At 35.6% G+C, this 121,896-nt stretch overlaps 1 protein-coding gene across 7 annotated transcripts; it reads left to right on the top strand.

Annotated features, from left to right (window-relative positions):
* The first annotated feature begins 305 nt into the window (after positions 1-305).
* CUL2 (cullin 2) lies at positions 306-110,124 on the top strand. 7 transcript variants are annotated; one of them, XM_036084157.2, is made up of 22 exons: positions 532-702; positions 1,119-1,275; positions 22,081-22,221; positions 32,278-32,380; positions 36,050-36,144; positions 42,635-42,740; positions 48,452-48,534; positions 75,501-75,597; positions 75,747-75,857; positions 78,941-79,103; positions 82,170-82,294; positions 83,752-83,859; positions 84,588-84,647; positions 85,376-85,504; positions 85,612-85,698; positions 86,720-86,872; positions 87,160-87,237; positions 91,778-91,844; positions 98,372-98,574; positions 100,679-100,780; positions 102,180-102,296; positions 103,333-110,124. In XM_036084157.2, exons 3-22 carry the CDS (start codon positions 22,103-22,105, stop codon positions 103,462-103,464), a joined length of 2,238 nt encoding a protein of 745 aa, XP_035940050.1. In that variant the 5' UTR covers positions 532-702; positions 1,119-1,275; positions 22,081-22,102; the 3' UTR covers positions 103,465-110,124. The 7 variants fall into 7 exon arrangements, with proteins under 7 accessions (XP_035940046.1, XP_035940050.1, XP_035940045.1 ...); XM_036084153.2 differs by lacking the exons at positions 532-702; positions 1,119-1,275 and adding an exon at positions 306-461; XM_036084152.2 differs by lacking the exon at positions 1,119-1,275.
* Positions 110,125-121,896: the final 11,772 nt, after the last annotated feature.

The raw sequence follows: 121,896 nt of genomic DNA, 5'->3' as shown, positions 1-121,896 counted from the left end.
TGTAGGTCTCAGAATATTCACATAGGTCTGAAACAACTCAAAGGGAAAGTACTTTTGTTGAAAACACCTTTCTGACATATTGTTACTACTAGTGCCAAAACTTGGTGGGTACTGAGTCGCTTGAGCTCAGCGAACCGTGATTGTCTCATTAACAGGGAATACCGCAAGGAGTCACTTCGAATACTGATTTCCGTGGCCTTTCGCAATGGCACTAAATCAGGCTCTCTGCGCTTGCCGTAACGCGGACTCTACCATTGCTTTCCGAGGGGGGATTTGGAGGTAGCGGAAGAAGGAGCCCGAAGGGTGTGTGGGGGGGGGGGAAAGCCGGGCGCTCCGGAGGACGGTTGTTTTACGGATCCCGTAACCAGCTCCTCCTACTCCCCTTTCCCCTCTCCCCGCCGCCCCTGTCCCGTCCGGGAGCGGCGGCAGCCTTGAGCTTTGCTGTGTTCCCGCGGTGGCAGGTGAGCGTCCGGCGCGCGGGCTCCCCGGGCTTCGCTCCCCACCCCCCGTGTCTCCTGGGCCGGTGGCGGCGGCCGGCCGGGGAGGCGGCCTCGGCGCACAGTAATGGCAGCGCTGTGAGCTGGGGAACGCGAGCTGACAGCCGCCGCCGCCCACCTTCCTCGCCGGGGGCTTCGTCCTTCACTCCTTCGGGCTGCCTCCCCCTCCCCTTGTCCCCTGTCCCTAGTCCCGCTTCTGCAGAAGGTAACCCCGCTGAGGGTCGGGGAGCCGGGCTGCAGGCGCCGGGAAACTTCCCTTCCCGGTTAATGGGTGGCGGGGATGGGGCGGAGGAAAGGAGTTGGGGGCGAGGAGGGGGGAGGGAAAGGGATGGAAGGGGGGCGGCGAGGGAAGATGGTGTCCTGTAAGTGACCCCGGCTCCCCGGAGCGCTGACCCCTAAGCCCGGCCACCCCCTGGACTGGATCCCGGGCCTCCCCTACCCGGCCTTGGCCGCCCCTCCCTCGGCCCCATTTTCTTCCGAAGGAGGGAAGGTGAGAGTGCGTGTACTCTTCTGCTTGTTTACGAGCTCACACGGATACACAACTCTGTGTTTGGGGGTGTGTTGGGGGGGCATCAATCTCTTACATCCTTACCACGAGTATTTTCACTTTTGTTTCCGCAGACAGCGAAGATTGATAGCTATGGGGAGGAGTAACCTACGTGCACTCCAGACCTGTCTCTACGCTTAGGGTCTGGTGAAATAAGATCCTTAGACTCCTCAGAGCACTTACACACTAGGGAGTCTGGACCATTCCCTACAACCCCACAGATACGTGCATGTAAATAAAACATCTGTGAATTGCACACTGTTACTGTTAAATCATCCCCTTTCCCTCAGGGATTACTATTACCAGTTGATGGGCGGCACTGTGTAAGTTTACATTTTGAACATAATTAGATTAGATAACTAGAACAGATAAGATTTGAAGATATTAACATACACTGTAGGTGCTTTGACTTGACAATATAAAAATCTTCGAATTAGATCTGTCCCAAATGTACATTCAAAGTAAAATTTGGGAAATAATCACTTTGTTCTCATTGACTACCGACTACCTAATAGATATTTAAAAGCACTCAAAAGGCTGTACCCTACCCTTTAGAATCACCCATTACTTTCCAAGGCAGACAAATTGGTTATATTTTGCCTCTTTTACCCAAATACAGTGTTTGGAAGACCTTTGCAAAAGAGTCAGAGGTGAAATTACGATGGACACAGTGTTTTGAATTATCCCTTTTTTCTTTTCAGATGCTGTTTATAATTTGGGGGAACATTTCTACAGTGTGCATGCACATAGAATGTGAAACATACCTTTCCTATGTATTTGAATGTTCAGATGCATCTGAAATAATCTTACTTCACTCCATCCTCTGGTGATTTTCAGTGGTTTATGAAAGTTAAGATGGTTTATCCATGTCTTTTATCCTCACCAGTTTGTCATTAAATTAAATGTTGTGGACCTTCTTTAAAGTTAGTTTTGTCTTAGTTATCAGTTAAATATTAAGTACCTGGTTTGTATGTCAAGTATTATTGCAGGCATTAAGGATACAACAATAAACAAGATGTGAAGTTTCTGCCCTCCTGGAACTTCAATTCTGGTGGGAGAGGGAGAGACGGATAAGACATAAGAAATAAAAATAATTTCAGAGAATCATTAAGTGCAATGAAGGAAATAAAGTGGGAAGTTGTGGTAGTGACTGAGAGAAGACTACTTCAGATGCTGTGGTTGGGAAAGACCTGTCTGAAGTGACCTTTGACCTGATATCTGAAAAGTCAGAAGAGTTTAGCCTTTGGAAGTCTGAGGGAAGAGCATTCCTACGTGAGGGAATAGCAGAGGGAAGTTCCCAGAGGTCGTGTCAAGCTTGGGGTCAGTAAACTGACAGAAGCTCAGTGCATGTGGACCCTAGTGAGGGATAAGTTAGGTCATAGCCAAGGGCCAGATCTGGTGAGGTCTTATTGTCCAAAAGAGTTTGGCTTTTATTCTTAAAGTACATTGAAAATCTTTTGGAATTTTTGTGAAACTGGAAGTGATCTGGTCTGATTTACAATCTGACTGCAGGGGAGATTGGATAAAAGGAGAAAAGAAGCAGAGAGACCAGTTAGAAGGCCGTGGTAGATTAGAGTAGTGACTGGTGTGTTAGAGACAAGTTAAAGATTTTTGAGGTGTATTTTGGAGCTAAAAGTATTGATTGAACTTGTGGCTTGCATGAAAGTGCAGTTGGTTGAGACAGGGGTGACTCCTGGGTTTAGGACTTCACCTGGAGGATGGTGATGCCATGTATTGAGATGAGAAGGCGGTGAGGGAAGTATGTCATATGGGGAGAAGGTTGAATAGGTAGGACATGTTAAGTAGGACCTATTAGATGTTCGAGTGGAGGTGAGAAGTAGGCAGTTGGATATACAATCTGGAGTTTAGAGAAGAGGTTAAGAAGTCATTCATTCAACAAATGTTTTTCAAGCACCAGCAGTGGACCTGGCAGTGGGGCTATAGTAGTGAAAAAATAGACAAAAATCTCTGTCTTCATGGGACTTAAATTCTAGTGAGGAGAGAAGGAGGTGGGGCATCATCAGCACTTATCTGTTGGTTTATTTATGTTTTGAATAAAAACTACATTCACATGATTCAAAATTTAAAATGTTCGATGGGGTACAGAGTGAAAATCTCCCCTATTTCTTGTCTTCCGTTACGCCCAGTTTTTGTAGCGCTAAACAGGGTTCGTGTTTTCTTACACACTTTTCCAAAGATATATTTTATGCACATATAAGCAAATATGTATATATTCTTCTCCCCACTTTGCCAGAATGGTAACATACTTCACCTGCCTTGACCCCTTGTATTTTTTAGAGTATGAAATGGTGTTTTAAGTTATGAAACAGGTTGAGACCACCTAAGGAAAGATGTAGAGAGAAGTGGAAAAAGCCCTGGAATACTGCAGCATTTTCTAAGTTGGTCCCTGCTCTCTGAGTTTTGGACCTACAGATGTGGAGTTGTTTAAAGAGTTGTTACTTTTTGTGAGACTTTTTACAAAAGTTTGCACTGTTTCTTTTTTGTTCCACCTTTCTTATCTGCCTGTTCTCTTTATAAACTGGAAAATGTCTGATTATAATTGAAGGCAGTGTTTTCATGTATATACTGTCAGTTAAGTTCAAGAAAATTGATGACAGGACCCGCCCTGGAATCTTAATGTTATGAAGACTTTTGACTGGTTATTGTTAAGTCTAGGAAAAACAGGCAGAAATTGGGAATGTTAGAAGATTTATAACAAGTTATTGATACTTGAGATGTATGACTGAATCCTTGCTCAGTAATCAGTTGATCAAAATATCTATTCAGAGTGATCTGGCTCTTTGCCTGGGTTTGAATCTTAACAGTAATGTTTCTATTATATTGCAGATGTTAGCATAATCCTTGTATTATTATCTTTAAGAATATTTAGAGTCATCCTATGTTACTACTTTGTGTTTGGGAAGGCTTATTGGAGATACTAGAACAGTGTAGGTCTTTTGATCCTTAAAAGTTTTGAGACAGTGAGTAGTGTTAAGATCATTAGCATCTTCTACAACTTTTGGGGTGCAGTTGAACCCTGTTGATCTACCTGGAGGAGGGAAGATGGAATATTTTTTAATGAATTTATAATGCTTTATATATTGGTTTTGACATTTTGATTTTCAGTTAGCTGTCTTTAGCCAGTGACTTGCTATGTAGCTTTATCTACCTGTTTTTTTCCTGAGATTTTTCTTTTTTTAAAGATTTTATTTATTTACTTGAGACAGAGAGAAGGAGAGCACAGAGGGAGAGGGAGAAGCAGGCTCCCCTCTCAGCAGGGACCCCGATGCAGGGCTTGATCCCAGGACCCTGGGATTATGACCTGAGCCGAAGGCAGATGCTTAACTGACTGAGCCACCCAGGCACCCCTGAGATTGTTCTGATTTAAGAATTGTTTTGTTTGGTTTTATTTTTGTGGTCGTTTTTGTTATCTTTACTTCTCTTGTATTCTTTTTTGCTGGAGATTAAGCTACTAGTTTTTAGGTTGGAGAAATATAATCTTTGATGGAAAATATTTAATAGTACTTTTTGAAGCATTAGACACTAATTATGTATAAGACTACCATTTGAAGTATGTGTAGTGAGTGTGTTAAACTAAAATTCTGTAAATGTATAAGTGTTAATGTTCTATTTGAAGATTTTAGTTATCTAAATGATTTTCACATATACTTTAACATCATAAATGATGTTACTCTTGTTATTTAATAATTGGATTATAACCTGATTGTGTGTGTGTCAGAATTTTTTTTATCAACGAAGTTGACAATTTATCGTTTTTGTTTCTCTTACCAGCTGTAAGTTTCTTGAAGGCAGCATCTCTAGCACCTGTAAATACATAAGTATCTCTTAATGACTTAAGTCTTGTTTCAATGTAGGTTGCTTTTCAAATATTGAAATGTTGGATTTACCTACCCTGTGTAAATACTTCTTGAATTTCTCAACTTTGTTTTAACTCACTTGAGGGAGAGAATGTATAATAGGATACTTAAAAACATTTTTTTTTAATTTTGAAAAATATACCTTCACCCAGGTCACCCAGCTTTCCCTAATGTTAATAACTTATGCAACCAGAGCACAGTGATCAAAACCAGAAATTAACATTGGTACAATACTGTTAATTAAATTACAGACCTTATTTGAATTTCACCAGTTTTTCCAATAACGTCCTTTTTCTGTTTCAGGAATCCCACATTGCATTTAGTTGTTGTGTCTCCCTAATCTTACCTGATCTGTGATAGTCTTTTCTCTTCTTTCATGACCTTCACACTTGTGATGAACGTGTGGTCATTTATTTTGTAGAATGTCTCTCAATTTGGGTTTGTCTGATGTTTTCTTGATTTATTGAAGTTTTGGATTTTTGGCAAAAATACTATAGAAGTAACGTTGAGTGTAATGTTGAGTCCTACATTCAGCATTACTAGTGTTGAGTACAGGATGTCAGTATATTCTATTTGAGATGGTGTTAATTCTCATTTGGTGGGCCTCATGTCTTTCAAATTTCTCTACTTGTAAAGTCACCATTTTTCTCTTTGTAATTACAAGGTATCTTGGGAAGATTCTTTGAAACTGTGCAGATATCCCTGTTCTCAAATTTTGCCCAGTTTTCAGTATTCTTTGGTAGATCTTGCCTGTAACAGTTATTATAGTGGTGTTTGCCTGATGGTGATTTTATTTTACTCATTTCCTTCTACATTTATTGGTTGGAATTTTTCTGTAGGGAAGAACTACCCCTTATTTATTTATTTAGTCATTTGTGTTTATTAGTGTTGAGTCATAGATACTTGTTTTATTCTATGGTTTATAATATAATGCTGTCATTATTTTGTTGCTCAGATTGTTCCAGGTATGGTCTTCAGGTTGGCTCTTTGTCTTTTCAACATGCCCCCATGGTCTTTTCTTTAGGAACGTACTTCTTTTTCTGGCGTGATAACATTTTCTAGGTTTATCTTATATTTCTCCGCTGAGACCCTGGAATCAGTCACTTGTCCAAGGAGCTCTGGTTCCTTCTATTGGAGATGATATTTAGAAACCAAGTTCTGGATGTGATGTGTGCTTATTGCTACTGAGGTGTCATTGCTTCTATTAGGCCCTCTCAGCAGACAGAGCTAGAAATAAATGTATGTGTACACATTAATCCACACGTATGCAAACATCCATGTTTATTTCTGTATCTTTTTATCTATGTGTGTTATTAAACCACGAGTTCATACTGATAACTCTGATTCCAGACACTGTAGAGTTTATGCTAGCCGTCCCCCTTTGTTTATAATCACTATTTTCTGATAGTGAGAAATAGAGCATACTTTGGTATGAAGTTACCAGAATAATGAATGTAACAAGAAGATCCCCAAATAGTCCTGAACCTTAAGAAACATGTTAAGCTTTCAAAATATTTCGTTTATTGGGTAAAAGTCTGTATAAACCAGAAGTAATCACCTTTTGTCCTCATAGTTCTAAGTATTGTTTTAATTACATTTAGAATTTTTTAGAGATCACTTTGCACTGAGATTCAGATACTTTCTTTTGCATCAGAACTTTGTTGTCCATATAATCTGGATTTTAAACACTTAGAAGGACACTACCTTTTTCTGTATTTTTTTTATTGTGGTAAAATATACATAACAAAATTTCCCATTGTAACCATTTTTAAGTGTACAGTTCACTAGCAGTAATTGTACTCACAGTGTCTTCACAACCATCACCACTATTTCCAAAACCTTTTCATTATCCCAAATAGAAACTGCAACCATTGAGCAATAACTCACCATTGCCTCTCCTACCAGCACCTGGTAACCTATAGTCTACTTTTTGTCTTTATAAATTTGTCTCCTTTGGTACTTTATAAAAGGAAGATCATACAGTATTTGTTCTTTTGTGTCTGGTATATCTTATTTGACATACTGTTTTGCGGATTCATCCATGTTGTACCATGTATCAGAATTTACTCCTTTATTATGAATTATTAATATTCCTTTTACGTATATTGCATTTTGCTTATCCATTCTTCTGTTAATGGGCACTTGAGTTCTGTCCACCTTTTGGCTCTTGTGAATAATGCTGCAGTGAACATTCTAACACAAGTATCTTTCTCATTCTCTGCTTTTCATTTCCTTTGGGTATATACCTGGAAGAGCAATTGGTGCTCTTATATGGTAATTCTGTATTTAGTTTTTTGAGGGCCTGCTGAAATGTTCCGTGGTGGCTGCGCCATTTTACATTTCCCACCAGCATTACACAAGGATTCCAATTTCTCCACATCCTCACCATTTTTCATTTTTGGCATCTTTGCTTGTTGTGATAATAGACATCTTACCAGGTGTGAAGTTGTATCTCATTGTATTTTGGATTTACATTTCCCTAATGACTTGTGATGTTGAGCATCTTTTCATGTGCTTGTTGGCCGTTTGTGTATCTTTGGGGGAAATGTCTATTCAGGATTTCTGCCCATTTAAAAATTTGTTGTTGTTAAGGTATTCTTTATATACTCTGGGTATTAATCTCTTTTCAGACATATGAGATGTAAATGTTTTCTCTCATTCTGTAGATTGTCTCACTCTTGATAGTGTCCTCTGATGCATGAAAGTTAAATTTTGATGAAGACCAGTTATCTGATTTTCTTTTGTTTGTGTTTTTGCTATCGTATCCAAGAAATCATTCCTAAATCCGATGTCAAAGCTTTTCCCCTGTGTTTTCTTGTATGAGTTTTCTATTTTTATATGTTTAGATCTTAAGTTTAGGTCTTCCATTTTGAGTTAAATTTTGCATATAATATAAGTAAGGACAGTGTATTTTGTGTGGATTATCAGTAGATGCTTTATGTTGGCACTTATCTCCAAACTTTGACTAGCTTGGAAGTTAAATTTTAGAGGGCTAAAAATCAGTTATAAAGAAGGTAATTGAGGATTAAGGAAATTGTGTGGCATTATGATGAAAGGAATTGTATTTTTTCCTATCTGAAACAGGTGGACATTAAAATGAACTGCTTATGAGAAAGATAGAGTGAAAGAAAGCCTTTTAAATTGATATATGGGAATAAAGTATGAGAAAGGTAAAGGCATAAAGATTTCAGCAGTGGTATAGTTTTGGTCTTCATTAGATTCAAAAACATGGATGGAAAACTTAAATTACAGAAAAGAGTAGAAAATAATACTACCTAAACTTAGCGTTGTCCAGCAAACTTGAGATGTATTTATAAATATTGTCTTTTTATACTGTTTTTACGTTGTGCAGATGGAGAAAGTGAAATAGCTAGCCTAGGATCACACTGTCATTGACAGGGCCAGTTTAGAATATTAGTTTCTTGATTCACACCTTTTCATTTTTGAGACCAGTATTTTCCTTCTTTCCTTCCTCTCTTTCTTTCTCATGGCTTGTTTGTTTTGTTTTGTTTTTTAAGTAAACTCTACTCCCAGTGTGGGGCTTGAACTCTCAACCTGAGATCAAGAGTTGACCCTGAGATCAAGAGTCACATGCTCTACTGACTGAGCCATCCAGGTGCCCCTCTTTCTTATGTTTTGACATCTGGCAGAAACTTTCTCCACCATGCTAAGACATTCAGCTTTTTAGGTGGGACTTGCCTTCTTCTAGAAGGCTGAACTATCATCCCATCCACTTCCTCTGAGCCAACTCTAGTTTCTACAGTGGCAAATAATAAATGCAGTAGAGGACAGTGGATAAGAGCTTCATCTTGAAGCCAGATGAATCTGGATTCAGATTCGGGGATTGCTAGTTAATAGTTATATATGTATTTTACCCAAATTTTCTAAATGTCAGTCTCTTCATTTTTAAAACAGGGAGAATGATAATAGCCATTTTAGGGTTATTCTGAAGAATTGATGAGATAATGTTTAAAATTTATTTAGCATGGTTTCTGGAATATATGCAGCCAATAAAGATTTGCTATCATCATCATCATCATTATTATTATTATTATTATTGACAACTCTGTAATTAGATGCTGTTATGATTGTAAGGAATGGGCAAAGTACATCCTGCTTAGGGTCCCTCCTGTAGGAAAATTGGTGTCATTATTTTGCATTTCTTTTTATAACTTGCTGTGTTGGATTGTCTTTATTATTTTTTTTAATATTTATTTGAGAGAGAGAGAGAGAGAGCAAGCACGAGCAGGGGGAGGGGCAGAGGGAGAGAGAGAAGCAGACTCCCCACCGAGCACAGAGCCCGACATGGGGCTCAATCCCACGACCCTGTGATCACGACCTAAGCCCAAATCAGGAGTCGTATGCTCAACTGACTGAGCCACCCAGGTGCCACTGGATTGTCTTTATTCTTTACCTTAAGGGACACTTAAGTGAAAGAATGGGATTGTAAGAGGTTGTGTTGTCCATGCTGTTTTTGGAATTTTAAACAGGAGGTGGTCAGCAAAGTTGATGTTTATCCACCATAGCTGTATCACCTTTTCTTATTCTCCCATGTCTGTGTCTTCTATAGCTGTGCCAGGATTTAAGTGGGAGTTAATACATTTAGCAGCTCACAAGTATATTAATGTGAATGGAAAAAAGGACCAGTTGAGAAATAGTGATAAAGTTGATAGGAATTGGAAGATGAAGCAAGGACTCTGAATTTTATTATAGCTAATAATAAACCAGTAGAAACTGATTAGTATGTGATTCCCTCCTCCAAAAAAGCTAGGTAACCCATAACAAACAAATCAGATAAAAGCAAATTACTATTAATCTTAGCATCTTAGCCTGTATTTGTGAGAAAAGATTTAAATCCAAGATTTTTAAATATATGTGATTTAATTTAGCTCTCAAAAGAATAGGATAACAAATATTGCAATTCTTTGGGTAGTGCAAAGACAGGACGATTAGGGTAACCCTTTTTAATGTTTGGGTAGAAGATCCGGTCTAGGAGTTGTGCTCTGGATCTTGTAATTATTTGTGAAAAGGCTGGTTGGTCACAGCTTTGTTTAGCATGCATGCCAGTGTGAGCTTGCCTACCTTTGAGGGAGTTAGACAAATTCAAGTTCTCTAACTCATTTGAGATAGGTATATGAGAATGGTTTTCTTTTTTTTTTAAGGCTGGTTGGTGTCTTAAATTCCTTGCCTAAATTATTAAGAAAAAAGTGAGAAAGCTAGTAAAAGGGACATTAAACTTCATGCTGATAAGAGCGATGTGAAAACGAGAAAAAAAGTACAGTCTGTAGAGACTTTGGGGAGAATCTCAAGTTCTTTGAGGAGAGAAGGATCTTTAATTCTGGTCAGGTGGATTTATTTTGGAAGCACTTGCCTTCTATAACTTACTTATTGTAGCATAAATACATTCCTTACTCCCCACTGTCCTCCCTTTTTTTTGAGACTTAAGGGTTTTCTTCCTGCAATGTACATTTTGCCAACTGAGATTGATGAGAGGCTACTGTATTTCTCTTTACCGTTTTTCCCCTACTTTGTCTTTTTTTTCCTTTTTTAACATATGATGGAAATGCCATTTGTGGAGTACTTAGAGCTCCATGGATCAAATCTTACTGCAACAAAAAGCATGTACCCTATGCCTCATCAAATAACAAAGATATCTTTTGGCTCTATCTATTGGCTCACTCATTTGAATACAGTAAGATGAAATTGTTTAGATGCAATCTTGTAGCTTATTTTTATGTGAAATGACAGCATTTTTAGTCTGTATAGTAGAGGTAGCATTTCCTATGGAAATGGAAAATACTGCAAAGTTAATAATGTTCTGTATTGGGCCTTAAGTATTTTCTTTCAAATTATATTAATTATAATGATATTAATTAGAATATAACCTGCTCTAAGCCCATTAAATGTCATTTGAAAAACTAACTATGGTACATTGACTATCTGAAATTAATTTAGGCCCCAGTATTATATTATTGGTAATTCTTGGAATGGCCAAATTTTTGTCAGTAGTGGTCGATACTGAAATAAGAAGTCGTCATTTGGTAGTTTTGTTTTGTTTTTTTACTAAAAAGAGAGTCACGGGGCACCTGGGTGGCACAGTTGGTTAAACCTCCAACTCTTGCTTTTCACTCAGGTATGATCTCAAGGTCATGAGATCAAGCCCTGCATGGGGCTCCACTCTCAGTGCAGAGTCTGCTTGAGACTCTCTCTACCTCTCCCTTTGCCCCTTTCCCCCACGTGTGTATGCACATGCATGTATGGACTCTCTCTCAAATACATCTTATAAAAGAGAATCACAATATTATGTGTTTATCCTTTTACATTATTCATAAATCATACTTTTGGAAGTCAAAAAATGTGGCATACTGGGGGGTGGCTCAGTCGTTAAGCATCTGCCTTCGGCTCAGGTCATGATCCCAGGGTCCTGGGATCGAGCCCCGCATTGGGCTCCTTGCTCGGCATGAAGCCTGCTTCTCCCTCTCCTACCCCTGCTGCTTGTGTTCCTTCTCTCGCTGTGTTTCTCTCTGCCAAATAAATAAATAAAATCTTAAAAAAAAAAATGTGGCACACTAAAGCATTTATCAGTAGTTAAGCTATAGTCACCTTCATCAAGATGTTAAACATGGTTATACATTTTCCAAAAATAGTTTATACTTCAAATAAAATATTTATCCAATATATATATCAATTGTGTATCTAAAATGGAATATTTTGAGGTTCTGTTACTTCTTTACCTGCTGAAATGTAATTATCCAAAACAGTTCTTTATATGAAAAATGTTCATGGGTGCCTGGGTGGCTCAGTCGGTTAAGCATCTGTTCGGCTCAGGTCATGATCCCAGGGTCCTGGCATCAAGCCCCGCATCGGGCTTTCTGCTCAGCGGTAAGCCTTCTCCCTCTCCCTCTGCCTGTCGCTCTGCCTACTTGTGCTCTCTCTGTCAAATAAATAAATAAAATCTTAAAAAAAAAAAAAAAGAAAAATGTCCAAATGAAGAACAATACTGCTTCAAATTAAGATCCATCTGATCTTGGCAACTATACAGAGTTTAAAAACAACCTGTCCAGAGAGACACACTTGTTTTGTATTTCTGCTATTATTCATAAATTTGTTTTTAAAACAATTTTGTCAGGCTATGTTAACACATCATACTTTAGGTAGTAGCATGTTCATTTGGAGCTCTCTTTCAGCCTCAGAAACCTAAAACTCACTGGAAAGTTAAGATTCTTAGTGACAGGTCAGCTTTTAGTGTTCTGAGGAATGAAGTATGTGTAGTGAGGAGAAAACCTAAAAGAGATTTTAAAACATTTCTATCGGAAATCTAGATAACTCATCAGTTTGATTTTCCTGATTACTTTTTTATTCTCATCTTTACCATAGGTTACTTAGCTGTTCTCTTAAAACTGATAACTTGTTTTAAAATCTTTGTCATCAGAATATTATTAAAATATTTACCAACTTTTATGGGAAAGATGTCAGAGTGATAAATTAGACAACAGAGAACTTTTTTTTTGTTATACAAAATACATGATACATACTAAAGATTTTAAGTTAGAGTCTGAAGAATTTTAAGCAGAGTGTGTGAAATAATCAGATTTGCATTTTGGCAAGTTTACATTGGTTATGGTATGTGACATGTATCAAGGGGTCAAAGGAGGATACAGGCAGGTCACTTAGGAAGCTATGGCAGTGATCAGGTAAGAGGTGGTGGTTTGGATTAGGTTGATGTCAGTGGGGATGGGAAGAAGCGGATGAATTCAAGAAATGGTTAGAAGATAGAGTTGACAGGATTTATTGATTGGATTGATTTGTAGAGGAGAGTAAGAGAGAAGTCAAGAATGACTAATAAAATTTCTGGCTTGAGGAACTCTGGATGATATCATTTACTGAAATGTGGAATACTGCAGAAGGATGGACATCTTGAGTTTGAGGGGTCAGGTTTATGGAAATATAACTTAGACATAGAAAAAATATGTTCTTTGAATTTTGACAAATTTATATGGTCCTGTAAGTACCACCACAATTAATATCACCCCAAAAGTTTCCTGTTGCTCTTTTGTAGTCTTTCTGAGCCTCTGACAACCATTGATCTGATGTATGTCCATGTATTTTTGCCTTTCCCAGAATGTAATGTAAATTGAATCATACAGTATTTAGTCAAATGAATCTTTCCTTTCACTTAGCTAATGTTTTTGAGAATCATCTATTGTTGTCCATATATCAGTAATTTATTCCATTTTATTGCTGAATAGTATACCACAGCATGGATACACCATATTTTGTTTTTCCATTCATCAGTTGATGGACATTTGGGTTGTTTCCAGTTTTGGGCAGTTATGAATTAAGGTGTTGTGAAAATTTGTGTTTAGGTTTTTTTGTAAATCTGTATCTTTATTTCTACTGTATAAATACTCAAAAGGGGGATTGCTGGGTTAAATGAAAGGTGTATATTTAAGAGAAACTGCCTAAGTCATTATTTCATTTTAAATTTCCACTTGCACAAATGAGAGTTTTTGTTGCTCCACATCCTCATCAGCATTTGATTCTGTCAGATTTTTGACCCATTCCAGTAGGTGTGCAGTGGTATCTTTAATATGCATTTTTCTAATGACTAATGATGTTGAACATCTTTTATGTACTCATTTGCTATCAATATTTCTGAACTCTTTGGGTCTTTTGGCTAGTTTTTAATTGGATTGTGTTTTCTTATTACTGAGCTTTGAGGGTTCTTTATAGATAGAGTTCTTTGAGAGTTCTGGGTACTAATCCTGTGTGTGTGCGTGTGTGTGTGTGTGTGTGGTGTATCTGTCCTGTATCAGATCTATATCTCACAAATATTTGCTCCCAGGCTGCAGCTTTTCATTTTCTTTTTGTTCATTTTTTTTTTTCTGTTGAGGTATAATTGCCATATAACATATTAGTTTCAGGTTTACAACATAATGATTTCAGTATTAGTATATATTGCCAAATGATTACCACAGTGTGTATAGTTAACATCTGTTACATAGTTAGAAAAAAATTTTTTCTTGTGATGAGAACTTTTAAGATTTACTCTCTTAGCAACTTTCAAGTATGTAATATATGGTGTTATTAACTCTGATCATTATGCTGTACATCACATCCCCAGGACTTATTTTATAACTGGAAGATTGTACCTTTTGACCCCCTTCACCCATTTGCTCACCCTTTACTCCCCACTTCTAGCAGCCACCGGTCTGTTCTCTGTATGTATGTATTTTGTTCCATACAGATTTTATCATTGTTTTTCCTATCTATGGAAAAAAAAATGCTATTGGAATTTTGATAGGGATTGCATTGACTCAGTAGGTTGTGTTAGTATGGACATTTTAACATGGAATATCTTTTCATTTGTGTTTTCTTCAATCAGTGTCTTATAGTTTTAAGTGTACACATCTTCCATTTTTATGGTTATTTATTCCTAGGTATTCTTTTTGATGCAATTGTAAATGGGATTGTTTTCTTAATTTCTATTTCTGGTAGTTAGTTATTAGTGTATAGAAATACAACAGATTTTTGTGTACTGATTTTGTGTCCTACAACACTACTGAATTAGTTTATTATTTCTAAAAGTTTTTTGGTGGAGCCTTTAGGATTTTCTATATATAATATTGTTATCTGCAAAAAGTGACAGTTTTACTTCTTTTCTAATTTGGATGCTTTTTACTTATTTTTCTTGTCTAATTGCTGTAGTTAGGATTTTCAATAGTATGTTAAGTAAAAGTAGTGAGAGTAGATACCTTGTCTTAAAGCTTTTAGCTTTTCACTATTGATTACAATGTTAGCCATGGGCTTGTAATATATGGGTTTTATTGTGTTGAGGTACATTCCTTTTAAGCCCACTTTGTTGAGCGTTTTTTTTCATAAATGGATGTTAAATTTTGTCAAATGCTTTTTCTGCATCTATTTAGATGATCATATGATTTTTATCCTTGATTTTTTAAATATTTTATTTTTTATTTTTCTGAGAGAAAGAGAGCGCGAGAGAGGGCGAGAGAGTCAGCATGGGGGGGAGGGGCAGAGGGAGAAGCAGACTCCCTGCTGAGCAGGGAGCCCGATGTGGGACTTGATCCCAGGACCCTGGGATCAGGACCTGAGCTGAAGGCAGACGCTGAACCAACTTAGCCACCCAGGCGTCCCTATCCTTGATTTTGTTAATGTGGTCTATCACATTGATTGAGTTCAGGATGTTGAATAAATCCCACTTGATCTTGGTGTATAATCCTTTTCATGTATTGTTGAATTTGGTTTGTTAATATTTTGTTGAGGATTTTTGCATCTATGTTCATGAGGGATATCAGCCTATAATTTTCTGTTCTTGTGGCATCCTTGTCTCATTTTGGTATCAGGGTAATACTGGCCATGTAAAACGAGTTTGGAAGGGTTCCTTCTTCTTCTATATTTTTGAAAGAGTTTGAGAACAATTGGTATTAATTATTTGAATGGTTAGTAGAATTTACTAGTGAAGCCATTTGATCCTGGACATTTGTTTGCTGGGAGGTTTTGATTACTGATGCAACCTCCTTACTAGTAATCAGTCTGGTTAGATTTTCTGTTTCTTCATAATTCAGTTTTGGTAAGTTGTATGTTTCTAGGAATTTACCCGTTTTTTTATACATTGTCTAATTTGTTTGCATATTATTTGTCCATAGTCATTTCTTAGCGATACTTTATATTTCCATTGTATCAGTTGTAATGTCTTCTCTTTCATTTCTGATTTTATTTGAGTTCTCTTTTTCTTCTTGGTGAGTCTAGCTAAAGGTTTGTCAATTTAGTTTATTTTTTCCAAGAACCAGCTCTTAGTTTCATTGATCTTTTCTATTATCTTTTTAGTCTTTATTTCACTTATTTCCATTCTGATCTTTGCTATTTCCTTCCTTCTGCTAACTTGGGGCTTCCTTTGCTCTTTTTTCCCCAGTTGCTTGAGGTGTGAAGCTAGTATTTGAGATTTTTCTTGTCTCTTGTAGGCATTTATTGCTACAGATTTCCATCTTAGAATTGCTTTTGCTGCATCCCACAAGTTTTGGTATGTTGTATTTTTCATTTTCCACCCCTTTCAGTCTTTTTTTATTTCTCTTTTGATTTCTTCTTTGACTCTTTGGTTGTTCAGTAGCATGTTGTTAAATCTCCATGTATTTGTGAATTTTCCAGTTTTCTTCTTGTTACTGATTTCTAGTTTTATGCCATTGTGGTCAGAGATAATGCTTGATAGGATTTCAGTCTTCTTAAATTAATTAAGATTTATTTTTTGGCCTAATATATGATCTGTCCTGGAGAATGTTCCATGTGCACTTGAGAAGAATGTATTCTGTTGCTTTTGGATGAAATATTCTATATATATCTATTAAGTCTATCTGGTCTAACATGTTTAAGGTTGATGTTTCCTTATTGATTTTGTCTAATATAACTATCCCAGCTTTCTTTTTGTTTCCATTTACAAGGAGTATCCTCCATCCCTTCACCTTCAGTTTGTGTGTATCCTTACATCTGAAGTGAGTCTCTTATAGGCAGCATATAGATGAGTCTTGTTTTTAAATCCATTTTGTCACTCTTTGTCTTTTGGTTGGAGAGTTGTGTCCATTTACATTTAAAGTAATTGATAGGTATGCACTTGCTGCCATTTTTTTGTTAATTGTATTCTGGTTGTTTTGTAGTTCCTCTTTGTTCCTTTCTTTCCTTGCTCTCTCCCTTTGTGGTTTGATGACTTTATTTACTGGTGTGCTTAAATTCCTTTTTCTTTATCTTTGTGTATCTTTATCTTTTGTGTATCTTTTGTTTTGCTTTATGGTTACCATGAGGCTTACATATAACAACTTATATTTGTAACTGTTTAAGTTGATAACAACTTAAGGTTGAGCGCATTCTAAAGCTCTATCTTCATTTTTACTCTCCCCCACATTTTATGTTTTTGAAGTCATGTTTTACATCCTTTTATTTTGTGTATTGCTTAACTAATTATTACAGTTATAGTTATTTTTACTACTTTTGTTTTTTAACCTTTATAACTACCTTTATAAGCAATAATCCACTATCTTTGCTATATATTTATCATTTTCTTGCCAGCATTATTCCAAGACCAGAAGTTGTTAATATTGATGAAGTCCAGTTTTTTATCAGTTTTTTCTTTTATGATTCAGGCTTTTTGTGTCATAACTAGGAAATATTTGCTTAATCTTTTGCTTAGTTTTTAATGTGATCTACCTAAATTATCCCCTTATTCTCCACCAGAGCCGCTAACTCCTTGCAGTGTCCAAACATGTTATGCAAAGTAGGCAGGGGTGAGGAAGGAAGGGCTGGAGGCAAAATATGGCCCAGGGGCCAAATCCTTCCCTCTCCCTGTTTTTTGTAAGTAAAGTTTTGTGGAACACAACCATGCTCATTCATTTGCTTATTGTCTGTGGCTGCTTTTGTGCTGCAATGCAGAATTGAGTTAGTTGTAACAGAGACTAAATGGCTCTCAAAGCCTAAAGTATTTATCGACTCCTTTACAAGAAAAGTTTGTTGACACCTGAGACAATCTATTAGTTCCTCTTTCCCCTTTTCTTGGGGATAGCTCTCCTGGAGCCGTTTATTCTTATGTGTCTCTCTGGACAGGTTGTTTTTAAACTCTGTATAGTTGCTATTCTGAGAAATTCCCGTTCCTCCTTTGTTAGATCCCTCTGTTTCTGGGATCCCAAGTCTTTCTTGGTTTGTTTCATTCCCTCCTGATAGAATATATCTTCTATTTTCCTGTGAAAAAACGCTGTGTGGGAAGTAAATTGATACCACTCTTGATAGAGAATTCTAAGTGGTTAGCCATTTTCCCTGAGAATTTTGAAGACATAGCTTTATATTACCTTCCAGCTTCCAGTGTGGCTCTTGATAAATTTAAAATACTTTCCAACTGGTTATCCAGTTAGTTTCCTACAGTCTGGATTTTGCTGACTTGTAGGTTGAAGGTTAGTAATGCTTGAATATATAATATGTGTAGCATAGAATGCATTCAGACAACTTTTTTTTTTTGAGCAACTTCATTCACTTAGTATGTTTTTGAGGTTCATCCATTTTGTAACATCTACAGTACTTCATTCTCTTACATTGTGGAATAATAATCCATTGTATGGATAGACTGCATTTTATATATCTATTTATCTGTTGATAGACATTTGAGTTAATATCTGCTTTTTGGCCTTTTTGAATAATGTTTCTATGAACATTTGTGTACAGATTTTTGTGTGGCCATGTTTTCTCTTGGGTATATATGTAGGAGTGGATTTTCTGGGTCATATGATAACTCTATGTTTATGTAAATCACTTTTGTAATTATTTAATTTACTGTTGATAATCATACATATTTAGAAATGGTTCTCTGAGAAAATCTAGTCTATAAATTGTTTTCAAATGTAGTGAAAATTTTATAGATATTATAATTAATGTTGACATAATGTTATTTGGAAATGTAATGACACATGATTTTTTTTTTTTTTTTTTGTATTTAGAGCCAGTGATTTGTTTTTAGGGTTCGTAACACTCACGGGCCTTAGGCATAGTACCTGTGTACTGCCTAAGTGTTAAAAACCCTAACATTGGGGTACCTGGGTGGCTCAGTCTGTTAAGCGTCTGCCTTCGGCTCAGGTCATGATCCTAGAGTCCTGGGATCAAGTCCCACATCAGGCTCCTTGCTCAGTAGGGAGCCTGCCTCTTTCTCCCTGCTGCTCACCATCTTGTGTTCTCTTTCTCTCTCTCAAATAGATAAACAAAATCTTTAAAAACAAAACAAAACAAAAAAAACCCTAACATTGCCTGGGTGGAACCCAGAAAAAAGCTAAGGCGGTAATGTGAGAACTTTGCGGATACTCAGTGGGACATAATCTAAGTGGGGATGGAAATGGTCTTGGCAGGATGTCAGGCATAGGACCATGATACAGTCTTTAGTAAAGCACAGGGATGAAGAAGACTCATTTATTTTTACGAATTACCAGACAGCTTGGGTGATGTAGAAGAATAGTGCAGTGATCATGGTCCTGTTTCTTTATTTGCTCTGTATCATTCTTATATAAATTCCTCATGAATAAATTACCATGTAAACAATTTAAATAAGATGAAGGAACTTAGATTTTTAGTTATATGAGCTTTCTATTGTGCAGGCAGAGAATTTAGGAGACAATTTCAGCATACTTTCAGCTATTGGTTCATTAATTTCTAGCATGTTTCACTAAGCTAGTATTTTTCTCACCTTAACTTCCATATTTTCCATCCATCTAAAAATGGATTATCACTGCATATGTACCCACTCTACCATAAACCTGTTGGTCTCAGCAAAGAAGTCACTGTCACTCTAATTCTGTCAAAACTTGAATAAAGGTAAAAGGCAATCTATGTAGCCATTAAAATAATTTACAAGCAGTGGGCATAATGCCATTTTTATAAGGGGAGAAAACTATTGTGAAGGGAACATTGACAACTTTTGGTATATAGTAACAAAATAGACCTTATCTTCAAGAAACACTCAGATAATTACAGTTCAGGTTAGTTAATGCTCTCACAGTGGTAAATACAGCATTTTCTCATGTGCTACATAAAATAGGGTACCTCACCTGGTTTAACTGGGCCCAGGAAAGTTTTTTTAAAGACAGATATACTAGACCAAGGCTATAATATCAGTTAAGAGTTAGGTGAATGGGTAGAAAGAGGGAGGAAGAAAAAGAGAAGAATTTTAGGTAAAGAAAACAAAAAGAGTAAAGGCTGGGTGTATGTAACAGCCTGTTGAGTTCAATGACCTCTAAGCAGAGAGAAGTTACTGGATTATGATGTCAAGGAAGGGAGTCCCATGAGAAGAGGAAGCTGGAGAGATGCTTATACTAATAAGGTCAAATCATAGAAGCTTAGTGTGCCAGGTTGTCAGTGAGCTTAAGCTTTGTGCTATCTGTAGTGGAAAATACCAAATGGCTTTAAGTACAAGAGTGACATGGTCAACTTTTTGGTAGGTAGGTTATTTTTGTCTTTGTCTTTGCCTGTTCTGAGATTCTAACCTTGAAGGTCACAAATTTTATTTATTGACCACTGTATCCTCAGAGGCTAGAATGGTGCCTGGCAAGTATTTAAGATTCACCAAAGATGCTAGTAAGGCAGTATAGTTGCATATAGCAGTTAAGAGCATGGGATCCAGCACAGGTCTGAATCCTTCTGAGGCCACCATTAAAATAGTGCTGTGACCTTAAGCAGGTTCCTTAATCACCCTATGACTCAGTTTTCTTATCTGGAAAATGGAGAGAATAGTTGGACCTACCTAATCAGATAGTTCTGAGAATTAAATTAGTTTATATAAAGCACTTAGAATAGTGCTTGGCTCATAGTAAGTACTATATAAATATTATAGGAATGGATGAATTTAGGAAATATTCAGGAACACAGTTTGAAAGGATGTGGTAAATAAGGGTGAGAAGGAGTTAAGGTTAATTCCCTTTGTAGAGCTAGAGCTTTAGGTCCTCCCTCCCTTCCTGTTTCTCCCCTACCCTTACTCACAATGTGCATACACGACACACACACACATACGCTTACACTCACTCACTCTTACTCTCAGATTACTGCTCATCCATTCTAGTTAGTACTGGAAGTTTAAATAAAGCCTGGTGGTTAGTCTCTGGTATGTTAAGGAAAGACTGTTGATTCAGTGTGGCACATCCTCTTGGATTTTGTCTGGCTTCTCTCTGATTCCTTTTCTTTCTCTTTCTTGAAGTTTCTTCCTTGGACGCCTTGAGTTCTTTTCTTCTCAGGACAGAAATGTAAGAAGGGCTTAGATCCACCTCCAGTTGGTGGGCTGGGGGTGTGTAGCCACTTTCCTCTCCGTGTCTCCTTTTTTTCTTTATGCTTCTTCCCCTTCTCCCCATTGTTTTCCTACCCCCCTATTTTCCTACACAGTAGGAGAGACAAGAGAAAGGATTTCCTCCTTATTTGGCCTTGTCTGCAGGCTAGCTTGGTGTTCACAGTTCTAGTAATTATGGAAAACTTTGGGGAGGATGTTAAAACGTGTGTCAGAAAAGTTCAGTTCTTCTTCAGTTAAAGTTAACTTTAAAAGAGTTCTCTTTTTTTTTAGATTTTATTTATTTATTTGAGAGAGAGAGAATGAGAGAGAGAGAGAGCACATGAGAGGGGTTAGGGTCAGAGGGAGAAGCAGACTCCCTGCCGAGCAGGGAGCCCGATGCGGGACTCGATCCAGGGACTCCAGGATCATGACCTGAGCCGAAGGCAGTTGCTTAACCAACTGAGCCACCCAGGCGCCCTAAGAGTTCTCTTTTAATCTGTTTTTCTGATGTGATATTGAGAAGCATTTGGAATCTAGCACTTGAGCCAAGTTTCTCTACCCTTAGGACCCTTTTGTTTCAGAAACCGGCTAACTTCTAGAATATGGCTTGTCTGCTAGGCAAAAGAAATCTTTTAGCTCACTTCTAGGCTGGTTAAGGTCACCGGAACCAGAGGTTTCATGCTAGAGCCATGCTTTCATTAGTGGAGTGGAATTGGATACTCTGAGAATCTAAGATGGAGCCTCAGCTCTCTGCTGCAACCCTGATAAATCTATAATTTTTTTTATCTTTTTAGGTTCACGTGGATTTTGCATTCTACTTTACACTTCATTTGTTTTGATAGAAATGTAAATTTCCTCCCTAATCTTTTACCTAAACTAAGGCTCTGGGAAGATAAACCCTTTTACTTTCTTGTGTCTTCTCATATTCACCCACATACTACCCTCATTCCCCAGTTTAAAGAGTACATACAAGGATTTGGAGCCAAAACCTTTTTATTGAGTGTCTCTTGCATATTTCTCATGATGGGAGTTGGCTTTTTGGCTAATGGGGCCCCAGCTTTTTTTTTCCCTCAACACATTGAGCCTTCTGAATCCTTGAAACAACACACTTGATCATAAATAACTTGTAGTAAAAGCTTTCCATTTCCTAGAGTTTGTAATGAATGTAAATATTCTATGTAATTCCTTGTCTGGATAGTCATGAAAAGATAGTGGCCAGTGTTTATTGTGTTTTTACTATGTGCCAGGTTCTGTTCTCACCCCTTTTGTCTATTGTGCTGTTGAATTATGTGATGCTTTAAAAACAAGTAACTTGTTTGTAGAATTCATGCTAACATTACTATTGTTTTTAATTAACAGATTTCAACACTAAACTTGCACAATGTCTTTGAAACCAAGAGTAGTAGATTTTGATGAAACATGGAACAAACTTTTAACGACAATCAAAGCTGTTGTCATGTTGGAATACGTCGAAAGAGCAACATGGAACGATCGCTTCTCGTATCCTTTTAGTGGCATTGATAAATATTCTTGTATTGATAGTGATATTGTATCGATAACTGTATCAGTGAACATTAGTAAATGTCCTAAAATTGATAAACTTGTTGAAAAGTGAGAACAGGTTTATGCTTATATAAATGAAAGAGAATGCCAGTGTGACTACTTTCACATATATTGTTTACATTTCCAAGTTCATCTGTATGTGTCAGTCAACAATCTGAGAACCTTTCATTTAACAATACTTATTGAGCACTCATGTATATGTCAGGTACTATTCGAGGCTTTGGGAATACAGTTGTACACAAAACCACTTTCCCTTCATTCTATTAAGGGAAACAGGCAATAAACAGGTATTTAAAAAAACCTAATGCCACTGCTTCTACTAGCAGGTAGTGATAGACTCTGTAGGGAAAAATAGAGCAGGGTAAGGGCATGGAGAATGGTTGGAATATGTGTGTAAGCAGCTCTCTTAGGTGAGATGATCATGGAAGGCCTCTCTGAGGAAGATGGTGATATTTGAACAGAGACTGGACCAAAGCGAGGGAGCAAGTCCTATCTGGGGGAAGAATGTTCCAGGTAGAGAGTGAATGGCAAGTTTAATGACTTGATAGCTAGAAATACGTTTTTTAATTGGGTTGTCTGTATTTGTGAATTAGCAATTTTATATGAAAATACAAATTAGTGGTTTCTCTAGAATAATCTGAATCCCGGTGTCCTGCATTCCTACATGACAGCAACCCTTTTTTTTTTTTTTAAACATATACATACTGTATATATTACTTATATATAAAAAATACTGTGCACCCCGGCATTCTGTATATAAACTCTGGCACCAAGAAAAAAATCCCAAATATTAAAATACTTCAGCTTCTTAGAATTTGGGAGGTTAAAGGGGTCTCTAGAAACCCTTGGCCACAGGTACCTGGGGCAAAGCCATGGATGGCAGTCTCACCAACTCTACCAATGTCTGCCAGGGACCAAGGCTGGGTGGGCATGGGGAAAACGTAGGTACATTGGAACATGTTCACTGGCAGACTTCTGAACTGCCTCAGTCTTTTACCACAGGAAACACCACACATGTCCTGTCTCAGGGTAAAGAAAGGGGGTAAGGTTGAGGCCCGGGTGTCTCTGGGTCCAAATGGCAAGGTAGTGCCCCAGGGCCTTGCAGGAGACCTTGAGGACTGGGTGGATATTGTAGGAACCAGAGATTCTTTCTCCAGAAAGGGAAGTTAATATGTGAAGGTATTAACCAAAATGTGTGTGGAGATTCACAGTTTTTTCCAACTCTGTGCTGCCCTCTAGCCGTCTTCTGGGTCTAAGGGATGGCTACCCTCATTACGTGGGCATATGCTCTTTAGAAAAGCTTGGATTTTATTAACAGTGACTCAACTTGTTCTTAATGCTTAATTCAGTTTTATATTAAGCTGAATGTTGATGCAAGAACGGTGAGGTTCTTTTAGACCAACAGCAAACCATCTCATTCATTACATTTGCAGTCACTACTAAGAAATGTGTTAGGCTACCTAGGTTCTAGGCACTAAAGATAAATAAAATGATGGTGTTTCTGGAAGCCTTCATAGTTTGCAAGGGTGTTTTATATTTTTTATATTATTTGGTACCTCAGACAAGCCTGTCAGATTGGTGGGGCAGACATAATTGTCTTTATTTAACAAAGGAGGAAATTGATATTCACATCATGCAGGTAGTAACCGAAGGAGCACAGACTTGAATATGAGATTTCTAACATCTAATTCTCTATACTTGCCAGTATATCTAGAGGATAATTGATACGGATTTTGCCTTTGAAGAGCTTATTATTGAATTAGTCTAATTTTTTTATGGAACATCATGGATTGTTTTGCATAGGAATCTTAATAAAATGGAAAATGTTAAAGTTACTTGTGTGTTAATAAGGTTTCACTAGACAAGTACATAGGTAGTTTTAAGGCTATTTCAACTAAAATATGAACAGAGAAAGAAGGAGTTGGTCATAGAAATACCTGACTTCCCTGGAAAGTGTCGCTTCGGTCACTTATTTCTAAAATGTTTATTGTTTGATTCATCTAAGATAGTCCAGTTACCTGTTCATGAATTTTCTTCTCTCTTTAAAATAAAGAATATCTGCGAAAACAATAAAATTAAGAATGGAATTTCTTACTTTAAATTTTATTTTGGAAAATAAAGGACTGTGTTACTAATTGTTCTGAAGTAAAATCCTTTTCCCTGTTAATTTGCCCAAAAATATGAGGTTGACTTCTGACCCTTAGGTATCTTAGGTAGAAATTTTAGAGACTATAAAACTTTAATCTTTTGAAAATGAAAAGAAGCCTCCTCCAAATTGTGTATTAACATATGTGATAGTAATTGATCTTTTATAAAGCATTTTTTGGGGTGTGTGAAGTGTAATGTGGTTGACCCTGAACACAGGTTTGAACTACATGTATCCACTTATACGTGGGTTTTTTGGGGAAAGATTTATTTTATTTTAGAGATTTTGGAGAGAGAGAGCTGGGGAGGAGAAAGGCAGAGGGAGAACAGAGAGAGAATCTCAAGCAGACTCCCTGCTGAGTGTGGAGCCTGATATGGGGCTCAATCTCAGGACCCATGAGATCATTACCTAAGCCGAAATGAAGAGCCAGGTGCCTGACCAACTGAGCCACCTAGGCACCCCTTACCCCCTTTTTTCTAAACAAATACAGTACTGAAAATGTATTTTTTCTTCCTGACGACTTTAATAAGATTGTCTTTTCTCTAGCTTACTTTATTGTAAGAATACAGTATCTAATACATATACAAAATAGGTGTTAATCAACTATTTATATTTCAGATAAGGTAAAGTAAACAGTAGGCTATTAGTAGTTCAGTTTTGGGGAAGTCAAAAGTTACATGTGGATTTCCTTCTGCTGGGGGTTTGGCACCCCTTACTCCTTCGTTGTTCAAGGGTTAACTGGTACATATGTGGAAAAGTTCCTAAGATGTACGTTTGGGGTTGAACAGATAGTTAGAAAGCAAACCCCTGCATAATCGCTGCACAGGTTGAGAACTAGAACACTGCCAGGATCCACCAACTCTCCCCCACTACCGTCTCAGTTCACAAGCCCACTCCTTATCTTGGAGGGAACTACTATTGTGACTTTTGCACCTATTGTTTCCTGTTGTTTTTTTTAAATAGTATAACTGCTTATGTATACAGCCCTAACAATTATTGGTTCTTTCTGTGTTTGGAACTTTATATAAATTGAATCATGCTGTGTATATATTTCTCTGTCATAATTTTTTCTTTCAACTTATACATGTATGTGATTAATTTGTTACCAGTGATGTTGTAAAATATGTATTACTAGCCCCATTTTACAGCTGAGGATGTCGTGGTTTAGTGATGGGATAAGATGACTTACTCATATTGTAGGATAGAATGCTGAAGTAAAATGCTCAAGTCTCCTTATGCTCTTGAAGTGGGCATTAAGGAAGCTTGGTCTGTAATTTGAAGTGTTTAACATGTGTAAGTACAGAATTTATGGAACCCTGTCCACAGCATTTTTTACTAAATATAAATTCCATAAGGGCGGGGATTCTTAGCCATTTTGTTCACTGCTGTATTCCCAACATCTGGCACATGTAGGTATTCACTAAGTATTTGGTGAGTGGATAGGTACTATCAATTAAATGTCATTAAGCATACTGTACAGGTGAAATAAATAACATTAATATTTAGCTAGTTCTTTTATTGTGTTGATAAGCAGGTTTCTTAACACTCATCCTTCATAAATGTACTGCATCCAGGTACAGTGCAAGGTGTTCTGGTTGATAGGTAATGTAAATAAAAGACATCAGTTTTTTAATACATAACAAATTACCACAAATTTAGTGTCTTTGAGAAACATCCTTTTATTATCTCACAGTTCTGTGGATCAGAGGTCCATGGTGTGACTGGGTTCTCTGTTCAGGATCTCACAAAGCTGAAATTAAGGAGTTGGCTGGCTAACTCTCATCTAGAGCTCAGGGCCTCTTTAAAGCCCATTGCTGTTAATTGGGAGAATTCAATTCATTGCAGTTATAGTTCTGAGATCTCCATTTTCTTGTTGTCTCTTGGCTGTGAACTGCTCTCAGTGACTTGTTACACCTCAGTTTTTGCATGTGACTCCCTTCCATCTTCAGTGCCAGCAGTGACATGGCAAATCTTCCTGTGCTCTCTCACACTTCCCCTTCTGCAATTAACCACAGAGGGCTAGAAGCAGATGGGGATCTGCTTTTAAGAGGCTCATTTGATTGGATTAGGCACACCTGAAAAGTCCAGGCTACTCTCTCTATTGGGGTCAGCTGATTAGTAATCATAATTCTGACTTTGTGCTCTGAGTCCCTTTTGCCATGTAAAGTAGCAGTCCCAGGTAGTAGGGTGGAAAATCTTAGGAGGCCATTTTTGGAATTCTCTCTAACACGAGTAATAATACTTCCTAACAAAAGCTTTATGACAGCTTAGGGTGGTTTGGGATTTACCCTTTACTAAGGATTTCTATCAAGTGCTTTTCTCCAGTAAGGCTGGGTATAGATCTAGATTTACTGTTGTGTTTTTCTGGATTGGAGTTCTTTGGCTGTTTTGGTTTACTTTTATTCGTGGTTTTCTGCCTTTTGGTAGCTGTTAAGACAATTCCCAAACCCTGCAGTATAATATAGAAGCTCTCCTACTTAAGGGCAAGTTAGATTCTAAATGGTTTTATGTAAGTCCAAAGTGATTGAGGGGAAATCTAAAATGCCTTCATGAATGTATTTCTCCCAGATAGGAAAACCAGTTTTTAAAACCAGGCATACCGTTGTCCTCATTTCTAATATATATTCTGTCAGGCATCTTTTCAAACATAGACCAGTTTTGACTACATTGAAAAATACTGAAGTAGGTCATCTCCATCCCTGATGATCCTCACAAATTTTAGGAGAACTTCCTATTAACCTTGGTGTCTGCACTTAGTAGCCCATCATTTTTTCTTAGATTGTACAGATTGGGAAAGGTCTTATCTGTAGTTTTCTCTGCTTGAAGCATCAGTAACATTTTCACTCTATTCCAAATTAAATCAGACGAATATTTGATTATTGTGATTCTGTAGCTATACACTTTAAAGTTTTTCCATTTTAACCAATAATTTTATATCCTTGCTTGCTAGTTGATGATTTCATAGATATTGCATCTTTTACATGTTGCATGTTTATTCTTTTTCTTCAGAAATGTCAATAAAGATCTTTATTTTTTATTGTCAATACTTTTTTGGTCATTGTACCATTTTCAATTTTAAGATAAGCTTTCTTTTTTTTTTTAAACTTACCAGCACTGTTTAAAAATTTGTTTCCTGTTATATGTAATATACATAACTTAAAAGCACATCCATATAAATCTCCTATAAGCTAAACCTTCATAATAAGAACCCATAAACATACAATGTGTATTTCTTTTCCCATGGCTTGGTTTTCTGTCCTTGTTTTTTTTTTTTCTTCTGTTTGTTTGTTTGTCTTAAAGATTTTATTTTTAAGTAATTTCTACACCCAACATGGGGCTTGAACACACAACCCTGAGATCAAGAGTTTCATGTTCCACTGACTGAGCCAGCGAGCTGCCCCTCTTTTTCTCGTTTCTAATGAGAGTCATCTGCAGTGGCCCTCAGCAGGACCAGGACACACAGGATGAGGGCCTAAGGTAGGGGGAGGTGAGAGCCCAAACAGAAAAAGACTAGACAGCAAGAGTTGAGGGGGAGCAGAGACAGAAGAAAGGAAGGTGGATTTTGCAGCCCAGTGTCAAGACCCCCAAAATAATAAAACAGTGTTACTCCTCCTTTCCAAATGGGGAATTTTCTTTCTTAGAAAATGGTTGATGGTGTGTGTCCTGCTGCTGTGGGTAATCTTTACATCCCCATTGTAGAACTCATTGTTTCGGACCCACTACACAATAGAATTAATAGTGTTAAAATTAAAAATTAAACCCAAGCATAGGTAGCACCTTTAATAGAGAAAATGAACCAAAATAAATGATTTTGCTGCTGGCCAACACTGTCTTTTGGTTGTAACAGAGTTCAGAACTTTTGCTCTGGAACAGTTTTGTTTTTTGTCTGAGAATTTTTATAAGTGGGAAGTTCATAATAGAGGAATTTTTATATCCTGGCTCCCTAAAGAGTAACTTAAGGAAAAGATGACTTTGGAGAAGACAGTGTTTAAATCTAAAACTGGCCTTCTCTAGTTATTTCCCATTTTTTGTTTTTTAAAGTGCCTTGTCTAAAACCAAATCATGGGCGCCTGGGTGGCTCAGTTGGTTAAGCGACTGCCTTCGGCTCAGGTCATGATCCTGGAGTCCCTGGATCGAGTCCCGCATCGGGCTCCCTGCTCGGCAGGGAGTCTGCTTCTCCCTCTGACCCTCCCCCTTCTCATGTGCTCTCTCTCTCATTCTCTCTGTCTCAAATAAATAAATAAAATCTAAAAAAATAAAAAAATAAAAAAAAAAAAATAAAACCAAATCATAATTGAATCCTGTAGGGGTTAGGTGCTCTTCCTAAGGCCCTAATATTTCCAGGGTAGTTAGATATTTGAATAGGTTAGAGAAAAATAGCATATTTAGAAATATCTTTTAGACAGTTAAGGGCATTATACAGTGGTTAACTGAGACCCCAAACTATGGTGAGTTAAAAAATTAAAAGATTTATTAAGATAGACTCCATTGAAAAGAAACACACAAGTACATCCTCACTGATGATGTCAAACAGTATATAAATCCTATATATGGATTGAAATGGGAAAGTCTCCCTGTATTCCCTGCCCTGCACAGATCCTTTTTCCCTAAGTGGAAAGAAGGTAAGTCCTGTAGTGTGTCCTTTCAGCCAATTTTGTTTACATGTACATGCAGTGGATGTATTGAGATACTAATTTTGGTGATACAAAACATTTGGGCACATAATTAGCATATTATGCTGAAATTATGGTATTGAATCATGTTAATTTTTCAGTATCAAGTTGTGTATTCTAGAAATAAGTATTATGGCTTCAGGAAAAAAAAAGCAAATATGATAGATGAAAATTCTTGAAGTAAGTATTCAGAACTTAAAGATCTTAAATGCATCAACACCTAAGCCAAAAAAATTGTTGATCTAGATCCTGCCTAAATTTAATCTTTGTTAAAAAAAATTTAAATTTAAGTGTAGTATACACACTGACAGTAACACACAGGTGAATTTTCATAACATGAACGTAACCATGTACCCAATAAATAGCACTCCTAGCATCCCAGAAGCACCCCACATGCCCCCTCAGTCACTAGGGGTAACTACTCTCTTCACTTCTAATACGCTTAATTCTGACAACAATTTTATATTTGTTTTTACTAGGGTAAGATTGTGATGAGTAATTGAGATTGAATATAAATGTATGATAAAACAAATCTCTTATGTGGTGAATTAGGACTTTTTTTTTCCCTTAGGAATTTATAGCTGAAACCTCCAAGCTAGATCCAGGAGCTCATCTAATACATTATTTTGGAGCACCTTTCTTCTGTATTCATACCTTGCTCCTTCTCCTTTCCCCGAACTATTATCAATTCTCTTAAAATTTGTGTCCAGATAAATTTCTAAATTCTTTCTTAGGTGATGTATGTTGAAATTTCTATTTTCTTTGTAATATAGGTTAATATTTTTATGTTATTGTTGGTAAATAGTTCTTATATACTATTTTTTTAATCTATTTATAAAGGTTCATTATATCTCGTTTAAAGTAATCGTAATAGTTTGTTTCTTACTGTATATTTTTTTTTCTACAAAAAAACCTGGCACAGGAGTGCCTGGGTGGCTTCAGCTCAGGTCATGATCTCACGGCCCTGGGGTTGAGCCCCGAGTTGGGCTCCCTGCTGAAAAGGGAGTCTGCTTCTCCCTCTCCCTCTGCCCCCCGTTCATGCTGTCTTTCTCTGTCAAATAAATAAAATCTTCAAAAAACAAAAACCTGGCACAGCAATATTACACTATATGGATATTTTTGCTTTTTTTTACTGTAAAAATTTTTTCAGTTTATATTTAGCACAATAGTGTACTGAAGAATGTATACATATATACATGAAGGTATTCTATTATTTACTAATTATATGTAATTAAAAACAAGTAAAAGGATTTAGAAGGATCCTGGGAAAGTCTGACCAAAATCTACCCATCCCTGACCTCATATGGAGAGGGCTGCTTGTTCTTTCTGGAGTAAGGATGCTAGGTAAACAGAGCACATGATATTAATTCCCTACCTCCCTTCCATCACCAAGTGTTTAATAAGTGCCTCTTATGTGCCAGGAATTGTGCTTTGGAGCTGGGACTCTAGAGATGATTAAGAACAGGCTAGTGTGGATGACAAAGGTATAAATAATTTCTATTGTATAAAAGTAAGTTCTATAGATTCTTCTTTATACATTCTTCTGAATGTATAAAATGTTATGGAGATATAGAAGAGGAACAATCTTCATCCTACTTCTGTATATATATATTTTTTAAAGATTTATTTTTTGACAGAGAGAGACACAGCAAGAGAGGGAACACAAGCAGGGGGAGTGGGAGAGGGAGAAGCAGGCTTCCCGCTGAGCAGGGAGCCCGATGCGGGGCTCGATCCCAGGACCCTGGGATCACGACCTGAGCCGAAGGCAGACGCTTAACAACTGAGCCACCCAGGCGCCCCTGTATATTTTTTTATAATGAAAGTTTGTTTCTTAAAATTTTTTAAGATTATTATTATTATTATTTTTAGTAATCTCTACACCCAAGATGGGGCTTGAACTCACAACTCTGAGATCAAGAGTCACATGCTCTTCCAACTGAGCCAGCCCAGCGCCCCCCTACCTCGATAGTTTTAAACAAAATTTTTATTTTGAAATATTTCCCGATCCTTATATTAAGTATATTGAATATATTTATAATATAAATAAAAGTATATTAAGTATATTAAATACTTGACTCCATCCCAAATAACCTTATTTTCAGTTTTTATCTGCATCTCTAATTAGGCTGTTCTCAGATTGCTTCACGTATGCTTTATCTTCAGCATCTGTTCAGTGATGCATAGTTTATGAAGCACTTTAACATTCATGAACTTATTTGGGTCTTAAAAGGATTCTGTAGAGATATCAAGAGAGGGTTTATTACCCTTAGCTTAGAGATGAGGAAATGGCAATGCAGAAAGGTTAAGAGACTTGGTCAGGATCACTGGCTAGTAAAACTAAAGTCTCAATCAGATCCCATTTCCTCTGTCTCCTGATTTTTTTTTTTTTTAAGATTTTATTTATTTATTTGAGAGAGCATGAGAGAAGGGAGGGTCAGAGGGAGAGGCAGACTCCCTGCTGAGCAGGGAGCCCGATGCGGGACTCGATCCTGGGACTCCAGGATCAGGACCTGAGTTGAAGGCAGTCACGTAACCAACTGAGCCACCCAGGCACCCTCTGTCTCCTGATTAAGAACTGTCTGCTACAGCATATCTACCACTTGTGATACTTAGCAAGGTAGTTAGTTGGTACTCAAAAACTTAATTAATTGATATTACTATTCATACTATAATTCTTTCTAATGGAATAAATACTGAAGGATAGTGTGTAGGTTGTAGGATGTTATGAGTGCTATGATGTGGGAAAATGTGTCAAATGAGTAGTTTTTGTAACTTGTTTCTCAGAATTGCATAGACATATCTGCTTGTGATATTCCATAGCCCTTTGTTGATATTATGCTTATGTCCATCCTTACATAAACCTTATTTTGTAGATTTCTGGGTAACTTGATTACCAGAATGCCACTCTGAATTTTAAGCTCTTTGAGAAGAACACTTTTCCTTACAATGCTGTCTAATAATCCTCAAGAAATATTTGTTGAATGATTAAATGAATAGCACTTATAGTGCTTTTTAAAGTAAGCATGGCTTTTTTTTTTTTTACTTTTTCTATATCTGTATAATCTTAAATTGCCTGAAAGGATTTTTCATTTTTTAATGGCAAACTTGAGTTAAATCTCTTATTTTAAAGTAATATCTCCCCAATGAATATGAAAACCTTAACAATTTAACTAGAGATATCTATGCTTTATGTGTGGCCTATCCTGAACCCCTTGGAGAAAGACTTTATACAGAAACTAAGATTTTTTTGGAAAATCACGTACGGCATTTGCACAAGGTAAGGAGTGGTACAGACATGATATAAATATGTTTGTAGCTGGGTAGTTATTATTAGACTAGTTTACTGTTTTCCAGTGCAGAACTTATATCAGGTTAAGGTTATTTGCTTTGTTTCCTAAATAGCATTTTTCTGATTATATATATTTAAGGTTTATGAGTTAAGCATTATGTTGTTAGATTCTCAGTTTAGTTATTCAGCATTATATAACTAGTAACTGAAATAGTGGGGTTTCAAATCAAGGTTTGTTCAACTTTAAAATTTGCTTCTATGTCCTCTGGATGGTGTTTATTATAGAACCGTTTTCTGTCTTTATTATTTTCAGCCATTTAGCTGCCTCTTCATATCCTACATAAAATCTTACAAAAACCTAAAATGAAAAAGGGAAATGGCAAATTAAAAAGCATGATAGAAACTGTCCCTGTGACCACTTATTTTAGTTAGTATGCCATATGTACAAGGGCAACACCATGGACTTGATCTGTGTATGAACAAAGAATTTGCGGGATTTGGCTACAGACAGTATTTCTTATTTTGGACTACTGATCTGATCAGGAACTGGAAGAGATCACTTATTGTCTGGGCTAGAAACTTGACTCTACCTTACATTAGCTGTGTGACAATAGGCAACTCACTTAATCTCCCTTATGGATTAAAATTTAAGTTTCTTTATCTTTAAAATGGAGATACAGTAGAGGATATTATGCTAAGCAAAATAAGTCAGAAAGACAATTATCATACGGCTTCACTCGTGGAATTTAAGAAACAAAATAGAGGATCATAGGGGAAGGGAGGGAAAAATAAGATGAAATCAGAGAGGGAGATAAACGATAAGAGACTGTTTTAACTCTAGGAAACAAACTGAGGGTTGCTGGAGGGGAGAAGGGTTGGGGGATGGGGTAACTGGGTGATCATTAAAGAGGGCACTTCATGTGATGAGCACTGGGTGTTATATGCAACTGATGAACTAATGAATTCTACCTCTGAAACTAATAATACACTGTATGTTAAGTAAATTTAAATAAAATGGAGATACAATAACACTGTATAATACCGTGTCTAACCTTGGATGTGGCTAGGTGCAGATACGTTTTAAAGTGGTGATAACCCCAGAGCGCAATTGATCATGTGATGTTTCCCTTTTAAAACTTTTGAAGGACATGCTCTACTTTTTATTATACATGGCAGATACATTTTAGTGTTCTAATATGTGCATTTGTCAGCTCATGAAAGCAGTTTTGATAACAGGTACTTTAAATTGTTGTTACAATGTTTAATAATTTAGTTTTAAAGTTAAAGTTCTGCTATGATAATCTAGTGAACTTTGGTTATACCATAATTGTTACCTGTGTAAGGCACTTACAAATTTTGCAGTTTTATATTTTAGCATGGGTTGTGTTTTTTTAAATGTTTTATTTGAAATACTTTCAGACTTACAGAAAAGTTGCAAAAATAATACAGAATTCCTATATCCTTTTTACCAGCTTCTTAAGGTTAACATCTTGTATAACAGTGGTACATTTATTAACACTAGGAAATTAACATTGGTATAATTGCACTTTAAAATGATGTGAAATAGTTCTACGAATGTTTAGAATACTTACATAATTGTATACCATATGTTTTCTCAGATCCTGTGACAAAAAAGAAGTTGGCTAATATGTTGATGACAAAGTAAATTATTAACATAGCCAACAGATTTGAAGCAGTTTCACCTGTGAGAAGAAAATTTTATTTGGGGGAGGGAACTTTTTTAATTACTAAAGTATTGCATTGCCGTTTTATTTATTTATTTATTTATTTATTTATTTATATTTTTTCTATTTTTTTAAGATTTTATTTATTTATTTGTCAGAGAGAGAAGGAGAGGGAAACAGAGAGCAAGCACAAGCAGGGGGAAGCGGCAGGCAGAGGGAGAAGCAGACTCCCCGCTGAGCAGGGAGCCCGATGCGGGACTCGATCCGAGGACCCCGGGATCATGACCTGAGCCGAAGGCAGCCGCTTAACTGACTGAGCCACTCAGGCGTCCCAGCATTGCCGTTTTAGATAATTTAGAACATACAGATAAGCAAAAAGAAGAAAATTATCACCGAAACAATACTCATAACATACTTCCAGAATTAACTACTATGAATATTTTTGATTATCTATACTTAAATACATCTGTTTGGGCATATGTTTATATATATATATATATTTTTTTTTATATATATATATATAAAATTTGATATTTGTCCTTAGCATATTTTTGCTTTGTGTAGACGTCCATTTTTATTAGAAAACGGAATCATATTATACACTTTATAATCTTTTTGATTTTAATATTATAAGTCTCTTTCTTTGTCATTAAATGGACTTTTATAATCCTGACAATGATTGTAAAATTTTTCATTGTGTGGGGATACTACAATTTGTTTAAATATTGTCATACCTGGGGGGTGGGAGGATGGGTTAGCCTGGTGTTGGGTAATAAAGAGGGCACGTTCTGCATGGAGCACTGGGTGTTATGCACAAACAATGAATCATGGAACACTACATCAAAAACTAATGATGTATGGTGATTAGCATAACAATAAACACACACACACAAAATATTGTCGTACTGCTGGGCATATGGATTATTTGCAATATATATAATTTGTTTTTATAAACAATGAATGCTTCTATGAATATCCTGGTAGCTAAATTATTTTTGTGTAGCTGAGTTTTTTATAGGATAAATACCTAGATACGGAATTATTAAGTCATAGGTCATGAACATTTTTTATTGTTTTGATATATAGTAACAAATTGTTCTCGTATTTATTCACCCAGCAGCAGCAGTTTCTAAGTGTGCTTTTTCCCCCAGCATTATTAATAGTAGTTGCTATTTTTAATTAATTTATTAATATGAGAGGCAAAAAAGATACTATATATAGGTTGTTTCTGTCTCTTGAGCCTTAATTATTAAAATTCCAAGTTTAAAAGCATAGCATTTCAGCAGAGAATTAATTAGATGGAAATTGAGGTCATGACTTGCTTAAAGTCATATGGACAGTTAATGAAAGAACTGAGATAAAAGAACCTAATATCTTTTGAATATCAGTCCAGTGTATTTTTACTGTTAGACTAGATTTCCTTCAAAAATAACTTTGAAAAAGTTAGATCTCAGATTTAAGCTTGATTTTTATTTTTCAAAAAGTAACAGATTTCTGTTAAGTAAATATAAAACAACTTATTTGGGGAATATAGAAAAGCTGTCAATTTTCATAAATAGTCTTATTGACATAAGTGAATAATTCAGAGTAATGATATATTTTTATAACTAGCAGGATGATCAAAAGTGAGGGATTTGAGGAAGCACACAGATATGTGGCAGTAGAATTACATCTTCTTTTAAACTGATCTTAATATGATATTCTAGCCCAAAGACAACCTCACACCATCACATTTTATCCTTTTAGAGAATGAAACTGTTTACTCTCTAGTATGGATGAATGCTTTATTTTCATATCTAAGACACACTTTTTTCTGGTCGTTTCAATTTTACTAAAAGCAGTTAAATTAGAATGTAATTTGTAAATGTAATTTAGACTACTTTTTAGAACATTCATTTTTTATAAATTTCATAGCTTACAAATGAAAATCATTAGTGCTTTCCAAGTAAAAATATATTTCTTCTTTATATAGACAGTTCTGGAGTCTGAAGAGCAAGTACTTGTTATGTATCATAGATATTGGGAGGAATATAGCAAAGGTGCAGACTATATGGACTGCTTGTATAGGTAAGTACGCCTTTAAACTCTTTGACAACCTAAACAGTGTTGCCTGTATTCAGTAATTGAAGGAGTTTTGGGTTTTGGCTTTTTGTTTTTAAATTTTTAAATAAATGAACAAAACTAAAGCATTTTTTAGTCAATGGACTTTGTCTGCTATGGGGAAAGGTCTGTAGCCTGGGTCATGTGAGTCTTTGGGAGCCAGGCAGTATATGGAAAGTTATTCTCTGAAAACTAAAACTGTATTTAATTTCATAGTTCTGTTTTTTTTCGTATTGTCTGGGACTCTCTCTCTATATATATATGGCACATGTTAGATCTTGACAGAGTTCCAAAGTGCAACTTCAGCTTGGATGAAACTTGGTGGAGTAAATCCAAACCCATGTTCCCCTCCCGTATGCTCTTACTTGACTCTAAGATCCAGTATTTTATGCCTCATGGAAACACTTAGTTAAAGCACTCAGCAGTTGTTCCCTTGAAGTTCTACCTTATCCTTTAGGCATTATATTCAATTACCTACAGTGTCATAATGTCCTATGATCTCTCACATTTTCCTGCCTCTCCTTGTGCTGTCGTATCTGTCTGGATTGCTTGTCTTCCTTTCTCTGAATGACGAATTCTGATGTGTTTCTCCACCATTCCTGTCTCTGAACTTCCCTCTTCCTTGTTCTACGCAGTCTCCTATTTAGATCTTTTGTGTTAACTGTCACTCCTGCATGTTCCTGTGGTACTCTGCGCTGATCCTTTCTAACCCATTCACATAGACAATGGAAATAAATTCCTGGGTACATAAGGCAGAAACCTATTTACCGAAGAATAGTGGATAAATAAGGAATAGTGTCATTAAGTCACCTGGGCCTTTGACACTTGGAATGAGAGTGTCTGCTCTTGAAATGGTTGTGGCCTGCGATGGAGGCGGTGATAATTTTGGCCTATGCATTGTGGCATGGGCAGAGATGGATCCCTGCCTCAGTTTCTCACTGGAGAGAAACTCCTCACTTCTCCCCAGTGAGAAACTGAGGAGTGAAGCTGGGTGTCAGAGTATTATCTGTACAGTGACTCCATGCATTGCTGGACTACCACACTGAAGCCAGGGCTTGGTTCTCTTGGCGTGTTTGTCCTTTGTCGCTGGTTCATGTTCCTGTAGGTTTTTATAACAACACTGGAGTTTACTTACTGTAAGTTGCCTCTGTTAGAAACTGGAGCTTATTCCAACCTCCATTAGCTTTTATTTCTTCTTAGAAGAGCCAAATGTAATAAAATCAGAAGCCAGCAGTTGCTGACAAGCACAAGGTTTACCGTGGCTTTGGCTTTTATAAAAGTGTTTGCCATACATAAAACATCCTGACATTTCATGGTTGTTTTTTTTTTCCCTTGTCCACCAAAGTAAGATAGTCATAAATAGAACTTTTAAGAATTCCCTAGCTAAATTGTGGAGGAAAATTAGAGGAATTTTAAGGATGAGTGTGAGAGCACATGCATGCCTTTGGCCACATGCTTGGGCCACTGGTATATAGATGACTTAAGAGAGTATTTAGACTATATGCCAGTACAGTATGCTGTGTGCAGTGGGTTCCCTCTTGAGCCGAGACATTTTAGTAAAGATTTAAATTGGTTTTCTTTCTTTCTTTTTTTTTTTTTTTAGTTTTCTAGGTTCTCCTGCATCAAAACCAATAATTTGGTACTATTTAAATTAATACTAATATTAATAATAAATTGGTACTGTTAGTGAAGTTTTATTAAATATATATGCTATATACACAAATGTATGCGTGTATATAAACCATATGAGGTAGTTGGTGTCTCCAAATATGTAGCTGAGGAAACTAGGCTCTCAGAGAGGTCATTTAAGACTTTGCTCAAGGTCACTCAGCTACAAAAAAAAAATCACAATTTAAACCCAGATCAGCCCAATTAAACCTATTTCACTTCTTCATTCTACTTTAGTCTCATTCTAGATACACTCTTTTAGTCATTTAGGTAGATTCTGTTCTCATCCCTTATCTTACACTATGCATTCTTTCTAAAATGATTTCAGTTACTCCTGGTTTTAGCTGCAACCTATATGTTGCTAACCACCAAAATATGTGTTTATCCCAGGTGGTCTGAGTTTCAGAGGAGTATTTTTTTACCTAGCCTGCCTATACCTTCAGGGTATTCTATGGGTACATTGTAGTACTGCAGATTTCAAAACTGAGCTTGTTATCTTTTACATACACACTGTCCCCAGTATTATTTTTATTATTTATTTATTTATTTTTTTAAGTAGGTTCCATGCCCAGCATGGAGTCCAGTGCAAGGCTTGAACTCACGACCCTGAGATTCAGACCCAAGCTGAGATCAAGAGTCAGACACTTAACCAATTGAGCCACCCAGGCGCCCCAGTATTACTAATTTTAATTGGTAGTAATACTGTACATACAGACATAGATGCCGGAAGTCTCACTTATCCTTTCTTCACTTACGGTTGTCCTCTCTACCTGATCCCTATTGGTCAGGTCCTCCAGATGTCTCTTAAATTCATTATTTCCTTTGCATTGCAAGCTTTTTATCATTTCTCACCTGAACTATTAATGATAAAGTCCCTGTAACCAGTCTTCTGGCCTTTGATTTCAAATTTATTCTATTTACTGAATTCATGTTATTTTTTTCTAACATGCACATCTGATCACTCTCTGAAATCACGTAGTAACCGTCCACTGTCTGTAGCAAAGACTTAGAACTGATGGCTCATGGGATTCACTTAGAGAGAATTTTATTTGACCACTGGGGTGTTGGCATCATGTGGCTGATCATCATTTATTTAATTATATTGGTAGAATAGATGGTAAAATCCTTTTCATAGAGGCTATAGTTGGCAATAATTAGATGAAAACTGCTTAATGATAGTTTTTAATTGTGGGGTACTGAGGTTATCCAGGCTAGCTAATCATTTTTAGTCATACTCTATAAGGAAATCTGTGTAAAGAAATATAAAGGAAAAATTCAGTTTTGTTTTAAAAGTATTTTTTAACACTTTTATGAAGTAATTTCTAGCCTCTTCTTTATTCTGATTGATTTATACGATGGATATGCATTAGCATAGGTAATTTAAGGATTCTGACTTTAAAGAAAATAATGATATTCCTGCGTCACGTTTCCCAGTACTACATATCTCTTTAGACCCTACTGGCTCTTGAAGTGGAGTACGTAAGATATTAGCTGGAGAACTAACAACTCTTGAAATCCAGTAGGTATTAGCATGAGAACAATTTTTGTAATGGAATTTCCTAAGACAGATTGAAATGCTTGGTTTCTCTGAGGCTTCAAAATTTTGACTATTCATTATTGTCAAGTACTATTTTTAATTGTGTCAGTGCTAATATTCCAGGAAAGCAAAGGATACTTATTAAACACTTTGTTGGTGAAATAAATTATAAAAACATTATAAAAATTATAAAAACTATTGCATTATATGTGAGCAGAACAGCCAGGTATTGCCTGTGTGGTAGAGTATAAAATATTTTAAGAAATTATTAGAACCTGATTCTTTTATGATTTCCTAGAACGTATGTCTTTATTTAAAAACAAATGTGTGATGAATAAAATTGACTGTAAAATACTCCCAATGACTTAGAAGTTAAGAATTGTATCCACATCAAAATGAAAAATTGCACTGTTTACATTTTAAGTTATATCTTTAAATTATTTTAAAAGCTTATCTATCAAGCTTAAACTTAACATCAGGAGTAGAAATCTGGAATGATTAATGTAAGTTCAAGTTTTATTCCATGAGGTAAAGAGAATAGTGACTTGTCCTATCAGATATAAAACATAAAGCTCCACTAAAGCAGTATGCTGGCTCAAGAATATACATATAGATCTTTGAAACGGAACAGTGATTCCAGACCTCTGCAGATCTAGCAGCTGCTTGTTCAGCATTAGCAAACCACTATCCTAAGAAGTTTATACTTACTCTATAGGTATAAAGGAGCTACTTAGTATTCTGAATAGGTGAGTAAATTTTAGATGAATTAGAGACAGCGGAAACAGGAAATAGAGACCAGTCATGGGAGTGTTGCACATGATCGAAGCAGAGATTAAACAAAAGGCATTGGAAGAGAGAAGGAAAGTAATGGGAGAGGATGAGTAGTAGTTTAGGAGGACGTGAAGAGCAGCTGATTAAAGGAGTAAAATGGAAGGATGAGAGATAAATGTTTCTAATCTTTTAGTGGGATTACTGGGATGGCCATGGTACCACAGACCAAAAAAAGAAACTGGTTTGGTGCAAAGGATCCATATAGGAAGGCACATATAAATGGTAAAGATACGACAATTAAATTCCCACTACTCAGGGAGCACATGTTACTGTTGAAATATTGTATTTGTTTATGTTTGTATATTCTACCGGATTTATAAACTCTGTGCAGGAAGCCCACATTTTTGTTTTTCATCTTTCTGTCCCTGGGGCCTGGCACACTGCCTGATTTGGAGTTCACACTTGGTCAATACTTGTTGAATGAGAGAGGGAGAACTTGTGAAATTTCTGTGCCAGCTCTGTCACCCACTAGCAGATTGACCATTGGCGAGTTCTTTAAGCTCTCTAAGCTGCAGTTTTCTTACATATAAAAGGAGGGTCATAGTAGTACCACACATATCTACTTCATAGTATTCAGCCACATAAAATGCTTAGGGGTATGCCTGACACATGACACGAGCTCAGTAAATGTTAGTGATTACTTTTATTTCCTGGCATTTGTGGCTTTTATGATCTGACTCCAGGCTGCTTTTCTAAGTTTGTATTCTAATATTAGCTTTTGCTCTCCCTGCTGTCTGGAATGCTATCCGTTTATGTATTCAGTAGTTCATCAAGGAAGTATTTTTTGAGGACTTCGTATTTACCTGCCGCTGGTTTGGATGCTGTGTAAGCAAGGTCCTTGCTTTGTAGTTCTTATATTCTAGAGAGGCAACAGATATACAGAGCAAGTAAGCAAATAAAAGAATTGAATTATTTCACAAAGTAGTAAGTACCGTGAAAAATATAAAACAGTTGCGTATAATTACTTTAATGGGATGGGAAGTTAAAGGTCATTTGGATTGGTATCAGATCAGGCCTGAGAGAAGTGTGTTTGAGCCTGATGACAGAGGCCAGAGGTTAAAAGATCTCTCCACTTTATATATCCCTTTTTCAGTCCAGATCTCCCAGATGTTCTCTCTCTACCTCTTTCTTCTGTCTCTCTCAGTCCTATTCCCTTTTCTTCAATTGGAAGCATGGTTGAAAAGCCAGCATGAAATTAGGAGGATATACTACTAGAGAGAATGGAAGGAAGGGTGAAATGGCATTTTGAAGGAAAAATATAATAGGACATTTTAACATATGGGTAGAGGAGACTAAAATGTCAAAGAGAGTACCAAGGTTTTAAGCCTTGGAGTCTAGAGGCTTGTAGTTAGTGTGGGAGTGCAACTTTTGTAAATGGTTTATCTGTACAGCTTTGGAGTTAATTCCAGGAATTGTGTTTTTCATTGTCTCCTAGAGTTGTTGGTGGAGTTATGCAGTTGAAATTTTTGTTGTCTTTGTTTTCAGTTTCATTTGTCTGCAAATGTGAAGTGGACTTTTCATTTTGATGCAGTGAACACTAGAAAGTGTGTTTTACTATAGAGATTTCGTGGCTATTGCCTATTTGTGTTGTCTATAGCTATTTACACATGGCAGAACCTTTCAAGTCAGTACTTTTAGGTGGTGAGCATTATAGGCATTATAGTGAAATCTAAGATTGTGAAAAGTGAGTGCTAGAATATTTTGAGCCCTGCCTACACATTTTATTTACTTTAAAGAAATCTATATTCATCTCAGTAATTTGTAGAGTTCATTACAGTTATTAGTCTTAGAATATGTCGAAACATTATAAAGCTGTTTTCCTCTCGTAGACAAAGTGATCTTACATTAGTCAGTTTTGCCCATACTTCTTACTGTCTATAATAGTCTATTTCATTTTCTTACCTACTAATCTGATCTCTTTTTGTTGTTGTTTAAAAATGAAAAGTTACATCTTTTCCTGGTGATAGATATAAATTGAAGGACTGACCTGAGTTTTATCTTTTAACTATTTCTTGGTTTAATTCTTTGCAAAGTGAACTTATCCTGACTTTCTAAGAAGAATCTGGGAATGAGCAAATTATATTGTAGAAGGATTGTAGAAGCTCCTTAGGTAGGAGCTGTTGGGCTATATGAGTACTGGAAATTTTTAGAGCAAAACCCTTGAGTTTTTTAAAGTGAGACTGAGGTAATAGGGTTTTTTCCCCCTACTCTAGAGGTTATTCTTTTGCTCTTAAAGCCTTCGGCTGATACCTTTGATCCTTTTAAATTATATTTCTAACTTCTGCAGAATTTCTTTGGATATATTACCACACTCTTCTGTAGTTGATTTATAACCCTAAAATTATTATTTTCAAGTTGCAAGTTATTTGTTTTCCTACTGATTTTAACATAGTGTCCAATGGTACTATATTTGTTTTTCAGGTATCTCAACACCCAGTTTATTAAAAAGAATAAATTGACAGAAGCTGACCTTCAGTATGGCTATGGTGGTGTAGATATGAATGAACCACTTATGGAAATAGGAGAGGTAGGAAATTCTTTAAATGACTAGCAAACATGAGAGTGTTTTTATATGTATTGAGGGAATTTGATTCACTGTCCTTTTTTTTAAGGACACCATGTTGACTATCTTAACATTGTCGAGATTTAAAACATCCTAAATGTTAAGTTAATAAAACACTGCAGTGATTTCCTAAGAATCGTCACATAGATGAGAACAGAAGAGATATGATTAGTATTATTTTAATAATTAAATTAATGATGGATGAATAAATGACAGGTTAATAGTTCCACTATGTGAAAAAGCTCATAAAAAGTCTTTAGGAAAATACTTTCTAAGAGTATTCAGAAAATACTCTTGAGGTTCTTGTAGTTAAAAAGTGCAAAAGTCAAGGCGCCTGGGTGGCTCAGTTAGTTGAGCATCCGACTCTTGATTTCAGCTTAGGTCGTGATCTCAGGGTTGTGGGGTTGAGCCCTGTGTCGGGCTCTATGCTGAGTGTGGAGCCTGCATAGGATTCTTTCTCTCGCTCCCTCTCCTTCGGCCGCTCCCCTCACCTAATGTGCACGCATGCTCCTTCTCTTTAAAAAAAATAAAGTGCAAAGGTCATAGGCCTAAAAGAGATCCTAAAAGAGAGGATATACAGATTTATGGATATAACAAATTTAACTTTAAAAAGTAATTAAGTTCAGAGTAAAACAATGAAGTGTGGAGATCAAGTAGTTCTTTCAGATTCTTGAGGTACAGTACAAATTTAAATGTGGAAAATTACATAAAGCATATATTCACTGTGAAAGAAATACTCCAGTACAATGTTTGTTTATTCATGTAATATGTATTTATTGAGTAGCCAGGTACTGGTGATACAATGGTGAACAGACAGAAGGTCTCTGTCCTCATGGGGAAGCAATGCCAAATAAGAATAGAAATTAATGTGAAATTGTGGTGAGTGTTAATGAAAGAAATAAACAGCTAAGATGCAGCATTAGTAGAAATTTTATTTAGAATAATCCTTTTGGAAAGAAATTTGTCGTTGTCTTTCAGTAGACTTTAAAATGCGCAATATCTGGTAACCAGATAATCCCATGTCTGGTAATCTGTACTGTGAAAATAATAAATAACAGGAAAAAAGTTCAAATATTTAAAAGTGTTCCTTGTGGGGCACCTGGGTGGCTCAGTTGTTAAGCGTCTGCCTTCGGCTCAGGTCATGATCCCAGGGTCCTGGGATTGAGCTCCGCATCTGGCTCCCTGCTCAGCGGGAAGCCTGCTTCTCCCTCTCTCTCTGCCTGCTGCTCCCCCTGCTTATTATACTCACACTCTCTCTCTGTGTCAAATAAATAAATAAAATCTTTAAAAATTAAATATTATTGAACAACCCCTTTCTTATACCATACACAAAAATAAACTTAAAGTGGGTTAAAGATCTAAACAATTTAATTAATGCCTAAAAAGCAATAATAAACTATTGGGACTACACCAAAATAAATAATTATTGTCAATAAGGGTGACTAATGGGTAGACCATCTAAATGTCTAATATCCAACAGTAAAAACTATACATAGATGAATATGTACAGTATGATTTTGTTATGAAGGCAAAGAGATAAATTAGTAGTAGAAAACAGTTCATAGAAACTTTAATAAAGGGGAAAATATTTCATGAAAAAATCTGGACACATTATGTGTTTAATAGGAATAAAACTATAGGGGAAAAAGGATGTAGAGTAACAGATTAGTGGGAAATAGTAGTTGCTTTAGTTCATAGGACTATTAGTGAATATTTTAATAATTGTCCCTTATCACCAACACCATCAAGCTCACTCTTCCTCCCAGAGGAAGTCACCATAAACAATATGTCTTTCCTGAATTTTACCTGTGCATTTGCATATAAATACTTATACTATGCACATGATGGTTTAATTTGGTATTTTAAACATTAATGGTATCATATCATATGTACCATAATGATAGCATACCATATATCTTGCAACTTGTATTTCTTGCTTGTTTTGTTTTGTTTTTTGGTTAATGTGTCTAGTTCTTTGCACATAAGTTTATTTTTGTGAGAGCTCAGTATTCTATAATAGGAATATAGAATAATTTATTAATCATTTATTAAACTATTCTCCTTAGTTTTTAGTTCTTTGTTGTTATGAACAATTCTGCTGTGAATATCATTGTTCATTTATTCATTTATTAAAAATTTTTTGAACCCCTCTGTGTGCCAGGCACTTTTCTATATACTAAGAATACAGTAGTGAACAAAGTAGACACAGATCTTACATTTAGGGAGTTAACATTTATGTATATATCTCTTTGTACACAAGCAGACATTTTCTTAGAGTGGGTACCTGAAAGTGGATTTTCTGGGTCTAAGCACACCCTGAATTTTGATAGCTCCTCCAGTTTGCTTTCAAAAGGCTTCATAGTTTGTTCTCCTGTCATAGCTAATAACATCTCATTTTCTTTATCACCTTTTCCCCGTTTGTGCTATTTAAAAAGCAAAAAATAAGGGAAAACTTGAAGAATGGTCCTTGTGGGATGGCGGATGCTTTTACTTATTTGAAATAGGATAAAGTTACCCCAGGGAAATAGAATAGAGAGGCTAAAACCAGAATAATGGCTGTGTAGATGCAATTATATTGGAAACAGAGGAGCAATCAATTTTTGATACTGGAATAATTTGTACTCTTTATGGGAAAAATATATTGGAGTTTAAATATGAAAGGCAAGACTTGAAAACTTTTGGATGGCAATATAAGAGCACACATATCCCTGACATTAGAGTAAGGAAGTTCTTAAAAGACAAGAAAAATACAAACAATAAAGGAAAAGATTGATAACTTTGAGACATTAAAGTATAATGTATTTTTACTAAAAAAACACTATAAAGGAACTCAAAAGTTAAGTCACAAACTATGACTGCAATATATAAAACTGTCAAGGGATTAATTTCTACAATATATAAAAAACTTCTAGTTTTTATTAAGAACAAGATAAATACTATGGACTTGTGGGCAAAAGAGATGAATTGGCATTTCACAGAAAAAAACTTAAGATGTACAATAAACATACAAAAAGATGCCCAGCCTCACACAAGAAGATGCCAGTTAAAACCACAAGAATTTACCAAAACAATCTACAAATTCAGTGTAATCCCTATCAAAATACCAATAGCATTTTTCACAGAACTAGAACAAATAATCCTAAAATTTGTATAGAACCACCAAAGACCCCAAATAGCCAAAGCAATCTTTTTTTTTTTTAAGATTTTATTTATTTATTTGACAGAGAGAGACACAGTGAGAGAGGAAACACAAGCAGGGGGAGTGGGAGAGGGAGAAGCAGGCTTCTAGCCGAGCAGGGATCCCGATGCAGGGCTTGATCCCAGGACCCTGGGACCATGACCTGAGCCGAAGGCGGACACTTAATGACTGAGCCACCTAGGCGCCCCTAGCCAGAGCAATCTTGAGAAAGAACAGAACTGAAGGTATCATAATCCCAGATTTCAAACTATCTTACGTAGCTGTAGTAATCAAAACAGAATGGTACTAACACAGAAATAGACACATATATCAGTGGAACAGGATAAAAGACCCATGCATACAAACCCACACTTCTATGGTCAATTAATCTATGACAAAGGGGGCTAGAATATGCATTGGAGAAAAGAGTCTCTTCAACAAATGGTGTTGGGAAAACTGCATAGCTACATGCAGATGAATGGAACAACCCCTTTCTTATACCACACACAAAAATAAAGTGGGTTAAAGATCTAAACATGAGACCTGAACAATTTAATTAATGCCTAAAAGAAAACATAAGTAGTATTCCCTTGGACATCATTCTTAGCAACATATTTATGGATATGTTTCCTCAGGCAAGGGAAACAAAAGCAATAATAAACTATTGGGACTACACCAAAATAAAAAGCTTTTGCACAGCAAAGGAGACCATCAACAAAACAAAAAGGCAACCCAGTGAATGGGAGAAAATATTTGCAAATGGCATCTAATAAGGGGTTAATATCCAGAATACATAAAGAACTTACACAATCAACATCAAAAAAACTAAACAATTTAATTAAGAAATGAAGCAAGGACCTGAAGAGATATTTTTCCAAAGAAGAGATACAAATGGCCGACAGACACATGAAGAGATGCTCAAATCACTAATCGTCAGGGAAATGCAAATCAAAACCACAATGAGATCTCACCTCACACTAGTCAGAATGGCTAGTATCAGAAAGACAAGAACTAGCAAGTGTTGGTGAGGATGTGGAAGAGAACCCCCATGCACTGTTGGTGGGAATGTAAATTGATGCAATCACTGTGGAAAACAGAACGGGTTCCTCAAAAAATGAAAAACAGAAATATCCTATAATTAGTAATTCCACTACTGGGTATTTACCCAAGGAAAATGAAAACACAAATTTAAAAAGACATATGCACCCCTGTGTATATTGCGCCATTATTTACAGTAGCCAAATTATGGAAGTAGCCCCAGTGTCCATTGATAGATATATGGATAAAGAAGATGTGGTCTATATATACAAAGGAATATTACTCAGCCATAAAAAAGAATGAAATCTTGTTATTTGCAACAACATGGATAGATCTAGAGGGTATAATGCCAAGTGAAATAAGTCAGAGAAGAAACATAAACAAAATAAACAGACTTAACTATAGAGAACAAACTGATGGTTACCAGAGGGGAGGTGGGTGAGGGGAATGGGTGAAGTAGATGAAGGGGATTAAGAGTACATTTATCTTAAGAACCATGAGAGACAATGGACTCTGAAAAACAAACTGAGGGTTCTAGAGGGGAGGGAGGTGGGAGGATGGGTTAGCCTGGAGATGGGTATTGAGGAGGGCACGTTCTGCATGGAGCACTGGGTGTTATGCACAAACAATGAATCATGGAACACTATATCTAAAACTGATGATGTAATGTATGGGGATTAACATAACAATAAAAAATTAAAAAAAAAAGAGTACATTTATCTTGATGAGCACTGAGTAATACATAGAACTGCTGAATCACTATATTGTACACCTGAAACTAATATAACACTGTATGTTAACTATACTGGACTTAAAATTTAAAAAAAATATGGGGATATGTACACATTTGATAGAACTATAGGCAAGGGAATGATTTAACACAAAATTCAGGGTTGTGGTAACCTCTGAGGGGAAAGTAGGAGGACGTTTGGAGCAACACTAATAGGGAAGTTGAGTTTCTTAAACTGGGTGGTGAATACAGGGATATTCTATTTTATTATTCTTTTAATTGACTTACCCTTTATGTTTGTATGAGAGGTTTTATAATTTTAAAAATCAGCCAACAGCCAAATCACTTTAACATAATTCCTTTGTTTCTCTTGGTCTTGACATTTATACAGCCTTTCCGTAATACCAGGCATTTAACAACCAGTAAATTATAGTTTATAAAAATCAAATCAATTATTTCTTTAAGATTTTCAATTAATTCAGTTGAATTCAATTCAATTTCAATTAATTGAAGCCTTAATTCTGTTCTTTATACAAGTCTGATACTCATTTTCAATTTAAATTAGAAATTCATTTTTTTATGTATATTCAATTTTCATTTGACTTTTGAAGTATTAGTTGTAAATACTTGATGTGTATTTTTACTTTAAGAAGTCTTTTAACATTTTAATAAATGTTAAAAACAAATACTAGGTAATTCATCCTTGATAATTTTTATTTTTCCTGGCAGCTAGCATTGGATATGTGGAGGAAATTGATGGTTGAACCACTTCAGACCATCCTTATCCGAATGTTGCTCCGAGAAATAAAAAAGTGAGTACTGATATTTGTCTTCTTGAGTCAATTCTAATTTGCTGTTTGAAATGGTTTCAAATAGTGTACAGTTGCATGGCTGTTAACTAGACATAGGCCTTGGTTTACTTAAACAAGCCTCATTTTCCATCTTAATGCCAATATTCTAAAATGGTTTTATAATCTTTTTTTGATAGGTCTTTGGTCTTTAGCCCAATATGCTTAGTAAATAAGTAAGTCCCTGAAGGAAGTGACCTGTCATTTGTTGTTGCAAGCCTGATACCTCTTGGATCTTCCAGGGCATAGCTGAATTGTTTGAACATATTCTCTCAGTTTAAATCTTGAAAGGATAACATACCTATTCAAGAATACAAATTTTTCTAGGTAGTTGGTTACCTCATAGCTCCAGTGTTAAATTCGTAACTTGTCTATATGTGAGCTTAGTTTGTAGGAAAATGGCTACCCACTCTACTCATGGGCCAGCATGAGTTTACCTAATTGCTGTGTGAATAGAATTTAAGAGAGTAAGTTTTCCTGTGGAGTCCAGAATAGAAGATCCTTGGGTCAGCTCTGGCCTAAAAAATTCTTTTTTTTTTTTTAATTTTATTTTATTATGTTATGTTAGTCACCATACAATACATCATTAGTTTTTGATGTAGTGATCCACACTTCATTGTTTTCGTATAACACCCAGTGCTCCATGCAGTACATGCCCTCCTTAATACCCATTACTGGGCTAGCCCATCCCCCCACCCCCTTCCCCTCTAACACCCTCAGTTTGTTTCTTAGAGTCCATAGTCTCTCATGGTTCATCTCTCCCTCCAATTTCCCCCCCTTCATTTTTCCCTTCCTTCTCCTAATGTCCTCCATGTTATTCCTTAATGTTCCACAAATAAGTGAAATCATATGATAATTGACTTTCTTTGCTTGACTTATTTCACTTACCATAATCTCTTCCAGTCCCATCCATGTTGATGTAAAAGTTGGGTATTCATTCTTTCTGATGGCTGAGTAATATTCCATTGTATATATGGACCACATCTTCTTTATCCATTCATCTGTTGAAGGGCATCTCGGCCCTTTCCACAGTTTGGTTATTGCAGACATTGCTGCTGTGAACATTGGGGTGCATATGGCCCTTCTTTTCACTACATCTGTGTCTTTGGGGTAAATACCCAGGAGTGCAATTGCTGGGTCATAGGGTAGCTCTATTTTTAATTTTTTGAGGCACCTCCACACTGTTTTCCAAAGTGGTTGTACCAACTTGCATTCCCACCAACAGTGTAGGAGGGTTCCCCTTTCTCCACAACCTCTCCAACATTTGTTGTTTCTTGCCTTGTCAATTTTTGCCATTCTATCTGGTGTAAGGTGGTATCTCAAAGTGGTTTTGATTTGAATTTCCCTGATGGCTAATGATGATGAACATTTTTTCACGTGTCTGTTAGCCATTTGTATGTCTTCTTTGGAGAAGTATCTGTTCATGTCTTCTGCCCATTTTTGGACTTGATTATTTGTTTTTTGGGTGTTGAGTTTGAGAAGTTCTTTATAGATCTTGGAAATCAGCGCTTTGTCTGTAGTGTCATTTGCAAATATCTTCTCCCATTCTCTGGGTTGCCTCTTTGTTTTGTTGACTGTTTCCTTTGCTGTGCAGAAGCTTTTTATCTTGATGAAGTCCCAAAAGTTCATTTTTGCTTTTGTTTCACTAGCCTTTGGAGATATATCTTGAAAGAAGTTGCTGTGGCCAATGTCAAAGAGGTTATTGCCTATGTTCTCTAGGATTTTGATGGATTCCTGTCTCACATTGAGGTCTTTCATCCATTTTGAGTTTATCTTTGTGTATGGTGTTAGAGAATGGTTGAGTTTCATTCTTCTGTGTATAGCTGTCCAATTTTCCCAGCACCGTTTATTGAAGAGACGGTCTTTTTTCCATTGCATATTTTTTCCTGCTTTGTCGAATATTATTTGACCATAGAGTTGAGGGTCCATATCTGGGCTCTCTATTCTGTTCCATTGGTCTCTATGTCTGTTTTTATGCCAGTACCATGTTGTCTTGGTGATCACTGCTTTGTAATATAGCTTGAAATCGGGCAACGTGATGCCCCCAGCTTTGTTTTTCTTTTTCAACATTTCCTTGGCGATTCGGGGTCTTTTCTGATTCCATACAAATTTAAGGATTGTTTGTTCCAGCACTTTGAAAAATGTCATTAGAATTTTGATCAGGATGGCATTGAAGGTATAGATTGCTCTGGGTAGCATAGACATTTTAACAATGTTTATTCTTCTGATCTATGAGCATGGAATGTTTTTCCATCTTTTTGTGTCTTCTTCAATTTCTTTCATGAGTGTTCTGTAGTTCCTAGAATATAGATTCTTTACCTCTTTGGTTAGGTTTATTCTGAGGTATCTTATGGTTTTTGGTGCTATTGTAAACGGAATCGTTTCTCTAATTTCTCTTTCTACAGTTGCACTGTTAATGTGTAAGAAAGCAACTGATTTCTGTGCATTGATTTTGTATCCTGCCACATTACTGAATTGCTGTATGAGTTCTAGTAATTTGGGGGTGGAGTCTTTTGGATTTTCCACATAAAGTATCATGTCAACTGTGAAGAGAGAGAGTTTGACTTCTTTGCCAATTTGAATACCTTTTATTTCTTTTTGTTGTCTGATTGCTGTTGATAGGATTTCTAGTACTACGTTGAACAGTAGTGGCGAGAGTGGGCATCCTTGTTGTGTTCCTGATCTTAAGGGAAAGGCACTCACCTTTTCCCCATTGAGGATGATATTCGCTGTGGGTTTTTCATAGATGGATTTTATGAACTTGAGGAATGTTCCCTCTATCCCTATACTCTGAAGAGTTTTAATCAGGAAAGGGTGCTGTATTTTGTCAGATATTTTTTCTGCATCAATTGAGAGGACCATATGGTTCTTCTCTCTCTTCTTATTAATGTGTTCTGTCACATTGATTGATTTGCAAATGTTGAACCACCCTTGCATCCCGGGGATAAATCCCACTTGGTCGTGGTGGATGATCCTTTTAATGTATTGTTGGATCCTATTAGCTAGGATTTTGTTGAGGATTTTGGAATCCATATTCATCAGGGATATTGGTCTGAAATTCTCCTTTTTGATGAGGTCTTTGCCTGGTTTGGGGGTTAAGGTAATGCTGGCCTCATAGAATGAGTCTGGAAGCTTTCCTTCTGTTTCTGTTTTTTGAAACAGCTTCAGGAGAATAGGTATTATTTCTTCTTTGAATGTTTGGTAGAATTCCCCCGGGAATCCATCAGGCCCTAGACTCTTGTTTTTTGGGAGGTTTTTGATCACTGCTTCAATTTCGTTACTGGTTATTGGCCTATTCAGGTTGTCAGTTTCTTCCTGTTTCAGTCTTGGGAGTTTATAGGTTTCCAGGAAGGCATCCATTTTATCCAGGTTGCTCAATTTCTTAGCATATAGTTGTTGATAATAATTTCTAATAATTGTTTCTGTTTCCTTGGTGTTAGTCGTGATCTCTCCCCTTTCATTCATAATTTTATTAATTTGGGTCCTTTCTCTTTTCTTTTGGATAAGTCTGGCCAGTGGTTTATTGATCTTATCAATTCTTTCAAAGAACTAGCTTCTAAGTTTCGTTGATCTGATTTACTGTGTTTCTGGTTTCTAATTCATTGATCTCTGCCCTAATCTTAATTATTTCTCTTCTAATGTGTGGCTTAGGCATCGTTTGTTGCTTTTTCTCTAGTTCTTTAAGGTGTAAAGTTAGTTGGTGAATTTGGGGTTTTTCTGGGTTTTTTTGAGTGAGGCTTGGGTGGCTATGTATTTCCCCTTTAGGACTGCCTTTGCAGTATCCCATAGGTTTTGGACTGATGTGTTTTCGTTCTCATTGATTTCCATGAATTGACCTGTCATTTGTTGTTGCAAACCTGATACCTTTTGGATCTTCCAGGGCATAGCTGAATTGAACTGAATATTGAATATTGAACTGAATATTCTCTCAGTTTAAATCTTGAAAGGATAACATACCTATTTGAGAACACAGATTTTTCTAGGTAGTTGTTTACCTCTTAGCCCCAGTGTTAAATTCGTAACTTGTCTATATGTGAGGTTAGTTTGTGGGAAAATGGCTTTCCACTCTACTCATGGGCCAGCATGGTGGACTCTTTACCTAACTGCTGTGTGAATAGAATTTAAGAGAGTAAGTTTTCCTGTGGAGTCCAGAATAGAAGATCCTTAGGTCAGCTCTGGCCTAAAAAATTCTTTTTTTTTTTTTTTTAAGATTTTATTTATTTATTTGTTTGACAGAGAGAGACAGCGAGAGAGGGAACACAAGCAGGGGGAGTGGGAGAGGGAGAAGCAGGCTTCCCGCGGAGCAGGGAGCCTAATGCAGCGTTCGATCCCAGGACCCTGGGATCATGACCTGAGCCAAAAGCAGACGCTCAACCGACTGAGCCACCCAGGTGCCCCTGGCCTAAAAAATTCTTACTAGACTTCAGTTTTGGGGAATCAGAAGCACTAAAAGTCAGTCATACAGCTGTGTGTATAATAAATTTCATTTTACTGGAACTGATGTTGTAGGAATTATCTAGACCAGCGAGTTGCAGTGTGATGATGGCCACTCCATCTGAAAATGCTTTCTTTAAGAATACCCAAATATGAGTTTTTTTATGTGAGGGGAGAGAAGAGGAAAGCATTGTTCTTTCTATGGGGTCCTCATAGGACATTAAAAAAAAAACAAACAAATAAACAGAAACAAAAAACAAGCCACCAAAGAGGATAAGGGAATATTTTAGAATTTAATGTTAATGCTAAATAGTAGAAAGTAGACGGTAGCAATTAGTAACTTGGTTTTAAAAAACCGTCGCTCACCCTTTTTTTTCCCAAAGATAGGGAGATGGAGAGAAAAGGATAGTGAAGGAGTAGGGTGGGAAAATTTTTTTTCTTTCTCTTTTCTTTACTAAACCATAATTAACTAAAAGAACACTCCCAACAATATTTGTAGGTTCTAATGTATTTATTTTGCTATGAAATATTAACTGTTTCTTGACTTGGAATTCAGCTATTTTACATTAAGTTTATTGAAAATACTGTTTCAATTTTCTAAATGTAGTTTTTTTTAAATGTCCCTTTTAATATGTTTTGTCCCAACCTAGTAAATCTTCTTAAGTGTGATTGTTAGCTTGTTAAAAATGAATTTGATGAGAAATTAAAGAAAATCTAACTGCATATGAAAAATAGTACAATAGTAATAAAACAATAATAAAAATTAAAAAATAATACAATACAGGATATTTTGGAAAAGACATAGAGGTTATTTGGTTACAGATATTAGGCCAACTTGTCTTAATTTTGTTGTTATAATCAGCTTCCATGAAAGTATTATTTGACATGCCCTACTAATCTAATATCTCATTCATTTTTCATGTGTACTGTATTAAGTAGGTGTTATCCCACATTTTACAGCTAAGGAAACTAAGGCATAACAACAACAACAATAATAATAAAATATGGGGAAAAAATGATAATAATAAAATATGGGAGCTCTGTGCCAAGAAGTATTCTAAAAGCTTTACCTGCATTATCCCATTTAATACTCATAACTCTGGGATGTTGATACTACTTCTATTCCCATTTTACAAATAAGATGTCAGTGGTGGTACTCTAACAAAGCTAATTTGAGTCCAGCCCCTATCTTCTTAATTCCAGGGATTCAAATATGGCTTCTGCAAACTCTAAATCCATTATGCCTATCTTTTAAATTCACAGAATATTTCTTTCATTCCTAGTTCTAGTACTTTAGCTTTTATATACACTTTAGTTTTATAATGCTTTGAATATTCTAGTAATTTTACACACAGTTCTTTATTTGATCTTAAGGAGGCAGGGCAAGTTTTATTTATAAGTAAGTAAATTGAACTTCAATAAGTAGAAATGACTTACTGAATTTGAAATAGCTAAGGAAAGAGACTCCATGCCTACAAACTTCCAGTTTTGGTATTTCCACTGCTTTGCTTTAATATCTATTTATCCATTGTCATTTGAGATAATATGGCCAGATATCATAACTTCCATTACAAGGACAAGTGGCTTTGGTAGGTATTCCCCATTGGTAAACTTGTCTGAGCCTTATAATGGGATGTGATGGTGAATATTATCATAGGCTCATTTTACAAATGGGGAAAATGAGGCTTGAGAGGATAGTCAACTTACTCAGGTCACATATCTAGTATATGGGTTAATGAGAATCAGAAGTTAGGTCATTCTGGTCCTTGAGTCTGTGGTCTTACCCATATATTACATATTCTTAGCAGTAGTTTGCTGAAGTTGCATCTCATTGCCATTGCTGCTAACAAAGAAGTATTTTATTGTGTGTGCCTACAACTTCTTTGTGGAAAGAGCTCCAGCAAACTTAGAGAAAAAATCTTTTCAGATCTAGCAGAGCATATTACAAGTTTGATTTACTGTCAACTTATTCACAATTTCCTTTCCCTGTAATCATCCCTAGGTTCCTAGATATTCTCTACAAGTTTCTAAAGGGCATTACTGTGAACTTATGGTTTCTCAGATCTGGCCACTGAAAATCAAGCTTACACAAGGGATGTTTAAAAGCATTAACTTTCTACAAAAAAATTATAAAAGTAAAATATGTTGATTGTACATACTTAAAAATGTAAAGAAAGTTAAAAAGAGAAATTAAAAGACTTTTACTTCTCCCCTGATGCCTTCAGTTCTGTTATTTGAAGCAAACCATTATTAAGGATTTAAAGTATTTTTAATAGAAATTTTCCATGCATTTAAGATTGTATATGTGCATATATATATGTGTGTACATGCATTTATATGGATGTGTCTATGTATATATCTACACACGTATATATTACATATACACACATACATATGTACTTGCATCCCGGGAGTTTACATAAGTATTAAGAATACTTAAAATATATTTTTCTTAAAAATTAGAACAGATTAGTGGTTGGTGTGAGACTATAAAGTGGTAGTATGAGGGAGTTAGTTGCTTTATGGTGATAAAGTAGTTGTATATCTTGAATATAGTGGCAGTAACATGAATCTAGATATGTGATAAAACTGCATAGAATTACATATATACAAACAAATAATTGCGCATAAAAACTGAATAAGGTCAAAAATCTAAATAAGGTCTATAGGTTGAATCAATGTTGATTTCCTGTGATTGATGTTGTATCATAATTATGTAAGATGTTACCACTAGAGAAAACCAGATGACCATTTTCAGGACCACTCTATATTATGTTTGCAACTTCCTGTGAATCTATAATTATTTCAAAATTAAAAAATATATTTTTTAAGTTTAACTGGCACATAAAATGTGAATATCCCAGTTTTCTTCCTTTTAGCTGCAACTTTCTTCTCTTCCCAAGTAACTACTGATGATGGTTGTACCATCATTGTAAATATTTGTTTATTTAAGTACAGTGGTTTTTATTTATTTTTTTTCTGTGTGGAATCTTTATATTCCTTTAAGAAGATGATGCAAGCTCTGGAGCCTCCCCCCATAAAGATACTGAATATACATATGCACACAAAACTTTACATACTTTTTAGAAGGTTTATGGATTCATAGGATCAGAATTGCTGCCTTAGAATTTACATGGTGGACTTCTTTATCCCCAAGAGAATCATTTGGCAAATTGTAATCTGAAATAAGTGTCTGTGCTTAATATTTGTTAAATTGGAAAAGTTTTATTTATTCTGAAATTATAACTCAGCAGCAAAGCAGTCATGACTTTAGCATCCTCTCTCTGTTGTATAATCATAAACAAAGGCAAGAATTAAGTGACAAATGGAAAAAAAAAATTTGAATTCATAGCTCCTGGGTTTTTTTGTTTTGTTTTGTTTTGTTTTTGAACTCTTCCTACTTTCACCACTATTCTAACATCATACCCCTGTTAGATTCCAAAGTTTCCTACAGGTGTGGTTCCCTATCAGGGCTCTTTTCTGTTCCATTTGTTTGTCTGTCCTTGGGCCCATGCCTCACTGTGTTTATTATTATAGCATAATAAGTCTTGATATCTGGTAAGGCAGATTTGCCCTCCATAAGCCAGAAGTGTTCTTGCTGTTATTTGACCCTTTACTCTTTCATATACAGGTCATAATCATCTTTTTTTTTAAAGGTGATTATAAGTTACCTAGAAAAAATTTTCTGCAGTATTGAAATTGAGTTGAATATATAAGTTAGTTTGGAGAGAATTTACATCTTTATTAAACCTTCCTATTAAGTTATTCCTATTACATCTTCCTATTATCTCCTAATAAGTTTTTATAAATTTATTTGTAAATGTTCTTCATTCATTTTGTTTGATTTATTTCAAGATACTTCATATTCTCTGATACTGGTACAAAAAGTTTGTATAATTATCCATTCTATTTGTTTTCTGCTCATGTATTGAAATACAGTACTCCTAATATATAAATTTTACATTCAGCCACTTAGTTAAATTCCATCATTTCTAGCTTCTTCTCCAAGAAAAAAAAGTGTCATTTCTAAAAATTTGTGCTTATTTTTGTGCTATCTATGTAAGCTATCATAATCTGTAAATGATAATTATGTTTCCTTTTTGTGTGTGTGCACATACACTTGCTGTGCACACACACACACCTCAATGACCAGGACCTCCACAGCAATGTTGAAGAGGAGTGATGGATAATGAGCATCTTTTGTCTCTTTCCTCATTTTAAAGGTTACACATGTAACATTTCCTCTTTTAAAATGATGCTTCCTCTAGTTTTTTTATTAGATATTCTTTATCAGAATGATGAAATTAATTTGAATTTGGTATTGAATTTTATAAAATGATTTCTATTTGTATTGAGTGATCATGGTTTTTTTCTATTAATCTGTTAGTGTGGTAGGTTACATTTATGGATTTTTTAATATTAAACTATCCTCATATAACTAGAATAAAACCCAGGTTGGTTGTTGTCTATAATAATTTTTATAAACTTTTGCATTTGATTTGCTAAATAATACTTTATTTAGAATTTTGAATCTATATCCATGAATGGAATGGGCCTATAAATATTCTTTCTCATAATGTCTTTGGTTTGGTATCAGGCTCATCCTTGTAGGATGGATTAGGGGCTATTCCCTCTTTTTCTTTTGAGTAAAAGAGTGTATAAAACTGGGGTGATCATTTATTAAAATTTATTTAAATTCAGTTAATTAACATATATTGTATTATTAGTTTCAGAGGAAGAGTTCAGTGACTCATCAGTCTTACATAACACCCAGTGCTCATTACAGCACGTGCCCTCTTTAATGTTCATGGGGTGATCATTTTTTGGAGTATTTAGTAAAACGTCCTGCAAAACCATCTGGGTCTAGAGTTTCTTTGTAAGAAGAATTTTTTTTCACGTTTACAAATTAACCTTTGCCTTTATTTTCTATTATTGAAGTATAGCTGACATACTATGTTATATTCGTTGCTGGTGTACAACATAGTGATTTGACAGTTTTATACATTACTCAGTGCTCACCACGATTAAGTGTAGTCACCATCTGTAACCATACATTATTAATATTATTGACTATATTTCCTATGATGTACTTTTCATTTCCGTGACTTATTTATTTTTACAACTGGAAGTTTATACGTCTTAATCCCTTCACCTGTTTTGCCTATCCCCGCCCTACTCACATCCCCTCCAGCAGCCACCAGTTTGTTCTCTGTATTTAAGAGCCTGCTTTTTTGTTGTTGTTATTTGTTTTGTTTTATAGATTATACGTGTAAGTAAAATCATGTAGCATTTGTCTTTTTCTGTCTGACTTATTTCACTTAGCATAATACCCTCTAGGTCCATCCATGTTGCAAATGGCAAGATCTCATTTTTAATGTCCGAGTAATATCCCATTGTATATGTATACTGCATCTTTATCCATTCATTCAATCAGATACTTTGGTTGCTTCCCTCTTTTGGCTCTAGTAAATAATGCTGCAGTAATTGCAGGGGTACATATATCTTTGTGAATTTGTGTTTTCATTTTCTCTGGATAAGTACCCGAATAGTGGAATTACTAGATTATAGGATATTTCTGTTTTTCATTTTTTTGAGGAACATCCATTCTGTTTTCCACAGTGATTGCATCAATTTACATTCCCACCAACAGTGTATGGGGGTTCCCTTCCACATCCTCACCAACACTTGTTATTTCTTGTCTTTTTGATACTAGCCATTCTGACTAGTGTGAGGTGAGATCTCATTGTGGTTTTGATTTGCATTTCCCTGATGATTAGTGATTTGAGCATCTCTTCATGTGTCTGTTGGCCATTTGTATCTCTTTGGAAAAATGTCTGTTCAGGTCCTTGGTTCATTTCTTAATTAAATTGTTTTTTTTGATGTTGATTGTGTAAGTTCTTTATGTATTCTGGATATTAACCCCTTATTAGATGCCATTTGCAAATATTTTCTCCCATTCACTGGGTTGCCTTTTTGTTTTATTAATGGTCTCCTTTGCTGTGCAAAAGCTTTTTATTTTGGTGTAGTCTCAATAGTTTATTATTGCTTTTGTTTCCCTTTCCTAAGGACATATCCATAAATCTGTTGCTAAGGCTAAGGCTACCTATGTTTTCGTTTAAGCATTTTATGCTTTCAGGTCTCACATTTAGATCTTTAATCCATTCTGAGTTTATTTTTGTGTATGGTGTAAGAAACTGGTCCAATTTCATTAATTTGCATATAGCTGTTGAGTTTTCCCAACACCATTTATTGAAGAGACTGTCTTTTCCCTGTTGTATATTCTAGCTTCCTTTGACATAGATTAATTAATTGACCATAGAAGTATGGGTTCTCTATTGTGTTCTATATATCTATGTGTCTGTTTTTGTGCCAGTACCATACTGTTTTGATTTCTGCTGCCCTTTTTTTTTAAGATTTATTTATTTATTTCAGAGGGGGAGAGAGAGTGCAAGTGGGGGAAAGGGTAGAGGGAAAAGGAGATAAGTAGACTCCCTGCTGAGTGGGGAGCCTGATGTGGGGCTCGATCACAGGACCCTGAGATCATGATCTGAGCCTGAAATCAAGAGTCAGATGGTTAACTGACTGAGCCACTCAGGCACCCTGATTACTACAGCTTTGTAGGATATCTTGAAATCTGGGATTGTGATACCTTGAGCTTTGTTCTTTCTCAAGATTGCTTTGGCTATTCAAGGTCTTTTGTGATTCCATACAAATTTTATTTGTAGGGATTATTTGTTCTAGTTCTGTGAAAAATGCTATTGGTATTTTGGTAGTGATTACATTCAATTGGTAGATTCCTTTGGGTAGTATGGACATTTTAATGATAGGATTTTTCCAATTCACAAGCATTGTTTGTGCATTTTCAGTTCCTTTCATCAATATTTTATAGTTTTCAGAGTGTAGGTCTTTCACCTTCTTGGTTAATTTATTCCTAGGCATTTTATTCTTTTTGGTACAATTTTAAGTGTGATTTTTTAAAAAATTTCTTTTTCTGCTCCTTTATTATTAGTGTATAGGAACACAGCATTTCTGTATATTAATTTTGTATCCAGCAAGCTTACAATTCAGTAATGAATTCACATTTATTCTAATAGTTTTTTGGTGGAGTCTTTAGGGTTTTCTGTATTTAGTATCATGTCATCTGCAAATAGTGTTGTTTTTACTTCTTTCTTACCAATTTGGATGCCTTTTCTTTCTTTTTTGTGTTTGATTGCTGCAGCTAGGACTTCCAGTACTATGTTGAATGAAAGTTGTAAGAGTGGACATTTTTGTCTTGTTCCTGATCTTAGAGGAAAAGCTTTCAGTTTTTCATCACTGAATATGATGTTAGCTGTTGGTTTTTCATATATGGCCTTTATTATATGTTTCTCTAACTTTGTCGGGGAGTTTTTATCATGAATGGATGTATTTTGTCAGATGCTTTTTCTGCCTCTGTTGAGATGATCAGATGGTTTTTGTCCTTGTTCTTGTTAATGCAAGGTATCACATTGATTTGTGAGTGTTGAACCGCTCTTGCATCCCTGGAGTAAATCCCATTTGATCGTGGTGATCATGGTGATTGTGGTGAATGATCCTTTTAATGCATTGTTGAATGTGGTTTGCTAATATTTTTGTTGAGGTAATTTGCATCTGTGTTCATCAGGGATATTGGCCTGTAGTTGTGTTTGTTTTTTCTTTTGTGTGCGTGTGTGTCTTTGTCTTGGTTTGATATCAGGGTAATGCTGGCTTTGTAGAATGAATTTGGAAGTTTTCCCTCCTCTTCTAAATTTCTTGGAATAGTTTGAGAAGGGTCAGTATTAAGTCTTCTTTAAATGTTTGATAGAATTCACCTATGAAGCCATCCGGTCCTGGACTTTTTTATTGTTGGGATTTTTTTGATTACCAGTTCATTTTCATTACTAGTAATTGGTCTGTTCAAAGTTTCTATTTCTTCCTGATTCAATTTTAGAAGATTATATGTTTCTGGAAGTTTATCCATTTCTTCTAGGTTGTCCAATTTGTTGGCATGTAATTATTAGTAGTAGTTTCTTATTCTTTGTATTTCTGTGATGTGGGTTGTTATTTCTCCTTCATTTCTGAAATTATTTATTTGAGTCCTTTTTTTTGTTTTTTGTTTTGGATGAGTCTATCTAAATGCTTATCAGTTTTATCTTTCAAAGAACCAGCTCTTGGTTTCATTGGTGTTTTCTTTCTTTCTTTTTTTTTTTTAGTCTCTAATTCATTTGTTTCTGCTGTAATCTTTATTATTTTCTTCCTTCTACTAACATTAGGCTTTGTTTGTTCATATTTTTTTGTTCCTTTTGGTGTAAGGTTTTGTTTTTTTGTAAGGTTTGATTATTTGCGATATTCTTGTTTCTTGAGGTAGGTCTGTATCAACGTGTACTTCTCTCTTTGAACTGCTTTTCTGTGTCCCAAATATTTGGGACTATTATATTTTCATTTTCATTTGTCTCCATTTATTTTTTGAGTTCCTCTTTGATTTCTTTGTTCACCCATTGGTTGTTTAGTAGCATGTTTTTTTAGCCTCCATGTGTTTGTGTTTTTTTCCAATTTTTTTTCCCTTTAATTGATTTCTAGTTTCTTACTGTGAGATTAGAAAAGATGCTTGATATGACTTCAGTCTTCCTAAATTTATTGAGACTTGTTTTGTAGCCTAATGTGATCTGTCTCAGAAAATGTTCCATGTGCACGTGAAAAGAATGTTTATTCTGCTGTTTGTGGATGGAATGTTCTATATATATCGTTAGGTCCATCTGGTCTAATGTGTTGTTCAAAGCCATTGTTTCCTTGTTGATTTTCTGTTTGGATGATCTCTCTATTCACTGATATAAGTGGGGGTGTTAAAATTCCTTACTATTAATGTACTACTGTCACTATCTCCCTTTATGTCTGTTAATTTTTTTTTTAAAGATTTTATTTATTCATTCATGAGAGACAGAGACAGAGACAGAGGCAGAGGGAGAAGCAGGCTCCCAAGGAGCAGGGAGCCCAATGCGAGACTCGATCCCAGGACCCTGGGATCATGACCCGAGCCGAAGGCAGACGCCTAACCATCTGAGCCACCCAGGCGCCTTATGTCTGTTAATTTTTGCTTTATATATTTAGGTGCTCCTATGTTGGGTGCATAGATGCTTAATAATTAGTCTATTCTCCTTTTGGATTGATCCCTTTATCATCATGTAATGATCTTTGTCTCTTGCTACAGTCTTTGTTTTAAAGTCTATTTTGTCTGATGTATGTATTTCTACTCCAGCTTTTATTTTCATTTCCATTTGCATGGAATATTTTTTTCCATCCCTTCACTTTTAGTCTGTATGTGTCTTTAGGTCTGAAGTGAGTGTCTTATAAGCAGCATATAGATGGGTCTTCTTTTTTTATCCACATCACCCTATGTCTTTTGATTAGAGCATTTAGTCCTTGAATATTTAAAGTAATTACTGATAAGTATGTACTTATTACATATTATTTTGTTCATTGTTTTCTGGTTGTTTTTGTAGTTCTCTGTTCTTCTTTGTTCTCTTCCCTTGTAGTTTGATGGCTTTCTTTAGTGTTATGCTTAGATTCTTTTCTCTTTATTTTTTGTGTATCTAGTATAGGTGTTCGATTTGTGGTTACCATTGGGTTCATATATAACATCCTATGTGTATAGCAGGCTATATTAAGTTGATGGTTGTTCAAGTTCGAATACATTCTGAAAGCATTAAATTTCTACGCCCTCCCTCCACGTTTTACATATATGATGTCATATATTACATCTTTTTAATTTGTTTATCTCTTGACTGATTTTTGTAGATATAATTGATTTTACTACTTTTGTGTTTTAACCTCCATACTGGTTTTATAAGTAATTAATGTACTATATTTACTATATGTTTGTTTTCATTTGTGTAATTAAATACCTTTTATTATTTTCTTCTAGTTATGCCCTTTCTTTCCACTTAATGAAGTCCCTTTAACATTTCTTGTAAGGATGGGTTAGTGGTGATAAACTCCTTTAACTTTTATCTAGGAATCTGTCTCTCCTTCAATTCTGAATGATAACCTTGTCAGGCAGGGTATTTTGGTTGTAGTTTTTTCCTGTCAGTACTTCGAACATAACATGCCACTTTCTTCTGGCTTGCAAAGTTTCTGCTAAAATATCAGCTCATAGTCTTAAAGTATTACCCTTGTATATAAGTATTTTCTCTTGCTGCTTTTATTTATTTTTTTAAGATTTATTTATTTGAGAGAGAGAGAGAGAGCGTGTGAGTTGGGGGGAAGGGCAGAGGGAGAGAATATTCAAGCAGACTCTCCGCTGAGTGCAGAGCCTGACCCAGGACTTGATCTCATGACCCATGAGATTGTGACCTGAGCCAAAACCAAAAGTCAAACACTTAACCGACTGAGCCACCCAGGTATCCTTACTCTTGCTGCTTTTAAAATTCTCTATTATTACTTTTGCCATTTTAATTATGTATCTTGGTGTGGATCTCCTTAGGTTTGTCTTGTTAAGGGTTGTCTATGCTTCCTGGACCTGGATATCTGCTTTCTTTCTCAGATCAGGGAAATTTTCAGCTATTGTTTCTTCAAATAAATTTTCTAGCCCCTTCTCTCTCCTTTTTTTCAGGGATTCCTATCGTACAAATGTTATTACTATTGATGATGTTGCAGAGTTCTCTTAAGCTATTATTTTTTATTTTTCTTTTTTCCTTTTTTTTTTTGCTGTTCAGCTTGGTTGCTTTCCATTACTTTGTCTTCCAGATCACTGATCCATTCTTCTGCATTTTCTAAAAGTCTGCTGTTGATTCCCTCTAGTATATTTTTCATTTCAGTTATTATGTTCTTCAACTCTTTTTTTTAATATTTTGTATCTCTTTGTTGAAGTTTTTACTAAGTTCATGCACTCTTCTCTCAAGGCTGGTGAGTATCTTTATGACCATTACTTTGAACTCTTTATGAGAAATATTGTTGATCTCCATTTTTACTTGGCTCTTTTTCTGTTACTTTGTCTTGTTCTTTCATTTGGGATGTATTCCTCTGCCTTTTTATTTTAACTCTCTCTGTTTCTGTGTATCAGTTAGGTTAGCTGTGTCGCGGTCTTGAAAGTAGTAGCCTTGTGTAGAAGAAGTCCTGTGTTGCCCTGTAGCACAATCCACCCCGGTCACCAGAACCAGCTGCTCCATTGGTGTTCCCTGTGTGAGCTGCATGTTCCTTCCTATTGTGGCTGAGCCATAGTTGCTATGGGCAACTGTCTGCTATAACCCACTTTGCCTGCTGTTGGGACACTGGGCAGAATTTGCTCCCCACACTGTTGAGAGGCCCAGCTGCAACTGGTGGTTGGGGCCAGCACTCAGCCTAGTTGTCCGCAGTTAGCCTCTGCCACCGCTGCAAGCGCATTGAAGGGCAAGGGCTTGCTCCGTGTGCAGCCAGCTAAGAGGACTGGCTGTAGGAACTGGGGGTTGGCTAGTGCATTGTGTTGTCTCCCAACTTCTCAGGGCAGGAGTCACTTTGGAGTGGCACCGGCCTTGGCAGGGGCAGCCTGATTGGTGTGGCAGGGCAAGAGCCACTTTGGAGGGATGTCTGCTGAGGTGGGTTTATTGGGTGGAGCAGGTCTATAGGGGAGCACTGGGGCAGGGAGGACCTGCTGTGGAAGCAATGTAGATGGGAGAATGTTAGAACTGTGTCTGTTATCTAGACCAGGGAGTGGAAGAGAAATGGCACCCACCAACAGTGTAGTTCCTTGAGAAATCTCCTGTGGATCGCTGCCACTCCAGCACATGTTCTAAGATTAGTCAGTAAATCTTCACATATACCCCAAGCACTTTTCAAACTGCTGCTTCTCTGCTATATTTCTGCCAAGTTATTTAGTGTGCTGGTTCTTTAAGGGCAGGGACTCAGTTTCCTTTTACCCTCCAGCTCTCCAGGGGTTAAGCTCTGCTGATTTTTAATGCTCCTGAAGTTAAGCTGGATAATTTTCAAAGCCATACATTATGGGGACCCGTCTTACTAGTGTGGGTCCCCAGGGCTGGGAGTGCCTGCTGTAGGGTCGGATCCCCTCACTCCTTGCTTGTCATGTTTCTCCCACCTTGTAGTTAGTTGATTGGGTTTGGTTCTAGACTGCATCTCTGTCCCCCCCACCTTTTTTGATGTGGCTTCCTATACAACTAGCTGTGGAAGATTTGTTCTGCCAGTCTTCAGATTATTTTCAGAGTTAGTTGTGTAGATGTAGTTGTTGCCTTGGTGTGTCTGTCCATGGGATGAGGTGAGCTCATGATCCTCCTACTCTGCCATCTTTCCAGTCTCTAGTAGAGTGCTGGATTCCAAAGCAGTTGTCACAGAATTTTTTAAATAAGATTTTTACACTGCGTATAGTTTTTTCAGTAAGATATTTATTTCTTCTAAGTCAGTTGTGAATTATTTTTTCAGAATTATTGGAAGTAGCTATTGACAGTATTTTCTTTAAAAAAACTTTTTATTTGAGGGCGCCTGGGTGACTCAGTCGTTGGGCATCTGCCTTCAGCTCAGGCCATGATCCCAGGGTCCTGGGATCGAGCCCTACATCGGGCTCCCTGCTCTATGGGGAGCCTGCTTCTCCCTCTCCCACTCCCCCTGCTTGTATTCCCTCTCTTGCTGTGTCTCTCTCTGTCAAATAAATAAAATCTTTAAAAAAAATAAAATAAAAAATAAACTTTTTATTTGAAGGAACTTTAAATTTACAGAAGAGTTGCAAAACTAGTGCAGAAAGTTCCTGTATACTCTTGTTTTCGTAATATTATCATCTCACAACCCATGGTGTATTTATGAACATTAGTATAAAACTGTTAACTAAACTACAGATTATATTTGCATTTCCCCAGTGTTTTCACTGATGGGTTCCTTCTGTCCCAAGTCCAGTCTAAACCACAGCACTGCATTTAGCTCTCACGTCTCTTTTGGTCTCCTCTACTTGGTGGAGAATTTTTTAGTCTTTCCTTGTGTCTCATGAGTTGACACTTTTTAAAAAAATTAGGGTGATCAGGTATTTTGTAGCATGTCTGTCAACTTTGATTTCTCTGATATTTTGTCATGATTAGACTGCGATTATGGGTTTGGGGGAAGAATTCCACATGGTGATATATACTTCCTTCTCATCATATAATATCAAAGAGTTGAGAATATCAACAGTACTTTTTTTTACTTGTGATAAACTTTAATCACTTGGTTAATGTATTATTTTCTTTTTAATCCCCATCTGGAATAATGTTTTCTTTCATAATACTGCTTATGTGCATCTTTTCTTGATGACTTTTGTGAAAGGTTTGTGTATTTTGTTGCATTTTTTTCAGAGAATCAATTTTGTCTTATTGATCTTCCCTATTGTATATTCCATTCTTACTTTTCTTTCCTTTCCTTCTTCTGGGAGACAAGAGTGTTTTTAGATTGGGCTGAAATGCACATAGAATCTTTGGTGAGGGGGAGTCTTCAAAATCTTTAACCAAAGTATTTTTTTTACTGTAATCTGTGGTATTCATTCAGTTGAGATATGAGTATATAGTATGGAGGTTGAGGAAGGGTTCCTAATGTGGGACAATATTTAGAATTCTGGATATTTAAAAATTGTTTCTATGTGATAATCTCAGTTAAAGGAAATGAAGACATTAATAATTTACTTAGCTTATTGTAGCTTATTTTAATTACTTAGAGCTCCGTTAATTTTTAAAGATATTTAAGAATAACAATAAGAAATATTAGTTGCATAACTGCCCATATATCCTACTGCAAATAATGAAATTTATTTACAAAAATAATGAAATTTATTTTTTTAAATGAGCAATTAGGAGTAAGAAGTAAAATAAAATGAAAATTGATTGAAAGTTAAAAGTTTACCAAATACCAGCATGGAGTAATTTATTCCCCAGGGAATATCTTTACACACTTCTGTGTTTTAGCTGCTAACTATTTTTACTTTGATGCCGAAAGAATTTTGTCTAAATCAAGTTACTAAAAGAGAGTGTTAACAATACCCATTTTATATTGCTGTTGTTAAGATGAAATGAGATGATTTGTATAAAGTATTTACTACAGTGCCTGAGGCATAATAAGATACAAGTGTCAGTAAAATTAACATCCAAGTGAAAACTTTTTATAATAACTCCCTAAAGCAATCCAACTTATGTAGATATTCTTCTTTAAACAGGTTCTTATGTAAAGCTTGTCAAGACAGCTTAACCTTTTACAACTTGCTAATGAATGCAGATAACTTATATCTATTATTCTTCAAATCTGTAATATATATATTTTTAAGATTTTATTTATTTGATAGAGACAGAGACAGAGAAAGGCAGAGAGAGACAGAGGGCAAGATAGCACAAGCAGGGGGAGCAGCAGAGGGAGAGGGAGAAGCAGACTCCAGCTGAGCAGGGAGCCTAATGCAGGGCTCGATCCCAGGAACCTGGGATCATGACCTCTGGGATCTTGACCTGAGCTGAAGGCAGATGCTTAACCAACTGAGCCACCCAGTCACCTCAGATTTGTAATGTATTTATCAGGTTGAAATGCCTTTTGGATCAATTTTTTTCTCACTCTTGGAAGTTAATTCTGTTTTACTTCCCAAATTCTTGACAAAATATTCATAGATATATTCAGAAAAATGATTCTCAGCCTTCATGGTCTTACTCTTTCTTGATTCCTTGACCCCTACCTCCTTTTAAATTTTAAGCAACCCTATCTGAATCATTTGTATAAACAACAGACATGTTGGTAATCAGGGCATTCTGATTTCCTTCACATACTCTGTTTCCTGAGTAAATTACTTCATTGGATTCCTTACCTGTAAAATAGGGAAGGTTGGATCAGCTGACTTCGGAGGCCCCTTTCAACTTGGAATTTCTGTTTTCCGATACCTGGTTTTATATGAGGTCTAATTAGATTTAGACTGTCAAGTAGGATGATGAGAAGCATGATAATAAATATTCTGTGACAAGAGACTGGTAAATTGCTGAGAGCACAAGGAAACATAGTTTGAAAAAAAATGAGTGGAACTGAAGAGAAGATTATACAGTGAAAAGACTTCAGAGTAGACAGTAATAACGAGCAAGCAGTCCTTGACTGATAGAACTGTAGTTTTTTCCTGCTTAGATGGCTCTCAGTGCTAAAATTATTTAATGTAGTTTGAAGGTTATTTTTAGCACAGTGGCCAAGAGTTGCTAAAAGAAAAGAACATGTGTCTTTCTTAATTCTTACATACTTAGTATATTGTTTGCACTTAGATATTCAACATTTATTAAGTACTGGTACTTTAAAACTGTGTTCCAGCAGCTGTCTACATTTCATTTTAGCCCTATGATTCTTAAGCACTGTCCTTTAGCTAAAATGCTTGCTTCTACTGCATAGGTAGTTATCTGATACTAAGGGGATAGCTATTTTGCTACAATTTGGGTTAGATAATCTCTACCTCAGTTAATTTTATAATGATCATAATTTTTTTTAACAAAAGTAATGTACTTTCTCCCTCTTTCAGCTGTGTAGTCTTAAACTCATCAGTAGATGAATTAATTTGGTTGGCACCATTAAAGAAAAGATGACTCCCTAATGTAAGTTTGGTTATGTGAAAGTGTATTAGGTGTATTTTATGCTATACCACCACCCATATCTCTAGGAATTTTTGCATATGATCGTACATAGAACTATCTTACATTTCCTTATTTTAAGAGAAATGTATGTATAGATCATAAAGATTCCCCAACCCCAAGGTACTTTCTTGGAAGATTTCAGAAAATTGAAAAATTTACTTCTTTAAAGGAGTAAAGTAATCTGTCAGGCTAATGGAGGATTTTTCCTTGTGAAATCAGTATCTTCCACTAAGTGAAAATTCTTATGGAGCATGAATGCTGAAATACTTGGTAAACTGTAGTTAGGATTTCATGACTTTTGGAGAAAAGTTGTAATTGGATGCAGTGGGATTTCTGCAGGAAGGACAAGAAGAAGGTCTAAAGAACACAGACAGAAAACAGCAATCTAAAATGATGTAAAGGGAGAAAAGGAGGAGCTCATGGCTTAAAGATCATGCATCGTCTGCTTTTAAGATGTAAACTAGGACTGGTCTCTTTTTGCTTAATCGTGTTCTTATAAAAGATGGCTTCTCTTGAGATATGTAAACACTATAGGAATAATCCCAGTTTCATGCGTTTTGAAAAAAAGTGTTTTATAGAAATACTAGATTTACAAGTGGAATGTAGGTTGTAAATTTTTTTTTGTTAAGAGATTCAATGAAACAATGGTTAAAAATTTTTTTCATGATAACACAAAATCTGTACACACAAAATGTAATTGATAATCCTTAAATAAAGGTATTCCTCTTATATAAGGAAGAAAACACCTGGTGTAACCATAGATTGTATATCTGCATATTTTTCAGTGTTTAGTTCACTTGGAAGGATAAATTTTATTCATATGCTAACTTACCTATCTTTTATATTAATATAGTAGACTTGCCAACTGGACTTTCAGTGCAGTAACAACCTAAAGTTGTTTATAATTTTAATAAATAAAAATTGTAACTTCATGTATCTAAATGTCACAGTGTAAGATTTGAATATTTTCAGTGATATATAAAAAGGCAAGCATAACCAAATAATTGGAAACATAAATATTGTGGTATAAATTTTCTGCAAGAATTTTAGTTTTACTTTAAAATTAAAATTGGAGGGGTGCCTGGGTGGCTCCATCCGTTAAGCTTCCGACTCTAGATTTTGGCTCAGGTCATGATCTCAGGGTCATGGGATCGAGCCTCATGTGGGGCTCCGTGTTCAGTGTGAAGTCTGCTTGAGAGTCTCTCTCCCCCTTTCCCTGCCCTCCCCTGCACATGTTCCCCCTCCTTTTCTCAAATAATAAATAAATCTTTAAAATTAAAACTGGATATATGAAATTATAAAAACAAATGAATAGATATATTTTTAAATGCTGGTAAAAGGAATTGCTTATTGAAAAGCCTGAGTTTTTAATGTTAAAAGGATTCAAAATTGCATTTCTTTTCTCCAGTAATTCTGTAGTTAACTTTCTAATGTTAAGTACTGTTTGAACAAAAGTAAAAATTAAAATGAAATTCTTTCTTCCCCTTTGAATTTGGAACACTGTAACATAGGCTGCTATGGCTGATCTGTGTTTTCTCTGATACATCTGTGTGTTTGTTATTCTATTTCTAAATTGTGTAGATGTTGGAGATTTCATTGAGGAAAAATACAGTCTCAGATAAAGATAAAATCTAACTTAGTAGTCTTTATTCTTTTGTATCTCTCAATTCCTGAGAGATATGTTTTAAAATTTCCCAGCTCATTTTTAGATTTATTAACTTTTTTCCTTGCAATTGTTCTTTTTTGTTTCATACCTCTGTTGGGTTGTCATCTTCATGGTTATTTTTATTGTAATGTATTTTTGTCCATCTTGTACTTTTTCTTTATTGTGGCACATATTAATATTGTTATATCAGTTTTCTTTGTACTTTTGGGGGCTTTGGTGTGTGTGTGTGTTTAACTTTTTTAGTGTAAAATACAAGATACAGAAAACTGTACAATGCAATTGTACAACACAATTGTACAGCCTAATGAATTATTATAAGGTGAATATTCTTGTTACTACCATCCGAGTCAAGTAATAGAACCATGCCAGCCACCCCTGAAACCTTTGAATGTGTCCCATCCCTTCCCTTTCTCCAAAAGTTTACCACTATCCTGACTCTCAAGGTAATTCCTTTCTTCTTTTTCTTATGGTTTTATCACCCACATGTATATTCCGAGACTCTCTAAGAGTTTAGTCTTGTCCATCCAAAAGAACTTTACATGTCTTTTAAGTCTTTTAATCAGCAAGTTGCTTTTGCACTCTTTTCTTCCCCCCTTGTACTTGATGAACCCTGGCCATTTGATCTTTTAGACTTCCCCATTGTCTGGATTTTGCTGATTGCATGAGGCACATTTAAATATGTTCCTTTGTCCTCTGTATTTCCTGCAAATTGGCAGACCAGAGGCTTACTCAGACTCATTGGTTCCCTCCGGCAAGACTATAGATATTCTTCCATAGTGTCTGTTTTTTCACTTTTTTGGATGTAAGCAGCCACTGATATTGAACACCGACATCTTTTTGTTTATTGAAGTTTGTAAAACTGTCACTTTAATTCTGTCATTTTGTTTTCATTTTTACCTGGAATAATCTTATAAAGACATGCTTCCCTCTCCTCTACTATTTGGTTACCCAATGGTAAAAGGTCATGTAGGGAGGATAAAATAACTGCTTGTTTCTTTCCTTTACTCACTTGTCAAGGTAATTAATTGGTTTGCTGTGATCCTCAGAAAGTGACCAATTAGCTTTTTTTTTTCATTATATTGTGATGAACTTATAGACCTAAATACATTTGATTCATTTCTCTTCATTGTTTTATTAAAGTTTAAATTGCCTCTCTTTGGTTAGTTGGTCTTTTTGATATGACCCTAGTCATCCTTGCTATCTTCCTTGCTATCTAGTGTGTCAGGATGTTCCAGACTTATCTTGTACATTTTCTTCCCCAGACCTTGTAATTAGCTACTCAATGAAAAACTTAGTTTTATTTTTTAATTTTTTTTTAAGATTTTATTTATTTATTTATTTGAGAGAGAGAACATGTGAGAGAGAGCACAAGCAGGGGCAGCAGGCAGAGGGAGAAGCGGGCTCCCCACTGAGCAGGGAGCCCGATGTGGGACTCAGTCCGAGGACCCTGGGATCATGACCTGAGCCGAAGGCAGACGCTTAACGACTGAGCCACCCAGGTGCCCCCCCCCCTTTTTTTTAAACTTAGTTTTAAATACACAAGTGACACATAGATGCATTCTTGAAAAACTTGGAATGAACTAGATTCTTCCCTCAGTCTTCCTCTACCCAGAGGTAATCCCTGTTACTATTTGGTTAACTGTCTTTACAAACCGTTTCCTATGAATTTTTATATTTACATACAGAAATAAGTACAATATAGAGATCGTTTTTCATGTGATTTTTTTCTAGCTTTTGACAGTCATAAATGATACTTATACTTTTTTTATTCAATTATATATCTTGATAACTTTTTTGTTAGTACATAGTGCATTCTTTTTAAACTGCTACTTAATATTTGATATGGTGGCGCCTGGGTGGCTCAGTCATTGAGCGTCTGCCTTCGGCTCAGGTCATGATCCCAGGGTCCTGGGATCGAGCCCCACGTTGGGCTCCCTTCTCCGTGGGAGCCTGCTTCTCCCTCTCCCATTCCCCCTGCTTGTGTTCCCTCTTTCGCTGTGTCTCTCTCTGTCAAATAAATAAATAAAAATCTTTAAAAAAAAATATTTGATATGGTTCCACCTCATTTTATTAAATTCTTCTCATGAGTGTATTAGGTTGTTTCCAGTTTTTCCACTAATACAACTCTTGCTTTTTCTGTGCACAAAATGCAGGTGTTTGTTTGGAGTCACAGAGTAGGTGCGTTTAGAGTTTTGCCAGTTTGCCCTCTGAAGTGCTTGTTCTTCCACAAGCAGAGTCTGTTTCTCGACCACTCAGCAATCTTGCTCTTATGAAGTCTTGCCACTCTGAAGGGAAAACATTCCCTTGATTTCCCAGTGCCTTCTGGCGTGGAAGCAGGGGAGAGTAGGAGTGTTCTCCGGTGAGGGCTGCAGCAAGTGGTCTGGCTGCAGAGGTTTCCCTTCTGTCGGGCTCAGCTGCCTCACGCACCGCCTACAGTTCCAGCAGGGACGCGGACACAGCTGCTGCTCGTTGCCTCGCTGCACAGCCTGGCTTGTGTTCCTGGTGACCTCGCTGCTTTTCTCATCCTTTGTGCGCCATCCAGCTTTCAGGCTCGGCCACTTCTCGGCCTGTCTTCCTCCACTCTCTTCCCACCCTCTCCTTGTAACATTCTCTTGTGCGATTGGTGTGTAGTTTTATTTTCCTACATTACTCAGTCTTCTTTCCATCTTTTTTTCAATTTCTGTAAGTCCGAGGGCTATTTCCAACAATGGGGTGTTGAAAAGTATCCTTCCTGTCATTTCTCAGGTTTAGAGTGGGAGCAGGAGACTGCATTTAGTTTGCTGGAACCCTAGTCTCATTTTAAACATAAGGGTAAAGGAAGGTTTCACTAACAGATTAAGTTGTCCCTTGTCATATTTCAGTATCAGGGCTTTTCAGAGTTCCAGCCTAACTTTTGATGACTATCACAAATCTGGCCTGCTATTTGAGTTAAAAGCTCATTTAGTTTTCTTTAAAAGCCTTGATTTTAAAATCACAGTCAGTGATTGTGGTCTCTTGGTCTCTTGCTTTATTCTCCTCTATAATGTATTAAAAATGGTTCCATTTTGCTCCTATCAGGACTTAAAATAATAGGTGTTTATTGTTTACTCAGGTACCAGGGACTGTGTTACAGGCTTTCTTGGATTATGCTTAATCTTTACCACATCCTTGCATCCATGAGGTTTAGGTACTTTTATTATCCCCACTTTACAGATGAGGAAATCTGAGTACTAAGAGGTTAAGAAATGCTTGTCCAAGGTGACAATTAATGCAGCCAGAACTCAAACCCAGGCAGTCGGACTCCAAAATCCTGGCCTTAAGGTCTATGCTTAATATTCCTATTAGTCTCCGTCATCCCAGCTGAGTGGTTTCATTATATTGGCAATTTCATTATGATTGCTCTAGGCATTTTCCACACAGTCCTGTTAGGATCAAATAATAAGCCATATTTCTAAAATTCTTCATATTCTTTTCTCAAGGTTTATCTCTTGGGACCACTGTTCTTAGATGAAACTGAGTTTATTCAGATGACCAGTTTAGTCAGTGCTTTTGTATATTACTAACAGCATCATTCCACAGCTTATTTTCATTATCTGTCAGCCTAATACAAATGCTGTATATTTATAATGTTTTTGTGCAGTTATAAAAATTTGTGGTGATCTTAAAGATTGAATAATTATGCCTCAGAATTTCTGTGTTCAGTTGTTACCTTTTTAGGGAGGACAACTTAGTTACTAAACACTGGGACTATCAGTGTTTCTTCTAGACGGTATGTTGCCTGATTCCAGTTTATCTGGGCCTTTTGGGATCAGAAACAAATGGCAGGAGTGTTGGGAGTATCAGTAGTGGAAGTTTTCCTGGTGCTGAGCAAGGAGAATAGGATTTGGTCATGAAAAGAATTCTGGCTAACCTGATTTTCCAAATATTCAGATGTTTCTCATTCTTGACTGATTTTTATTTGATCCTAGGCAAAGTTAAAAGAAAAAAAAAAACAGTGTGTTTCAAATAGATAAGATCGGTTAGATCATTATTTTACCAGATTTAATTTGTGTTTAGGAAGGAACTAATGGAAGGTGAGTAGAGGAAATGTGCTCACTCTATGTGACCTTAGAGAAACTCATTGTTTTTATTAGTAATATCAAAATGTAGACTTAGTATCTGAGATTCTATGACTGACAGAATTACTGTACCCATATTAATTCATGTACAAAAAACGTTTCCTGGACTATCCAGATAATTGAAACATGAAAAAGGATTAGCAGCATGATACGGAGACAGGGAGGGACAGTGCTAGGAAGTCTATATCCTACTATAAAGAACAAGAAGCTTTTACAATGGAATGATGATAATATACTTCCTGTTGCTCTCTTTGTAAAATAATCATTAATTCAGAGAAAAAAAAAAACATTTTAAAGTGAGGTGAAAGATTGCCAATAGGAAGGTAAATGACTGCATAATGGTTTGATTAGAGCATTAGTACTGGAGTCAGAAATTCCCAACTTGGGGCCAGGCTGGCTTTAGGCAAACTATTTTTTTCGATTTCATTTTCCTCTTTCTGTAATTAGAAAGCCTGATACTCAGGTACATTTCTTATAGTGATTAAAACTTGCATTACACATAGTGCCTTGGCTAAGTAGGAACTTAGCAAATGTCACATGAATAATTGAGATGATTTTAGATTCCTTACAAAAACATATCTCACTAAATTTCTAAAAAGAAAAATACCTTTGTGTTTGAATGGAAAGCAACTCAGTGGCTCTAGCAGATCTCTTAAAGAACAACAGCTATTAGTCCCTTCAGTGAGTGATAATATATAAAGTGTACCTTTGAGGAATGTGTACTCTCAGATCACTATTGGCATCCTTGTAATGGTTCAGACTGAATTCTCAGAACAAATCGTCTAATAATAGAGTTTGTGGTAAGTGAAATTTAGATATTCTTAACCAGCATAATTAAAGTCTTAATGGGCTCATGTCTACTCTAAAATTAAAGAAGTATCATTTTAGTGTCAATGTAATCAAATGTATCAATGTAACAATCAAAGCTTTTATTGAAATGACATCTGATTAGTACATTAACTATCATAACAAATGTTAATTCAGCTGTGATATGAAAAAATTTATTTTTAAGCATCAAGCATGCATTGACCTTTAAAATGCTTTATAATATGATTAGAATAAGCAGCCATATTTTGGCATACTATGGTATTTTTCCACAGATAATTTGTATTCTCAATATTTTTTTGTTATATCTTGTTTTAGTGATCGTGGTGGAGAAGACCCAAACCAGAAAGTAATCCATGGGGTTATTAACTCCTTTGTTCATGTTGAACAGTATAAGAAAAAATTCCCCTTAAAGGTAAAAAGCCTCCTTTAAAAACATAATCAGACCTTTAATTTCTTAAACTACTTGTTCTAATTTTTTAAATATGATTTTATTTTATTTATTTTTAATTTTTAATTTATTATTATTTTTTATTAACTATGATTTTAATTGGTTTTTTTTAGTTTTATCAGGAAATCTTTGAGTCTCCCTTTCTGACTGAAACAGGAGAGTATTACAAACAAGAAGCTTCAAATTTATTACAAGAATCAAACTGCTCACAGTATATGGAAAAGGTAAGAAAGAACATATTATGTTAAATGCATCATCTGTTATATATCAGGCCTGGTTTTATTTAACATTTGTTTTCTTAGTTAATATACTTTTTTGGTGGAAAAAGGGTTTTTTTTGTTTGATCATTACTCTGAGTTATAGTTAATGTACAGTACCTATTGATAGATCATTGTTCTTGCTGTGGCATTCTCCATGAGGAAAAATTCTATCCAGTTTTCATCATGGTTGTTGCTTCTTGATAAATCCTGATTGCTTGATTTGCTTGTCTTTAAAATTAATATTCACATTCTTGGCAAAAGAATAAATTATATTTGTGGTTAGTAGATGTTTGAGGAATAGGATAAGCATAGAAGCTAGGTGTTTGGGTTTTTATCTTTTCCTTCTTTAAAATGGAAGGAAAAATATAATAATTCTAGATACTTGGATAGGTTACTCTTTTGGTCTGTTCAGTTTTTGGAAGACTGAGAAAAAACTCCACAAGAAATTTTAATTAATCCTTAAACCAACACATATTGATTAGTATTTTTAAAATTCCATGTATACTTTTTTTTAGTAAAGGAATAGTCGTGTTACAAAGTCAGTCATTATATAAGATGTATTAAATTTTTAGCCAGGTTTTTTCATTTGCAGTATTGAATTCCAAGCATTTTATTATCCGATGATTTTTGTTAGTTTGTTTCGTGAAGAAGATAATGTGTTGCAAGTGGAATAGCTGTAGAGTGGCCTCCATAGATCACAGGTCATGAAATACCAGTACATTGTTATAAATTCCACAAAGCCCAGGTCTGGAAGTCTGAGTTGTTCAATTCTCTTCCTGCTATTGTCACTGATTAGCTCTAGGACCTCAAGTAAGCCTTCTAGGACATTTTTCTCCATCTATTAAGTACAGGTTACACCAAGTCAGTGGCTCTTAGCTTTAAGCCCTTTATGCTTCTTAAACTCTCGTTAAAGGTTCTAGATCCAATCCTGAAAAGTGCGCACGGATTATCAGTGATACATATACTCCTTGTTATATTTGGCTCTAAAAAGAGGCCCTTGACAAAAATATTGTATGTTCCACTTATATAGAGCCATACACTGTCTAGAATATGGAATATCTACAATAGGTAAATTCATAGAGACAGAAAGTAGATGAGAAGTTATTGGGAGGAGAGAATGAGGAATTATTTTGTAATGGTTACAGAGTTTTTGTTGGGTGTGATGAAAAAGTTTTAGAAATAGACAGTTGCACAGCATTGTGAGTGTAATTAATGCCACTGAATCGCACACTCAAAAATGGTTAAAATGGCATATTTTATGTTACATATATTTTACCACAATTTTGAAAACACTAATAATGTAATATACCCCAAACCATTGAATTATATATTTTTTTTTTAAAGATTTTTTTTTTTTTTTAATTTATTTATTTGAGAGAGAGAGAATGAGAGAGAGCAAGCACATGAGAGGGGGGAGGGTCAGAGGGAGAAGCAGACTCCCTGCCGAGCAGGGAGCCCGATGCGGGACTCGATCCAGGGACTCCAGGATCATGACCTGAGCCGAAGGCAGTCGCTTAACCAACTGAGCCACCCAGGCGCCCTGAATTATATTTTTAAGTGGGTAAATCATATGATAAGTAAATTATATCTCAAACTGTTAAAATGAGGGCCATTGGAAATTATGTTTGGGAAGTAGCATTTATAAGATTAGCTCATTTAATTAACAGACTAATGTAGCCTTCCTGCTTCTCTTTCTCTATTTTACCTGTAGTTTTGGCCTTTTCTCCCCAGCTGTAAGTGGTTTTATAACTCTTTGAAGCCCCTCATTGAGACACTCCACTCTTGTCTACCTTTCTTTTGATGTGCACCCCTCCCCTGCCATTATCATTAATTTTTTTCCTTTTCTCATCCTCCCTCACCTCCTGACTCTAATTCCTGTTGCATTTAGTTAATCCATAAACATTAAAGTTACAGTACGCTATAATGACTAATAGGCATAATCCTTTTAAGGGATAGTTTTCTTTTAAAAGAAAAACTTTTTGACAAAAATGACTTTCTTAGTTGGTTAAATATGCACTGAACATCTTTTAGTCCAGATACCTTCTTGCCTACTTTTGGTTTCTGTGACTTTGCCCTAGACTTCTGGCTCCACCAGGGAGCATAGTAGGTTCCTCATTTTCATCAAAAGGTATCTGAGAGGTATCCAGGAATGATGTGTTATTTCCCCTCTCAACATCACCTTCCTTCCCAGTATTACGTTCTTATGTCCAGGCAAAGTCAGCAGTACTCTCCAAAGGCTTAACTGTATATAGTTCTCTGGGACCAGTTAAGTTCAGAAACTCTAGTTATAGCTTCATATAGTAGAATGTTTTCGAAGTCTAAACATTTGTGTGTGTATGTGCTATGCTAGCGTGATTTTAATTGCGAATGTAGTTTTGTTTTGAGGTAGAAATTAGCCAGATTCTCTAGCTTTTATCTTTATTAGCTGGTTCTTGTTAATTTTAATCAGTGTATTGTTGGTAGCCCAGTGTTTCTTATATAGAATAAGCTTTACTAAAGCTCTTGATTGACATATTTAAGTATGACTAAATATAATTGACTTTGAAAAATTTTAATGAAATCTTTAATTTGGTAATTATCATGTATATTACTGATAACATTTACTTTTTATAAGAAGAGGGACCAACATAAAATAATTAGGTTAATCTACTTGATCCAATTGGTGTAAACTATTTTTTAGTTTGATAGTTAAATATTCATAAAGTGACCACCTGTTCTGGTTTTTAATAATTTTTACTCACTTTTCCTGTTGCATGTTAGATTTCCTATATAATAGGATGATCAGGGTCAGTAAATGAAGACAAAATGCAGACCACTTAACTTTAGTTCGTGTTCATAAGATTTTGGTAAAATGTAGGTGATAGCTAATAGCCTAAATAAAAATTTGAAATGATTTATGGAATGTGGGTTTAAATTGGTTATGTAATCCTTATTTGTTACCTGGCCATCTTTAATTGAGCCATTAAAATTAGGCTACCTAAGTTACTTACTGATATTACAGGTTTTTCCTCATAGTAGGTCATGACTGTAAGAATATATTTCTAAAGGTTCTAGGTAGATTAAAAGATGAAGAAATTCGATGTCGAAAATACTTGCATCCAAGTTCATATACTAAAGTGATTCATGAATGTCAGCAACGAATGGTAGCAGACCACTTACAGTTCTTACATGCAGAATGTCATAATATCATCCGACAAGAGAAAAAAAATGGTAAGTGATATGAAACAGTGAATGTGAATAGAAATTAAATTATAAACCCACTTTCTACATCATCTCCAAGCCTCCTTAGATTTCAGACATTTTTAGTAATAATCTAAAATATTTGATATGCCTTTTTACCAATTCTTAATAAAAAAGACTATTTTGGAAAGGTATGTTTTCCAAGTCAAAAGAAAAACTAGGAAAAGGTGTTTGCACATTTTTACATATCACAAGGGCTAATTTCCTTAATACATTAAGAGTTTCTAATAAACAGCAGGAAAAAAAGCAAAGATGAAAAGGAAATATAAATAGATTTTAAGTATATGCAGATGCTCAGTCTCATTCAAAATAGAAGAAAATACAAAATAAAGATATAATGAGATACTAATAATAAGCAATAAAAAATGGAATTTTTTTAAAGATTTTATTTATTTATTAGAGAGAGAGAGAGAGCACAAGCAGGGGGAGTGGCAGGCAGAGGGAGAAGCAGACTCCCCACTGAGCAAGGAGCCCGATGTGGGGCTCTACCCCAAGACCCTGGGATCATGACCTGAGCCGAAGGCAGGCGCTTAACCGACTGAGCCACCCAGGCGTCCCAAAATGGAATTTTTTTTAAAGGAGAAAATAGCACTAAAAATTTTCAAATAACAGGGAATAAACATAACAAGATATGTGCCAGACCCACACAGGAAATGAAACATTGTTGAAAGCAACATTGATTTATAGATCCAGGAGAATCTACTCAAAACTGCAGTGGTTTTTTTGGTTTGTTGTTTGTTTTAATTGTGAAAGTTAAACTCTTAGACTAAGAAAAGTCAAGACAGTCTTGAAGACCGTCATGGGAAGACTTTGCAGGATAGCATGACTTATGATAAAACCACAGTAATTAGGACAATGAGACATTGGTGCGAGGGTAAACAAATAGACCAATGGAATAAAATAGCCTACAAATAACCCATGCATACATAGATACTTGATTTAAGACCAAGGTGACACAGTAGAGCAGTAGGTGAAAGACAGTCTTTTTAACACACAGTGCTGAGTCCATTGGATATTCACTTGGGAAAAAGTAAAGTTTGATCTCTACCTCAGATACCGTATACAGATTCAGTCAATACATTGTAGGCTTTTGACCTACATGTAAAACAGTAGCACTTCAAGAAGATAATATAGGAGAATAACTTCATGACCTTGAAGTAAGGAAAGATATTTTTAAATGAGACACAAAAAACACTAACCACAAAGGAAAGATTGATCAAGTGGACTGCATTTAAAAAAAACCTTTGGATCATTAAAAGACCATTAAGAGCATCAAAAGACAATCATAGGGTAATATATTTGCAATCACTGAAAAAGGTTTATGTCCAAAATATAAAACAGTCAAGAAATTTGAACAGGTACTGCAGAGTAGAGGATATCCAAGTGGCCAGTAAACATATACAGAGGCCCTCAATCTTATTAAAATAGAGGAATGCAAATTAAAATCCACACTAAGATACCAGTACTCACGTTTTGATACAAAATTTAAAAGACCATTACAGGGGAGGGGAGTGGGGGATGGGTTAGCCCTGTGATGGGTATTGAGGGCATGTACTGCATGGAGCACTGGGTGTTATACGAAAACAATGAATCATGGATCACCACATCAAAAACTGATGTATGGTGATTAACATAACATAATAAAATTTTAAAAAATACTAGGGTAAAACTGGAGAGATTGTTGAAATTTAGATAGTGTTGAATAAAGCAAGAGATTCTGGGGGAAAAAAAAATTAAAAGACCAAATATAGTAAGGTTGGGAAGTGTGTAGAGGAGCGAGAATTTGTTATATACCCTGGGCTCGGAGTATAAATTGATGCAACTACTTTGAAAAACTGACATTGACTCTTAAGGCTGAATGTATGCATATCTTCTGATCCAGCCCTTCCAATCCCAAATATATAATCCCCTGCCCAAACTGCATGCAAATATATACAAAAAGGTAAAAGAATGTTCATAGCAGCATTACTTGTATTAGCTCCAAACCAGAAATAACTCAAATGTCCAATAACAGTAGAATAAAGTGCAGTATACTCCTATAATGGAATATTATTAGAGAAGTGAAAATGAACAATTACAGCTACATACAAAATGTAGATGAGCCTTATAAACATGTTGAACGAAAGAAACCAAACATGAAGGAATTGTATGATTCCATTTTTATTAATAGTTCAAAACAGGCAAAACTAATCTGTGGGTTGGTAGTCATGATAGTGGTTACCTTTGCAGAAAAGCAAGAGGAATAGTGATTGGGAGGAGGTATGAAGGGAACTTCTAGGTGTAGGGAATGTCTGTTTCTTACCCTGGGGGGTGATGTCATGGGTGTGTATGTGTTCACGTGTGATAATTCATTGAGATATGTACTTATGGTTTGTACACTTTTTGTATATGTGTTATATTTCAATAAAAAGTTTAAAATAAAAAGCACTGCACTGAGACATCATTTTCAATGGGAAAGATCAAAACGTTGATAACACGTTGTTGGCAAGGGAACTTCCTGCTATTGGGAGCTGTGTTATAAGGATCTGTCTATAAGATGAAGCTCTGACACAATAGTCCCACTTCCAGGGATTTATACTACAGATATTCTTACCCATATACAGGGTTCTTAATTGTAATATTGTAATATCAAGAGATTAGAAACAACCAAGTTTTCATCAATTTTTAAGAAATTATAATATAGCTATATAATGGGGGTGCTATGCAGTTGTAAAATAACCTTTATGTAATGATATAAAAAGATCTCTAAGTTAAAATGTTGTGTTCTGCAGTTGCAAATAATACATAAAATATGCTACATTATTTGTGTAAAAAGAGGCAGAGGGAAGACTATATGTATTTGTTTGAATGTGCATGAAACATCTTTGAACTGTTATAACTACAATATTGCTTTCCTGTGGATGGTTGGGAGATGGGTGTAGGGGACTTTCTTTGCATTCTCTTGTAATTCTGCATTTTGAACCATGCATTACCAAATACATTAAAATATTTTTTGAACTCTGGAAATTTAATAATCAAATTTTTTTTTCTCTTCAGACATGGCAAATATGTATGTCTTACTTCGTGCTGTGTCCACTGGTTTACCTCATATGATTCAGGAGCTGCAAAATCATATCCATGATGAGGGCCTTAGAGCAACCAGTAATCTTACTCAGGAAAATGTGAGTTATATAAGGAACTGGATATTTTTCTCTTAATCAGATTATCATGGAGTTTTTCTTATGACTTTACTGTTTTAAACAGTGACAGAAAAGTCCTACCATGATAACAAATGAAATATCTTTATTAAAATGTTTTAAACCTGTAGTTTGTTGGCCTCATTCTGGAATTGTCGTATTATTAGAAAATCATTGAATGAAATAGGCTTCTTCATAGTCATATTGATGTGTTCATTTAGCAGTTGTTAATTAACTGCTCACAGAAAAATATGTTTGCTGTTTCTAAATGATTGTGTTTCTATGTAATTGGCATTAATAGTTGTAGTGATAATGGTATTAATCAGTGGTAGTATAGGCAAGTTACAATTTGCTTTCTTTATATATGCTCTGAATTTGGTAGCCCAGGAAACAAATTTAAATTAAGAGTCTTCCCTAAATATATGCTTGCTACCCAAAATATCCAGCAGTGAACCTCATGTCTCTAATACTTATCTTTCTGAAGAGTTCCCTGCCGGTCAAATGACTATTTACAGCAAGGTGTCTTTCCTCTCAAAGTGTGTTACTATCATCAAATCTTGTTGGATGAACTTCTTTGTTATTACTTAGTGATGGCTTAACCAATAAGATAGACATGACATGAAATGTTACTTCTCTTCCTGAAGTAGAGCTTTGGCTCTTCATTTGCAATAATTTTTATATGGACATCATCATTCGGGAGCATTTGTTAAATGCTGATCACTTCAGTGATTTTATGTTCTGCCACAGTAATGCATTAAGTAAAACCATTAGTTTATATTATTAGTCTTTTAGGTTCAGGGTGTTGAATGATATTGGGCAAAGAGGCATAGGGTGCCGTGTCAAGGACGGGGGTGGAAGTGTAAGAGAATACATCTGTAGTAGACCCAAATAATTTTAGCTGACGTAGTTCCCTCCATTAAGTTCAAAAACTCACTTTTGCACTGCTAGATACTTCTTCCCTCTCAGATGTGGGGGAATTGTACTGCTTAATTCAGGGGGTCTCTGTTTTCACAGACTCTAGCTTTTTAACTCTTCTTTCTCTCTCAGCCTTCAGTAGCTTTGAAGGCAGTTTTTGTTTATATAATCCTCTATGAAAGTGATAGGCCTGGTAGTTCAGAGGCTGTATCTTGTTACCCTGAAGATACGGTATTCCAACACAGAGAGGAGTGTTTTTAGTGGGTTCTTCTGGCAGAAGAACTCCAGTCCTGCATTTCTCTGGTGTTGAATGACAAGCTAATTTCAATTTTAAAGTTATAGATTTTTAAGTCCATCTTAGCTAAAAACATTTTTGAGGGTTTGTGTGTGTGTGTGTGTGTGTGTGTGTGTAATATTAATTTGCTTGGGGAAAACTTTACACGTAATTAAACAATTTTTTAGTAAGCCTCATTTTATCCTTGAACTTCTTAAAATGTGATTTTGTACTTTGTATTTCACATTTTTAGATGCCAACACTATTTGTGGAGTCAGTTTTGGAAGTACATGGTAAATTTGTTCAACTTATCAACACTGTTTTAAATGGTGATCAGCACTTTATGAGTGCATTGGATAAGGTAACTTTTTAAAGTATATATATAATTTTCTTTATTTAATCACCATTCTTCAGGCAGTTTCAGAATTAGGGCTCCTAATTGATTGTGTATGTGATTTCTAATCTAGACAAAGTCAAAATAGAAATATAACTTTTAGATTAATAACTGAGTGGTTAAATTGAATGCTTGAATTATATGGGAATTGAATTTCCCATGAGTATGCTATATAGGGGGCAATTGCTAATAAATTAGTATCTTCTAAAAAAATGCAATTTTTTAAATTAAAAGTGTAATTAATTAAAAATGTAATTTTAGTATCCTTTAGTGCTGATTTTTCCTTTAAATATGATACTAAGGTACTATACTGAGTAATATTTGAAATAAAAATCAGTATGTTTTACAAACTTTGGGATTTTGGTATCCTTTAAAGGAAATTTGTTTACATGGTTATTATAAGATTTTTAAAAAATGTAGTCTTATTTTATCTGTGTTCAAAAACCAGTAATGAATTATAGAGAATATCTTTCAGTAGGAAGAGTATATATAATTTTTTATATAATTATCATGAGGGTTACAGTTAGAAATTTACCCTGTGTTAAATATGAAAACAGGAACACACTACCATCAGAATGCCATGTTTTGTGTGAGGCAGTAATTTTTGGATGTACGGATTATAGCATACAATATTGAACCAGCTGCACTTTTACCCCGTTACTGGGAGCTAATTACTGGTCTGTTTTCTTATTTAGGCCCTTACATCAGTTGTAAATTACAGAGAACCCAAGTCTGTTTGCAAAGCACCTGAACTGGTAAGTTTTGATGGTTGCTTAAAAGTAATCTTACGGAAAATCAGTATTAGAAAAAGAAAACTGAGGAGAGCGTCAAATTAATTTGGTTTTATAGTATCTTTCAGAAAAATAGATGAAATTAAATTATTAAAAATAAAAATTATTATGTACATTGTTTATAATTTGGCATTTATTTAAGGAATGCAATTGGCCATGTATTAAAGCCTTTTTTTAAAGGAATAACTGACAGGGAAAATACTCCATTTCACAACGTTTGGCATTTAAAGTATGTGTGCTTTGGAATAATTTGCATTACTTCTCATAGGGATTTTATTTTATCTGAAATCTAAAGGAAATTGTATGGTAAATTTTTGATAGCCTTTACAGGAAATTTGCTTACCAAGGTTGTTGTAAGATTTTTAAAAAGTACTTGTTTAATGTAAAAAATACCAGAGCCTCTCAAAACTCATCTAGATATTCTTTTGAAACTTTTATTACTTATATCAATGCTTTATTGGGCTCTACATGTTGATTAGATTTTTTTTTACTTATTTCTAGTTTTTTTTTTAACCTTATAGAATATATTTTAAGTTCTTTGGGGCATATTCATAATTTTTAAAACATAAGCTTTAGGATGGCAAAGACCTTACCCATTGATCTTATTTTGTATTGTTGCCACTTTGCCTCCTTTGAGGCATGATATGTACAGAAGGGCCCTATCTAAGATTTACTGTCAATTTCTACTTGAGCTTGCTAAGTACTGTGACAACTTATTAAAGAAGTCAGCGAAGGGGATGACCGAGAATGAAGTAGAGGACAAACTCACGAGCTTCATTACCGTTTTCAAGTATATCGATGATAAGGATGTTTTTCAAAAGGTAAGTTGTTAATAGAAGTTTTATTTGTGTTTTAGTCAGCTTTGATTTGGTTTTGAACTTCAAATCATCAGAAAGAAAGTAATCTTTAAAAAATTTTTTTAATATAGTTCTACGCAAGAATGCTGGCAAAACGTTTAATTCATGGATTATCTATGTCTATGGATTCTGAAGAAGCCATGATCAATAAATTAAAGGTAATTTAAGCCTTTGATCTGATAATGTCCTAGAAATTATTCCATGAGCACATAAAGATATTCATTGGAGCATTATATGTAGTACCAAAATATTTCATCGATAGGAAACTGGTTAAAAAATACAGAATGTATATTCATGTGGTGGGATATGCAAATACGGTATTGAAAAGACAAAATCTCTGTATATTGATTTAGAATCATCCACAAGATATAAACAGTGTTAACTTTACAAAAGACTTGTATTACTTAATGAATGAATACAGCTAAAGTATTCCTTTAAGTATAAGTTTTGGAGTGCAGTTGAATTTCAGGTCATTTTTATATCATTTTAGCATACACACTGATGAGATAAATAGTACCTGATTCATATTTATCATGAGTTACTTAGTAGTTGATAATTCCTACATAGTAGACATTGAATATACTATGTGGTCCTTTTTAAATATACCAGTCAATAGTTATCTTTTGATTTTTAAAAATAATGTAAACACAAAGCATTTTATATCCCAGGATTAGAGATCCAAATGTTCTGAACTGGTGATGACAGAGTTTTGAATAATTTCAAGGAAGTGGATTTCTTCATTATTCAGTAGATGGTATTAAAAATATGCCTAAGTATCCTCCTTTTTAAACTTGACCACTGACTCAAATATACATAGTCATCTTTCGTGTATATTTGATCCTATATGTAAACTTTATAAGGTATCTTATATATAGTAATGGAGCATTTTGTAGTGTTGAAATAAGATACATGCATTTATAGAAAAGTTTTTATTTTAAAGGGAAATTTATTGTTTCATAAATCTGTATTTTCATTTATTCTGCATTGAAAAGGAAAAAATCTTTGAAAGGTTTTGCTTTGAATAGCTGCTTTGGATTATGAATAATACAGGCCATTGGAGTAAATACATAAGCAGGACCTTTGACCATAGACCTATCAGTAGAAATACATTCTTAATAATCAATATGGTTTTTATTTTTATTTTAAATCTTATATTTTCAAAAACTTTTTCTTTTACAGCAAGCCTGTGGTTATGAGTTTACCAGCAAGCTACATCGGATGTATACAGATATGAGTGTCAGTGCCGATCTCAACAATAAATTTAACAATTTTATCAAAAATCAAGACACAGTAATAGATTTGGGAATTAGTTTTCAAATATATGTTCTACAGGTATGAGTATGTGTTCCATTGTGGGCATTTATTAACCATTTCAAATATTCTGATGCAAAGGATTAATATATGGATGCCTGATTACATTTCTTTCAGTCAGTGGTTGGTAGCTTCTAAAGTTACGTGTTATATTGAATTGGAATGAAATGTGTCATGATAGAAATGTTGATGGGTTTTATCAACATTTTGAGGAAGGTAAAACAAAAAGGTGCTTTAGTCGCCTAAATCATTTTATAAATTTTTATTTTTAAGTTAGATATTTATCTGTTTAACTTTTTTCCTTCTAGGCTGGTGCATGGCCTCTTACTCAGGCTCCTTCATCTACATTTGCAATTCCCCAGGAATTGGAAAAAAGTGTACAGATGGTAAGTTTGCAGGAAATATGTTAGAAAACCAAAGAAACTTTAATAATTGTCTTCATGTTATATTACTTTAAATATTTTTCCAAAGTCTTAAGGCCTTATATGATATAAAAGTATATGCACAAATGATAGTTTGTCTGCCTGTAGGAAGAATGTTAAGTTATTGTAGTTCCTAATATTAAAACTAAAATGCTAAGGGTGTGTCATACAGTTCTTTGTCAAAGTGTGTCTCTTATTTTTATTAAATCAGTTATCTGCTCTTAAGCAGTTTTAAATTACAGAAATTTTGGTATTAGAAGAAAGTTTAGAACCCAGTACTTAAAATAGTCATTTTCTAACTTTTCATTTGAATTTGGAGCCAATTTTGTGCCTCCACATTTATCCCCTATAATAGTTATTTTTATTTCTGGGCTGTAATTTAGGTAAGTATATATGGAATGTGAAATAATCTGGAAAAAATGCTTTAAAGTGTGACTGAATATAAACCTTACAATGCTTACCAAAAAGCTTTTAAAGAGACTGTATCTTTACAGCTTTATTGGGATATAATTAATATACCATATGTCCTAGCCTGTTCACGTTCCTATAACAAAATACCACAGACTGGGTAGCTTATAAACAACAGAAGTGTATTGCTCACAGTTCTGGAGGCTGGACACCTGAGATCAGGGTGCCAGCGTGGTCACGTGAGGGCCCTCTCAGGGTCACAGACTTATTGTGTCCTCACATGGTAGAACGGGCTATGGGATCTCTTTTATAGTAAGCACTAATCCCATTCATGAGGGCTCCACCCTCATGATTTGAGCACCTCCCAAAGGCCTCACCTCGTAATACTATCATACTGGGCCTTAGGATTTAGTATATGAATTTGGGAGGGACACAAATGTTCAAACCATAGCACTATATAATTCATTCATTTAAAGTATACAATTTCAGTGATTTTTAGTATATTCACAGTTGTGCAACCACCACACAATTTCAGAACATTCTTATTGCCCCAGAATTGTCCCTTCAAAACCCCCTACCCATTAATAGTCATTCCCCATTTTCCCCCAGCTCCCTTCCCCACTCCTCCCAGCCCTAGGCAATCTACTTTCTTTCTCTATAGATTTGCCTATTCTGGACATCTCAGAGTCTTACCATTTGTGACTAACTTCATTCACTTAGCATGTCAGGGTTCATCCCATGTTGTAGCATGTATCAATAGTTAATTCCTTTTTATTGCCAAGTAATATTCCATTGTATTGATGTACCACATTTTATTTGTTCATTCATCAGTTGATGGACATTTGGGTTGTTTCCACCTTTTTGGTATATGAAAATGCTACTGTAAACACTCATGTACAAGTTTTTGAGTGGACATGTTTTCATTTCTCTTGAAACTGACCCTTTTTGATTTCCTAACTCACCAAAAGAGGTTTCTTATTTCTTGACTGGATGGAAGTTTGGGTAGCATTTTTTTCTAGAGAAATCTTCATTATTGCATTTGGGCAGTAACTTGAGGTTGAAAATGGTATTTCATTACACTGTTTCCTACAGATGTTTGCAATGGGTAATTTGAGTCATTTTTTAAAGTAAGTGTGTTTTTTGTTTCTTTCAAAATAAGGATTATAAAGAAAATAACACAGTGTAGGCTCTGGAATCATAATTTCTGGTTTCATATGTCTGTTCTGCCATTTACTATGCTCTGTGACTTTGGGTAAATAACTTACTGATATTTCTGATGATAGGACTACTCAGAGTGTTGATATGAAGATAAAATGAAATAATGTAAAGCACTTAGCCTGGTGTATAGTAAGTACTCAATAAATGGTAGCCAATATAGAAGAAGTAATAGTTATAGTAGTAGTGATAATAGCAGAGTATAAACAACCAGGTAGATTTCAAGATACCAAGCATAAGGTAGACTTTCAGACTAGGAGTCTAACTTAAGGACTTCTTGCGTCTTCTTTAGAAAGGCATGATAGCACAACCATCTTAAAAACTGTATGAAGAAAAGCATTCATTTGGGTGGGCAGGTTATTATGGATTTTGCAAGAAGGATAGATGCAAGCTAGGGGTAGGAGATGAGGTAGCCAGGTAAGGCATTTTGATGTACTCATCTTTAACAGTACTAAAACTTACTTCTTAAAAGAACCTGAGTTTTTGAATTGCAATTAAGGCAGAGAATAGGGGCTGCCAGAAATAGTTTCCTTCTAATTTTATGTTGCTGTTCTCTCTCCCCTTGAGTTAATCATTTTCCATTAACAGTTTTTTAACCCCTTCAACTTTTATTAATGTATAACCTTCATCAGGTTTCAGTTTCTTCATTTGCAAACAAGAAGTGAGTTCTTTTCTGACTATAAAATTATGATTCCAAGAATATTGTCCTCTCCATTTGGATTTTCTCTAATTACCAGTAGAGGGAGTTTGTCCTTCTATTTTTTCCTAGTAAATCCAAGTGTTCAGTTATATAGGACTCAAAATTCATCTGTGTACTTAACACCGTACATTTTCACATATAAATTAATTCATCTTGCCTTAGTGATCATTTATATATTTTATATCTTAATCTTAAATATAGCAGTTTATCAAAAATGATTTTCATTTTACACATAGGAATCTTTTTAAAACTATGGAAATGAAGCTTTAATTAAAAGTATTTTGCATATTAGACCAATAATCTTCATTGTTGTATTTCTTTTGTACCTGGTCTACAAATCTGAATAATACCAAGAAATATAAAATAGTGTGTATTAATGCAGCTCTTTATTAGAAGTAAATATGAATTGTTTATTTTTAAGGTCCTTTGAGTTCTAATTAATACTCTCAAATGGTATTTAAAGGATGGTGTCCTAGCCTGACTATTATTTATTTTAAAATGAGAAGTTTAGGCAAGATATATTTTTTACTAATAAACTTTGGTAGCATAATTGTTTAATGATATAATGAAGCAAGGTTTTATAGCTTTTGTCTTTGAATACCAGATGAATTTATAATGTTTCCATTTGGTACTCAATCTTTTTGTTCTTGACTAGTTATTTATGAAAATCTTTAATCAGATTTTAAATTCAAGGGTAAAGGAATGTTTTCTGCCTACATATCTCTATCATTATCAATAAAACTTTATTGATAGTACTAGTTGTTAGGAGTGGAAAGAAGCGAAACATTGCCTTCAGAGCTTGGAATATAAATCCCGATGCAGGGCTCGATCCCTGAAATGTACATCCTTGCACTTAAATAATTTAGAAAGAACATTTTAAAGTTTGGTTTTCTCAATTTCAGAATGTTTTATTTTGCTTTTGTCCACAAAGTCATTATAAATGTTTCATAATTAAATTAGGAGTTATATAGTAGTAATTGAATTTTATTGACACCTTTGGAGGTTATTAATTAGTCAAAGCCTACTTCTGGGATCCTTTTATGACATTATTTTGACTTTCATTTGTCTAGATTAGAACTAGGCAGAAAATCCTAAGTATTTCAAGTGTTAGTCATTTCCTATTTATCATGCCAGGGGCTTGGTGGATTTGTACCATTGGAGGGAAAGCATGCTCAACAAGTTAGCTTACCAGGACTAAGCAAACTTGGAATGGACTGCTGAAAGAATTCACTAATTCTCTTGGCTGGCAGGTCAAACATTGCTGATTGCTTTATTGAAACTTTGTTTTGGGAGTACAGAAGGTTAAGTTTGATACAATTAAAAGCTTTAGGTGTAAATATTACATGTGGCACATTATGCTGAAAGTATGTCCACAATTCTGAATTGTGATATGATGTGTTTGCTTATTTTTCAGTTTTATAATGAAATTGAGTGTTTCGGGTTTTGTTTGTTGGGGTTTTTTTGTTTTTGGTTTTTTTTTTTACATTTCAGTATCATTTTCTCACTATATATTTATGTACTGACTCTTTTAAAAGATATTTTTTGGATTGATGTCCTACAGTTATACATTCAATTCAAGGAAGGAGTTTTTTAAATTTCAAAGCAACATTAATAGAATGTTAAATTTTTTACAGTAATATCAACAAAAGATACAAAGATGAGTACTTTGAAGCTTTGTTTATATTAGTGTTTGGCTGGATGTGGAAGTTAAATTGTAGATACCACCTTATAGGTAATCACAGAAATATTAACCTGTCACTTCAGCAAGGGCATATGTTGGCAAATAGGAAAATAGAAGTGAAGGTATGATTTGCATTTTCATATTGAAATTTATATGATGGTGTTTTTGGTCAGTAATTAGTATTTATAAAGTCCAAATTGCTATCATTCAAAACTGATAATCATTGACTATCTCATTTCTGAATTTATACAAAAAGTCAAATGTGGAGGGCTGTGGTTTAGTGGAGAGAACCCTGGACAAAGTTTTAAGTGAAAAGAGCTGCACTGATATTTGTATGATCTTGGTCAGGGACTTGCATGGATATGTTTTCTCATCTATAAAATGAGTAAGTATACTGGATGGGTTATAATGTCTTCTCTAACATCAACTTTTTTTGTGTGGTAATAGCTAAGTAAGTTATGTTATAGTAGCTGAAAATAATTTTTTTTTCTTCTTTACAGTTTGAATTATTTTACAGCCAGCATTTCAGTGGAAGGAAACTGACATGGTTACATTATCTCTGTACAGGTAAAATGCATTTAATTATATCTAGTGTAGTGAAATTTACCTGATACAAGTATCTTAATAATTTAGGAAAAGATTTCTTATAGCCTAATGATAGTTTTTTCCCTAATGATGGCTTTTAACCTCTTTTCCTCTGTCTACCCTGCTGGTTATCATTAAACCAAGTATTAATGAAGTTTAAGTGCAGCACTTTTTTTTTTTTTTTAAGATTTTTATTTATTTATTTGAGAGAGAGCACAAGCAGGGGGAGGGGCAAAAGGAGAGGGAGAAGCAGACTCCCCACAGAGCAGGGAGCCTGACACAGGGCTCAATCCCAGGACCCTGGGATCATGACCCAAGCTGAAGGCAAACGCTTAACCCACTGAGCCACCAGGCGCCCCAAGTGCAGCGCTTTTTAATAGTGCTTTATTAATTTATGCTGCTTATATTATTAATGCTTATTAAGAAAGTTTCTAAATTTTATAATAGTTTATTACATTTCTGTAACACACCAGTTTATCTAGACATTAGAAATTTTATCTAGAGGGCGCCTGGGTGGCTCAGTTGGTTAAGCGACTGCCTTCAGCTCAGGTCATGATCCTGGAGTCCCTGGATCGAGTCCCGCATCGGGCTCCCTGCTCGGCAGGGAGTCTGCTTCTCCCTCTGACCCTCCCCCCCTCTCATGTGCTCTCTCTCATTCTCTCTCTCTCAAATAAATAAATAAAATCTTTAAAAAAAAAGAAAAGAAATTTTATCTAGAAACCAAGACTTGATAAGTCAGATACTCCTAAAAAACTATTTTCTCTAAATATGTCAGAAATCCTCAGAAATTTCTTTAACCATTATAGCATCATAAGGAGATCTAACCATTTGATTTTTATTTGTGGTGCTGTAGTGAACTGCAGTAGTAAATGGTTTTTCCAAAATGTCGCAATTAATTCCCAGTAGTTTCAATTTTAGAAAAGTTTAGTCAGAATCCAGTCCTTTGCTTCTTTTTGGAACAGTGGGGTCCACTTATTTGAAAGTAGGATTAATACCTGAATGATTGTAGACTGTGTGCAGTTGCCCTGAGTTGCCTCAAGATGTTAGCCAAAGCAAACACTCAAATTCTCTCTACTTTCGTTAAAGCTATATGCTTTGAAAGTGCGTTGAATCAACTTTCCTTCTGTATAAGGAAAAGGTATATATCTCTTAGGAATGGCATGAGAATATTTGATCAGTCAGGTGCCATAACCTTTATTAGGAAATTCTTTCACTCATGTAAGAGAAATTTCATTAAGAGGAACTTCATCTAAGTAATTTCTTTTAAGTGCCATTTATTTGACCACTTTATATTTGTAATATAATGTCTCATTATGTTAGTAGTACATATTAGTACATAATTGGTACATGTAATATATACTTATACAAGTTTATTTTTATTAAACAAATTGGGCATTTACATTTTTTTTCAGCAGTTTATGAAATAAAGAGATATGATATTCTTAATAAGTGGTTAGTTTGTACTTGACCTTTAATTTTACATCTGTTATGAATTTTTTCTATTTTCATTTAGTAAATATAATTGGTTTTAAGGGAAAAAAATTGCTCAACCAGTGTTTTATTTTTTTAAATTTATTTATTTGAGAGAGAGAGAGTGCACAAGTGGAAGGGGCAGAGGGAGAGAAAATCTCAAGCAGACTCCCCGCAAGCAGGGAGCCCGACACAGGGCTCGATCTCACAACCCTGAGGTCACTATCTGATCCGAAACCAAGAGTTGGACACTTAACTGACTGCACCACGCAAGCGCCCCACTCAACCAGTGTTTTAGATAACTAAAAGAATTTCTAATATATCTTAATGTACTTGAGTTTAATTTAGTTTTACTTCCCCTGAATGTCTTTAGGAGTTTACTCTCTTTGTTTTTCTAGTTACCTCAGCAATAATAAGCCTGTCTCCTAAAGTATTTTAATGAGGGGCTCACTTTTTTGGTGTTCAGCAACTCATTGTATATAGAAATAAAGAAAAAACTGTATATATAGTTTTTGCCGGGCGCCTGGGTGGCTCGGTTAAGCGACTGCCTTCGGCTCAGGTCATGATCCTGGAGTCCCTGGATCGAGTCCCGCATCGGGCTCCCTGCTCAGCAGGGAATCTGCTTCTCCCTCTGCCCCTCCCCCCTCTCATGTGCTGTCTCTCTCTCATTCTCTCTCTCTCAAATAAATAAATAAAATCTTAAAAATAAATAAATAAAATGTAAAATATATATATATATAGTTTTTGCCATTGGAATTTGACCTGAAAAGTGTTATCAATAACACCTAAATAGGAAAGATATCAACATTCTTTTCCTGTTTTTGAACTATACTAAATTCCCAGGCTGGTCCATAATAACCAGATTTTTGGAGCTCATTTGTTCTTTTTTTTGGTCTTACTTTAGTGTTGCGTATATGTGTCTTAATTAAAGCCAAAGAGTTTATTCCTTTGGAAAAGAGATGTTAGCCTTGTAAATTCATTTCTTGTTTTGAATCACTGAAAGCACTGAAAATACCTGTGATCTATCAGTGAAGCCATTTGCTAAGGTTTTATTTTGGTTTTGTTTCTCATTTATTCATTTACTCATTAACAAAAAGTTTTCAAACACCATCCACCTTTAAGATGCTTGTTCTGGTGTTCCCACATTTGTCATAAGGCTCCAGGGCTCCTTTAAAATATTGGCTCTGATTCTGGACTGATCACTCAGAGTTTTGTTTCTCAAGAACCCCTATCGTTCATATTTACACATATAATCAGAATTACTCTTTCCTAGTCCATTTCCACATTTCCAGGTATTTTTTGTATTGTAATCCAAGAGTTTTTACAAATGGTTGGAGATGGGTATCAAGTGGTATTTGGAGGAAGTTAGAATCAGAACATGTAGGGTTATTAGCCTATTAAGTCTGTAACCTTGAGCAAATTATTTAACTTCTCTGAGCCTATTTCTTCATCTTTATCTTTGTGAAATTCATTTATCAATTCAGAGAATCATCTTCTTTGTTCCTAGTACTGCTGTATGCTAAGAACAGATAAAATACAGAGGCTCAGCCCTCAAAGAGCTCACATCTAATGGGAGGACAGACAAGTAAATAATTACGGTAAATGTTTTGACTGTTACAATAGAGAGGCAAGCCCAGGGTATTAGTTTCCCATAGATTGGTGGTAGCAGACAGCCACTGGTAAAGGAAAGCTTTTGAGTAAACAACATCTAAACTTGGTTTTCAAGTGTGAATAGGACTTAGCCAAGATAGGCAAAGAAGAATGTTGAGAGCATATTACCAACAGAGGTAAGAATTTTAAGAAGTAAGCAACTATGCTAGGAGATGTGACAGAGCTACTGAATGAGAGAACGATGAAAATTCCATTGGATTTATGACTAGGATATTGGATAGAATTATTCTGAGAGAAAAACTGGATGAAGAAATAACAAATACGGAACCCGGAAACTTATACTGTCTGGATATAAATAAGTTTTATTTATGGCACATCAAGATTTTATAGGAATCCTAAGTCAGCTGCTGAGAGAGAAGTTGAGAAATGAATTCAAGGAAGATAACACTTCCTTGGTTAAGACATAAGTATGTAGATAATATATAAATAATACATATAATTAGATCACACTAGCAATTAGTGAACTGTGTGTCCTATAAGTGTTATTTGCCAAAATGAAAGTCACACCATATTGTTGCACATTCCTTAAAAGGTAGTGATTCATTCTATCCTTGACTGAATTCTTTTCATTATTGATTTCAAGTATTTTAACAGCTAAAATTGTGAGGGGTTTTAACATTATCTAATGTCCAGTCCATATGTAGATTTCCCTGACTGTCCCCAGAGAGACTTTATTGCCTGTTTTTAATGTAATCAAAGGTCACTAATTGCACTTGGTTATAGTGTTTTCCCGCTTCTTTTCCCTACCACTTCTTCCCTAACCCCCTTTAGCCCTCTTGACATACTTTTTTAAAAAGACCAGACAGTGTTTGGATTTGTCATATTATTTACTTGTGATGTATTTTATTTGTTTTCTATTCCCTGTACTTCTCTAAATTAGTATTTCTAAATTAGGTCCAAAAGTTTGATTCTATTCAAATTACATATTGTCAGCAAGATTACTTTTTAAATGGCAGTCCTGTATACTTCGTAATGCATTACATCTGAAGGCATGTAATGTCAGATTGTCCCACTATTAGAGACACTAAAGTTGGTCACTTGGTTAAGGTGGTGACCACCAGATCTCTTCATTGTAAAGATACTCTTTTCCCCTTTTCAGTGATCCGAGGGGTGATACCGAGGTCCCATATGAATACCCTTTTTCAGGAACAACCTTACCTAATGGCTTTGGCACCCACTGATGATCATGGCTTGAATCAGTTACTCCATTACTGGCTGCAAATTGGCGATACTCTTATCACTTGTTCAGCATTTAGTAACTGACATTCTTCTGTAAAGAAAGGCTTTCCCTTAGAGACTAAGGAGCTATCGGTAATAGAAGAGTAACTTGGATGAAATTATTGTGAGTTCTGCCCATTCATTACTTCCTGTAGTTGTAAATATCTCTTCAGTTACGTTTGGTGTATTTTTTAAAGTAAGTGTGTATCAGAATGCTTTATTCTAGTTTGGAGAATAACCTATTCTGCAGGTTAAATGACCTGTTCTGTCATTTTTCTTTTCTGTTTACATGGCAGTAATTAAATGAATCATCAAATTAGAGATGTCCTTCCCTGCCCCACATGTGCCCTCTACCCTTATCCCAGTCTGTTCAACTGTGAGCTAAAAGGAGAATGGGGCTGAAAGAGGGGCAAGAGGCCGAGGTACCCCTAATGCCAACAATTAAAAAATGGGGGGAAAAGGGCCTTAATACGGTACTAACTAGTTTTCCTAGTGTTGCAGAATGAACTTAATAACTAAATGATACTTTGACCCTTTACTGGCATTGTCTCCTAATGCTCCTTGGGTTCTGGTGGTGATGAAAGACTATTTGGTGTGGCAAGAAGCTAATTCTGGGTCCCAACCCATGACAGTATATTATAGCACTGGATCTGATATATACATCACTGGATGTGTGGCCTGATGGTCCTATACTTCATCATCTACTTGCTTGATGCATTGTTTCGTACTTGTTTCTGACATATGATTAAACAATCCTTGCACAAATGATACAATTTATGTGATATTTTGCTTTTCACCACATTTCCCAAACGTAAATGTTGAGAGTCCTTAAAGTATTATTTGTCCTGTTGGCAGGATACTCCTGATGTTAACTTTTTACTTAAACTCTTTGTGCGAATTGATTATTCTAATTAATATATTAAACCTACTTTCATGAAGATTCAGAGACAAGGAATTTTTTCTTGAGGTGTTTCCAAATAATTATCTGAATAACTGTTGTTTCCGAAATAGGTTGAGGCAGAATGAAAGTTAGAATAGGCATCTCTGTGATAAGTTAGTTGGAGAATTGACTTCATATCCTTTAAAAATTTTTAATTATGTATGTATAAATTAAGCACAAAATCTTCATCAGAGTTACTAATTACCACTAATAGGGAGAAAGAATGTAGGCCTTAGGGTAAGTTCATGTGAAATACAGCTTCCTTGAGTTAAAATGTAGAGCTCTAAAACCAGATCTTGTAGTGGTTTATTTTATAATCCATTAACAATCGAATAATTCAGAGTGTGTGTGTATGAGAGAAAAACACAGATAAAGAAATACCGTCACTAAACCACAGCTTTATGCTTTAGGAAACAGTTCGTTGACTTGCATTAGCTTTTTATTTTACATGTTATGTAGTGCATACATGTTTGTCATACTGTTTGTTACAAACTTTTCAGTGTGCTCTCTCCCTGGGATGTTGCAGAACCATAGTGTGCCTAAACCTGCTGTATCATTTATAGCTTTCAGGGTCATGTAGAATCTATAACTTTTTTATTCTGTCAACTATTTCAGCAAAATAATAAATCTGTCTTTTTGTCTCTCCTTCCATTTGTTTGCCCCTAGGAAGTTACTGGGAAGAATAATGTTTGTTTATGAGATAAAATAGCATTGTTAAATTTTAGCAGAAACTGTGGGTTAGAGCCATTGGAGAAGCATCTCCTGTATGCTTGTAGACCTCCCTGAGTGCTTGAACGTTGCCAGATAGAGACAGCACATGAGGCGGTTATTTGTCGCAAGCTGTCATTCTCTCCCTTTGTCTGTCTATCTGTCCATTTCTCCTCCTACCCTCACCTTCTCTTAACTGCTTTTTCTTGCCCAAGTCATAGCTCTTCTAGTAACATTTAAAGACATTGTTACCTACTGGTAGAGGTATGATTGTTTAATTGTGATTTATACTGCATACTCAAAACTAATAGCCCTCCCTCCAACCCCCCAAACAAACAAACTGATTACACTGCTAGCAAGAATGGCTTCATAGCAATTTAATAAGTCCTTGGTTCATTCTCTCAGGAGAAAGTAGCTGAAATAAACAATTATTACTCAAGTAGTTTTGAAATGTTTTCTTTGAATGATCAGTTTATTGTCAACAATTTTGTTTTAATTGTAGGTGAAGTTAAAATGAACTATTTGGGCAAACCATATGTAGCCATGGTTACCACATACCAAATGGCAGTTCTTCTTGCCTTTAACAACAGTGAAACCGTCAGCTATAAAGAGCTTCAGGACAGCACTCAGATGAACGAAAAGGAACTGACAAAAACAATCAAATCATTACTTGATGTGAAAATGATTAACCATGATTCAGAAAAGGTATGGGGTAGTATTTCAAGGAATTTAAGCATTATAAACATATCTTTTTCATGAGATGTTTGCAGTTTTTTAAAGTAAGGTTGTAATTTGTAATGTCCTTTGTACTTTGGAAAGCACTTGAGTCAGCTAACAGTGCTGCAGGCTCCTTACAGCTATGAGCTTCTGGAATCACAGAGAAGTTGGTACCTATGTGCCCTTTATAGTTTGATTTCATTTGTCCCATACTGTGACAGTGTACTGAAAATTGTGAAAGAATTGCCATCAGGTGGATTCTGGTTATTTGAGGTTAAAAACTGTAGCGTATTTTTTTTTTCATGTGTTTAATTGATATTTATTTAATTACATGGTTCTGTAATAGGAAATGACCACCTATTGATATTATTTGTATGCATATTTGGCTTGTGTGACCATCCTAAATGCTCTCAGTCTCCTGTCCCTTCATTCCAGGATTCAACTAATAACCACCATATAGTTGTACTATCTGTCACAAGAATAGCAAGCCAGTAATATACTTCTTTTCTTTTTAGATTTTTTTCCTAGTAGCAAGTTTTTGTTATTGTTATCGTATATCTTGGATATTTAAGTGGTTCAAAAGCAACAGATGTGAGTTAAATCTAATTCAGATTGTGCCTATAAGAAAAAATTCTTGTAAATGAGGTATCATTTTTATTTTGGTGAAGTTAATAACCTACTGTTTCTGTCATCAATTCATTTAATTGATGATATATTTTTTTAAGATTTATTTATTTGAGAGGCGGTGGGAGAGGTAGAGGGAGAAAAGAATCCTAATCAGACTCCCGACTGAGTGCAAAGCCCAACGTGGGGCTCGATCTCATGACTCTGAGATCATGACCTGAGCTGAAACCAAGAGTCACATGCTTAATTGTGCCATCCAGGCAACCCTAACTGATGATATTTTGTAGCCTGTAATTGAATAGCTTTAAATGGCATATATTCTGAAATTCAAATGAAGCTTTTCTTAATACTGAGAAATGATTGATTTTTCTGACTTCAGAATCCTAACAAAATACTAAATTCTTAATATTAAGATTTTAATTAAGTCAATTAATTAATTGTAAGTTAAGCATGAATTTTTTAAAATCTAAAGTTTAAGTTTAAATTTGTAAGCTAAATTTTAAGGGCTTAAGAAGTTGTATAGTTTTCTAAAATGTATTACTTTTGCTGCCCAGGAATGTACAAAATATAGTTTGCTTGTTTGCACATTAAATTTTAATTATGAATCTGACGTTCCTTAGCAGAACTTCTTAGCTTAGTATTGAGAATGAGTTCATTTGCCAAGTGCTTTTTGATCCTGCTGATGAGAAAACTCACTGTATGATCAGAATGGCTTTTTTAAGCCTGATAGAGAAGTTATGAATATAAAAATTGGCTTAACTTTCACTTGAGAAAAGGCCACTTGCTTTAGGTAGACTGAATAAAACATGAGTTCAGGGGTAAACTTCATCAGAACCACACCAGGGTCATGTGTGCTGCTGGAAACTACTTGCTTCTGTCGTCTGGTTATTTATAATCTGTATTTTGTTATTGCAACACTGTTTTTTAAACAATTTTTTTAAAGATTTTATTTATTTGTTTGACATAGCGACAGCAAGAGAGAGAACACAAGTAAGTAGGGGGAGTGGGAGAGGGAGAAGTAGGCTTCCCACTGAGCATGGAGCCCGATGCAGGGCTTGATCCCAGGACGCTGGGATCATGACCTGAGCCAAAGGCAGATGCTTAACCGACTGAGCCACCCAGGTGTCCCATATTATTGCAACACTTCAAAAGACATTTGGTTGCTCACTTTTTCAAAATGGGGTGATAGAAAAACTCTGAGCCTAGTAGTTATAGTTGGGCCAGGAAATAGCTTATTTCTAAATCTAAACAGATTAAAATTCAAGTGTAAAATTAGAAAAGAATTGTTTTTTGCTTCTTTCTTTCTTTGACAGAAGACAGGTACTTTTCTCTTAAATAATCTTTATAATGTAAAATGATGAGAGTTTAAGTCTTCTTTGGTCATTTAATTTTATGGCATATTATTTGCACAACTCTTATTTAATGATTTTACTTTTTATAAATAGAAATGAATTATTTTTAATTGTAGGAAGACATTGATGCAGAATCTTCATTTTCATTAAATATGAACTTTAGCAGTAAAAGAACAAAATTTAAAATTACTACATCAATGCAGAAAGACACACCACAGGTGAGTGATTTTTAAAGTCATTTCTTTCGGAAATATTTAAGCATTGAACTTGACAAGTGGTAACTGAGATAATGCAAAACTTTGCACATCAAAATTAATAATGTGATACATTTTTTTCTGGTTTATTCTCTGAATTTATGAATCTTGCAAACAAAACTGCTGCCAGTATTTTAGATTATAAAAATAATAATAGAATGGGTGTCTAAGGAAAATGGTGTTGCAGTATAGTCATACTTGCTTTTAGACTATATTGAAATGCAGAGCGTTGCTTGCATTCTTCACAAAAATTCCTACCTTGAATAGTAATATAATCTCTCACATTTTTCATTTGTAAAATAAGGAAAAGCTTTATAACATTTCATTCAAAGAAAAGTTGTTAGAAATATTTCTCAAAATTTCATGTGCAAATGAACCACTTGGGATCTTGTTGATACTCAAAGTGTGATCTAATAGGTCTGGAGTGCGGTTCAAACTACCAGATGAGCTGGTTTGCAAGGTGAACATCTGCTGTTGATTCTTTTTTTTTTTTTTTTTTTTTTTTTTTTTTTTTTTTTTTTTAAAGATTTTATTTATTTATTTGAGAGAGAGAATGAGATAGAGAGAGCATGAGAGGGTCAGAGGGAGAAGCAGACTCCCTACCGAGCAGGGAGCCTGATGTGGGACTCGATCCCGGGACTCCAGGATCATGACCTGAGCCGAAGGCAGTCGCTTAACCAACTGAGCCACCCAGGCGCCCTGCTGTTGATTCTTTTAAATCACTAATGATTATTGCTTTGTTATGGGATAGCCTGGTAATGTCTCTTAAGTTTCTTGATGACCTTCTGTGTGCCACCCTATCCTTGGGCATGGGGCAGGATGTAAAGTTATATAAGATGTTAGGCCCTCTCCAGGAATTACTCCCCCATGGGGAGACCGATGTTAGTTAATTGCTAATTAAATTTGAACCCTAAAATGTTTGCGATCCCATTTTTCTCTGGAGTAATGAATAATAATTTGTAACATTTGGATTATATTTTATCTTTTATTTTATTTTTTAAAAGATATTTATTTATTTGAGGGGAGAGGGGCAGAGGGAGAGCGTGAGAGAATCTCAAGCAGAAGTCTTGAAAATTACTGCTCTATGTCATTTAAGTTCTACTTTATTGCCTGTTTACATTAAATACATTTTACAATAGTGTTAATTTTTTTAATAACCTTCCAGCTTTAACCCAAGAAATTATAAATAATTGACTGTAGGTATTCGTTTGGTAATGGTTATGTGATAATGGGCACATGATAACTGTATAATTTGATGCTCGGTATTGATTGGAAATTTATGTAAACTCACTGATAAAATGAATTATGAAAGGTTCAGTGACTTAATGTCTCATTTAATTTTTTTTTCCCCCCTGTGAAACAGGAAATGGAGCAGACTAGAAGTGCTGTAGATGAGGACCGGAAAATGTATCTCCAGGCTGCTATAGTTCGTATCATGAAAGCACGAAAAGTACTTCGTCATAATGCCCTTATTCAAGAGGTAAAAGGAGGAGAAGCCCTCAAGGCTTTTTGGGGTAACGGGTATTATCAATGAATGGATTAGGAATGTTTCTTTGTCAAAATGATACATAAATAATAGGATTCCCAAATAGCGTATAGAAATGCCTCATTACTTAATGAAAACAGTTACTCACTTATAATTTCAGTATTAAATTCAGGTTTGCTTTGGCTTAGATTTAGAGGTCTAAAGTTCACCAATATTTTGAGCCTTCTGTCCAGTTATTGAAGGAAATTGATGATTTCAAATATTCATTCCATAAATATATGAGTGTCTACATGTGATAGAGTGTTGTGCTAGTCATTAGGGATGTGATGCAGAGCAACCCAAGATGTGGTTCCTGCCCTTTCGGAGTTCACCTTCTAGTAGGGAAGAAGTACATTATTGAAATAGTATGCAAGCAAAATATAAAATTACATTAACATGCACTGGGAAAAGAGCTACAGTAGTATGAGAATGTACACAAAAGTACTGACTTAGGGGATGTTGGGGAAAGTTTTCTTGAGAAAGTGTTAGTTCAGCTAGGACTTGGAAGGTGAGTGGAGTTTAAATAGAAGCTGGGGAGTGTGGATGCGTATTTAGATAGATGAATTAATTTATAGTTTAATTTAGTTATGTATAAATGTTATTGGATTTTGCTATATCTGTGTTCTGCTTTGTAATTCCTTCACAACAGAAACATTAGGCTTTTTCCTTATTTTGCATTAAATTTTTTTTGTCATCACCATTGATCTAATTGTTTCCTCTCTCCTTGTGCACTGCCGTCTGAGCTTAAAAAATTTAATAATGTTCGTGGCATTCACTTGCTTGATGTATCACATCCATCCATTTAGAATGATTTTATTCATTTTAATTAATATGATTTCATAACTACTTTAAGTATACTTTTCCCACATGGATTAGGTCTGTTTGATGGAACCTCAGTACATTTGAGGCGCTTCACAGCTGATTGGTTAAAAGTAATTATTTATAGCTGACTAATTAGCAGTAGTTTGACATCCATGTCTCTCTCACACAGGTGATTAGCCAGTCAAGAGCTAGGTTTAATCCTAGTATCAGCATGATTAAGAAGTGTATTGAAGTTCTGATAGACAAACAGTACATCGAACGCAGCCAAGCGTCAGCAGATGAATACAGTTACGTAGCGTGATGTCGCTCTCCTCTAGTGTGGGTGTGAGAAGATCATTGCCATCACCATTTGGTGTGTTCCTGTGGGAAAAAGCAGGCCTGTGCCTCCATAATTTGGTCATTTGGCAGCCCCTGTTTTTCTGCTGTTTACAACATCACCAGTGCCACGTCATGAGCGTCAGAGAAAATGCCTAGAGATATTTCAAGCTCATGTCATTATGACATTTCTTAAAACTTTATTAAAAGAATGAGTGAAGTATTGCTGAAATGTGGAAATTTGGTTGGGTACCATGCTTTTTCTCCCTTCACGTTTGCAGTTGATGTGTTTTTTTTTTAATGTATCTTAAAGGACATAAAATAAAAAACTTAAATATTGTAATATGACAGATAACCTAATAATTGTATCTACATTAAAATGACAAACATGATAATGCTGCTTGTCAAATAAAAAAAATAAAGAAATAGAATGCCTTTTTTTATGTGGATGGAGTATCACACATAATAGTATATATATAAATGTTCATGAGTCATCAAAGCAGCTAATGCAGCTTTAGTTGCATTTTTATCCAAATGGTTTAATTCACTTTTACTCCTACTTAAGTCCTACATGAAAAATGTCTAGATTATTGTTCTTGAATGCTTAATAATGCATTCAACATAAAGAATGTTTTATTTTTATGGATTGGAACTGTGTTGGATTATGAGCGTTTTGAATGTTGAGGATTTAATTCTCTCAAGAGTTTCTGGTGATATGCTTACACCACAGAAATAAAGAACGAGGAGAATATGTGGTGGCCTCAAGTCTGGCATAGAAAGAGTTTCTCATTCAAAAGTTGTCTTCTATTTTCATAATACATTAATTCTAATATAGACAAATACCCCAACTCTCTTACCTCCCCTTCTACCTTTCTCTGAGTTGTAGGAGATCCTGTGATACCAGTGTATTCTTTCCATTCTCCTACCTATATATTACCCTTACACACCCTAACATTTTGACACTAGATTCACTCTCACAAGTCACAGGTGTGCTTAGCAGTGCATAACCTAAATACCTTTTTTTTTTTTTGTCTGTATGGTGCATTATGCCCAGGTGCCACTTAATATGGACATGAAATTCCACTATTTTGTTTATTCTATATATATTAACAGCAGTATTAGAATACTCTGGTCTATTGTATTATCTGTCTACTCCACCACCACTACAATACACATAATGTAATTTTTTTAAGCTGGAATATTTTAATGCATATCCCACATGAATCATTTTACTTACAGTACTTCAGTTTGTGTCTCTGACCGATAAGATCTTTTTTAAAAAACAACAAAAACACAACTATAATGGCATTATTACACCTAACAAACAATAATTACTTAGTATCATCTAATATGTGGTCCATATTCAAATTCGTTGCAAAATGGCTTCTACAGTTGGTTTGTTTGATTGCACTTTTTCTGACTCGTGTCTCTTTAAGTGTTGAAAAAAATCTACTGAACTTCCAATGACTTACTTATATACTGTATTTCTCATTTTACCTTTCTTCCTAGAGAGGAAGTAATGGCAAACCATATTAATATTGTACATTCACTGTCAAAAAACAAACCTTTGTTTTGATAACTTGTTGATAAAGTTTCCAAATTGATTCCTTTTTTTTAAGTATTTATAAATGTTAAATTAAGTCTTATCTTGATATCTAAATTGTCAAGAAAATATATTGAAAAATGGACAAAATACTTGTGCTGAGGTCTACAGAAATGACTGGCAAGAGTTTTCTTCACATCTTTTTCTCATTTTACCCGAAAGGAAACATTAAAGATATGCTTGTGTGTGAGGAAGAAGAGGCCAGACACATTTGACCAAGTCTCCATCCGAAAGGGAGCAGTGTTTCAAATGAATTCTAGCACACACCTTCCGCTGAGGAGAATGAAGGGGAGGTTGCAGTCTGGTCAAGTTAGGTCAAGCATTTGAAGGCATTACTGCAGAAGACCCTGGCACACGGCCCAGAGCACTAACCTGGCAGGCCCTGTGGGCAGAGGGGGTCAGAGCTACAAAAGGGAAAGAAGAGGAAGGAGAGGAAAGGCTTCTCTGTGCTGGATCTTGGAACAAAAAGAATGTGAGCAGAACTTTCAGAAGCTTTTAAAAAATTATTACTAATACTGAGATAGTTAACACAGTGAGTCAGTGATAACCTTTTTCAGCCAGACAGCATGCAACTTTTGTTCACACTCTATCCTCTTTGAAACCGGATTATTTTAATTGCTGCTGTAGGTTTATTCTAGGGGTTTAGTCCAAGATTTTATGACAGTTTGCTTTACTATAAACAAGAGAAGAGATACTTCTGGGGTTTGTGTTTTGCTTTATTTATAACTTACTACCTTTATAGGATTTTATAACCTGTATATGCTACAATGCTATAAAGTTTCTGTTAATTTTTTTAACCTTTACTGAGTACAGACTGTGACTGGTGCTTCCTCATATGTTATTTTGTTTGAACTTCAGATAATCCTGTTAACCAGGCAATGCTCCTCTCTCCTAGATGAGGAAACTAAATCAGGGGTTTTCCAGGAGTCATTGCCAGAAACTGCAGAACCTGAATTTAAATCCCAGTCAAAATTGTGGACCTAATAAATACAGTCTCTCTCTCTTTCCTTCTTTCTCTCTCTCTCTCTCTCTATATATATATAAAATAGCCTATAAGATAGAAATAACTTCAGTTTTTACATAAAGAATAGTTTTTCCTGACTTTAAAGAATAAAAATTTGTTTCTAGGTGATTTGTGAGAATCAACGCTTCATATTTTAGTTTCTTAAGATACTTATTTAAGAAGTATATATACATTGTTAAACAACTTGGCTTATAGCTGATTCATGGCAAAGGGTACTTGTAAATTTAATATTTTACATTCACGTGTACAGCTATAGAACATTTATTTCAAGTATATATACTTAATGCAAACGTGTGTTCAGTTAAAATTTCTCCAACTATGTAGTAGCAATAGATAATTTATTAAGCTCTTAATTTTGGTTCCTAGTACACATTCTTGGTTGAGCAAGGTCAAAGTAAAGATGTGAACTTTTAAAGTACTAGTCCTAAGGGCAGTTGTACATAGACTGTAACTAAATGAGTAGAAATAATATGGAGGGGCCCACTGGTTGAAGTTCATGAAGCATATCTAAAGCTGAAGCAATTAAATTAGGCAATTCTTATGTGAGATATACTACCCCATGGGCTAGAATTCACTAAAGGTAGGATTCACTGATGGGGAGAAAAGTCCCTTTCATATATAGTGACTATACAATACAGGAAATTCTAAGGATCTTTCCTTCCCCTGCTCTCTATCCATAGTTCAGCCAATTCACCTTTCATCATCTAACAAATATTTACTGGTGCCAGGGTATTACGTGGATACAACCGTTGCAATGACAAGCAAAAAAGATATGGTCTGTGCCAACATGGAGCTTTTAGACTTGTAATGATCAGTCATAAATATGCCATTTCTAATGTAAGTGCTTGTGAAGGAAAATCTTGGGCACCTTAAGGAGAGTTGCATAAGAGAAGTTAGAAGGGCAGAAAAAGCGGGAGAGCATATTCTAAATAGTAACAGCAAAGATCCTGAGGTAAGAAGCGGCAGCCGTAACCTAAGAACCAAAATACCTGTATGGCTAAAATATGTGGCTTTTATGCAGGGGAATTACATTTGCCAAAAAAAAAAAAAAAAAAAGTTGGGTGGTAGGTGCATGAATATTCATTTTATTATGCTTTATAGTGTACATATTTATATTTTTTCTTTACTGTTTGTGAACTATTTCAAAGTACTGTTTGCACATTTCGGTGGAGAATGGATAACCTGCATTAATGTGAAGAACAGAGTCTAGAGGGCTGATGATGGATAGTGTGGATACTTACGAGACCATGGTGAGGTGAGCAGTTGTGGTGGTGGTGGCCGCAGCCATCTCCAGAGTGATAAAGTAGATGAAGCTGACATGTCTTCATAATGGGTTGGGCTAGGGTGAATGAAGAAAGGGATGAGTCAAAGATGGCTTGTAGATTTTTGGCTTTCACAACTAATGCAATTTAGTGAAGCCTGGAACAGGACGAGGATGGGGGAGGAACATAATGAGCTTGGGTATAACACCTTGCATCTGATGTGCTTTTGAGATAACCGAATGGAATAGGCAGTTGGTTCTACAGCCTCAAACCGCTTTGTAGAGGTTCCTGCCCTGAATCTTAGAAACCATTCCCTAGAGGCTTTTTGATCCATTCTCATTTCCTTGACTCTTTTGCCATGAGTTTAACAATGTCCAGGTTAAATGTGGTTAGAGATAAATATTTATTGCCAAAAGAATGTATTACATACATTTTGAATCATAAAAACAAGAATGAAAAGGGATGAGAATATTTAGAAGTTTGTACCCATTCTAGGATTTGTCTTTCTGTACTTTGGTGAGTGGTCTTTGTTATCCCACTTTGAGGCAAGGACACATTTATGGTAGTGGGGTAATTGAGCCAAAAGTTAATCTGCCATATGATTATTTCTTACATTCACAAATCTTTGTCAGCTACTGGTTACACACTGCCTTTGAGGGAGAAATATATCAGTGTTTTGCATTCTCCTGACAAGCTTAACGATACATTTTTCAGCAAAAAGAAGGAACCTTTGGGAACCAACTTGTGGGAAAGAACTTGAGCATGAAAAGAAGGGTTTTTCCATTTTTATTATTTTTCTCCACTGTTAGTAGCTTACTATTTATACTTACGGTAGTTGAAGAATTACAGCTTGTGTTGAAGTTAGCAGTCCTGGGAGCAGGTAAAGTTAGTGGGTTAGCCAAATTGATATTTTCCTTGGAAGAACTTTGGTGTTGTAGGGAAAAGATGAAAAATTTCTGGTTTTATCAACTAGCTCATGAGACTACCCCTAACACTGCACTCAGTCATCCGCTGAGAGCCTCAACTTCTTAAAGTGGGTGGGTTTTACCTATTAGTTTGTCTCTTAGGGAAGAAAGGACAGACATGATAAGCAAAGATCTTTTTTTTTTAATTTTTTATTATTATGTTAATCACCATACATTACATCATTAGTTTTTGATGTAGTGTTCCATGATTCATTGTTTGAGCAAAGATCTTCTTTAAGTAGTAGTAAACTGGCTTAGCATAAATTGTACCTAATATTTGGCCCAAGGAGGCCACTGATACAGCAGAAATATTCTGACATTAAAGGAAAAGTTGAATGCTGAATAGAAAAAAAAGCTGTTTTAGTGTTTTAGTTTATATAGTGCTGAAGCGACAAAATTTAAATCTGTGCTATGAAGTAAATATCTGAGATTCCTTGTTTAGATTGTATATTTTAAAATAACCATCTCTACATGTTGATAGCCAAGATGAAGATCTCCAGCCACTTGGTAAATTGGAAATACATGGTATAAGAAATCAGGTGCATGCTCTCCCCACTTGTAAACTATGTGCTTGACCCTGTTTGGGGCCACCTTGTCCACTGCTCCACAAAACAGGGAAGAGTGGCACTCAGAGTAAGGAAGAGGTGTCCATAGCCTAACACCCCAACTTTTTTGTGCTTTCACTTGCATTGACCCATGTCTGAATGGAGGGAGCCAGTATGCATTCCATAGGAGATTGTCCCTTTAGGAGGCCAACACTAGCTCTGAAGAAGTAAGGCTCACTGTTGGCCCAGTAATTTAAATCCAATCTGAGGGGCGCCTGGGTGGCTCAGTCATTAAGCGTCTGCCTTCGGCTCAGGTCGTGATCCCAGAGTCCTGGGATCGAGCCCCACATCGGGCTCCCTGCTCCGCGGGAAGCCTGCTTCCCCCTCTCCCACTCCCCCTGCTTGTGTTCCCTCTCTCGCTGTGTCTCTTTCGTCAAATAAATAAAATCTTTAAAAATAAGAAAATAAAAATAAATCCAATCTGATTAGATCCAAAAGTTTGGAGACCTAGGGAAAGAGCTTGAGGCAACTAATATGGGATTCTCTATGAAGCAGAGATAAAGGAAAAACCAAAGAGCTACCTGATTCATTTTTGTCCCTAGTAGATTATCAAACCCATCAGGGATGACTCATAAAAGGGCAAGCAAGTGGCCAACTAAGGAATCTCATGGAACACAGTGGAGCACAGTAGTAGAGTGCTATGGTTTCTGAAAATACACTAGAGAAATACAACGAAGTGTGATATGAACTGGGAGGGTAAGTCCTCTTCTGTTAAGTGTTTACTTTGTTAACTATTTGCTGTGGGCATGTATGTTCATTTTTATGAGAATGATATAATATCTTGTATTTAGCTACATATTAAGTTTACTCTTACTCTACTGGGTTGGATAGTGCCCCCCCACCCCCCAAATTCATATCCCCCCCAGAATCTGTGAATGTGACCTTGTTTGTCAATAGGGTCTTTGCATTTGTAATCAAGTTAAAGTGAGGCCATCCTGGGTTAGTGTGGGCCCTAATATATTGACTGGTGTCCTTCTAAGTAAATGGAAATTTGGACACAGACACACAGGAAAGAAGACCATGTGAAGACAGAGGCAGAGATTGGAATGTGAAGCAACAAGCCAAGAACACCAGGGATTGCTGGGAACCACCAGAAACGAAGAGACAAGGAAGAGAGCACCAACACCTTGGTTTTGGACTTCTAGACTCTAGAATTGTGAGTGAATAAATTTTGTTGTTTTAAGCCACCAAGTTTATGGTGCTTTCCTATGGCAGCCCTAGAAAACTAATACAATTCCCTTTATACATTTTTTTCAATGGGTTTGTTTAAAATTTTTTCTGGGCTTTTAATATTTTAAATAGTTTATATTTTAGCTAGGAGATTACACTTTCATATAAAAGCCAACGAAACACAAAATTTTCCAGTTTTTCCTTAAAAAGACATAGAGAAAATAGTTCCCAAAGAATCACCATTTACCAGATGATGAATATATACACAAAAAGCCAAATGCTCACCTGCAGGTATCATTGGTTAGCATTTTTGGGTAGTTAAACCTTGTATTCAATCTGATGTGAGCCTATAAACTGCACTGCTCTCTGGACAGAGTCATCACTTCTGCTGCATCTTCATGGAAATCATATTACTGATCCCACACGTACCAGGAGAAAATGAGGAAGACTTGGAGCAAACCCAAGTCCATGGTAAGAACTATATAAAAAAGGCCTCAGACAATGGTATGTAGCATCCTATTTGTGTGTGAAATGTGGCACATACTGTGAAGAAACAGGAAAAACTCTGGTTAGATCCTAGCATGCATCTATGGTCATGTTCTCTAATGTAGGAGTGTCTCTTGGTTCAGTCCTTGGACTTTTTCTACCTACGTCAACCTTTTTTGGTGATCTCCCCCAGTGCAATGGCTTAAATGCTCTCTACATACTAGTGACATCCAAAATAACCTCCAGTCCAGGCCTCTCTCCCACATTCTTCAGGAGTGTATGTCCAATGACCAACTCAATCTCCATAGTTGGATGGCTAATGAACGTATCTATGTTAGCATACCCAAAACTAAACTTCTGGTCTTCTCCTGCAACCCCATACGTGTTCTACTTATAGCCTTTCCCATCTCCATTGATGGCAACTCCTTCCTTCTAGTTTCTCAGGCCAAACCTTAGAGTTTCCTTTACTCTATCTCTCATATCCCACTTACTGACTCTGCATTCAGAGCATATTCAGAAAATGGCAGATGGGTTGCACCAGAGACAATGACAGTATTCCGGCAGAGCAGCAGATCTATGTATCAAGGAGTAGGCTGCAGATAAGCATATCAGCATGACTGGAGGCAAGGGACACTCAGCAGTATGGACAAGCAGAACCTGCATCAGCAAAGGAGTCATCAGATATCAGGGCCCAGCTATGGAGTCTAGAATGTGCAAGCCAAGACCCAGCATTTTTTATAACAGAGATCGTGTACAAGAAGCAATACAAAACCTCAGTTAACCCAAGTGGAGCCAGCCTAAAGGTCTCAGAAATAGGAAGAAGTTCACTCATCAGAAATGGACACCAGACAAGCCTGAACTAGCAGTCCTGGACTATATATCTCTTCTACTGCAGGGATTTAGTCTGGAGGCTGGAATGGGGCTATACCTGCAAAGAAGATCAAGAGGCCCCAGTTTGGAGAGACTGTGAGATACTGGGGTGATAGTAAAGCTGGCCTAACACATTCTAACAAGATTACCAAGGAAATTTGTTTCTGATACACTCTGATTCCAAACAAGAAGGACAGACAGTTGAGTGTATGTACTGAGGACCTAGAGATGGTAGTTCCTAGGCTTGTGTCTTATGGGCCCCAGTAGGATTAATGCACAGGGTTAGATTGGAGCTTAACAGTCAAATAGTTAAACCTCATACTGAAAAAGCCCCTTCCATATGTTTTTGGCTTAAATGAAATAGCTTTGTCTTTCATGTGCAGCAGAAATACCCAAGGAGACGCCTCCAGTTCTCCAGGTTAGAGTAAACATTCTAGATGTTCCCTTTGTGAGCCAAATGAAAGGAACCTCCAGAATCTCCAGAAGAATTGGTAACATGAGAGACAACAAATGCTGCCTGGTTTGGTTTCTTTTTCCTAGAAGGGAAAAGACTGAGGGCCTTTTTCTTGACTCCAGGCTGAAATTGCTTGGACAACCAAAAATCTGCTTTTCTAGAATTGAAGAAGTATTAAGGTTTCTATGCCACTGTGAATTGAGGGGTCTGGAAAAATCTCTGACCAAAAACACCTTCCAAACATCACCCTCACCTCAGTGTCTAAAATTTCTCTATTCAAGACTCCTTTGGATTTGAGTCAAAATTCCTGGTTATTATGCGAACTGATTTTTTGGGAGGGCTCACGTGTTTCAGAATGCCTCTGCTTTTCCACCAGATGAACCCAGCAAGCTACATGTCTGTCTGCCTAAAGGAGTCAGGTCACAAATCTTGAGCTGTGGTTGGAAGGAGACCATCTGAAGAGTTCTGGAGGTGGGAGGATCAGTCTAAGAGACTGTCAGAAAAAGGCAGGGACACTGGGAGGAAGCAGGAATTGGGGAAACAAACGTTTCCCATGGTGCTCTGCTAGAGATCTTTATCTCCCTTTGGTGGTTTGAGTTCTGGCAAATAGAGGCATTCTTTGTAAGAAACTCAGACATTCAGTTATTGGGATGAGTTTTTACTATTTTGGGACATGAAGTTTTGTCCCTCCAACTAGAGTGTCATGTTTTCATGGCAACTGGTGTGTGTTGGTGTGTGTGTGTTTGTGGTGTAATATAGGGTAAGATGATAGAGTGACTAGGAATGGGTCACAGAGTGCTAAATAAGGATATTGAAACATAAATGATTCTATAAGCAAAACCCCAATAATAGCCAGAAACTAGAAGTACTAAACTATATGATCAGAGCCATGGCCCACCCATGTGTCCCATTTCGGTCAAAGAGGAAATAGGGTACTTAGAGCATTCTCAAGATTTCGTCTTATTAGTGAGGGAAAGGAGGACCTTGGTGTAGGGAAGTAGTTTGTACTGTGTTTTTGGTTTTTGGTTTTACATGTAATAGTAAATATTTGTTTATGTGTACTAGGTGTAGGATGGTTACCCTAGTGGAATGGAAAATTAGAGTAAAACTTGGCATCTCTCAGGTAGCTAAGGAATGGTAGAAAGACACACCTGTTTGTTGCTCCATCCCCACTCCCCAGTCCCATATTCATACACTGGAAATTCTTCATTTCCTTGGCCAAGAATACAGAAACTTAACATAGTGAAGAGACCTCACAGAACCAGACAAGTTGTGCATTTCAGTGCAGCTAAAATCTTGCTTAATATGAGAGGTTCAATTCTATGATGCCTTACAACCCTTTATTTTTAGGACCTGCAATCCTGTTCAGGAATAATTTATACAAACAATCCTAATACTTCTATTTCATGAATGAATACAAGTGAAGTTCTGCTGGTTTTTGAACCAAATTCAGAACCATCAAGTCCTTGCCTTGGGACCAGAGTCAGTGCCCATGTATCCCCAATAGCCACCCCCCCCTCAGCATTCTTTCCAGCTGGAACACAACTTGCCTGCAAATCTCCAAATTAACAAGAAGAAAAGGGGAGATGAGAAAGGAGAATGTGATCACATCAGCAAATTCAAGGAAAGGAAACAACAATATAAAATAAAGAGTAAAGAATAGTATGAACGGATTAAAATCAAGTACTCTATAATCTTTGTTACACTAAATGTGATAAGACTGAATTCCCTATTAGAAGTCAGACATTGTAACTTATATGTTGTTTATAAGAAACATACTTAAGGGGCACCTGGGTGGCTCAGTCATTTAAGCATCCAACTCTTGGTTTCGGCTTAGGTCATGAACTCGTAGGTGGTGAGATTGAGCCCCACATCAGGCTCCACGCTCAGCAGGGAGTCTGTTTGAAGAGTCTCTCATTCTGTCCCTCCTGCCCTCAAATAAATAAATCTTTAAAAAAAATAAAATAAAAAATGTGCATTCTACTAAAACACACGCACACACTTAAAGTAGTAAATGTAGGGTGAAAATAAAGGAATAGGCAAAGTAATCCTTGGCAAATGCACAGGTGGGGGAAGGGTGGTGCAAAGTTGCCACTTAACCTTAGACAAAGTAGTATTTAAGGTTAAAAATAGAAAATAAAATAGAAAGTGGCCTTATAATAAAGACAGACTTTATGAAAAAGATATAACTGGTATAAATCTGTATCCACCAAACAACAGTAGCTAAATGTATAAAGCCAAAAAATAATTAGAAATGCAAAGAGAATGTAGTAAAAATGTGATTGTATTTGAAATCTAAGAAATAAACTCTGTATGGAAATTTCTAAACATACATAAAAGAGGAAAGACTAGTGTAATGACTATGTTTTCCAATGTTTTCATCACCCAGCTTCAAAGATTATTAACATTATAAGAGATTTTAATGTATCTTTCTCAGAATGGCCTGTTAGATAAAACAGCAAGTCAAAACAGAGAGAAATTGAACAAGATAATTAATATAGTTTAAAAGATATGCAGTTTCATATACAGAGAATTTTGCATTCAACAAGTGTGTGTGTGTGTGTGTGTGTGTGTGTATTTTGGAATAAGAGTATGCCTGTGGTTTAACAAAGATCAATTACAAAATGAAATTAAGAAAATAATTCAATTTACAATAGCATCAAAAATAATAAAATACTTAGGAATAAATTTAACCAAGGGGGTGAAAGACTTGTACACTGGAAACTACAAAACATTGCTGAAAAAGAAGTAAAGAAGACCTAAATAAGTGGAAAAGCATCCTATGTTCATGGATTGGAAGATAGTATTTTTAAGATGGCAGTACTCCCCAAAGCAATATGCAGATTTAACACAATCTCTATCAAGATTTCAACAGCCTTTTTTTTCTTTCAGAAATGTAAAAGCCAACCCAAATTCATATGGATCCAGAATAACTAAATCTTGAAAAAGAACAAAGTTGAGGAACTCATAGTTCCCAAATTTAAACCTTATTACAAAGCTACAGTAATTAAGACAGTATGTTGCTGGCATACAGATAGACATATAGATTAATAGAGTAGACTTGACAGTCCAGAGAGAAACCCTTACATTTTATGGTCAATTGATTTTTGACAAGAGTGCCAAGATTATTCAATGTGGAAATAATAGTCTTCCAAGCAAATGGTGTTAGGAGAACTGGCTATCCATATGCAAATGAATGAATTTGGACCCCTACCTCATACCATATACAAAAATTAACTCAAAATGGATTGAAGATGTAAATGTATGAATTTAAAATATAAAACTCTTAGAAAAAAAATCGGGTGACTCTTTATGACCTTGGATTAAGCAACAGGTGGTTTTTTTTTTCTTTGTTTGTTTTGATAGGACACCAAAAGCATAAGCAACCAACAAAAAAATAAATTGGATTTCATCAAAATTTAAAACTTTTCTCTGTCAAACAACACTATCAAGAAAGTGTAGGGGTGCCTGGGTGGCTCAGTCGGTTAAGCATCTGCCTTCTGCTCGGGTCATGATCCCAGGGTACTGGGATCAAGCCCCACATTGGGCTCTCTGCTCAGTGGGGAGTCCACTTCTCCCTCTGCCCCTCCCCCCGACTCATGCTTTCTCTCTCAAATAAATAAATAAAATCTTTTTTAGTGTAAGTTGATGAAAGATGTAATTAAGGAAAATGGTTTAGTAGGAGGACCCTAAGCTCACCTCATCCCATGGATACAACTAGATAGCACTCATGTCAGTGCAAATAACCCCAAAACTGACTCAAAGACTGGCAAAACAAGCTCCACAACTAAAGGTAGAGAAGAGGCCATATAGAAGAAGGTAGGAAGGACAGAGACACTGGGAGCAAAATGAATTATGGGCATCTGTGGTAGGAGGGAACGAGGGTCACAGCGAAGGGCGAGAAACAGACTGTCACACTGGGGAGCCCACATGAGGAAGATGAATCCCCATAACATTTGGCTTTGATAGTGAGAAGGGCTGAATTTTGTGAGTTCTTAAAACCAGCAGGACTTAAAGGCTGGAATTTTTTAAAAATTGGTGTGCTCAATCTAGGAGAGTCCAGAGGGCATTAGGAAGTGGAGTCCTGCCCTTAAAGAGACAGCATGATATAGAGTCAGCAGAGATACAGTGTAGAAGCAGCAATTTGAAAAACGCCTGGATCACACAGGAGGGAGAGTGATTTGCTCATCTCAAAGCATGTCCCAGAGAGACAAGGATCATGAGAATACCCCCCCAGGAACAAAGGAAGTATGAAGATGTTATATACAAACTGAATGGTAACCACAAATCAAAAACCAGTAATAGATATGCAAAGAATAAAGAGAAAGGAATCCAAGTATGTCACTAAAAAAAGCCAGCAAACCATGAAAGAGAGCAAGAAGAAAGGATCAGAGAAAAACTACAAAAACAACCATAAAACAAGTAACAAAATGGCAATAAATACATATCAATAATTACTTTGAATGTAAATGGACTAAATGCTTCAGTCAAAAGACATAAAGGAGACGCCTGGGTGGCTCAGTCAGTTAAGTGTCTGCCTTTGGCTCAGGTCATGATCCCAAGGGCGTGGGATCAAGTCCCGCATTGGGCTCCTGCTCAACAGGGAGCCTGCTTCTCCCTCTGCCTGTTCTCCCCCTGCTTGTGTGCACTCTCTCTTTCTCTCTGACAAATAAATAAAATCTTAAAAAAAGAAAGACATAAGGTGACAGATACAAAAACAATACCCATCTATATGCTGCCTACAAGAGACTCATTTCAGATCTAAAGACACCTGCAGATTTGAAAGTGAGGGGATGGAGAAACTACATGTTTCTTTCTTTCTCCATGTCTTTAATATTTCTTGATATCCATGCAAATAGATATCAGAAGAAAGCCAGAGTAACAATACTTATATCGGACAAAATACTTTACTTATTTATTTTAATTTTTTAGGGAGGGAAGAGGTAGGGGCAGAGGGACAGGCAGAGAGAGAATCTTAAGCGTGCTCCACACCTAGCACCCAGCATGGATCCCAACTCCAGGCTCAATCTCACAACCCTGAGATCATGACCTGAGCCAACATCAAGAGTTGGGCACTTAACTAACTGAGCCACCCAGGCGCCCCATCAGACAAAATAGACTTTAAACAAAGACTATACAAGAGACAAAGACACTATATAATAATAACAAAGGGGACAATCCAACAAAAAGATATAACAATGGTAAATATTTATTTACCCAACACGGGAGCACCCAAATACATAAAACAGTTAATAACAAACATAAAGGACCTAATTGATAATAATACAATAAGAGTAGGGGACTTTAACACCCCGCTTACATCAATGGACAGATCATCCAAACAGAAAATCAACAAGGAAACAGTGACTTTGAATGACACACTGGCCCAGGTAGATTTAACAGATATATTCAGAACATTCCATCCAAGGGGGCACCTGGCTGGCTCAGTCAGTCAGTCAGGAGACTCTTGATCTTGGAGCTGTGAGTTTGAGCCCCATGCTGGGTTTAGAGATTACTTAATAAAATAACATAACATAACATAAAATAAGAACATTCCATCCCCAAACAGCAGAATACACATTCTTTTCAATGCACATAGAACATTCTCCTGAATAGATCACATATTAGGCCACAAAACAAGTCTCAACAATTCAAGAAGATCAAAGTCTTACCATGCATCTTTTCTGGCCACCACAGTATGAAACTAGATATCAACCACAAGAAAAAGTCAGGAAAGTGCACAAATACATGGAGCTTAAATAACATACTACTAAGCAATGAATGGGTCAACCAAGAAATCAAAGAAGAAATGAAAAATTACATGGAGACAAATGAAAATAAAAACACAATGGTCCAAGATCTTAGAGATGCAGCAGAAATGGTTCTAAGGGGCAATTTTATAGCAATACAGGCCTACCTCAAGAAGCAAGAAAAATCTCCAATAAACAACTGAAACTAAGGGAACTAGAAAAAGAACAACAAACAAATCCCTAAACCAGCAGAAGGAAGGAAATAATAAAGATTAGAGCAGAAATAAATAATATAGAAACTGAAAAAACAATAGAACAGATCAATGAAACCAGGAGCTGTTTCTTTCAAAAGATCAACTTCTAGCCAGACTCATGAAAAAGAAGAGAGCGAGAGAGAGAGAGAACCCAAATAAACAAAATCACTAATGAAGAAGGAGAAATAACAACCAACACCACAGAAATACAAACAATTGTAAGAAAATATAATGAAAAATTATATGCCAACAAGTTGGACAACCTAGAAGAAATGGATAAATTCCTAGAAACATAAACTACCAAAACTGAAGCAGGAAGAAATGGGAAATTTGAACAGACCAATAACCAGCAAAGAAATTGAATCAGTAATCAAAAAACTCCCAAAAAACAAAAGTCCAGGACCAGATGGCCTCACAGGTGAATTCTACCAAACATTAAAGAAGAATTAATACCTATTCTTTTCAAAGTATTAAAAAAAAATAGAAAAATTCCAAATTCATTCTATGAGACCACTATCACCCTGATACCAAAACCAGAAAAGACACACACAAAAGGAGAACTACGGGACAGTATCTCTGCTGAACATGGATGCAAAAATCCTCAACAAAATACTAGCAAACCGAATCCAAAAATACATTGAAAAATCATCCATCACGATTAACTGGGATTTATTCCTGGGATGCAAGGGTGTTCATTATTCACAAATCAATCAACATGATACATCTCATTAATAAAAGAAAAGATAAAAAACATATGATCTTTTCAATGGATGCAGAAAAAGCATTTGACAAAGTACATCTCTTCATGATAAAAACCCTCAACAAAGGCCCAATAAAGGCCTTATGTGAAAAATCCACAGTGAACATCATACTCAATGGGGAAAAACTGAGAGCTTTTCCCCTAAGGTCAGGAACAAGACAAGGATGTCCACTCTCACCAGTTTTATTCAACATAATACTGGAAGTCCTAGCCACAGCAATTAGACAACAAAAAGAAATAAAGGGCATCCAAATTGGTAAGGAAGAAGTAAAACTTTTCAGTTTTTACTGTTTGCAGATGACATGTTACTTTATATAGAAAACCCTAACCGCTCCACCAAAAACTACTAGAACTGATAAATCAATTCAGTAAAGTCATGGGATACAAATTCAATGTACAGAAATCTATTGCATTTCTATACACTAATAATGAAGCAGCAGAAAGTGAAGTTAAGAAAACAATCCCATTTACAACTGCACCAAAAAAGAAAAAAAAAAATCTAGGAATAAACTTAACCAAAGAGGTGAAAGACCTGTACTCTGAAAACTATAAAACATTGATGAAAGAAATTGAAGATGACACCAAGAAATAGAAAGACATTACATGCTCATGGATTGGAAGAACAAATATCTTTTAAAAGTCTATATCTTACAAAGCTGTCTACAGATTTAATGCAACCCCTATCAAAATACCAATAGCATTTTTCACAGAACTAGAACAAACAATTCTAAAATTTGTGTGGAACCAGACAAGACCCCAAATAGTCAAAGCAATCTTGAAAAACAAAAACAAAATCAGAGTTATCATAATTCCAGACTTCAGGTTATATTACAAAGCTGTGGTAATCAAAACAGTATGGTACTGGCATAAAAACAGACACATAGATCAGTTGAACAGAATAGAAAATCCAGAAATAAACTCACAATTGTATGGTCAATTAATCTTTGACAAAAGAGGAAAGAATACACAACGGGAAAAAGTCTCTTCAACAATTGGCGTTGGGAAAACTGGACAGCTACATGTAAAAGAATGAAACTGAACCACTTTCTTCCACCATACCCAAAAATAAACTCAAAATGGATTAAAGACCTAAATGTAAGACCTGACAACCATAAAAATCCTAGAAGACAGCACAGGCGGTAATGTCTCTGACATCATCCATAGCAACATTTTTCTAGATATGTTTCCTGAGGCAAGGGAAATAAAAGCAAAAATAAACTATTGGGACTACGTCAAAATAAAAAGTTTCTGCACAGTGAAGGAAACAATCAACAAAACTAAAAGGCAACCTACTGAATGGGAGATGATATTTACAAATGACATACCCAATAAAGGGTTAGTATCCAAAATATATAAAGAATTTACACAACACCAAAAAACAAATAATACAATTAAAAATGGGTAGAAGACATGAACAGACATTTCTCCAAAGAAGACATTCAGATGGTCAACAGACATATGAAAAGATGCTCAACATCACTCATCATCACAGAAATGCAAATCAAAACTATAATGAGATATCATCTCACACCTTTCAGAATGGCTAAAATAAAATTTAAAAAAACACAGCAAGTGTTGGCTAGGATATGGAGAAAAAAGGAACCCTTCTGCATGGTTGGTGGGAATGCAAACTGGTGCAGCCTCTGGAAAACAGTGTGGAGTTTCCTTAAAAAGCTAAAAATAGAACTACCATAAAATCCAGTGATTGCACTACTGGGTATTTACCCCCAAAATACAAAAACACTAATTTAAATGGATACATGCACCCCCTATGCTTATTGTAGCATTATTTACAATGGCCAAATTATGGAAGCAGTCCAAGTGTCCACAGATAGATAAATAGATAAAGAAGTGGTATATTAAAAAAAAAAGAGGAGTGGTATATATGTACAAAATATTATTCAGTCATAAAAAAGAATAAAATCTTGCTATTTGCAACAACATGAATGGACCTAAAGAGTATAATGGTAAGCAAAATAAGTCAGTCACAGAAAGACAACTACTGTAGGGGCGCCTGGGTGGCTCAGTCGTTAAGCGTCTGCCTTCGGCTCAGGTCATGATCCCAGGGTCCTGGGATCGAGCCCCGCATCGGGCTCCTTGCTTAGCGGGAAGCCTGCTTCTCCCTCTCCCGCTCCCCCTGCTTGTGTTCCTGCTCTCGCTATCTCTCTCTCTGTCAAATAAATAAATAAAATCTTAAAAAAAAAAAAAAGAAAGACAACTACTGTATGATTTCACTCATACTTAGAATTTAAGAAACAAAACAAATGAGCAAAGGAAAAAGAGAGAGACAAACCAAGAAACAAACTCTTAAGTATAGAGAACAAACTGATGGTTTACCGAGGGAAGGTGGGTGGGGATATGGGTGAAGTGGGTGAAGGAGATTAAGAGTACACTTACCATGATGAGTGCTGAGTAATGTATAGAATTGTTGAATCACTACATTGTACACCTGAAATTAATATAACACTGTATGTTTACAATATTGGAATTAAAATTTAAAAACTTAATTTAAAAGTATAGGGTTACATCACAGAATGAGAGAAAATACTTGTGACTCATATGTCAGATAAAGGTCTATTATCAAAAATATTTTTATATTTATAAAGAATTCTTATAACTCAATAATAAAAAGACTACTAGCCCAATTTAAAAAGGGCACAATATTTGAACAGACATTTCTCCAAAGAAAATATACAAATGGCCAATAAGTACATGAAAAGATGCTCAATATCATTAGTCAGTAGGTAAATGCAAATCAGTGAGATGAGATACCACTTCTACCCACTAGGATGGCTATGATAACAAACATTAGTGAAGACGTGGAGAGAGGAATCCTTTGCTTGTAGAAATGTAAAATGGTGCAGCTGCTCTGGAAAATTTATTGGTTTAAATTCCATTTATTTTATTTTTTTTTTTAAGATTTTATTGATTTATTTGACAGAGACAGAGACAGCGAGAGCAGGAACACAAGCAGGGGGAGTGGGAGAGGGGGAAGCAGGCTTCCCGCTGAGCAGGGAGCCCAATGTGGGACTCGATCCCAGGACTCTGGGATCATGACCTGAGCCGAAGTCAGCCACTTAACGACTGAGCCACCCAGGCGCCCTGGTTTAAATTCCATTTAAAGATGGAATTACCATGTGATCCAGCAATTCCCTGCTGGACATATACCCAAGAGAACTGAAAACGTATATTCATACAATAACTTGCACACAAAT

Source organism: Halichoerus grypus, chromosome 6 (assembly GCF_964656455.1).
Source record: "Halichoerus grypus chromosome 6, mHalGry1.hap1.1, whole genome shotgun sequence".
Lineage (NCBI taxonomy): Eukaryota > Metazoa > Chordata > Mammalia > Carnivora > Phocidae > Halichoerus > Halichoerus grypus.
The sequence above is the reverse complement of the archived record's forward strand: the minus strand, read 5'-3'. Positions and strand labels throughout refer to the sequence as shown.

Excerpts from the sequence above, each read along its gene's own strand:
- CUL2 (XM_036084153.2), top strand. The coding sequence starts at position 22,103 with ATGTCTTTGAAACCAAGAGTAGTAGATTTTGATGAAACATGGAACAAA. Across the intron at positions 42,741-48,451 it reads CACTTATGGAAATAGGAGAG|CTAGCATTGGATATGTGGAG; the intron begins GTAGGAAATTCT and ends TTTTCCTGGCAG. Across the intron at positions 100,781-102,179 it reads TGCAGAAAGACACACCACAG|GAAATGGAGCAGACTAGAAG; the intron begins GTGAGTGATTTT and ends CCTGTGAAACAG.